This window comes from Lacerta agilis, chromosome 8 (genome assembly GCF_009819535.1).
Source record: "Lacerta agilis isolate rLacAgi1 chromosome 8, rLacAgi1.pri, whole genome shotgun sequence".
Taxonomy (NCBI): Eukaryota; Metazoa; Chordata; class Lepidosauria; order Squamata; family Lacertidae; genus Lacerta; species Lacerta agilis.
The window spans coordinates 50,139,797-50,283,975 of NC_046319.1; the positions used below are offsets into that span (position 1 = coordinate 50,139,797).

General features: G+C 43.5%; 4 protein-coding genes and 1 long non-coding RNA gene across 15 annotated transcripts; 1 reads left to right on the top strand and 4 right to left on the bottom strand.

Annotated features, from left to right (window-relative positions):
- Positions 1-2,356: 2,356 nt before the first annotated feature.
- Positions 2,357-63,327, bottom strand: WTIP (WT1 interacting protein). Of its 5 annotated transcripts, XM_033157385.1 has the most exons (8): positions 61,664-62,976; positions 41,730-41,831; positions 24,383-24,450; positions 11,919-11,981; positions 11,202-11,332; positions 9,003-9,054; positions 7,621-7,689; positions 2,357-7,007 (listed from the first exon to the last, which is right to left on the bottom strand). In XM_033157385.1, the coding sequence occupies exons 1-8, from the start codon at positions 62,790-62,792 to the stop codon at positions 6,855-6,857; spliced, it is 1,767 nt and encodes a 588-aa protein (XP_033013276.1). In that variant the 5' UTR covers positions 62,793-62,976; the 3' UTR covers positions 2,357-6,854. The 5 variants fall into 5 exon arrangements, 3 of the variants coding, with proteins under 3 accessions (XP_033013276.1, XP_033013277.1, XP_033013278.1); XM_033157386.1 differs by lacking the exon at positions 41,730-41,831 and having other exon boundaries at positions 61,664-62,977; XR_004427163.1 differs by lacking the exon at positions 2,357-7,007 and having other exon boundaries at positions 24,379-24,450; positions 61,664-63,327.
- Positions 22,693-26,178, top strand: LOC117051211. The gene is made up of 3 exons (XR_004427164.1): positions 22,693-23,012; positions 25,471-25,531; positions 26,065-26,178. It is a non-coding gene; the product is annotated as an uncharacterized LOC117051211 (long non-coding RNA).
- Positions 63,328-72,096: 8,769 nt separating the features above from the next.
- On the bottom strand, positions 72,097-88,243 carry UBA2 (ubiquitin like modifier activating enzyme 2). The gene is made up of 17 exons (XM_033157388.1): positions 88,022-88,243; positions 85,197-85,280; positions 84,774-84,844; positions 82,100-82,164; positions 81,685-81,785; positions 81,446-81,567; positions 80,500-80,567; positions 79,967-80,088; positions 78,463-78,562; positions 77,330-77,490; positions 75,810-75,903; positions 75,607-75,719; positions 75,367-75,522; positions 74,575-74,671; positions 73,886-73,991; positions 73,406-73,539; positions 72,097-73,027 (listed from the first exon to the last, which is right to left on the bottom strand). The coding sequence occupies exons 1-17, from the start codon at positions 88,160-88,162 to the stop codon at positions 72,846-72,848; spliced, it is 1,917 nt and encodes a 638-aa protein (XP_033013279.1). The 5' UTR covers positions 88,163-88,243; the 3' UTR covers positions 72,097-72,845.
- A 1,912-nt stretch (positions 88,244-90,155) lies between these two features.
- PDCD2L (programmed cell death 2 like) lies at positions 90,156-98,965 on the bottom strand. Its single transcript, XM_033157389.1, has 7 exons — positions 98,763-98,965; positions 95,893-96,056; positions 95,124-95,193; positions 93,357-93,751; positions 91,715-91,822; positions 91,473-91,624; positions 90,156-90,337 (listed from the first exon to the last, which is right to left on the bottom strand). Exons 1-7 carry the CDS (start codon positions 98,898-98,900, stop codon positions 90,207-90,209), a joined length of 1,158 nt encoding a protein of 385 aa, XP_033013280.1. The 5' UTR covers positions 98,901-98,965; the 3' UTR covers positions 90,156-90,206.
- A 3,696-nt stretch (positions 98,966-102,661) lies between these two features.
- LSM14A (LSM14A mRNA processing body assembly factor) lies at positions 102,662-124,747 on the bottom strand. Of its 7 annotated transcripts, none has more exons than XM_033157391.1 (10): positions 124,518-124,746; positions 120,647-120,810; positions 116,864-116,996; positions 114,035-114,154; positions 112,551-112,727; positions 112,020-112,085; positions 110,631-110,810; positions 109,515-109,677; positions 107,544-107,784; positions 102,662-104,536 (listed from the first exon to the last, which is right to left on the bottom strand). In XM_033157391.1, exons 1-10 carry the CDS (start codon positions 124,636-124,638, stop codon positions 104,513-104,515), a joined length of 1,389 nt encoding a protein of 462 aa, XP_033013282.1. In that variant the 5' UTR covers positions 124,639-124,746; the 3' UTR covers positions 102,662-104,512. The 7 variants fall into 7 exon arrangements, with proteins under 7 accessions (XP_033013282.1, XP_033013281.1, XP_033013284.1 ...); XM_033157390.1 differs by having other exon boundaries at positions 110,631-110,837; XM_033157393.1 differs by lacking the exon at positions 114,035-114,154 and having other exon boundaries at positions 124,518-124,747.
- Between the last annotated feature and the right edge of the window lie 19,432 nt (positions 124,748-144,179).

A 144,179-nucleotide genomic window follows, 5' to 3' on the forward strand; every position in this document is an offset into this window, starting at 1 on the left:
AAAACAAATTTGCCACAGTGGGGCAGATAGTATCAGCTCCTCATGACTCTAATGCCACCTTCCCTAATCTAAGGCCCTCGGTGTGATTTGGACTGCAACACCCATCAACTTGGAGAAGGTGGGGCTGGTAGTTCTGCTAAGAGATCCTGGTGGAGACTTTGACGGAGTTTGAGGACAGGGATTTGAAAAGTCTCCCATCAGACCACTTGTTACTGCTCTTACCTTGCCTTTCCAGAGGGAGTCTCGCAATCCTGTTAGGGTGCTCCTCTACGCAGGCTGTAGGTAACAGAAGATATCCGCAACACTGGATTCTGCAGGAAAGAAAATGAAATCAGGATACAGTGGACGCTCGGGTTGCGAACGCGATCCATGTGGGAGGCGCGTTCGCAACCCGCAGCATCGCATCTGCGCACCCGTGGGTCGCGATTCAGCACTTCTGTGCATGCGCGGAGCACAACCCGAAAACAAATAACCAGAAGCGTTTGCAACGTGAGGTAATGACTGTATAGTATTTTGAAGTGCAAACAAAAGAACCTGATCTAAACTTTGCTTCAAATTCTAAAAAGACAAGTGTTGCTGAAGTGAACCAGAAGCACTTGGTTTGCAATAGCCAAGACTTCTCACTGGATTGTGTCCAAAGTATTGCAGAATATCCCAGCTGGCATTGTAAGCAGCATTTAAATGTAATCTTTAACCTTACCTGCATCCTTTTTATTGGTCCAAAAATATCTGGAGCATCTATTTGAGGATCCTGGCTGTTAACGTATCGTGTTGTTTTGATTAAGAGACACTTCATTGTTCCGAGTTTTTTGCAAATAAAAGAAAAGAAAAGCGCCTTTTGGGACAATTAGTGTGAAGTCTTTGCTTGTTTAAGGCATCTCTAGTTGTTTTTTCCTGCTTCACATTCCTCCTTTTGCTCCTGGCTACTTTTAAAAGCAGCTGAGCAATTGCTGCATTTCCAAACACAAAGAACAATAGCACTTCATGCACCGCAAAGGCCATTGGAGCAAATATTGATCAGGGGGCTTGAATGCCAGAAAAGCTTTTGCAGAAGGGGCACACCCAATATTACTAGGAGAAAAAAAGATGAAAAGTCTAGCTGATCACCTGCTGATCTAGAGACTCCAGTCTCTTATAAATGAGGACGTCTTTTCTAAAGACAGAAAAATAAATCCTCTTTCTTCACCACCTCTACATGACTGGCAATGATCTCATTTCCTCTCTCCCCCACCGATATTTGCAGAGGTGGGTCAAAATAATACCACCCACAGAGATGCATCACTTTGATAATAAAGGTAAAAGGGAGGATTTAGGGATAAGCTGCTGCTGCTTTTAGTAGATTTTAAACCATGACTACCAGATATTTTTTTAAAAAAAGTCCCAAGTTTCCACAGAAGACTTTGATGTATGCAGGAAAGTCAAAGCAGTATAACTAGCTTAGCAGTTTAAGCTCTGAATCCGTTCAGATAATGAATTCTGGATTTCAATTTTTATTTTTATTTTTTAAGAATACTTGATAGACTTCTGTCTTTAAGTGCATAACACCACACCTTAAAAATGGGCCTCATTACAATTTTGTCTCCTGTGGGGTGAACCTGTCTTCTCCCCCACTTTCAAAAAGCATCAGTAAAATTGCTGATTCAGTCATCCCAGGAAGGGAGCTGGAGAACTGAGATAAATAGTGGTAACAAGAGATGAAGCTGCAGGTGTTTTTGACAAATTAAAAATGAACAAATTCACCAGGTCCAGGTGGCATCTACCAGAAAGTTCTTAAAAGAACACAAGATGTGAAAATGTTGATCTTCTAACACAAATATAAAATAAAAAATTCATTCCAGTAGCACCTTAGAGACCAACTAAGTTTGTTCTTGGTATGAGAAGTGTGCATGCACACGAAAGCTGATACCAAGAACAAACTTAGTTGGTCTCTAAGGTGCTACTGGAAGGAATTTTTATTTTTTATTTTTGTTTTGACTATGGCAGACCAACACGGCTACCTACCTGTAACTACAAATATAAAATTTCTCACTAAGATCAGCTTACATACGTGAGGACTGGAAAGTGGCCACTGTAACCCTAAAAAAAAAAAACCACTGGCACATTTAAAAGTGTACAAAGGACAGCTGTTGGAGGGGTGTGTGTGGATTTGTGGGCGAGAAAGGGCTTGTACCATTTTTCCCCATCTCTTCCATTTTAAATGCCCTGCTTCCTGATTCAGCTTTGCCATTTAATTTTTTTTTAAAAAAATAAAAGTGCAATGACAAAATAAAAAGGTTTGGAGCAGCATGGCATGAAACACAGTTTGTTCCCATAACCAACCGATTGCCTTCTACGTAACACACTATAAAATCAGAAGTAACTACAAAATGTCTTTATTGAAAAAAAAAAAGCAGATTATAACATCTAAGGTTAATGAAATTCTGACTTTTAATATTAAAAATAACTTAGGACGATAGCAAGCAGCTTCTTTAGATAAATAAATCTACATTTCCCAACTTTAATTCTTCAACAATCAAGGAAACCAAATGACAAGACAAAAACCCGACAAGTCAATCTATGTACTAACTAAAAGGCCGAAGGTTTTAGAATGATATATACAACAAGGTTAAACTAACATATTTGCAGCATGTAAACTAGACACGATATACAAATTGGGCTTTTAATATATTCCTACAAAATAAAAATCAACATTGGTCCAAGTTCTTGGAAAAAAAACTATATTCTTTTAAAGAAAATGAAAATAATTCTCAAGAAAAAAACTTAATTTAAGTCAAATTATATACTCTAGTTATGGCATTAGTTCATGATGAATCACAAACTTTCCTCGGGGCATGAGAAAGCAGCTTTTGTTTGCCTTCTTCGAGCTTTGGTTTAAAATTCTTGGACTTCTTGAAATTCTGAATTTCAGAATGTGCACCCTCTATTTTTAAGCAATTCTCTTTTCATTCAAATTCAAAACTACTTTGGGTCTTCCTTTGGAAACCTTATAATTCTAAGGGATATGGTGGATCTTCCAAGTAGGCTGTTCTTCTTTTGCATTTCCCAACAAGAGAGAAATAAATGTGGAAGGCAAAATTCCTGCTTTTTTCATTAATGCAAAGACCAAGCAATGAAACTGAAAGCAGAAAGAATAGGAAAAAAAATCACCAATAAATATTATGGCACAAATGAAAGAAGCGTTCCATCCCTGTTGAATAAGAATTCTCTCGAAGTCTTTGTCCCTCTAATCCAGCCTTCTGGTGCCCTCCAGATGTTGGACCATAACTCCCATCTGAAGGGCACCAGGTTGGCAAAGGCTATTCTAGTTCAGTGTTGCTTCCTGACTGGCAGGAATTCTCCAGAGACACAGGCAGACACAGGCCTTTTGCATCACTTGCTACCTGTTCCTTTCAACTGGAGAAGTCTGGGACTGCCTGCACGCTGAGCTATGTGCACCCACCCCCCAAACAACTTGGAGGGAGTTTCTTTTTATACTTTCCAAGGAAAAGAGGTAAAACGTTTCACTCTAATTTCAGTGCACACTATTTCAGAGTGGCTGTGGGAAGCTTTCTGGATGCCTTCTTCTTAACAAAAATAATTAAGGAAATCTAAACAAGCTCTGTTTTTCAAAACGGAAAGAAAAATGTTGGCAAGACACAGCCCACTGAGCCGTGATCAAATTCCGCTTTCTGTGGAAAAACAGTTTATGGAAAATGACATTCTGGACAGGGCAAACTTGGTCTTGCTAGAAATAAAAAGTTTCAGCATCTATACAACAATACGGAACTGCATTAAAAAAAAAGACCTGAAACATTTTAAACAAGTGAAATTAAATACTCCATTCCAACGGATGTCAGTTTTAGAACAGTAAAACAGTAGTGTATGTACATAGTGTGGATGTTGTGCTATTCACTGAAAATTAAGGCAGGAATATGAATTAAAAGGTTTGCCACTAATATGGCCAAGGCACTGGGTAATACAGACTTCCCTGACTTGGCGGCCTTCAGATGTTCTGGACTGCAACTCCCATTGTGATTATAGGGTGGGAAGAGAGGAAGAGAGTTAAATGTAAATGTTAGGAGGAGGTCGGTTTTAGGTGGCTGGCCCCAATCCAGAGATCACAGGAGAAAAGCATGCACAATGTTGGACGTACAGCAGGGATAACCAACATAAATGCTGCTGGACTACAATTCCCATCAGCTCAGGTTAGTATGGCCAGTGTTCAGGGATGATGAGAGTTGCAGTCCAACAGCATCTGAAGGTACTTCAGTGGCTACCTCTGATGTACCGAGAAACAAAGCATGCTGTACAAGGGATCCAAATACGGCGAGGCATCCATCACTCCAGGTTGTGGCATGTGCTAGCCTCCACACCCCATGAAACAAGTTGGGCCCACTGGATCAAGACTGTTGTTTCCTACACCAAGAGGGCCCAAGCATTATCCTGCATCAGTTCAAAAAGGCTGCATTTCTTCCTTGCTGGAGAGAGAACAGGTATATTTTTAACCCATTACACTTTATAATATAAAAGGGGGCAAAATCTCAAAACTGTTCCTTTGCAATTTATTTTCCCCCTGTATAATTCCAGCAAAACAGTTTGGCAACCTTCCTTGACTGATGCCTTCTAGGTTTTTTTGGACTAGAACTTCCATCAACTCCAGTCACAGCAGACATGGTGTGTGAAGCCTGCTTTGAGGGGGTTCGGTTTGGTTGCTTTCAAAATATAACATGATGTTCTGTTGGCTGCTGCAGCTGACAGCTTTAAAATTTAAAAGGATCAGATTCTTAGTTTTGCTTAAATTACTGGAGCATACAACTGTTTACAGCAGACAGAAATCTGGCCCCCGCATGTAAAAGTTAAAACCAGTTAAAACATGCTTAAGGTCCATAAAGTCTTATGAGCCTACAGAGTTCTGGGTGTTTTGTAGGTGCTCAGGCAAAACAGGAAAATATGCACATTTCATGGAACTCTTTGTGTTTGTTGTTATTAAATATTGTTTTTACTTCCTCTTGGTCTCCAAGGACATCTCCAAGTAGGTCTGCACATCATTAAATTGTCTCTGTAGAGACGGTGGGTAAAGACTTTCAAGGTGGATTTGGTGAAAATGAAAATTTCAGCATGCCACTGGCAAATCTATCAGTACTCCCATCTTCTGCCACCCTGTTTTCCAGGGTGATTGGTTCTTGTCACTGAACTGTCCAAACAAGCTGCTCTTGCCAGACATTCTAGGCGATTAAACGATGTCTAAATGGCCTTTATTAAATGTGGCATGACCCCACTTGAGCCTGAAAAAAAATCAGGTGGGAGGAAGGGAGATATGAAGCAAATGCCCCTCAGGGCCTCCTTGGAAAACTGCTATGTGCTTGTCAAGGGTCACTTGTTTTCTAATATCCTGAAATCAGTTTGAAAATGCTGGGGATTCAATCATTAATAATCTGACCTCCAGAGTTGAGCTTATCAAGAGGCAAGCTGCAAAAATCCAGCATGGAGCAAACCAATTCAAAAGGACCTCTCTGGAAAAAGCATGTCTGCCACCTGCAACTGAAACCACACCATAAATCTGCTGCCCTTAAAAACACACACACAACAAAGGCAACATATAATCTAGTACAACTGCAAAACAAGTAGAATTTTGCATAGTCAGGAGGACTGAAGTTATTAGCTGAAATGGGTGTAAAAGCTAAGAGACTGACCAAAACAAAAACAAAAACAACACACCAGAATTTGAGGACCTGGGAATCCACCCCTAGTGGCTGCTTATCTGCCACTCGTAAGCAGGCAGTGATGTCCAGAGTGCCAGGGCCAAGTCACTGTGGGGAGAGACATGTTAAAACAGGAAACTCTCATTCCTTGGTTGCCTCTTATTGGGCTTGAATGAGCAAGGGAGCATCATAAGGCAGAGCGGGGACATCTCAGCTCTTAGGAAGCCTTTCAGGTTTCTGCATCCCATCACACCAGACTTCCTCCCAGACGTTTTAGACTACAACTCCCATTAGTCCCTGCCAGCACACCAATAGTACTATTATAAGCAACTATGCCCATAACTATATAGCTGCCTGCCAGCTCAAGGAGGCTATGAGGTCTCAACCTGCCCTGCAGTCTTGGACTATGTTGTAACTGGGTCTGGCCTGCATCCCTAAACTGGTAAAATAATGGGCACCAGAACTCCCACACAAGGGGTCCCAAACACATAAGAAACCCCCTGCAAAAATGCTTGTTGCATCCATGATTCCTCAGTGGGTTCAGTTCATATAATAAAATATTCTACAAAGAGCTTCTTTCACATCCCTCTTGCTGGCACTGTATGGAAGCACCGTGGGCTAAGACAATGAATTTCTCCCACACAGAACAACTTCCTTCTCTTAAGCCATGTTTAAATCTGACCACGACTAAAAAACAAAAAACCAATCCTCTCCTGCAACAACCACCCAGACCCTCATATTGTGAGGTCATTTCTCAAAACGCCTCAAGCCAAGATGCAATGAGACCCAGGATAAAAATGTAGCATTTATCCGCTTTCTCCTGCAGCACTGCTGCAAGTGGTTAAGATTCTTGCAGGGACCCAAACTACAATGGGACAAAACTATGACGAACAGATGGCCCTGCCTAGCATAGCACAGAAAACAACACCTCTTGCTGCACTTTTATAGTTACATCCACGTGGTGCATCATTTTTCAAGTACCCAGTGTCTTGGGAGGAATTATTTTAGGCACACACTCTGAGAGGCGCACCTCTCTTTTCAGTCTCAGAAGCAATAAATAAAACTTGGCTGCTTTGTCTCTTAAAAGAAGAACTGACAAGTCATCTGTGGAAATCTTCTCCCGCCAACAGCGGCCTCCCCTCCTGGTTGCAATTTGATGGGGCGCGAGACACCTCAGAGTTCTGTAATGTGCATTGGGTATCCAGGGGGAGGGTGGGGTGGCACTGTCATACTGAGGCGCCTGATGTGACAACCGTGGCAAAGCAAGTGCCCCTCTAAAGGATAACAACGGCGGCCTTCTTCGTCATTGAGCTGGAGTCCACAGTCCTAAGAGGAACAAGAGTATGCACATGTTAGGCGGCTGGGGAAAACTCCTAATGAAAAGAATCACATTTAGGCGACCCTCGCCAACCTGGTGGCCCTCCAGGTGTTTTGGACTACAAATCCCAACAGCCCTTGCCGGCTTGTGGCATGGATACTTGAGGGGATGTCTTCTCCCACATCAACCAGCTCTATCTCACAGTCCCTTCTCCAGATTCTCCTGCCCCCTAAAGAGTGGAAGCAGTGCACAGAACCTTTTCAGTGGTGGCTCCCAGCTTCTGGAGCTCTCTCCAGGGAAGCTCACCTGGCCCTATCTTAATGTTTAAGTGACCGGCAAAGCTGCCCATTTCATTTCCTCAGCCTTTTATCCTTTGATGGATTTTTGCTGCTGCTTCCAGTGCTGCATTTTACTGCTGTAAAGTGTTTTCCTGATATAGACTGCTGTTCAATTGTGTTTTAGGAGCTATTGTAAAGCACCCTGACATGTTTTCTAATCAAAATACTGTAAAAATAAAAATGGCGGGCAGGTAATGCACAAGTGCCAAGTTGGAGAAGGCTGGCTTAGACCAAGGCCAAAGAGCCTGCCTTACTCAAGCACCGGAGAAGGTCCAAGGTTTACCTCACAATGGTAACACTCCACGTGGTAATCCCTGTCCATCGACACCACCCGGATGGTCTCCTCGGAACCCTGATTTGAGGAAGGTAACAAATAAGGTATGGCAACATTCTATAATTTCCCCCTCAATGGAAATAGGCCCTCAGAGAATCCCCTCCCCATTTCCCCCCCCCCCAAATTAACAAGAAAATGTCTCTCTTCTTCACCCACTCTTTGCTTCATTTGGGGAGGGTGTTTCTGGAGGCTGGCTCTAGTAGAAGCAGAATTGTTCTATTTTATTCCATTTTCTCTCAGGCAAAGATAATTCCTTGCAAAATACAGTGTACAAGTAAAGCCTGAGGCGCAGATTCCGCGCCCCCCCCCCCCCGAATTAGAGCTTGGTTGGGGCACTCAGGAGGTCAGAAGGGAGGGGCCCATACACCTGCAGGTTGTAAAGAAAAAGGGACATACAGCTACACACATCTGGACAGGAGCAAATACTAGAGTCTCGGGGTGAGTGGGGAGAGGAGCTCTGTGCCATGCAGAAATTTTATCTGCTGGCCTAGGGAAAGGTTATCATGCAGTTTCACAAGTCTCACCTAAGAGAACCACCTAACAGTTTGTGCCCAGTACGTTGCTGACTCTTCGCCAATGACCCAGGAGTGGCTTTTAGAAAAAACGGAACGGATGCTGCTGTGGGTGATTGCTATCCAGGTGCACTTATTTAGGCTGCACACATTTACTGGTAGCCAGGAAAGCATGTCAGGACCTTGTGGTCAACACATTCGACATCACCAGCAATAAGCAATTCTGTTCAGCACATTGTATTTGTTTGCACAACCACGTAATAAACAAAAAGAAACTCAAAATACTCTCTGGCTGTCAGCTGTAGCTGGGTTTTTTTTGTTTTGTTTTTTTTTGCTTCAGACAATTTGATATGCTTATGGAGGCGAGTAGCTAAATCTCATGGAGGAAGAGGGCACATTTTTTGTTTAAAGAACAGACCCCTGCCAAACAGTTCCAAAGTCAGCCTGAGTTGAGATGGGGTTAGAACACCAGGTCTGTAGACAACGTATTTTCTTTGCAGTCCAGAAGGGAGCAGATCCACCTTAAAAGGCTGTATAATATCTGCCTTGAACAGGCAGGTGGATTTTTACTAGAAACCTTGCTAACCTACCTTCGAGTGAGTCAGAGAGGGGGATGTGGAATAACCTGCATTTGAGACAACCACATGTCGCTTGCTTCAAAGTAGCCCTAGAATGATCTCATCATCTTCGTTGTATGTGTGCGAGCATCATAATTCTATGTCAGCAAAGTTCAAACACCACCCTTAAAGTGTTGCCTTCTTATTAAATTTAAGGAGGCATAGGGAAGGCTGCAAACTATATGCAAATAGAATACCATACCTGTGCTGGTAAAATGGGCTGGTTACAGGAAGCACATTTTGGTGCAAAAACCCTAGTATGAAAAGAGAAAGTATGTCACACTCTTGTTTAATAAAGAAAACCATATAAATTTAAGAGAAGGGTGGGTGGGAATATGACAGCATTTTAACTACAGCTAAAGTTTGGGCTCCCTATTGCAGAAGTCTTGCTCAAGCAGTCTTCTCTTTTGGCTCAACTCCCAAATACCCTAGTTGAGGAGGCACCCTTTCCCTTATTAATAAATTCACAACGTATCATCACTAAGAGCAAGCAGAATTTCTCAAGCTTTAAGCAGATGTTGGGCGTGCCAGATGTTGTTGAAGTACAACTCCCATCAGCCCCTGCAAGCATGGCCAATGGGCAAGGAAGATGGAGGTTGTAGTTCAGTTAACACCTGGAGGGTGAGAGGTACCCCCACACCTGTTTCAGGGGCTGGCATTTTTATGAGGTGCTGCATTCAATAGTTTAAACTGGCCTCCCCAAACCAAGATGCTTTTGACTACAATACCCATCAGCCCCAGCATCATATGGCTATACTAGCTGGGGCTGATGGGAGTTATACTCTAAAAAATCTGGAGGACCCCAAGTTAGAGTAGGCTGCCTAGGAGCGTTAACAGGCTGCTGGATCAGGCTATTTTTGGAGTGGTTAACCAGGACCCAGCCACCCGTAGCCTTAAAGATAAAGGACCCCTAATAGTTAAGTCCAGTCGCAGACGACTCTAGGGTTGCGGTGCTCATCTCGGTTTACAGGCCGAGGAAGCCAGCATTTGTCCGCAGACAGTTTTTCCGGGTCATGTGGCCAGCATGACTAAGCCGCTTCCGAAACCAGAGTAGTACACGGAAACGTCGTTTACCTTCCCGCCGAAGCGGTACCTATTTATCTACTTGCACTTTTTTGGCATGCTTTTGAACTGCTAGGTTGGCAGGAGCTGGGTTGCACAACGGGAGCTCACCCCGCCGTGGGGATTCAAACCACCGACCTTCTGATCGGCAAGCCCAAGAGGCTCAGTGGTTTAGACCACAGCGCCGCCCGTTGTCACCAGTAGCCTCAACCTCCATTAACTGGCCAATCCTCTTTTAAAAGCTATTCAAGTTGATGGCCATCCACTGCATCTTAAGGGGATATGGGTTGGAATTTCACAATTTAACTATGTACTATGTGAGGCAATGCTTCATTTTATCTGCCCTGAGTTTTCCAACACTCTGTTTCATTGAGCGTTCCCAAAAGTTCTAGTGTTATGAGAGAGGGAGAAAAACTTTTCTCTAACTACTTTGTCTACACCACACATAATTTTATACACCTCTAGCATGCCTTCCTTTACGTGCCTTTTTTTCTAAACTAAAAAGCCCCAAAGGAAGAGGAGGGGGAACCTCTGGTTTGGAAGGGGTAAACTTGGCTCACCTGGTGTTTGGCATTTCCCCCCAAACCACACAAAACCTGCCACACAACTGACATCACATGTAGTGTCAGGTGTGGGGCAGGTAGAGAAACAGCTGCCTTCAAGTGCGCTCCTCTTGGTGGTACAAGGGAAAGCAGGCTTTGGCTCTCCTGACTGTCACAATGCTCTCTTCCTGCACAACTTGGCACACTCCATTAAACCCAATACAGACCCCCAACCACATACCAGCACTACTGTGTTCTTTCTGAGCAGAGACTGAAAGGAGATTGTACAGAGCCCCCCAGGGAGCCCCAACTTTTGTAGGTCTCATACATCGAGCCCTTCAAAGACCACTGATGCTTTGCCTCCTCTTTAGCACTGTAAAAAGGCCCTTTAAAACTGGAGCAGCCAGATGCTATTGGACTACAACTCCCATCACCCCTGACCACTGGCCATGGTGGCAGGGGCAGATGGGCATTGTAGTCCAATAACATCTGGAGTATATCATGTTGGCTCCCCCTGATTTAAAAGGGTGCATTCAAGGCTCAGGACACCACCTTGTTTAATGCCAGCCTGGCATTCAAGAGCATCTGCTGAAATGTGCAAAATTATTGCAAGGCCTTCTCTCCCTTGGCCCCATTTACTCCCCGGTACTTGAATTTTGATTTAACACTGGATGATGCTTTCTTCTCGGTGCCGTTTTGCAATACCTGAAAGCAACAACCAGCCCTTCCTCATCTCATGCACAGTCCGTCCCCCCTCTGCCTCGTCCCCCCCAACATACAAGGTTCTGCGTTCTCACGTGTGATAGTCTTTCACACAGTAAATATTGTTCTCCACATCTACAGTGAATGGGACGCCATCTAGACATTCATTGCAGACCACACAGCGGAAACAGCCAGGATGGTAGGACTTCCCCAAGGCCTGCAAAATCTGGAAAAGAAACAAAGACAGCCCCAAAATCAATTCTCATCCCCTTGGAGGTATATTACCTACACAACAGCTACTACGAAATGGGTTAGCATTTGGGGAAAGAGCAGCAGCAGCAGCACAGTGGTGAAACATCTGCTTAGCATGCAGAAGATCCTAGGTTCAGTCCCCGACATTGCCAGGGAGAGCTGGCGGTGTTATCTGTCTAACTAACTCTCTGTCAGCCAGTGTGGGCAATATTGAGTTAGACCAATGGTCTGATTCAGTATAAAGGCAGCTTGCTGTGTTGTTCCCCTGCTTCCATTGGGCTCTCCCACAGTGACCCCAAGGTCTCTTTTCTAGTCAGTTACTGCAAGCTAAGACTCCATCACTGTATACGTGAAGTCTCTCCTCTCACCGCCTCCGCCAAAATCCCAGCAACATGAAGGCACCTTACTCTATCTTGAAGTATTGTTGGCATTTCAGGAAGGAAAGGAAACTTCTTAAGGTGTGTGTACATGTTTGGGTGGAGAGGAAGTAAAAGAGGGGAACAGAAACCACACACACCCCCGCCTAATATACTGCACATTTTAGGAGACTCTCCTCTTACCATTTCCATTATGAGGTGTCCACAAATGAAGCACTTTTCCGCTGTTTGCTGAAAACCTGAATACTGTTCAAGAAAGAAAGGGAGGGGAAAGGAAAGATGGTTACTTGCTTCCTTACTCTCTCTTGCTTGTTTTGTTTTACCTCCCAAAGCTCCCCACTCCAACAATAAGGTAAGCCGGCCAAATCAGGAAGGGCAACTGCCAATCTGGAAACACGGATGCAAAAGCCCTCTAAACACTCATCTTCAGAGGGAGAATAATTATTCTCAGATTCTACAAGCAGAAACTGACCTTTAATGCAGAATTACGATATTGGAAAAAGCAAGTTTTTGGTGGCTTTTGCTCCGGAGGTTTATTTGAAAACACAAAGGAGGTAACACCAAAGGTAGCTGGTATAGTTTGGAAATGAAGAAGAAGAGACGGGCAGCAACACTTTTACAATAATAGATTATACATAATAAATACATTGCACGCAAAAAAAAAGGATAGACTGACAGTAACATATAATGAACTAATAAAACTGAGCATCCTTGAGTTAAATTCAGCAGAGTAAAATGGTGGTGGTGAAACAAAAACAGTGGCTGGTCAAACTGTACCTAATAAGTGTTTATGGTTGCATCTTTGCCATGGCCGTTGTTCCGGGGCAGATTTCACAATCAGATTATCTCATGTGTGTGTGTGTGTGTGTGTGTGTGTATATATATATATATATATATATATATATATATATATAGTTGGAACTGTATTTTCGCAAAACTTTTTGAGAAAAGGGAAAGAGAAAGATTTTAAAAAGAGACAAACAGCCCAACAAGAAGCTTGCAGGAGATACAGAATGTTGGCATTTGGCCAAGGAATTAGCTTGCTGATGTCTCGGAAAACTTACAGTAATTATCTTGGAGGAGGAAGAGGAAGAGGATCAGGTCCCTGGTATTTTTCTTTTTATTAAAAAAAAACCTCCCCTACCTATGTCATTTAATAATGTTTCCAGCTAAGGGAAAGAGGGCGGGATTAACCATTTTTGCTTTTGGACTCATATCCCACAATTTTACAATAGCAAGTATCAGATTTGTTGAGTGGCAGGTAGCCAAGCCTGATCCCTCTTGCCACACAGTGCAGGAAGGCCTTGAGGTGAAGAAGAGGAGTTTGGATTTGATATCCCGCTTTATCACTACCCAAAGGAGTCTCAAAGTGTCTAACATTCTCCTTTCCCTCCCCCCCCCCCCAACAAACACTCTGTGAGGTGAGTGGGGCTGAGAGACTTCAAAGAAGTGTGACTAGCCCAAAGTCACCCAGCAGCTGCATGTGGAGGAGCGGAGACGCGAACCCGGTTCACCAGATTATGAGTCTACCGCTCTTAACCACTACATCACACTGGCTCTCAGAAGAAAACAGGGGCCCCTTCCCTTCCCTTGAACACTCTCCCTCTCTTTGGAAGGCTTGTCCAGCATCATCAGGCTCCTTTCCAGGCTGCCTGGAACCCCAAACAGGGGTACTTCCCATATGGGGAGAGGTTATGTTTTGTTACAATTGAAATGGTAGAGTTTAGTTGCAGAAAATGAGAGGGGCTAGTTAAAGACAAGAGATTACATTTTCTCAGCCTCCCTCAAAATGTAAACATACATTTGTAAGCAGAGTGTGCCAGACAAGTGCTTTGAACACCAAAATGACCGACCCCACCACAACCTCTGTGAAATTCCAGCCGGCTAATCTTTAAACACTTATTTGCTAGGGGATGGACTTTACCTCACCTTCCTTCAGTCCAATGTAAATAGGATGCCACACGACTGCCCTCTTCTCCCATGCAGAAGGGGGGCTCCACTATTGGCACAGCACTACCCTGTCAACAATGTACTGGCCTGACTTAAGCCACTGCTTAGTCCAGCATTTGATTATTTGAACCAATTTGGGGCTACTGCAGGGATCACTTCTGTGGGGTGTGGGTGTTGAAGTGTATCCTGTAGATAAGACATGGAACACAGTACAAGGGCAGGAAAAGAGGTGAACTTGTCTAGGCCACGTCAAATGGCCTTGAAAGCATGGTGGAGGCAGGGGTGTGAGGCCAAGCATCTAGCCAGTGTGCATACAGAGGTGTGTGGGTGTAGGTGCTTGCCCGCACGTACAGTGGTACCTCAGGTTAAGAACTTAATTCATTCTGGAGGTCGGTTCTTAACCTGAAACTGTTCTTAACCTGAGGTACCACTTTAGCTAATGGGGCCTCCTGCTGCCGCCGTGCGATTTCTGTTCTCATCCTGAAGCAAAGTTCTTAACCCGAGGTACTGTTTCTGGGTTAGCGGAGTCTGTAGCCTGAAGTGTCTGTAACCTGAAACGTTTGTAACCCAAGGTACCACTGTACTAACACATACAAAAATGCAGGAGGTGAGTGCAAAAGAAGAGCAGCTACTTTAAAATAAACTACAACAAGCTGGATTTCAACAAACAAATTCACTTAAAGCCCCCACAAATCTTTTAAAAATTGCAGCAAATCAAAATTGCTTTTGACCTAAAGCTGATTTTAGATCCAAGATTCTACACAGGTGCGCATGCACCTGTGTTTTTAAGGGAATAATTATTCCTTATTATCCATTTTTATTCTTTATTACTCTGTTGCTTCTCTGCACTGTATTCTGCGCCATTTTGTTTTTTCCGCACACGCTACACCAGGCTAAACATGCCCAACTCCCTCAACCATTCCTGAAACCAAGACTTGTGAGAAATGGTTGAGGAAGTTGGATATGTTCAACCTGGAAAAGAGGAGACTGAGAGGAGATATTCCAGCCATCTTCAAATACAGTATCTAAAGGGCTGCCACATGGAAGATCAAGCAAGGTTGTTTTCTCCTGCTCTGGGGGCTAGAACCCAAACCAATGACAAGAAAGGAGATTCTGAATAAACATCAGGAAGAACTTTATGACAGTAAGAGCTATTCAACAGTGAAGCAGACTCTATTGGAAGGTGGTTGGTCCTCGTTCCTTGGAGGTTTTTAAGCAGAGGTTGGATGACTATCTGTCATGGATGCTTTAGCTGAGATTCCTGCATTACAGGGGGCTGGATTCTACAATTCCATGAACTAATCCCAAATTATGTTATCAAAAGTAAATTAAGGAAGTAGTTTTGAATGTCTACTTGCTCATTATATATACACAACTGTGGCTGTAACTCATATATGTAGCCTTGTTATGGGGAATGGATTTAAAAATAAAGACAGATCTATTTAGTCTTACATGCTAAAATGGATGTAGTCGTCTTCCTACCAAGGAACTTGGGAGTGTTTGGCCTCACGACATCTTTGCAAGTTAGCCGGGAAAGCTGTTCTTTTTGAAAAATGTGCTAGAATTCAAGACTGCAGTGAGCAGGGATTTAACTCAAATCCAATATCCAGGGGTGGGGAGAGCACGGTGAGGCCCAACAGGCTTTTCCATAGCCCAGCATGAACTGAGTGAATACCCAGGGTGCTCTGGGGCCCCGCAGCAGATGAGTCCATTGGAAATGTTTCCCTGAAAAATTGAAAGCAATAATGCACAGCTGCCCTACAGTTTTAAGGAATCACCAAGATCTTCTCTGCTATGTTCCCTTCTTGCTTTGCTCTCCTCCTTTTTATCCCACCAGGAAAATGAAGCACTAGCCTCCAGAAGGCATGGGCTTCTGGCTATAGCGGTGACCATCTGGCCAGCATGTTTCATGAGGCCATGACCTCAGGGCTGAAGTGGAACAGGTGGGAAGGGCGGACGGCAAAGGATTATCAATGGTGTAAGCCTAGCTAATTCTCCAGGCCTGTCACTGTGAATTTAACTACACCATCTGGCTGTCATTTGATAAGAAAGGCAAAGGACCATTTATTGATTAATAGGGGACAGAACTCCTGAAGAATCAAATGGCCTTGGAGGCAGGATGAAATCATTTATGGTCCCTGGATGGCCATAAATTATGCTATTTAGTGGAGAAAAGAGGGAAGCTGATACAAAATCTATTTTCTATGTGACTAAACCAATTGTATTAAGCCCACATTTTGTGTTTAATGGAAGAATTGAGTTTGTAAAAAGGGGGGAGAAGGTGTTTGTAAAAGATGGTTTTCCCACTTAAGAAAATAGCCACAAATTCAACCACTGTTTTAGGGTTTTCTGCCATGTTCTGGATTTAACACCCATCTCCCTGCTGTGTACCCATCTGGTGGCCAGAGGAAGGCTCAGCTGCCAGAGCTGACTGGAAGGACATCTCCAATCAAACAAACTCTGAATAGCCTAGCTTTGGATTGCTGTGTTAGGCTGTAAGCCACTCAGGCGACAATGTTACTGAGCAACGTTATACAAAACTGATGGATGGATGGATGGATTTCCTATCATTGTTTTGAAATTTAGCCCTGAATATATACTTACTAATTTTGAACACACTGCATTTTAAACAGACTAAAAAGAATCTGATACAGTTTATACATGAAATGAACACAGGGCATCTAATCGTCTAATATTAAAACAGACTCAATATAAAATACACAGAAGACATACTCCTTCCCTCTACATTTTGTGAATGAATTGTTTATGGGTGTTTTGTTTTTGTTTTTTAAATTGAATTATTCATCTATGAAATGTTGCTTCAAGGGGGAGAGCACAATCTCTTCTTTTTCTTTCTGTAAAGCATACATAGGAAAAAATTGTGATTGGTGATGCATATACTGCATCGTTGTGTATTGTTGTATATTGCATATTGGAGTGGGTTGTTGTATAAGTTAATGTTGATTGTTGAATAAAGTTTATTTTAAAAACAAAACAAAGGGGAGAACACAATCACAGATTTTCATACATTTAGCAAAGAACAGAAAAGGCAGAGGCTGGAAAGGGAAGTATCTTAACCTTGGGATTTCACCTGAGAAAATGCTCTAGAACACCTTTTCAGTTCATTATCATGCAACCTTTGTACCTCCTTGCCTGAGGTTCTAGATCAGCCCTCCCCAACCAGGTGCCCTGTAGATATTCTGATCTGCAACTCCCTAGGCCAGAACTACCAATTTGGACTACAACTAACTACAGCTCCAGCCAGAATGACTGTGATGCTGGAGTTGATGGGAGGGGTAGTTCAAAAGAGCTGGAGGGCACCAGGCTGGGGAAGATGATCTAGACCAGGGTCAGCAAACTTTTTCAGCAGGGGGCCAGTCCACTGTCCCTCAGACCTTGTGGGGGGCTGGACTATAGGGGGGGTGAGCAAATTCCTATGCCCCACGAATAACCCAGAGGTGCATTTTAAATAAAAGGACACATTCTACTCATGTAAGAACATGCTGATTCCTGGACTGGAATCCACGGGCTGGATTGAGAAGGCGATTGGGCCGCATCCGTCCCCCGGGCCTTAGTTTGCCTACCCATGATCTAAGCCTAAAATGCTTTCCATCGCTCTCTCTGTGTGATGGCTTGTATAACCCCCCCCAACCCCAAACATATCCCACGTCTATAAATTGTGAAGTGAAATGCAGAGTGTAAACAATAAACCCTTCTGAGGCTCCTGATGCAGCATAACCACTAATTTATTTCAATGGCTTTGTCAGCATTTAAAAGACCTTTGACAAAACCCATAATGACACCACCACACACCTAGCCTAGCATAATGATTCAAATAATGCAGGCTTGCACATGCAAAGTGCTTTACAATTCAGAACTTCTCACAAGAAAACCCCCGTGACTGTCTCACTGTTGAGCAGAAATCTCCAATGAGACTTTGTTCCAGAGAATACAGAGAGGCAGCGTCCCTTCAGTCTGCTTACATTTATCAGCATTTCACCCTGAGTTTGGACCGCAATTTCATAAAGGATTGTTTGGTCCAATGTGCAAAAAGCTCTGCTAAAATAATCATGGCTTTGAGTATACATCCTTCATCATAAAGAGAAACAACTACCATCTTTTTCAGGCCAGTCTACCTTTTCCTTCATGTGTTTTCTGCATTCTTACAATCAGTGCCCTCCATCATTACTTTTTCCCACTTGGACTTTTTGTTTTGTTTTTGCAGTACAGAAAAAAAATATTATGCTGATTTAACACTGCACAAGTCACCGGCAAGCTCCTCTGTGACTGGAAATTCCCCCTTTATGCTTCAAAAAAAAATACACACAACCCTTTGATAGGCAGACCTCCCAGTTTTGCCCAGAGGTTAAAGGAACTGAAAATCTAAAAACTACATGGCTGGCTGCTCTTCTGTTATCTACTCCAGCCACAGGGTGCCTCTCCATCTGATCTCTTGCAGTTCCATTTCTTTTGCTTTTCTTTTTGCAGATGAGCTCACTTCTCTTTCTCCATACCACTGTTTTACACCCTATGAGGCATTATTGTCAAATGGGACACAGCAATGTAAAAGTAAAATAAAAATTAAGTAGTCCCAAAGAAAGGAAAAGAATACATAGAATCTTAAGAGTTGGAAGGGACCCCAAGGGTCATCTAGTCCAACCCCCTGCAATGCAGGAATCTCAGCTAAAGAATTAATGACAGATGGCCATCCAACCTCTTTAAAAACCTCCAAGGAAGGAGAGTCCACCACCTCTTGTGGGAGTCTGTTCCACTGTCAAACAGTTCTTACTGTCAGAAAGTTTTTCCGAATGTTCAGTTGTAATCTCCTTTCTTGCAACTTAAAGCCATTGGTTTGAGTCCTACCCTCCACATCAGGAGAAAACAAGCATGCTCCCTCCTCCATGTGACAGCCGATAAGATATTTGAAGATGGATATCATATCTCCTCTCAGTCTCCTCTTTTCCAGGCTAAACATACCCAGGTCATTCAAGCGCTCCTCATAAGGCTTAGTTTCCAGACCCTTGATCATCTTGGTTGCCCTCCTATGTACACGTTCCAGCTTGTCAACATCCTTCTTAAACTATGGTGCCCAGAATTGGATATAGTATTCCAGGTGTGGTCTGACCAAGGTAGAAGAGAGTGCTACCATTACTTCCCTTGATCTGGACACTATACTTCTGTTGATGCAGCCTACAATAGCATTAGCTTTTTTGCTGCTGCATCACACTGCTGACTCATGTTAAGCTTGTGGTCCACCAAGACCCCTAGATCCTTTTCACATGTACTGCTAGTAAGCCAGGTGTTCCCCATCCTATATTTGTGCATCTGGTTCTTCTTGCCCAAGTGCAGAACCTTACATTTGTCCCTATTGAAATTCATTTTGTTAGCTTGTGCCCAGTTCTTCAATCTGTTAAGGTCATTTTGAATTCCGATTCTGTCTTCTGTGGCATTAGCTACCCCTCCCAGTTTGGTGTCATCTGTAAATTTGATAAGCATCCCATCAATTCCTTCATCCAAGTCATTTATAAAGATGTTAAACAACAACGGGCCCAGGACAGAATCCTGCAGCACCCCACTTGTCACTTTTTTCCAGGATGACGAGGAACCATTAATGAGTTCTCTTTGGGTTCCGTCAGTCAACCAGCTACAAATCCACCTAACAATAACCTCGTTCAACCTACCGTATATTGCGGCGTATAAGACGACTGGGCGTATAAGACGACCCCCAACCTTTCCAGTTAAAATATAGAGTTTGAGATATACTCAACCACAGATTTTCCACCCGGCGTATAAGACGACCCCCGACTTTTGAGAAGATTTTCCTGGATTGAAAAGTAGTCTTATACGCCAGAATATACTGTACATTTTACCAGCTTCCTTGTGAGAATATCATGAGGGACTTCGTCAAAAGCCTTACTGAAATCAAGATACACTATGAACACAGCATTTCCCTGAACCACCAAGTTTGTAATTCCATCCCCCCCCAAAAAAGAAATCAGATTGGTCTGGCATGACTTATTTTTGAGAAACCTCTGCTAGGTCTTAGTAATCACAGCATCCTTTTCTAAATGTTTACAGACCAACTATTGAATTATCTGTTCTAGGACCTTCCCTCGTATCGATGTCAAGCTCACTGGTCGGTAGTTACCTGGGTCTTCCTTTCCCCCCTTTTTGAAGATGGGGACAACATTTGCATGCCTCCAGTATGTAAGGACTTCACCTGTTCTTCAATAATTCTCAAAGATAATAGACAAAGGCTCTGAAATTGCATCCACAAGCTCCTTTAGTACCCTTGGATGCAGCTCATCAGGCCCTGGTGATTTGAATTCATTTAAAGTAGCTAGGGGTTCCCTTACTACCTCTTTTCCTATCTTGGCCTGCAGCTCCCTCCTTACATCATTTATTCTGTTATCACCAGCTTGGGCAGGCTCCCTCAAACTTGGCCCTCCAGATGTTTTGAGACTACAATTCCCATCATTCCTGACCACTGGTCCTGCTACCTACAGCTCATGGGATTTGTAGGCCAAAAACATCTGGAGGGCCGATTTTTAGGAAGCACGAGCTTGGGCATCACTTTCCTTTTGGGTGAAGACAGAGGCAAAGTAGGTGTTGAGTAGCTCCGCCTTTTCTCAGTCACCCAATAGCATTAACATAATGCTGAATTACGTATATCTGTGGCCAACAGGCAAAGTTGGACCAGATCTGTGGACTGTATATTCAGAAACCTGCAACCTCAACACCCTAAACTTCACAGTCAAGCATGTTCTTTCCTGCATCCACTATAACTTTAAAAGGAATGTTGACGTATGTAAGGATGAAGAGTAGAGGGACAGAGAGAAACTATTCATACAATCTTCCAGGTGATCCGAGCTGGATAAAGGGGTTTTTGCATGAGTTTGTGTTTTGTATTGTTTTAAATGCATTAGCTACTTTTATGGATTTTAATTGCTTTTGATGTATTTGTTGTCTTGAAACAATTGATTAATGATGATGATGATGATGTTAAGAGGGGTGCGGCTGCTATTTGCCTGTAGCTCCTTCCCATAACTCCTAATATAACTTTAAGAGAATTGACATCACATGGGAGGAGCCAGGAAAGTAGTGAACTGCTGGTGTGGAATTTAGCTATAGGTGTGCTTGCGATGAAGAATGACAATGAGCTGGATGGATGGCATGAATTGTTCAGTTGCTTATGAAGCTAAGTGTTTTGCAGTCCAACTTCTGTGAGGGAAGGGAAAGTTGCCAGTTTGACTGCAGCTAAAACCTCACCTCATGACCACCTTATGAGAAGAGAAGACTCCCTAGAAAAGACCCTGATGTTGGGAAAGATGGAGGGCACAAGGAGAAGGGGACGACAGAGGATGAGATGGTTGGACAGTGTTCTCGAAGCTACTAACATGAGTTTGGCCAAACTGCGAGAGGCAGTGAAGGATAGGCGTGCCTGGCGTGATCTGGTCCATGGGGTCACGAAGAGTCGGACACGACTGAACGACTGAACAACAACAAAACCTCACACAAGGACAGGCTAAGACCAGGAATTGCTCCCATAATGTAGAGATGCCAAGACGCAGGGGGCCCCAAGACAAGGAGGCAGGCCTGTGGGGTGGGGGTGGGGGTGGGAATCCAAGTACACTTGCCTTGAGCCTCAGAAGGTTAAGATGGCTAGGAAGGGGTGGCCAAAAGGGGCTAGCTAGTTTTTTGTTTTGAGTTTATAACTTTATTCTAACAAGATTTCCACCCCAGCCTCAGACAAGCTCTGCACAGGCCTGCAAGGAGGACACAGAGCAAGGAGTGGACTCGTCTTGAGGAAAAGGGCAAGGGTACTTAGGCAAGAAGAGACGTAAGAAAGAGCAGACTCTAAAGAAACCACACAGCACTTAAGGTTAAGAAGGGCTGTTTCTTATGGAGTTTGGGAGAAAGAGACAGGTGTGCTATGGAGGCTCATCCGAAACAGGATGATGCAAGGAAGAGGTGCCTAAGTTTAGATTTGAGCCTTTTGGGGGGGGGCTGTCTATTCTCGGGTCCATTTCAAAAAAGTTGTCTGGTGGTCAAGTGTGTATTTTGTCATCAAAGGACAGCTCTATGAAAAAGTGGACAATGTGGGCTGCACAGCCACCAAGCACACTCAATCCTGCACGGCTGGGATGTGACTTACAAAAAGCCAAAGAGGTATGTTGGCATACTTCCTCCAAGAGCTGGAGTGGACGCTGCTTGTTGAATTTTGCTGCGCTTCTTATACTTCCTGGACAGGGACATATTTGCTTTATTTATTATTACACCCATATCCCATCTTTTCTCCAAAGATCTCAAGGCGGCAAATACACTTCTCCCTCTCTCCATTTTATCCTCACAACAACAACCCTGTGAGGCAGGTTAGGTTGAGAGACAGTGGCTGGCCCAAAGTGACCCAGTATGCTTCACAGCTGGAGGGGGATTTGAACCCAGGTTTGCCAGGTCTTACTCATGAGCTACTTAACAGTCATTCACTACCTGAAGCCATGCCAAAAAAACATTATTTCGTTTTTGAGACTTTGCAACCAATGTGGCCCCAGGTATTTCCTGACTCTTCTCTAGAACCATGAAGAAAAAAATCCGGAGGTCCGTTCTTAATCTGAGGTACCACTTTAGCTAATGCAGCCTTCCGCTGCCACCGTGCTGCCAGCACGCAATTTCTGTTCTCATCCTGAGGTAAAGTTGTTAACCCGAGGTACTACTTCCAGGTTAGCGGAGTCTGTAATCCGAGGTGTTTGTAACCTGAGGTACCACTGTAATATATGAGACTACTAGGATACCAAAGCATACTACAGAACAATCTACATAGTAACAGAGAACTCAATTCACCAAATGCTGATCCTCAGGCAGCCAAAATATACAGAAGGAATGTATCAGTAGGCTTTGGGGAACTCCAATGTTTCCAGACATACAACTTTAGGAGACGGAAAAAACAATGGGACACCCACCATTGGGTGGGGAATGGGAGTGGTCTGGAAAGGGACGTGGCTGGCACCCTGAAGTCCACGCTGCAACATTCTGTTGCAGGTCCCACTTGTGATGGACCAATGGCAAGAGAGTTTATTGAAGCTCCAATTCTGTAGATATTTCCAATCTCACAGCTTCCAAGCCCAACTTATAATTGGCTGACTACATCTCTCAGACTGTACTGACAACTTAAAATGTAAATGAGGTGCAGCTTTTATCCCTAGCATCATGAAAGCCTGGTAATGAGCTCTAGTCCTCCAGCTCCTGCCATGGACCTCACTGCCAGACACTCTGTCTGCTTCAGTGCAGTGTGGAAAACATCTCCTCAATCTTTTGCCAGTATCAACAGTGAGCTATTTGGCTTTTCTTTAACCTGGTATTTAAAGGCAAGTGGGTGGAGAGCACCCAAGTTGTTCCTGATTAAAAATAGCAAGCCATATTTCCTTTGCCTCTAATTACGCTGCAATTTATCGACAAAATGGAGGAAGAATGTCTAGTTGGGATTATTTATGAGAGCAGAAGGCAGATGGGATTCTTTTCCCTCTCTAATGAAGGAATGGTTCCCTTGCTGAATGCCAGGCCTGGTCCAACTGCCTAAGCAGCCACAACAGGCAATAGCAGCCACGTTCATATGTAACACTAAGCTAATGAGTTGTTCCACATTCAACGAAACAGCAGCTTCTTTTAGCAAAGCTTGGCTTGTTTTCCATCTGCCTGCTCTGCACTGCCCACCTGATATCTCAAACACCTTTGCAGCACCCTAATACAGCCACCATCCCAAAAGCTGGAAGCAGGATGAGGGCGACATGCAGTCATAGACTGTTTGCAGACACCAAAGCCAAGAAGCAAGACAAACAATCTTTGTGCTCCAAGTTATCTGTTTGTTTCTGCATTAATAATCCACCAGAAGGCCAAGAGTTACGAGGGACACAAGCACAATTCAGCCCAAAAGAGCAGCAGCAATTATCATAAACACAAAATCCATTAATGGTTGTACAACACACATCTCCTAAAAGTTGATAGGTCTTATTTACCATGCAGTTGATTCAGCCCATGTTCTGTGACAGGAGAAAGATAATATTCACCAATCATGTGGTCTATAAAGAGAGTAGGGCTGGTGCCGGAGGATGGCGAGGCTGGGCATTTCCCAGGGCCCCCCAAGACCAGCAGAGGGCCCACTGCTCTCCCATTCCCACTTTGCAAAATAGTATTCAAGAAGATCAGGTGCAGCCTTACGAGAATTATCTGTACACCTCTCATCTTGCACTGAAGGTATAGTGCCTGAGGGCCCCCAAAATGCTGAAACCCGGAATGAAACAGAGGGAGAAGACATTCCAAGGGAGAGGTTGTTGGACTAGCCCAAGGTCAGGATGGCAGATGTGAGGATGTTGCATCATCGATGAGAGACGCCTACTCGCCAGATTCTGGAATTCTTGTCATTATTGTTTGCTTTTCTGTATATACCATAATTGCTGCTTAAATAAAACGGTTACTCATCTGTCAATCTGCAAGTTTTCCTTTGCTTGTGCTAAGCTCCCCACCGTTGGGGCTCAGTGATGACAGACAAACGGAAGTTTCACAGGCCTCCCCTTTTGTTATGACTGGCATCCACCCTCCTAACCACAGGTGTCTGAGCTGAGGGCTGCCATATTTTGTCATTTCCCTCCCCTGCTCCCCCACTGCCAAAAAAGACACAGAAACCCTAAAATCTTACTTACTAGGAAGTCTTCTTCACAGTAGACTTTTCCATTGACGTTGTAGAAGGCTTTCCCTCGTAATCTTCTTCCTGTTAAAAATATTGCACAGTCAGAGCCATAATACCCCAACTTAGGAGTTGTTAAAAATAAGGAACAGAAATGGAGATGGGTGACAGTTTTATGGATGACATTCTCTAGAGTATCTTAGGAAGAAAGCCCCAATTAGTGCAACTGCAGAGATAATTAATTCAATGTCACTGCTTCAGTGGTACCCATGGGGCACTTCCATTCATCTAGGGCAGGGCCCCCCAACCTTTTTGGGCCCAGGAGCATATTTTGACATCGAAGAAACTTTTGTGGGTGCAACTAAGTACCCATTACATAGAAAATAAATGGGTAATGCTCAGACCTCCCTCCACCACCACCAAAGAAAAAGAAAAACAGGCAAAACCATTCATATACATATTACAAGTAAAACACAGGGGGGAAAGCAGGCCCCTCCCCATCTCCAAAACAAAATTTCCAATCTAACATGCAAAACACTCACTCAATTTTAGAAATAAATATTGGGATGCAGCAGGGCCCTTGGCAGGTAACAAGCTCTTGAGGGCATTGGGATGACAACGGGTGTCACATTAGGAACCCCAGATCTAGGAAATGATGAAGTCCATTTATTTGGGTTTAAATCACTGCTTATTTGGGGATTAATGCATTAGTGAAGGAGCCTGTTCACTCACCCCCTTATTGCAGTGTCACACAGAGATATCTCTCAGTATGAACACATCCTTGAAAGATATTGGTGTTATTAGTAGTGATGATGCGGGGTTTCTGCATTTTTCTGCAGAAATGTTTTGTATTTCTCAAAAAAAATGTGCTGTTTTGCAAAACTGCTTAAGAGCATAATGAATACAATCCCAGCCAAACTCTGCTTTTTTCAAAGATTTAAAACAAGACACTTTCAAAATGACTGCGCTTACAAAGTGTTGGTAAAGATTTTGCACACTTGAAAAATTTCAGATAAATACAACTGTGATATCAAAATATGGAGAAAGGGTCAACATACAGGGGACCTTGGTCTCGATCTATGCTTTCCTTTTTATCTTTCTCAGGTATTGGAGAGACACTTCAGTAATCTGCAATGGCTAATGATCAATACAACATAACACGAAGGTAAGATCTTCCAAGGACACTTCTGCTCACATGCCTCAGAGAGAGGCTTGGGTTTTTTTATTAGTTGTTTTGCAAATTTTTGTTGCTGGATTAAATAATAATAATTTCAAGACAAACAACAGAAACAGTGGATGGGTAAACTAAAACCCAAAATACACATAATCTAAAACATCCTAAGCTATGCAACTGGTCCTGAGCCTGAACTTTAGAAAGACACAGAAAAGCTTCTGGGCCTGCAACTGCCCCCTTTCTCCAACACCCACCACAAGCAAGGGAGGCAGGAAAGGAGGGCTTCTCTCCCCCCCCCCCTTTCTTGAGATGACACAGAAGCCCTAATTTTGCATCCAAGTGCAACAGCTTCCAAAAGCTTTTTGTTGTCATCTTGTACTCTGCAATCCTCTGCCAACTATCACAGAAGCCGCTGGAATTTGGGCTACATCAAAGACTATTTTCAGGGGCAGGGGGGAGAAGGGAGATGGAAGGGCTGGCTTTGGCATCCCTCTCGCTCACTTAAAAATGGCTCCTTTTCCCAGGCTCTGCCATGCCCTTCAGCACGAACAGCTTGTACTAGCTTGTTCAGAATCTACACCCAGATGGAGGCCAGTAGTGAGCAAGAGCTAACCTGCAAGTCAATGGTAAAAGAAAGAAAGAAAGAGAGAGAGAGAGAGAGAGAGAGAAATTTTGAGGTAGGATGGGGAAGTAACCTGTTTGGTTTTGTTTTTTAATGCACAAAGGTGACATGCTTGTATCAGGCATTAACTTGGAAGAACCATGGACACCCCAGATCTTCTTTTCACAATCAAGAGAGAATTCAGACATTTGTCAGATGCTTGGGCTTTGGCACAGGGAGTAAATTAAACTTCTGATGAGAAGTCTCAGTGTTTGCATCCTCTCCCACCGTTGACATTAGGGTTCAAGCAGCTCCTTGGAGCCAGGGACCCATCTTTGTACACTTATGCCAACCTTCCCCAACCTGACACCCTCCAGATGTTTTGGACTACAGCTGCTTAGCTAGGGGTGGTTGCCAGGAGTCCCATGGAGACATCTTGGTGGGATTGGTCAGAAGGGGAGGAAGAATGGGGCAAGGATGTAGAAGGAGATTCTCCCTTCTTTCTACAGCTTCAATTTGTGGATGCTCATACATTCTGGATAAAAAAAGAAAAACCCAAAGTCAGAATCTCTGAATGAACATTCTCCCTTGATGAGAAGGGAGGGGAAACAACCCAGCCCTTGCCAACCTGCCACCGTCCAGATATTCCAAAACATCTGGAGGGCACCAGGTTGGCAAATTCTGTCTCAGCCAATCCTTTTGCCTAAAAGGAATTCATGCAGTTGACTAAAATTAAGGCATCTAAGAAACAAGACAGAACAAGTATTTCTGCCAGTGGATTTTTACTTTAAAACTTTTGGAATTGAAGCTGAAGACACCTATTCCATTCATTGTACATTTAGGTACATGTTGGCAATAATAAAAAGTATTTTAATCCATAACAGCACAGGTAAAGAGAAGAGGTAGAGTTTGCTGCTGACTCTTCTGGTGCAAAATAGGTATTTGCTGATGTCCATGATTAAGGCATATGGAAATCTCCAAGGCCATATCAGTGTGGTGGAGCAGCAAGTATGCAGTCTTTTTAGGAAATTGGCAGGTTCTTTATGCTCTCTTCCTACAAAGAAAGTTTCTAACCCACGTGGGATTCAGAGAAAAATCTGAGAATGTAAGTTGTTGGTTTTTGCTTATAAAAAACCATGCATAACTGAAAACAGAGAATTGTTGTGGTCAGGCTTTCCAAAACATGCCCTGGGTTCCTAGACCACCCTGCCCTGATTCCATTTCCCTCACTTTTCTATAACCTTCAATACTTTTCTGAGTGTCTTCCAAGAGGAAGAAGAAGAAGAGTTTGGATTTGATATCCCGCTTTATCACTACCCGAAGGAGTCTCAAAGTAGCTAACATTCTCCTTTCCCTTCCTTCCCCACAACAAACACTCTGTGAGGTGAGTGGGGCTGAGAGACTTCAAAGAAGTGTGACTAGCCCAAGGTCACCCAGCAGCTGCATGTGGAGGAGTGGAGACGCGAACCGGGTTCACCAGATTACGAGCCTACCACTCTTAACCACTACACCACACTGGCTCTCTAGTATCAAGAAATCCCCACTAAACTCCAACACCTGGGGGGGGGAGTAAAAGTCTCGGAAGTCAAGGAGGAGGAGGTTAAATCATCTATGATTAAATGGGCCCAAGACCTCAGCTATAAAATACAGATGTCCCAATGGGAAGAGCTTTGGAAGGTAAATTGGAGATTTACCGCTTGTTATACTGTACTATAAAGGAGATTCACCAAAAGATGCTATATCGCTGGCACTTTACTCCCTGCAAACTTGTTAAAATGTATTTTAAAAAACCTCCCAAATACATGCTGGAGGTGTGGAGAACCAGGTGGTACTACATTTCACATGTGGTGGACATGGAAAAAGATTAGGCCATTCTGGAATGATATTTATCTTGAACTTAAAAAAATGTTGAAAGTGAACTTTCTTAAAAAACCAGAATCATTTTTACTTGGCATCACAGGTTTGGACATCCCTAAAAATATAAGAAAAATCTTTTTATATGCCACCGCTGCTGCGAGGGTTCTCATAGCCATGCACTGGAAAAGTGAAGAGGTACCTACTAGTTCGGATTGGTTAATGAAGCTGATGAATACGCTGAGCTACCTTATCTCTCAAAAAGGATCAAAGAGAAACCTAAGCAAGAGGTCGTTTCAAACTGGGAACCTTTTACGGGATATTTTTAAAAATACTTGCTGCAGTTTAAATACGGTAGTGGCCTTTGAGTAATTTCTGTAGATAACATACGTTATGAAAAAGTAGACAAAAACAGAAATACTTTATTGATAATAAATCAGACAAGTTTAAGTAACAGATTTATTAATAAGGAAAAAGATATAGATAGGACGGGAAGTCAAACGTTCATGAAGAAACTTAACTTCTTTGAAAGTTGATACATTTTTTGGTATGTTTTATGATATTTTTGATTTGTTGATAACAGGAAATGTAAGATTGTGTTGTAAAGAAGTGAAAATGAACAATAAAGCATTGAAAACTTTAAAAAAGTGAAGTAAAATGGCCCTCCACAGAAGGATGCTAGAGCAATTCATCAGCAAATTGTATGAAGCACACATATATGAAGTACATTAATGCAGATTTTCTCAATTTGCATGAGACACCCTAGATAGTAGGATGGTGGGTACTTCGTACTGTCCTAAAGCCTCCAGGTGTCAAATTCAGTTTTAGAGAAGAAGTTCAGCAGGTTGGTCTCAATACTTGAAGTAGCCCTGGAAACAAGTCCACAAAAGGTTTCACTCAGAATAGCTTTTTCTAGTTTGCTGTGGCAGCCGGATGGGATGGTTGAAAGCCAGATTGACGCTTCCAGTGCACAATAGCCTCCATGACTGTGTGCCTTGGCAAGGGTCTTATCATAGGTGAGCAAGTATTTATAAGTGTATCTTCAAGGATCTCAAAACAATTCCTTGTCACAATACACTGCCTGCCAGTATCAGAGCCTAAATCTGTCAGGAATCCTGTGAAAGTGGTAAATTTCAGCAGGAATTTCTACAACTACAGAATTGCCTCTTTATAAAGCAGATGCCAGTGTTCTCGAAGCTACTAACATGAGTTTGGCCAAACTGCGAGAGGCAGTGAAGGATAGGCGTGCCTGGCGTGATCTGGTCCATGGGGTCACGAAGAGTCGGACACGACTGAACGACTGAACAACAACAACAAAGCAGATGCCACAAACCTGCAGCAGTCTCATATACAAAGCAGATGCCACAAACCTGCAGCAGGGACATAGTGTCACAATTTGAAATACATTTTCCCTTATTCTTTGCAGCAGGATTTTCTTGGAGCCCTCACCTCAGGAGTATTTCCCTGACACAAGGCTTCCTTCCTTCCTCCTCTTGTGGTTTTACCTGGATAGAACCCTCTGGCACAGCAACCTGGTTGGACTAGTTTTCAGAAATGCCCAGGATGTGGCTCTCCATTTCACACCTGCCCATGCACTTGGAGAACAATGGCTCATTTTGCAATGCCAGGCTGCAAAATTCCATTCAAGACTGGCACACAGAAAGAGGGATCCTTATAGGACTATTAAGAAGTGTTTTTAAAAGGCATTCAGTGTGCTGTTAGGTAAATCCCGAGTTGCTTATCACATACAACACCTTATTAATGGGCAAAAATGTGTACTTATTAGGCATGGGACTAAGGCTATAGCTGCCCCGTTGGGGACTCAAGAGTTTATCATCTGGAAGGCTAGAAGCATTCCTCAGTGGTTGAACAACCGAAGGACCCACATTCCAAATCACATCTGCAGCAACAAAGCAGTCCCACTCTCCTTTCACCAAGATGCAGTGCAGCAGTAAACGCAAAAACATCTGGAGGGCCCCAGCTTTAGGATGACTTAGGGTACCCCTAGTGTGGTGTAGTGGCTGAAGTGTCAAACTAGGACCTGTGAGCCCAGGGTTAAATCCCCACTCAGCTACGAAACTCACTGGTAGTCTTAGGCCAGTCATTGCCTCTTAGCCTAACCCAGTGTTTTTCAACCTTTTTTGGGAAAAGGCACACTTGTTTCATGAAAAAAATCACGAGGCACACCACCATTAGAAAATGTTAAAAAATTTAACTCTGTGCCTATATTGACTATATATAAAGTAATTTTTCAATTTTCCCCACGGCACACCAGGCAACATCTCGCGGCACACTAGTGTGCCGCGGAACAGTGGTTGAAAAACACTGGCCTAACCTACCTCACATGGCTGTTGTGGGGATTGATCGGGGAGAGGAGAAACCATGCACACCACCCTGAGCTCTTTGGAGAGTAAGATGAAATATAAATAATAAGTTTAAGGCTCAGGGAACCTTCCCTTTAAACAGGTCTACCAGGCTTGTGTGTTGAGCCCGCTGCTTGATGGAAGTGAGTTGGCTTGTTAAAACAGCCAGGAGCAACACCAACACTTTCCACATGCTTCAGGAGGATTTTGGGAATCACATGGCAGGGCAGAATTTCAAACAAAGATATGCTCTCCCAAGCCCACATTCCCAACATATTCACACTCTTTTGTCTCAGCAACATCTACCCTTGCTTGGTAATGTTCACAGAATGGAAGATGGCATGATCTCCAAGGAAATGTTCCGCAGGGAACACCAGGCCCATTGGCAGAATAACTCCGTGATACAAACATGACATGAAGGCTGGCAACATCAACCTTGCCATGCGAGAATCCCTTGTATTCAAGCCCTGCTGTTGTCTGCAAACATTCAAGCTGTGTATCTATAGCAGTGAGCAGCGGAGAAATGACCGGTGGGAAGAACATGGTGCATCTGCAGCAGCACAACCGGTCACCTTCATTTGCCCCAGCTGCAACAAAACATGTCTCTCCCACATCAGTCTCTACAGGCACAGCAACCTTTGACTTAATCTCCAAAGGTGCACTCCTCTATTGTCTCCTGAGACAGATGGATGTCAACCAAGAATTTTAGTTTCTGCTGATTCTTCCTCTCCTCCTCCCAACTTTCTACATCTGAACATGGAAGTAGTGGGAGGAGGGAATGAAACTCCATTCTCCTTCCAAAGTAAGTGTATTTGCTTTCAATCCCATGAATTTTAAGGGTGTCTGAGTAAGCCTTTTAGGAAGCAGACAGAATTCAAAGTATTTCAGTAATGGTTCATATAGGGAGGATATTCCCAGCATTCCTTGCTCCTTTAACCTCGGGAATAACATTTTTTTGAGTGTGGGAAAGAAAAGTAAGAGGATTCTTGTGTTGCCTCTGGTCCTCCAGGGTGAGGCCAGACAGGAAACTGCGGCCCTAACAGCCTTCATAAGATGACTAAGGAAATTCCATGCCTTACACAAAGAATCAAACGAACTTCATTCCACACTTGAGACTTCTGTAGGGAACCTTTCAAGCATCTCTCCAGATCTGGAAGGCTGAGGAGACCTCCTTTGGGTGGCTTCACAGGGGAGGGAGATAAATCAGGAGTTGCTACTCTCTAGCACAGTGTTTTTCAACCTTTTTTGGGCAAAGGCACACTTGTTTCATGGAAAAAATCACGAGGCACACCACCATTAGAAAATGTTTAAATTTTTAACTCTGTGCTTATATTGACTATATATAAAGTAATTCTCTTGAATTTTTCAATTTTTCCCACGGCACACCAGGCAACATCTCGCGGCACACTAGTGTGCCGCGGAACAGTGGTTGAAAAACACTGCTCTAGCATATATACACAACCACCACATGTGGATCAGGGTTCCCTCTACCTCTTGGCACTTCCAGCATAAATTAGACCTTTTTTATACATTTTCATTAATTTGCTGGGTGTCAAGTACCACTAGTACATCATATTTTGTAGGTTTTCCTTAATAGGATAACAGGCAGAGAAATTCATGGTCTCCCCCCATAATTTTTCCAATGAGGACAATTCTACGTTGTAACCAATATCTATGGGCCATTTTGTCATTGTCACATTTACCATCTCATCTTTGGTCTCCCACTCCAGTAGCAGTTTATAAATTTTCAAGATTAATTTATCATCCTTTCCTATTGCATTTTTTTTCAAATTCTGAACTCATTTCTGCAAATACCTTTTCCTTATTGTCTCTTTTATATAACTCATTCACCTGAAAGTACTGAAACCAATCTACAGTATGATCCAAAATCTCTTCTCTTTCCCCCCCAGGTGAAATCCTCCTTCTCTAAACTCTGTAAGGTGGCCCACTTCTCGTCCATGTTCAACCTTTTCACGGAGACCACCTCAGTTGGTGATATCCATCTTGGGGGTTTTCTCTCTAAAAGATCTTTGTGTCTCTGCCAAACCATGTACGTACTACTTCTTATGACATGGTTTTGGAAACCTTTGGGCAACCTTGATGTCATAATGCAGATATGCATGCCATCCAAAGCATAGATCAAAACCTTCTAAGTCTAAAATGTTGGTATCTCTTATCTCCACCCATTCTTTCATCCAGCAGATGCACACTGCCTCTTAATAAAGTCTGAGGTCTGGAAGGGCAAAACTCCCTCTTTCTCTTATGTGTCAGATTTGGGGTTGGTTGGTTAGTTTAAAAAACTGTTAGCCCTGGCTTAGGTGGTGGTTAGAGAACTGGGGTTTAATTGCAGGAAGCAAATACCTCAGACCATCACTGTGTATCATTACAGCCCATAAGGACTAGAAACTTGCTTATTAGAATGAAAGCAGAGATTCTCCAGAAGCTGAATTCTGTACCCAGGGGCGTCGCTGGGGAGGGGCGGTGGGGGCGGTACGCCCCCAGTGACAGGGTGAGCAGCGGCGGGTGGGGGCGACCCCTCCCGCCACTCCCACGCGCGCTGCGCCCTCCGTCACCCCGGGAGCAGCAGCACACGGATGGGGTGCTGCCGCCGCTTTTTTTCGGCAGGGGGGGGTCGACCAGCGAGGGGGGGTGTCGCGCTTGTCCCCCCCTCATCGCTGGTCACCACCCCCCGCCGAAAAAAACCGCGGGGGGGGGGGGCCGGGAAAGGAAGCAGAGCAGGCGCGTTTAAGCGCCGCTCTGCTTCCTTTTCCCCTTTCCGCTGCTTTTTTTCGGCGGGGGGGGGGCCGACCAGCGAGGGGGGGGTGTCACGCTTGTCACCCCCTCCTCGCTGGTCACCCCCCCGCCGGAAAAAACCGCGGGGGGGGGGGGCGGGGAAAGCCTGGAAAGGAAGGAGAGCAGGCGCGTTTAAACGCCGCTCTGCTTCTTTTCCAGGCTTTCCGCCCGCTTTTTTTCGGCGGGGGGGGCCCGACCAGCGAGGGGGGGTCACGCTTGTCACCCCCTCCTTGCTGGTCACCCCCCCGCCGAAAAAAACCGCGGGGGGGGGGGCGGGGAAAGCCTGGAAAGGAAGCAGAGCAGGCGCGTTTAAGCGCCGCTCTGCTTCTTTTCCAGGCTTTCTGCCCGCTTTTTTCGGCGGGGGGGGGGCCGACCAGCGAGGGGGGGCACGCTTGTCACCCCCTCCTCGCTGGTCACCACCCCCTGCCGAAAAAAAGCCTCGGAAAGGGGGAAATCCCCCCTTTCTGCATACACGTGCGTCGTGACGTCACGATGACGTCACGACGCACGCGTTGTGCCCCTCCCCCAGGGGGGTGCCTCTGCGCTGCCGCCGCCCCCAGCAGCGCAGAGGCTAGCGACGCCACTGTCTGTACCTATAATTACATTGTATTGCTGGGCTCCTGAGGAATGGCAGCACACACACTGCCCTGTTGAGATGCCTGGCCTATAACACCTCATGTGAGCTGAGCAGATTCTTAGAACAGATGGAAGCGGTAGTTCAAAACATCTGAAGCAGGGGTCAGCAAGGTTTACCTCGCCTGGGCTGGTTCACTCCAGCAGAGATTCCTACATGGGCCTGATTGCGCGCGCCCCCACGATTTCTGGCATCTGCGCAGATGTGATTTCCGGCGCCGCGGAAGTGAGTCCCTGCGCTACGCCGGTTTAGTGCAGTGCATGGGGACTCGTTGAGCAGGCGGCTCGGTTTGGGGGCAGCTCGTGGGCCAGTTAAATGACCCCTGTGGGCCGCTTGTGGCCCATGGGCCTTAGGTTGCCTACTGCTGATCTGAAGGGTTGGCAGAGGCTGTTCTAGAACGTGCAAGGATTCCAAGGCAGGAAAAGGTGGGAAATATTCAAAAAGTAAGGAAGTTTGAAAGCTAAGCTCTAGCTGAAGGAACCAGTCAACAGGGAGATCTCCCCTGCAAACAAGATATCTGCAGGAAGCAAGTGTCCTTGTACGTTCAACTCCCCAACCCACCAGCCCTTAAAAAAACACCTCCCCAGTACCAAAAACAAAGGCTGAGAGAGAATTAATTCTGTGCCAAAATTCCTCTCAAAATGAGATACTGCACCTTGGCAGGAGTTGCTATTCACAGGTTGCATCAGTGTTGGAAACCCAAATCACTAAGTGGATACCACATGTCTGGCTGCACCAATTTATATTCTCCATAGTGGGATCACAAACACAGAATCCCTTTTGCACCTGCACTCCCTTTTGACTTGGAGGAATGCAGGATCAGGTCCCCAAACATAAATTTTCTGTTATGCTAAGGTTCCAGTGGCTCCACTCCAGAGAGAACAAACATACCTTTATTTTATTTTTTTTCTAAAAAGGAATTGTAGTTTCAACTAACAGGCCAGAAAAAGCTGAAAAGACCTTTTGTTATGGAGGGCAAAAACGTCTGGAGTATAAGTTGTACAAACACTCACATTTTCTGGACTAAAACAGATTGCATTCCAGTCCGTCCATCCATTCCCGCCCCCCCATGCATCAAAAGACACTGAAATATTTTAGAATTCTTTGCCGCTAACTAATAAAGACGGAATTGGAGGCAAAGTCGCTACTTAAAAACAAAATGAAATAAAGCTCCAAGGGCAGCTGAATCCCAGGAATAATTTTGCAAAGACTGGGAACAATCCACCAACAGTTTTTCCCTCATAAGCCCCACCAATGGACCCTGTTGCAGTAGAAGGAGTGTCTCCAATATTTGCACGAGATCCTTTAAAGAAATACCAACACAGAAAATGGGGGCAAGACAAAACAAAAATCTCACAGCGCTGTTTTTCAGGGAGCTTGCATATATTTAGTTACTAAAACTATTAGGATGCAAATCTCAAAATGTGCAAGCCTTCACTTAGCCAATAAATACAGAAACTGGCATACATTGACCTTGCATAATAAAAGGCTCGCTGGTAAAATAGCAGGAGCTCTACGTAAATAAGCAACATTCTTCTTGGCTGAGGTCACTGACTCACTCTATTCTACTTCACCCCAGTCTGGAATCTGACAATTTAAGTATGGGAGAGGGAGGCACTGCCACTTTTCAGCCCCCTCTCTGTACAGACACACACACACACACAGAGCGGATTTCATTTTAAATGCACAGTTTAAAATTTTAAAGAGAGGCATCCTATGACAGTAGCAAGACACAAATATTTTAATTAAGGATATGAAAGGCTTGTGAAATTATCCCAAACGGACAAAGGAAATGCCACTCACAATTCAAAGTTTAGGGAAATGTGTCCATGTTGTGTACGTGTAGATAGGTACCTCAAATGTACTTTATTTGCTGTACATTTTATCTATATTCATGAGACAAAGTACGACCAGTTAGAATTTCTTTTAGAAATCTGTTGGCTGCATTGCACACTATCAAACAAGTGTATGTTGGCAACAGAATATGGCCTTGGGCCCAAGTTCAGCTTCTTGGGAAACTCAGCTCAGCTATTATTTATTTTTATTGTTATTTTAAGAAAAGCATGTTTTTAGATCTTGGGCCTCTGAAAATGCACTTGAAAGTGTATGAGCAGGACGAGGAGGCTGAATATGAGTGCTTTGAATAGGAAACATTTTCTGAGCACATACAGGGCAGAATTCTGCCCAAAATGTATTTACAGTGGTACCTTGGTTTACAACCATAATCCGTCCCGGAAGTCCGTTTGTAAGCCAAAACAGGTTGTAACCCAAGGCGTGCTTTCGCCAATGGGGCCTCCAAAAAACATTTGTTCGTAATCGGGGGGGGGGGGGGCGGGGGGGCGGGAATGGGTTGTAATCCCCCCAAAAAAGTTTGCAGACCGGGATACGCACTTCTGGGTTTGACATGTTTGTAATCCAAAACGTATGCAAACCAGACTGTTTGCAAACAAAGGTACCACTGTATTAATTTGAAAATTTACAACCTGCTCTTTCACAGAATTCCAAGGAGACTTACCAGATACAATAAAATCAGTTAATGAATATCAATAAAATATAACTAAAATACCAGCAATCGGTAAAGCATCAGTAGATATTGGTTGGTTTAAATAAAACTTCATGTTGAGAAGTCCTGCCTAAGTGGTACACACGTTCAAAAAGAAGGGAGGGACAGTTCCTGACAAATCTCTACAGGCAGCGAGTTCCACAGGGCAGCAGGGACTGTTACTCTAAAGGCTCAGTCCCTAGCAAAGGCCAACTGAACCCCACAGGCCAAAGTGCCCCATCAGAGGATCTCTGGGATTGAGGTGGAGGATCGAATGCAACAGAATACAGAGCAATTGCATTGAGAGGCTGTCATGTCCAACAGATCTCAAACAGTGCCATCCCTCCCACTTCTAGGATGGCAACTCTCAAACTGCACGTTCCGCAAACACTGGAAACTACAGCGGTACCTCTGGTTGCGAACGGGATCTGTTCCGGAGGTCTGGCTGCATACCAAGGAATTCGTAACCGGAGGACCGCTTCTGCGCATCGATACCCGGAAAAATACTTTTGGGTTTGCCGCATTCACATCCCGAAGTTTACATATCCAGAGGGATACATAAGCAGAGGTACAACTGTAATTGCTAATCCTACTATTGTGGAGCTACTTGTTCAGTTCATATGGAGTGCCAGTGATGCTCCAAAGGCCTAGTTAGGCCCCACATGAACTGAGTGGGCACCCTGAAGCCTCAAAAACACGCAGGGATGGCGTGACAGAAACTTGGGGTTCCTCAGCCCAAATATATATGGAAAACATCCCTTAGAAAGTTGGTGGGGGGCAGGGTGAAATATTTCTCTTATTAAAATTCTTTTTTTACTGAATTTATACCCCGCCCTTCCTCCCCAAGGAGTCCATGGTGGCAAACAGATACACAGTTTAAAAACAAAATGAAAGTGGTGGTGCTTTTACAATCATGTCGCTGCTAACCAGCTTTCTTTTTTGTTTTTTTATTGACTGAATTTATATGCCACCCTATACCCAGAAGTCTCATGGCGGTTCACAGAAAAGATCACAATATATAAAATTAAAATAAAAACAATAACCCAATAACACCTCCCCAAAAGAGCCACATTTTAAGAGAGTATAAGATGTCAATCAGATCAACCAAAGGCCTGGTTAAAAAAAGTAACATTTTTGCCTGGCACCTAAAGGTGTATAATGAATGTTCTTAAGGTGACTGTGGCCCTCTGAAACATTAAGCCAGAAATAACCATTTGTTCCATTTTGTGAATTCAAGAATGAACAGAAGTAAAAAACACTGCTATGCAGAGCTCAGGCCAAAAGCCAGGGTCAAGGAGTGCTCTTTCAGCGGTCCCCATGGGGAAGTCTCTGCAGCTAACTTTGGGCTAACTCATGGAGAAGGCGGAAGGGTGGCTGTTTGAGCAGGCCTTGCGCCAAGCCAGCCTCTCAGATCAGCCACTCAGCTGCAGCCACGTCCAGACATCGGTTCCAGTTCCCACAACTGCTTGACATAATGTGGGATTTTTTTGGCATCCCAGGAATGTTAAAAATATATGATCAAGGCAGTGGGAAGTGGGAGGTCATGCTGGGGGGAGGGGGGCAAGAACCCAATCCCTTGGGTAATTTTTGTATTTTCCATCTACCCTTTCATTAACAGTTAACACAGCATTGTTGGATGTGGAGACAGAAGGGCCAGAAATCACACCCAAGCAGACCCTATTATGCCAGGGCATTATAAACAAAAAGTTCTGTAGCCAACCAGTAACAAATAAATATAGTAGTAAGTTTCATATGGCTGCCCGTCGACAAACATTCTCTGGGAGGCTCGCAAATATTATGGTATCAAAAATGCAACACAATAGTTAAAAACAATAAAAGACAGCAAAAATGTTTCCTTGTAACAGAGACAGCATAAACTGATTGCAACTTCTGTTAAAATGCAGTCATAACAGTTCAAGGTTAATTCTTACTACAAAACCCTGTGGCAAGAATAAACAGAATTCAGCAACCTGGTTGCTCGGGGCCTTTTAAAATGTGGTAATTTATGTCCTCTCCTTCCACTATGGAGCTTAGGGTGGTGTTCATGGCTCTCCCTATGCCCTCTCATTTTATCCTCCTAACAACCATGTGAGGTAGGCTAGGCTGAAAAAGTGGCTGGCCCAAGATCATCTAGTGGGGTTCATGACAGAGCAGGAGCATTTGAACTCAAGTCTCCCCAGTCCAAATCCCATACTCTAATCAAAACACAACACTAGCACAAACGTCTTAGGCAAACAATTGGTCTACTATTGGCTTCTGCCAACTGTTCAGGTATCAGAAAACTCGCCCCTTTCCTTATTTTTCTTTCCTCTAGGAGGAATGTGTGTCATTCTTTTGGCTTTTCCACACACTATATATAGGACTTCCAATAACATTTTGATTAAGTCCCTCACCAAATATACACGAGTAAGCCCAGTGCTCCTGGAATGTGCAGAGGTCCTACAACTCCCACCAGCCTCAGCATTATATGGTCATGGTGACTGGAGCTAATGGAAGTTCTAGTTCAAAACAGCTGAAGCGCACCAGGTTCACAAAGCCACACTGATCAAAACTAGGGAGACGTGTATGGAGGAGGCAATATGCACAGGTGGCCTCAATTTATTAATTTGTTTATTCACTCACTCACTCACTCACTCACTCATTAGGCATTTATCCATTCTCAGTAACAACAGCTCTATGGCTAATGAAAAAAACATGCTTAAAAAAAGTTAAAAATCACAAAATCCATGTACAGTGGTACCTCGGTTTAAGAAGAGCCCTGTTTACGTACTATTTAGTATACAAACTCTGCAAAACTGGAAGAAGTGTTCCAGTTAGTGAACTTTACCACAGTCTATGAATGAAAGCTGAACGGTGGAAGGGCACCGGCGATGGGAGGCCTCATTAGGGAAAGCGCGCCTCAGTTCAAGAATGGCTTTGGTTTAAGAACAGACTTCTGGAACAGATTAAGTTCGTAAACCGAGGTACCACTGTAAAACTGTATGAACAAGATGAGGAGGGGGAGGATGGATTTTTAATTGTAAAAAACTTCTTTAAATCTTTTTACCAAACAACCCCCCCCCAACAAATCCACATAAATAAATGAAAAAAATTAGAAGCACTAACACTAAAACATCTGCTTTGTTTTATGCCATTTTATTTTGATTTTGATTTTGTTGCTTATATGCTATGTTTTATTGCATGCCACTCTGAAATTGTTTTTCCAATAAAAAGGAAAAATAGTCATTTTAAATCAGAGAAGTCTACAAACCATGACAAGCAGCCATGCAAGTCCTACAAAGTTATACAACTACATTAGCAACCACCCAGCAAAATGCAACCGATTTTGAAAACAGAGTTTAAAAGGCCCATGAAAATAAAAATACAGAAGGTACTCCAAAACTGAGAGGCTGCTCCTGAGAAGGCACTTATCATCTTAAATATTCTCCAATATCTGGGCAGGTAGATCTCATCTCAGGTTGACTTTACATGCATGATCACAGTTTTATGCCGATAGCAGGAAAATAAATAAATGGGATAGAAGAACAGGAAAAACCCCTGGAAGGGTCATCTGAGATCTCACAAAATCTCACAAGACCTTGTTGGAGGCTTGCAGGACCTTCCAGAGGCCTCATGCAACTCAGAGGCGGTTTTAGGGTAGAATGATTGGTTAAGCCGCACTGAGTACTGCACTGTAGGGGGTGCTATAACAATGCTGTAGCATAGAGCATGAGAAGGGGGAGGGCAGGGAGAGAGCCAAATTTTAAGGTCTCACAGAGCACTGCTGAAATTTGAGAGCCCAAAGTTTGCTACTGCACAACATTCCCAGTTCCTGGTAAGCAAGGAAGGCAGTTGAAAAAAGCTCCCCGTCTTGCATGTGGAGCAAAGCCTGCTCAACACAGGCTTTTAGACCATGGGTAGGCAAACTAAGGCCTGGGGGCCGGATCTGGCCCAATCGCCTTCTAAATCTGGTCCGTAGACAGTCAGGGAATCACCGTGTTTTTACATGAGTAGAATGTGTCCTTTTATTTAAAATGCACCTCTGGGTTATTTGTGGGGCCTGCCTGGTGTTTTGACATGAGTAGAATGTGTGCTTTTATTAAAAATGCACCTCTGGTTTATTTGTGGGGCACAGGAATTCATTCATTGTTTTTTTCCCCAAAATATAGTCCGGCCGCCCACAAGGTCTGTGGGACAGTGGACCGGCCCCATGCTGGAAAAGTTTGCTGACCCCTGCTTTAGACAAGTAGAGTTCCATGAGTCATTCTGGCTCTGCACGATTTTGCTTATATATACACACAATAGCCAGGAATGTAACCCCTGCATATAATGAAACCTGTCTCTACACTTTTGAAATATAGCAATAAAAATGAAGCATTACTTTCCTGCTGAAATTTGACCACCACAGGTATTCTGCTCTACAGTGAGCAGGGTGGATAAAAATCAATGGTTTTTTTTAAAATAAATTTTAAAAATCAGATTTTTTTTATTTAAATCAGATTTTTTTAAAATAAAATGCTTTTTGAGGAAAATATATTACCATCCAAAGGTTAGTCAATCATGAAATAAAGATTAGTTTTTAACTATATAAGGCTGTATATGTTTAATTTTTTTGGTAAATAAATTCCATTAATCCATTCACAATGTCATTTATGCTCTTCCAGAGGTTTTTGTAAGATTATTGGGCAGTTTCTCTGCCTACAAGATATTATCACAGATGCTTGGTTTACTTTTGGAGTTCTCAAAACTGAATTTGACTCAGCAGAGATCACATGCCTCTTCTTCACAGCAAAAATGTTGAGAAAAAGTTGAGAAAAAGACCTTAATCCTATTGTTCTACAAACCTATGAATACAGAATCAACCCCTTCAGTGCTAAGTTTCAAGAAGTTCAGTGAATAGAATAGAAACAATATTTTTCTGATTGTTTGGAGTGGAATGGATCTAATAAATCTATTTAAATTGTTATTATTAAGGTAATGATTATTTTTCTCCTTCCTAAGTACAACAAAAAAGTTGTCCAAATATGAATGATTAACCAATTAAACTGGGGATAAAAAAACTAATATGAAATGTTGTTACTCTAAAAATCTTCATCTATTTGCATATTAAAGTTATACCAGCAAGAATTAGTCTTTATGTAGAAAACTATGATTTAAATCAAATCCACCCTGACAGTGAGTTAAGTAGAGTACCAGTCACCTCACTTCTGGTAAAATCACAACATCACTAATTTTGCAACCCATTATAACCTGCAGATTCCCCCAAGTATTCCAAATTTCGTCTTCATTTTACACATTTATACCTTTGATTTATCAAAATGCCATGCACGCAGTGAAGGCACTCCAAGGGGCAGGCCTAACAATCCAACAGGGACACAAGTTAAGACATTTTTTGCAAGAGGCCATAAAAGCACGTGACTTACCACAAGAGCAGCATGTAAAGCAGTTGGTGTGGTAGAGGTTCCCCATGGCCTGGCAAGCCTGGCTGGCCCCGTATACCCCCTTTCCGCACTTGATACAAATGCCTATGGAGAAGAGAGAAGGAAAATTAGAACCCAGTAGAAATCCAACCAACAACTGTAAACGCCTGACCAGCAGGCACTACCAACCCATGAAGACAGCTGTTCTTATTGCTCAATAGGTGCCAAGAGTTATTTATTTAATTGCATTTTGATCCCACCTTTTTTCTCCAAGGAGCTCAAGGTGGTCATCATGGTTCTCTCCCTCCTCGTTTAATCCCCACAACAACCCTTCGAGGTAGGTTAAGTTAAGAGGCAGTGCAAGGTTACCGAGGGTGCTTCATAGCCAAGTGGGGATTTGAACCCCCATTTCTCCCACTAACCACTACATGAGTGCTCTCTAACCTTGGGTCCCCACATGCTGTTGGACTACAACTCGTATCATCCCCAGCCAGTTTAGCCAGTGGTCAGAGATTATGGGAGTTGTAGTCCAACAACATATGGGGACCCAACACTGCACTATTCCACACAGGCTCTCAGTCATGCATTTCAGCATGGAACTTTGCAACTATTAAGTGCTATAAACTGCTCCCCCCCCCCTTGTTCCTTAAGAAGCAAAGAAAATACAACACACACAAAAGCTAAATTTCCAAAAATTGAATTCTGAGAGGGGTAGCCAATGCCGCTGAAGACAGAATCAGGATCCCAGATGATCTTAAGAGACTGGAAAACTGGGCCCCAACTAACAAAATGAATTGCAATAGGAACAAATGTAAGAATAAGATGGGGGACACCTCGCATGCCAGCAGTACATGTGAAAAGGATCCAGAGGTTTAGTAGACCACAAACATAACATGAGTCAACCATGTGATGCAACAGCAAAAAAACAAAAGCCAATGCTATTCTAGGCTGCATCAACAGAAGTATAGTGTCCAGAGCAAGAGAAATAATAGTACCACTCTCTTCTACCTTGGTCAGACCACACTTGGAATACTGTATCCAATTCTGGGTACCACAATTTAAGAAGGATGTTGACAATGGCTTCAAGTTACACAATAGGAGATTCTGACATCAGGAAGACCTTTCTGCTGGGAAGAGCTGTTCCGACAGTGGACCCATGAAAGGTGGAGGACCCTACTTTCTTGGAGTTTTTAAAGCAAAGGTTGGATGGCCATCTGACATATATAATCAAGTTGCAGGGGGCTGGAGTCCCTTACAATTCTATGATTCATGGCTCAGTGTTATCTGCTCAAAACAGAACTTGCACGCCACAGACATGGGGGAGTGGGGCTGAGCCAGAGCTGTGTCATTTTGCAACACTGTCTATCTATGCATGGAGCTTTTCAGGCTAACATAAACAAAGACATACTGGCCCTATCTTAAGATTCCAACTGTAGGAGAGGCCACTGACGGAATTAGCAGATGCAGCAAAGAGGGCTTGGTCTTCATTTCAGCTGAGGCTGAGGGGCAAAGTTGTAGTCAGCCAAAAGAAGGATGAAAGAGGTGGCTTTGAAGAAAGGTTGGAAGAACATGGGTGTCCTGGGAGATGTTCTAGGCGTAAGGGACACCAAGGGAGAGTCAAAATATTGAAGAAGAGGAGGGCATTTGCAGGAATATAAGGTAGAAATATTGGGGAAAGAATGACTGGGAAAGCTACCAAGACACTGGTTGGTTCTGTTCCTTTCTGTAGGGGTGGTGGGCTTAGAAACAACCCATACCAAGAAGCCAATTGAATCCAACAGATTCCCAAGAGCCCCTAGGGAGTTTCCATCAGGTATGGCGTCAACAGCCCTAGCCATTCTGTGGGAGGTGAGAGACTTGTGCAGTTGACACCACTGCTCCTAAGTGGACTCTTGTTATAAAGAGAATAATTGACAGTTGACTGCAACACAAGTTGAATGTTCATAAACTCAGTAAACTGCAGCTGAAACCCACTTTACAGCTTGGCACATGCAACTGGCATTTATACCAATACACACAGGAGCCTTCTCTGTTGTGCACACACCCCTTCAATTGTGGAGTGTCCTTCCCCAACCCTGGAAGGGCGGATGGTGATGAGTCTAATGGGATTCCACCATCAAGTAAAAACAATCTTCTTGTTCCAGGAAGTTGGGAGTAAAATAGTGAAAGCACCCTGTGGTTTTAGTATTCCTATGTTGCTGTTGTTGATAGTTTAACTGGTTGGTTTCATCATTGTGGTGTATTTGAAGTATTGCTAGAAACTGCCCCACTCTACAATTTTAGAAAATAATAATAATAATAATACATTACACATGTCTACTATAATGTCTAAAGACCCAGGTAGTTTGGAAGCAATGGAAATGAGATCTTCCAAAAGGAGGTGTTTACAATTCCCAAAGAGGAATATGCAATACATACTGTGTAGAACAGCCCAGGAATGTCACCATACAATTACACTGGAGCACACTGGTGTACAAGCAACACTGCTCAATGCTACTTCAGCTGAAGTTTTTGCCCTATTAACTAAGTTTATTTTTGGCCATGCAAACAGCTCTTTTAGAGTCCTCTGGCACCTCACTGCCGCCATCTGCACTCTTTCAGAATCTGAGCACATCAGTGACTGACTGACTGACTGCTGCTGCTGCCATTTCAAGCCAGGAGAAACAACCCCTTTGATTCTCCTGTTCTCATTCCAAAGATGGCAGAAGTCCATTTCCTTGCTTTTTGAGAGCTCATTCACAAACACAGCTAGATGTTGCCCATCCTTTTGCAAATTCATTGACAGTGCTCTCTCTCCTGGGAAACACTGTGGCATGAGGATCTGTTGCCCATTACCCCTGCTTCCGAAGCCATTAGTCCAACAGGAGCAGATCACTGGCAATTTCAATTCATCTCACCAAAAAACACAGCACTAAACAGCTGCCAGGTTGAAAACTATGTAGTTTAAGCAAGGTGTATTACCGGTAGAAATAATATAATAGGGGTATACTGCCCACCCTGCTGCCCACCCTCCCTAACTGACCAGGTGAAGGTAATCTCAAATGTGGTATTAGAAAACCCTCTCATGTGGTTATTGTAGAACTTGTATATTCACACTGATTCATGTTATAGGCTTTAACAACAGCAGCAGCAGCTTTCCAGCTTTTTAGTTCTATGGGGAGCATTTCATACTGTAAACAGAGGCAGTCTTTGGAATAAGGCACAACCATAGACCAAACATTATTTGTGTCAGTTCAACAACTATACAGAAGGATCTTTTACTACTACGGTAAATCAATTAAGGGTGCATTCAGATGTGGGGAATATTGCATTAGTTTTCCTGATAATAATGCTCTAGCACTTCTGTCCTGTTTACAAATGTTCCTCTCACATTGCAGTACCTATTGTGATATGAAACTGGGACTGTTCAACTAATACGCCAGCATGTCACATGAAATTCACCACACCAGTGGGTGTGGTATGACACAGTAATGAACATCACTGGAAAATGTCATCCTCCCTCATCCCTTCCACACATGCACACTTCTGTTCACCCATGAAAACAGCAGGGGGGGGGGAACTGTATGCTGGTATACCACCTCAAATTTCACTACTTTACTCCCATGATTTTCAGGGTTAAGAGGACTGCAAATGGATATTTTCTGGAATCAAATAATATGGAAATGAGCACTAAACATGTGCAACATCCTGTTAGTTCAAATATACTGTAATGTGGAAACCTAAGAGTTAGGGAAACTTTGGGGAAATTGAGTAACAGTCTATCAGAGGAATAAAACAAGGCTGCCTAATGGCAATTATCCTGTTTAATAATTATATAAATGACATAGTCCATATACTGGAAACAGAGAGTGTGGGCTCACCTGTTACATATGGCAAAAAGGTTTAGAATTTAATGTATGCAGATAAACTAGTGTTAATATCTCTTACCTGCTTAGGTGTGAAGAAACTACTTAAAAAGGCTTATGGTATATTGCAAAGAAGATAAATTATATTTAATCCAAAATAATATTATTTGGACATTGCTCACCAAAACATAACTGGCAAATAGATGGGCACACAATAGAACAAGTCTATATGTGCAAGAATTTGGGTATTGTCTTTGAAGAGAATTTATACTGGAAAGCACATTGGGAGTCTAGCCAAGCAAGTGAGTGGAACAAAGAAAAGTTTCCCTCCACCCCCCCCCCCATACAAAAGAGTGACAGAAGTCAACCCCTGCTTTGAAAACATTTCAAGCCAAGGTGATTTCCCAACTGCTGTAGGGCTCAGAGATGGGGCGGGGGAATAAAATGTGGATTAAACTACTAGAAATAGAACAGATTTTGGTTTTTTTTTTTTTTTTTAACAAAGACTGTTAGGTCCCTCACCTCCCAGGATGCCAGCCTCTGTCCTTTGGGCAGAGATGGACTGGGCCACTACTGAACTAAGGACAGAAGTTGCACTATTGAAATTTCATAAACATATATACATATCATCAGAAGAATGGGACATCATCTCTCAAGCAACATGGGAAGTCAATGTGAAATTATTCAAAATCTATTACAAAAGTACAATCTGCCAAAATCATTTAGGCCCACTTAGACAAAAAAGAACCAGGGAACAGGTTTCTACAGCTTAGAATTAATGTAGAAACCTTCTGGCCCTATTAAGAGCTTTTGAATTTAAACAGAGAAAGATCTTAACTTATTTTGCATGTATAACCCTCGTAGAAAATTGGTTGTTTTGTCTCCCCCCCTCTGCCTCCCCACTCTCCAACCTACTTCTTTTGCTACTTCCTACACTGTCAAGATACAGAAAGTAAAATCCTTGTGGCTGGGACCTGCACTTTTAAAAATCTACAATATACAGTACTGTATAACACCATATTACGTTATACAAATAAAATGTTTATTGCTAATTTAAATAGGACTCTGAGTCTTAACATACTTAACAGAAATAAAATTCAGAGCATACATATTAAGCCAGCACTTGATTGCTTCAGGAGCAATCAAAGTTTCTTCTTCTGAGTAGCACAACACTGCATTCCTGACAAGAGATACAGGGATGGTGAGCAGATAAAACACTGAAATACTTTGGGATGCAGAAGCTTCTCCTGGATGACCCAGATGGGGGGGAAACTGGGAATTTCTGGGGATGAGCCATTAAAATTCTTCCTTAAATCTCAGGACTACAGTATAGGCCACAATCTTCCATTCCACCGAGCATTGTGGCAGTTAAAGAAGGAAAGGGTGATGCCTCATAGTGCAGTAGGCTACAGTTCAAACTGAGGCAGAAGCCAATGTTCTCAGGCTGTATGTTATGATGTTATAATATAATGAGTCATATTACTCAAGAACAAGTACATCTTTGCTTGTAGCTGGGTTGTAAGGTAAAGAAGGTAAAGGACCCCTGGACTGTTAAATCCAGTCAAAGGCGACTATGGGGTGCAGTGGTCATTTCGCTTCAGGCTGAGGGAGCTGGAGTTTGTCCACAGACAGCTTTCCGGGTCATGTGGTCAGCATGACTAAACCGGTTCTGGCACAACAAAAGACTGTGACGGAAGCCAGAGCGCATGGAAACGCCATTTGCCTTCCCGCCACAACGGTACCTATTTATCTACTTGCATTGGTATGCTTTCGAACTGCTAGATTGGCAGAAGCGAGGACAGAACAATGGGAGCTCATCCCGTTGCGTAGATTCAAACTGCCAACTTTCTGATCAGTAAGCCGAAGAGGCTCAGTGGTTTAGACTGCAGTGCCACCCACTCACAATAACTGGGTTGTAGCTTATGCTAGCTGAAGTTAGAGTAGACTCAGTTAAATTAACAGACTCAAGTTAATAACGTCCATTAATTTCCATGAGTTGGAAAAGGCCCTAAGAACATCCACTGAAGCCACCAGCACAAGCACCACACAAAACCATTACTCAAGGGAGTCTAAAGAGGCCAGATCTAAAACAGGTCTAAATAAATCTAGAGAGGACACTAACCAGATAATGAACCTCCCCACTCAATTCATATTTCCTCACTGATGCCTCCTGCTCTTCCCCTTAGGAATGAAATAAAATTATCAACACACTGGCTCGGGGACAGGAGGCAACAAAATGAGTACTTATCTCTCCACTAACTTTATATGCATGAATGGGGAAAACGTCTAGAAGTTGTGGGTACCAAGGGCACTTTCCAGCAAAGGAAAAGGCACTCAAAGGAGTTGCACAGCAAGGCCTATGGGGGGGGGGGTGTAGCCTAGCGAGTGTCCCAAGGGCCAGATGGAGAGATTGGAGGGCCTCATTTAGCCTGCAGGCTATGGGCTCCATTCTCATGACATAAGAGGTGTCCTGCTGGATCAGGCCAAAAGGCCCATCTAGCACAGCACATCCTTTCTCCAGCAGTGGCCAGTGAAGATGCCTGTGAAATGCCCACAAGTTGGGCATGACTAAGGCAGCTGCCATCTTGTTTGAGCCCATCATAGCCAATAGCCACTAACACACCCACCCTGCATAAATTCAAAGAAAAACCACCCACCTTGCTAGTCCTCACCACATAAGAACGTAAGAAGAGCCTTCTGGATCAGGCCAGCATCCTGTTCCTACAGTGTCCAACAAAAACCTGCAAGCAGGACCTGACTTTGAGAGCCCTCTCCCCTCCTGTGACTTCCAGCAACTGGTACTCCCTCTGAAGTGTTAGCCGTCCTGGCTAGTAGTAGCTACTGATGATGGCCTTGCATTGCATGAATTTGTCCAATTTTGTTTTACAACCATCCAAGTTGGTAGTACATTTCACATACAGTGATACTCAATTCTGTAACTGCAGGCATGTCACTTCACCCCACATTGCTTGGCTCTGTTGTGAAGGCATGAACTGCCTCCACTGGTTTTGTGTTGGGGCAATGTCAAAGCTCCTTCTGTGCTACTTGCCCTGGACAAGACTGGACAATTGATAATGCAGTTGGAAAGTTATGAACATAAATGGAACAAATCCAGCATCTCACAGGATTTCTGAAAGTCAGAGCTGGTGGGGATGGAACGGCTGTCTGGCAGAGAATCACACCATGCTGGTGATCTTACCAAACCTACACTCTCCCACCCAGGTTGGTAAACTTTACCCTCATCAACCCCCACAAAAGCTCAAAGCAGATAATCAGGCTCCACCAAACTGCAAAGAGGTTATAGTTAGAACAGCACATCAGGGATCAGGATCTAAACCAGCTTTGGAGCCTCTAATTCTGGCACAAGCTACTTCCCCTCCCAACTCCATTCTCAATGTTTAATGTGAGATTATGACACTCTGAGCGGACACAGAACCCTCAGTCATTCATGAGACCACAGACAGCTTGGGGAAACTGAGCAGAGCTGCACAGATGCTGGCCCAAGTCCGGTTTCTGTATTTTGGGACTACAACCTCCCATAGTCTCAATAGCAAACTATTTGAGCAAATGAAAGTTCCTACTTCTTTAAGCCTCAATGAGTTATCATAAAACACTTGCTTGCTCTGTGATGGGAGGCTGTATCAACTCTGTAATAGTGAAATATTCGATATTTGCAGATGTTTGTGTACTTTTAAGCTATGTTCCTATGGTATGGGAATTACCGGTAACAGCAGGACAGCAAAAGTGGACATTGTGATCCAAGCCTGGAAGGATAAATATCCACCACCAGTGGTCTGAGCACCTCACCAACCTTGCTACATTTCAATGTATAAACACTAATTTCATGTGCATATACTGTTTGGACATCCAGAGTGCTTATACCTTAACATGTATCATTTCATGTGGCTATTGCATTCTCAATGTTAGCTGACACTGTGTAGCATGTTTTTCCTGTCTTTTTTTCTTTTTTAAATTTTTTGTTTGTCCCCCTCCTTTGTTAAATTTGACACTACAGATATGTAAGCAAGCTACTCAACCACACAAGGCATGCCCAATGCACAGAGACTGCAATTAGTTTACAGCTGCCCATCATCATATATTCTATGGGAAGGCTGCGTGTTACCAACTACTGATGACAAACATGCCCCCACGGCTCCTCTGCTAGGGTGGGGGGTTTGAGCCCAGATTCCTAGGGCAGACTCCTCATATTAGATCAGCTCCCACATAAATTTAGCCATTCTAAAATCCTTTGACAGCTGTTCTGCTTCCTGGAATAGGGCTCCAACTGGGTTACACCCCATGTATTTTCCTCTGCTTCACACTGTTCCCAGGAGACAGAGATGTTTCCTGGCTCCAGCAAGTCAAGGAAAGGAAAGCACTTTTTAAAAAAACAAAACAAAACAAAACAAAAAAAACCTCAACAACAACAACCCTGACACAGTCAGATGATCTTCTTGGGAGATGCCCTCCTGTTTCCTTGCAGACAGTCCAAATGTTTGAAACATCCCAAGTTATGTTATTCTTCAGATAAAGGATATTTCAAGACACAAAGAAAACACAGTAGCTTTGGCTGATTGCTAAATGAAACCACATGACTGTTGGGGTAGGGCTGGGCTTAGTGGTTTGGTTTTTTTAAAAAAAATGTCCTGATGAGTTATACCATCTTTTCCCAGTGTTTGCTGGCTCTCACTGCCAATTCCATTACTGGCTGCATTCTACATAGAATTCAGGTTTTTTTTAATAAAAAAAAGATGGAATGAGATATCAGCAGGAAGAAAGCACTCCAGTAGAAGCCAGATTTGCCACACCACATGCACATTGTAGGTTTGAGCCAGTCCACCACAGACATGGCACCTGCATGCAGAGGAATCCTATAGGGCACAGCAGTCCTGCATTCAGCACACCAGGCCATGACTAAGCCTGCATGCCTGCCATTCCTTGTAACAGGAGCAGCCTGGTGTTCTAAGTACTCAGACCCAGGGGAGTGGTAGGGCTGCACTACTGCTTATGCCAGCCTTCCCCAACCCGGTGCCCTCCAGATGCTGAAATCAACAACTCTCTCCATCCCTGCCCATTGGCCATGATGGGGGCTAAGGGGAGTTGAAGTCCAAAACCTCAGGACAGGTGGCTGGAAGGCTGCTTTATGAAGATCCTCTCATGTGCAAGGACATCACCGAGAGTGGGACCAGATCCAAGTCTTGTATCTTGAAAGGTCTGGGATATTACCTCCCCTATAAGTAGGGCCAACAGCCAGTATTTAACACAGCATATTGAATTAACTCAACCAAACTAATGACAGCAGCTTGGGAGCTCAGGATCATTGGGAATGCCTCCTCCAGACCAGACCAGTCTCTGCTCTGCATAAGAGGCCTTGTTAACATGGCCTGAAGATACCCACCTCATAGTGGAGCAGAGTAGGGCATTCTCCATAGTGACACCTACCTTCAATACAGCCCCCTAAAACAGGTTTGCAGACCATATTAAGAAAACCTGATGAAAAGACTGTAGCTCCGCAGCAGAGCACACACTTTGCACATACATAATCCAGTTTAATCCCCAGCATCTCCATTTTAAATTAACAAGCAGGCAGAGCATGAGAAAGCCCCCAAGGCTTTAGAGAGGTGCTGCCAGTCAGAGTGGGCGAGTCTGATCTAGATGGATTATTAGACTAACTCCCCATAAGACAACTTTTGGATGTTTATACAGGTATGGGATTGTGTAAGATGTGGTAAATTAACTCTGCTTTCCTGTTTCCTACAGGCATCTGGGTGGCCACTGTGAGAACAGGATACTTGGATCAGATGGGCCTAGAGGGAAAGATTCTCATGTTGCTAAGAACAGTCCTGCTGCTCAGGACTGGCTACCGCAGACAAGTCAACCAAGGTCATATCCCCACAAAACATACTTTCTCCAGCAAAAGCAGCCTTTTTGCTTAAAAAAATAACCAAAACCTTGTGTTGGCTGATATGAAACTGGAACAAATAGACCAGTGAGGCTGACTGAGGGTACTGGCTGGCAGATGGGAACAGCAGGTTGGTCAAGACAGGTTTACTTTCACCCCTGGGTCTGCAGTTTTATGACTTGATTCATATTGCACTGATACAAGTAAGCTGCTTCAAGGTTACCCGTGATAGAAAGCTGTATTCAAAAAGCCCTAAATAAATAAATGAAAATAATTAAGTACGGTAAATGCCTCCATGGATCTGCACTTAATTTATTTGCTCTAGTACACACAACTGTCGAGTGTTCTCCCCAGTACTACGATTTGTTTTGGAAGATCACGACGACAGCATCATTTGCACCATCAGGTCAACATTTTCCTCCACAAAACTGGCACACGAAGCAGCAAGATGAAAACCATCCCAGCAATTTCCTCCCTTGGGAAAGGAAAGGATAGCTGGTGCCAAGATACTCTTCCAGACACAGAATGAATACCAGCAGCATCCCACTAAACTCAGAATGCTACCAGAATGTTTTTATAATTCTTATTTAACAGTGTTTGTATATTGCTTGATTGCAGAATCAGCTGCATGGCTTCCACAAAACACAGTACCGGGTAATTGGAAACACTGAAATCTCTGGAGATGGACCTACAGGGAGGATGAGTCAACATGCCAAGGCTGGCAAGATATATTCTTGTGATACACACAGCCAGCCGAGACACAGCCAGTAACAGACAGTTAGCAAAGCCCGGCCCACAGATAGACAAGCTCTGCTCTGGGTTACCAGCCATGAAACCAAAAGCCTGCCAGAGTCATTGTTTTCTGGCCAGCTAATAAGGTCTACCTGGGGCAAGGAGTGTGGCTGCCAGTCTCTCTCCCACTGCCCAGCACCAGTCATTCTTCAGAGTTAACCAAGAGTTCACACTTTGCAAGGCCACAGAACCACCCTGTGACCCACCGCTGCAATCAAGAACATTTAATTTCCTAGTTCACGAAGGCAGTAAGCCCGAATTTGGGCTGTACCACTTCTGATTGCAAGTGGGGACTTACATAATGGAATGTTCCCCCAAATACCTATTTAAAGCCCTTTCATCTAGAAGACTAGCATGTCAGGAGAACCCATTATCCCTGGCATGCTATCTTTACATGTGCAAGAGTTTCTCTTCTCCATCATGAAAGGCCACACCTACATTCTGAAATCATATAGCCAAGACACAGATTGAGCCCTACAGTAAACACTAGGAACACTAGACCCCTCACCCATTTTCTTACCTGCTGCCTTCTCAGAACTAGGCAGGAAGAAGGGAGGAAGTACAGTTGCTTATTGCTGACATATACACCCAAGGAAATATTTGACTATTTTACTTAGAAACACCTAGGGCAAATGGGTATATAGAAAGCCTACATGTGTCCTTCACGCAACTGATGAAAAGCCAAAACCCAAGGAGGTTTATACTGCAGCTTTAAAGCTATTGCATTCTGATTAAGGTGGAAGCAATTATGAGAACAGGTTCTCCCTGCCCTGGGACAATGGCATTCAATCTACTTAGCTCCAGGGCATACTTTCCACAGATACTTGTTTGCCATGAAGTCCTGCACTCTCTAAAGATCAGCGCACCATCAACCTGGTGCTCTGGTTTTAGACTACAACTCCCATCAGCATGACTGTGCTGCCATCAACCCCAGCTGTTGCTGCTGTTGCTTCTTCACACTTGTTTATTAATGTTTATTATTTCATTTATTGCCTTCTAAACCACCATCTCAAGGCAATTTACATATAAAACAATCAAGCATAGTTAGAAACACAAAAACAAGGAATGCATGCTCTTGAATGCCCTCACTGCCCCCATGTGAACTTGGGTTACAGCCTAAACTAGAATACCAAGCAATCTCCTTTAACTGCAGCAATATAGGAGAATATGTGACGGGCAAGCAAGGGGGCTCGGCATTTGGCCAATTAAAAAGGATTTGGTCAACTGACCAGTCAAATAGTCATAGAATCACACAATTGTAGAGTTGGAAGAGAACCTGAGGATCATCTAGTCCAACCCCCTGCAATGCAGGAATATGCAACTGTCCCATACGGGGATTCAACCTGCAACCTTGGCATTATCAGCACCATGCTCTAACCAACTGAGTTATCCAGCTGATCACATATTTTTAAAAATATTACCCATATGGTGGTGGTGGGGGGAGTATTTTAATCATCAACAAAGTTTGGCACCCATGTTCACCACAAAAGCAACCAATCTTGTGAAACAATGAAAATTAAAGTGTGCGTGCACACAAAAGCTCATACCAAGAATAAACTTAGTTGGTCTCTAAGGTGCTACTGGAAGGATTTTTTTTATTTTTTTATTTTGTAATTAAAATTAAAGTTGCTTCTAATAATCCCATTACATTTTATAACATTGCTAAAAGATTAGGTGAAGGAACATTTGAATTCCTAATTCTCCTGAAGGTGGTAAAACCTGTGTCTGTGCTGTACCACCTCAGGCAGCAAAGGGGGGGGGGAGGAGAACCACAAGATGGAATGCTCCCCAAATAGTATTTAAAATCCTTTCATATGGAAGACTAGAATGCCAGGGAGGAGAATTCTCTTTAACCTGCTAATTTGGTGTGTGTGGGGGGGGGGGCATTTTCCTTTCCTGCAGGGCAGCGCATCCAACACACAAGCCCCTACCTACATTCTGAAGTGGTACACAGCCAAGTCAACAGGTGGAGGCCCTTGGTGAGCCCTAGGCTTCCATCTACCTCCCTATAGTCTGTCTCCTCAGAAATGATGTGGGGAAAGGGTAGGGAGAGCAGCTTACCTCACAAATGGTACCACTGTGAAGTACAAGAGACGCACGCTACCACCTATGAGGTGGCATTCTAGGTTTCATGGGCAATTTAGTCAAATAATTAAGGGGCCAACTGATGCTGTCATTCAGGGAATTCTGTTGGCTCTCAACTGATCTTTGCACTGAGGAATCCCTGACATAGTGAAGGGCCATCTTGATTTCCCAGAAAGGAGAATTTCATATTATGAGTCCTGTCATCGGGGGCCACAGCAGAAAAGCACCCCTGGCTTTCCAATCAGTTCCTCAGAAACCAACTCATCAGGTGACCTCAAAGAACAATCTTCTAAGGGCAGCCCCACACAGAAGTACAGCCAGAACAAATTTAATAACATCTAGAAAGCAACACAAATAGCATACCAACTAGAGCTAAAACTTGAGAGACCCACATTCAATTTCCCAGTCAGTCACAAAGTTCACTGTGTGACCTTAGCTCTCAGCCTATCCTACCTCCTCACAGGATTGTTGCGGGGATATACTTGGGAGGGGTAACTTTTGAGTTCATTGGAGAGAAGGGAAGGCATTTGCTATGAGCAAATCAATGTAGTACCTTAGCCTGACAGGACAATTCAGAAAAAGTTATAGCAGACTGCCTCAACAGAGTCTGATGAGATTTGCAGTTCATATCCTCAGGCTGGCATCAAATTGGCAAAGGGTGGCCTACAATTCTGAAAGCCGCTGAGAAGTTCAGTGCTCCAGCCTCTGAGCCATTCCTGGCATCAAGCTAAAGCCATTTCAGTCCCAAAACTGGATTGGACGCCAGGCTGAAATGGGTCGACAGAATTGGCATCACCCCAAAAATCCTGAACTTGTGTCAACAGTCCATACACGTTGCCCCAAAATGCATAATGGTTGATATTTTACTGCCCATTTGAAAGGAAGGAAGGGAGATAAGCTGAATGAATGAATGAATGAATGAATGAATTAATTAATTAATAAAATTAAGATTTATTTTTTCCCCCAATGGAGTGGGAACTAGAAAGGACTTATTTTTTAAAGCAGAGGATGAACTTCAGCTTCCAAACTAGATGGCGAAACTTCCTTGCTTATGGAGGCATTTGTCACCCTCTCTGCCCCTTTTTGTTTGTTTGTTTTGTTCTTAAATATTTTTTTTATAAAGTACATGTCTCTTTTTCAGGTTGTAGAATCTTTCTGACATTTGAAGTGAGATGTTAATGTTGTATACAGAATAAAGTTGGGGCAGAAGGAGAAGGGGGAGGGGTGGTAATACTTGGTGTATATGTGAGGTTTTTATTATATTTCCTTGGTAGTGAGAGAGGTTGCACTAAGATTTGTTTGCGGGGGGCAGGGATTGTTGAGTCAAATTAGCCATATTGTTTTCAGTGTTCAAAAATCCCATTGTTCTAGGCGCATTTTGCGACAGGGAATTTCATTAGCACAAGCAGTTTCTGAGCTCTGGACGCAATACTGCACCTAAGATTTCAGATTAAAACTGCAGAGTGGAAGGAAAGGAGGACCTTTTTCTTTTCTTTTCTTTTATTCAAGTACGAGGATTTTACATACATTATATTATCTCCTTCCAATTTTTAAATTTCCCGTACAATTTTTTCCTTTCCCTCCCTTCCCAACCCATGTCCGTTGGAGGGGATCAAACAATTGTCCTCAGCCACGGGTATAACGCCTTTAGTTTCCACCAAATGTCTTTTGTTCCAATAGTTTTTATCCATTGAAGTTAGGGGTTCTATCTGTTCCTTATCGTAGAGGACTTGACCCTCCATGTTGTTTCCTGTGACATGACTGCAACAATGTCCGACTGGATAAATTCAAACAAATAACTATTCCAGACCTCTACTGTCCATTTTTCTTTATCTTTCCAACCTAAAGCTATTGTTGCCTTTCCCGCTAGTATCATAGTTTTGAAGGTGAGGACCTTTTTCTGCCTCCCCGCTTACATCTACTCTCTGAAGACTGGAGAAAAGACCCTCTTAAGAATATTAGGGCGGTGGGCAGGCGAAGGACTAGACCATGTGAAAAATGAACATAACATCTTAGTTACAGTTCATTCATTTTCAGCTTTGTATTCTTGTTATAAAAAAAGCGTGCCTAGACATTCCATTGTTGCGCCAATAACCTAGGTTTAAGGTGCCATTTAGCTCCTAGCTTTCATATCTCAGTTTCTAACACTGATTGATTTCTATGCTGTTGGTGGGTTCTTGTTGTTGTCCTGTTGGGCTACATATGTAATAAAGGGGAGCCATACCAGGGTAAAGGCATTCTCTTCTATTTGTCGCTGACCTCTCTGCCAGTTCTGACCTGGCCAGCCTAACAAGCTGGAACTGGCAAGGACTGAGTTTGTACACGTAGGTCAGCCATACACTTCCCTCCAAGAACCTTAGGCTTGCACAAGTTGAAAAGAATCTGTAAGAGCCAGCAGGAAGCTGCAGGAGGCAGCACATCAACTGGCTCTCTCAGCACAGAATCCAGCAACGCAGGGTGAAAATCTTTCCACTCCTATATTTTTCCATAAGAAACAAAAATCCATTTTTTAAGAACACCTGTTTCATATGATTAGTAACATAGTGACCACATCACAGTAATCTTTGGTAGTCTTGCTTTACCAGGACCACAAAAGCATGCCATACTCCCAGATAGTGGCTCCCAGCCAAGAACAAACTTTGACTACAGCTCGTGGTTAAGGAGAAAAGAGCTTAACCATGATCCCGGGTTTGGACAACACACTAAACCAAAATTTGGCTTAGCTGCTCCCTGCATCTATACTATACAACAAGATGCCCTCCACAGCTGGTGTTCAGACGGAGACTCTTCCTCAGAAGATGCAACATCTCATTTCACCGCATGAAAGAGATGCAGGCAGACCTATCCTCCCAGATGTTAAGCAATCTATATGCAAATACTTCTCTTTCTGCAGTGAAAAAACCTTCCAACCCAAGCCCTGATCTACCCAATTCCTGGCTGAAAGACCTTGCATGACTTCTCATGTTGCACAAGTCTAGGCAGCCCCATCACTTGCCATGGAGTAGCTAATCTAGCCTCTGCCCCCCCCAGGCCACGCCATCTTCTCTTGCTTGACTGCTTTCCTCATCGAAAGAGGGAGAGCTCTACAGATTTTGCAGCCATACCTTAGGCTAACCTTCCTCATTCTGGTGCCCTCCAGATATTAAAAGACTACCAGTTCTCCTCAGATGTGCCTTAATGGCTGGGAATGATGGGAGTTTGTAGTCCAAATCATTCCACCAAGGGAGCATTCCATCAGGCTGCCTCAGTGGTGGAGATGGGAAGCTGTTTCATCAGGCACCTCCTACCCTTGAACTGTGCCAGCTGGTCGCTGTAAGAGCAACTGCTTAAGAGCTGGTGCCTGAGTTTGATTCCCTCCTTGTTCCTTTTCCCTTGTGTGTTTGTTTTCTTTTTCAATTGTAAGCCTCAAGGCAAGGACTGTCTTGCTTTAAATGATTGTATATACAGTACCGGTAAGCAGCTCTCAGAAACCTTCTTTTGCTGAAAAGGGGGATACAAATGCTCTAAATCAATGCATCATAAAACATCTGGAGGGCACTAGGTTGGGGAAGGTTGCATCATGCCCTTTTGGCACTGTGTTAAAAGTGAACAGCAGGGCATGAAATCTTCATTCAAGAGCTTCAGGAAATGGAGAAACACTGCTTCAAATCTCTTATGCTCCAGCGCTTGGGGGAAGGAGGGACTGCCAGCAATTGCACCAGGACCCATGCCAGCAGGGGGGCAGACTCTATGGTTATATTGAAAAAGAGAGAGGGGGGTAGGTCTCTAATCCATCCTAGAAGGAAAGTTAGAAAGCAAAGTGGGCAGGTACCCTTCTAAACAATTTCTGTGAGTTGAGCTATGCTGACTTCTCCCACCTGCCAGTGAGTGACGTCAGAGCTGTAACTGATAGAGGAGTTGTTTGGACACCACACTCAGGTATCCCTAGGGTTGCAAAGATGTGCTTTTCTCTCCTGTAGTGTACAGGCAACTCTCAATTTGTAGCATTCAATGCACGCTTCACTGTGCATGCCATGTCCGGCACCTGAAGAGGGCAGAACGGGGTGGGCTTACATGCATTCTGCAGGTGTGCACAATGACCCAACGGGATGTAACACCCCCTTGTAAATGGCGTGTGTGTGTGTTGCCTGTACTTTTCTACTCTGCTAATGTCACATTTTCTAATCCTTAGATTCTCTCTTAATTTGCACTCCTTTTCTTCCTAGGAACCAGGATGCCTCTTTCCTGTGGTGGGTTTATCTGAGATCAGGTACACCCTCTAAATCAGTTTCTGCAAATAATACTACACAGTACATGCAGGTGAATGTTAAAGAAGCTCCCTGCCCCCCCAAAGCTAAATATAAAAACTTCACAAAGAGGCTTAGACACGCCTCTTTCGGTATAAGACCTAAGCTCCAGGCACTCATGAATAATTCACTGTGTAGTTAGCTTACAGTAAAAAATCCACCTCAAATGCCCCAAGCCTCACCTTGCTTCAGGTTAGGGACCCTTCACTTAGCAGAACAGCAGTGGCACAGGCAACCAGACCAGGCAGGACCTTTCAGCCAGCATGCGCCTTATAGCAGAGGCCAAAAATGGCTCCTGTACAGCTCACACAGCAATGCAGCAAGGTAAGGACAAAGCACTGCCACCAATTCCACAGCAGGGGCAGCAATATCATTGCCTAGATCACCATTTGCCAATCCCCTGCACGGCACATAAGTAAGCTTTTTGCACGCAAGAAAGAAAACCACCAACTAAGCTAAGCAAAAGAAGAGGCATGCACGGGCAAAGGACCAACCATCACTTTTATTTACAAAGTTTCAATATGACCAACCAGAACATTATAATAGTGAGCAAGCTTCTGAGCCCACCAGAGTTCTTCAGCAGAGTTCTGATAGTCAAGCAGCGGGCAGAGGGGAGATTTTGTTTGGTGTTGAAACCCAAATGCCTCACTGTGTTGGTCACAAGTTCATTTCTTCCACCTCGCTCAAAAATTTGGGGGTGGCCCAGGAGAGGGCATTCTTTGAAGCAGCCCCTAGATCAGGGGTCAGCAAACTTTTTCAGCAGGGGGCCGGTCCACTGTCCCCCAGACCTTGTGGGGGGCCGGACTATATTTTGGAAAAAAAAATGAACGAATTCCTATGCCCCACAAATAACCCAGAGATGCATTTTAAATAAAAGCACACATTATACTCATGTAAAAACACCAGGCAGGCCCCACAAAGAACCCAGAGATGCATTTTAAATAAAAGGACACATTCTACAGGCAGCCCTGTTTAGGGAAGTTTTTAATCTGTGATATTTTAAATGTATTTTAATATTTGATGGTAGCCACCCAGAGTGGCTGGGGAGACCCAGCCAGATGGGCGGGGTACAAATAATAAATTATTATTATTATTATTATTCTCATGTGAAAACATGCTGATTCCTGGAACGTCTGCGGGCCGGATTTAGAAGGTGATTGGGCCGCAACCGGCCCGGCCCCAGGGCCTTAGTTTGGGGACCCCTGCCCTAGATTGTGGAATTCCCTCCTCGCAGAGGTCACCTGGCACCTTTACTATGCTGTATAGCTTTCAGCACATGCTGAAGATGCACTTCTTTACCCCTGACCTTTGACACCTCAAATGTGTGCTTCCAGGACCCACTCTATTCTTGAGAATGTAGCATGTTTTATGTGCTTTTAATTCTGAATTTTAAATTGTTGCAACTCAGCCCCCCAGGACTCACTGGTGAGGGGCAGGTAACAAATTTAATGATACTACCCCCTACCCCTAACATTACCACCAATAATAATTTATGCTGTGGCTATGGGGGTTGTCATGCAGAGTTCCCACTCCTTAGAAATGACCACTACACCCCTGAATCCACTAAATGTGGTTTTACACAAATCCCCTCTCCACCTGGCCACAGAAGGAACAGAAGCCTGGTGACCTTTGGAGATGACAGGAGCAGCTCTTTTGATCAATCCCTTATCACACAACCTTGCAAATAAATCATGGGTGCTCCTAGCCCTCAGCTTATTTACTTATTTACCTGAAGTCGGTTGTTAGCCTTTGCAGACCTGCAAGAATCAGTGACTCTTGTATGTTTATACCGCAACAGCTAAAAAAATGGGAGGGGGACGACGACAACAAATTCTCATCCGGCTAACAAAAGATCTGCTTGCTAGTTGCCCAAAGACAAGCATGCAAGTAGATATTTGCACCCCTTATTCAGTCTCTGTTCAGCAAGACGCAAACGTGAAACATTTCAAATAAGTAAATAAAGTTAGCAACCCTGAAGAAAGTCAGTGGAATGCAACAGTCATTTCTTCCGGCACCTAAGAATTAAGGAAGAGGAATTTCTGCAGTCCTTGCAAGATTTGCCTGGGCAAGAACAAGGCACACAAGGATGCGGGTAGTCAGAAATGGGAGCAACATGTTCCAAACATTTTCTAAGCACTACGCCTGCATTTACTTATTCTCACCTTCTGCTATCCTCCCCTCTTCTCCCCCCCCCCACACCAGCTCCATCAAAGCCTAGACTGTAAGCACCATGGGGCAGGGAACAAACACAGCTGATGACCCCAAACTGATTCATTTGACTTAATGTGAAATTAAGAAACATGCTTGCAGCCACACGCTCTCAATGAGAATTACCATGACTAGACATGGTTGGGATTGCATGACAGAAGCCACCCTCAGGAGGCATCCACTTATTACTTTAATCGAAGAGGATTTGAGCGAATTGCAAATGAGTCTAGCAAGACCCTATGCTGGATTTACACCCACACACACAAAAGCAAATTTAAAAAATGAGCACACTCTAGAGCACCAGCTTTGTATGCAGAAGGTTCAGGGTTCAAGTCCTACGATATCCAGCTGTGGTTGGTAAAAATTCCTTGCCTGGAAAACCCTGGAGGGTCAATAATGAATTAGATGGACCAAAGACAGAAGGCATCTAGGCCTACCAGTGTGGTGTAGTGGTTAATGTGTTGGAATACTAAGCCCTGGGAGACCAGGGTTCAAATCCCCACCCAGCCATGAAGCTCCCTGGGTGACTTTGGGCCAGTCATTGCCTCTCAGTCTAACATACCTCACAGAATTGTTGTGGGAATTAAACGATAAGAAATAAGCAGAAGGCGCCAGGTTCAGTCACCAGGTAGGGCTGGGAGAGACTCCCTGCCTGAAACCCTGAAGAGATGCTGCAACACAGGCTCCATATAGGAACATAGCCTAATAACTTCCTAAAGCTGTAACTCTTTGGAGAGCCTCTTGCCTGCTTCCTCTTAGATGCCACCGTCGCAATATGAGTCCCCCCCCCCCACAGTCCTGTCCCGCAAAGGCACTTACCGAAGTACTCCTTTTTCATGTGCATCTCCAGCTCCTTCTCCAGCTCCAACGTGAGCGCCTCCAGCCTCCGCTCCACCTGGCTGGGCCCGCTCTCCCTCGACGGCGTCACCTGGTAGGGGAGCCGGAACTTAGAGGCGGTCGCCGCGCCTTTGGCGGCCGCCGAGCCGTAGGGCAGCGAGGAGACGGCGGAGTCGGGGCCCCCGAGGGCAACCGGCGGCGCCTGGGCGTGCAGCCTCGGGTAGGCATCTGCCGCCGCCTGCTCAGCCAGCAACAGAAGGCCCTCCTCGGGCAGGAGCGAGGCCCGCGGCGACGGCAGCTGGAACTCCGGGTAGGCGCCCATCGAGCCCCGGGAGCTGCGCGAGCTGTGGCTGGAGATGCTGGAGCGCGGGCTGGCCAGAGCCGCCGCGATAGCCCCCGACGCCATGGCCGCCGCTGTAGCCGGTCCAGATCCGTGGCGCCCAGCCGCTGAGGCTGCCACCTCCAGCTCGACGGCGCCGGCCAAGGAGGAGCGCGGGCTGATGTGCCGCTGGTCGTAGCCCATGCTGATGCCGCTGGTGCGGTTGCTGCTCGGCTTGCTCCCGCTGCCACCCCCGCCGCCGTCGGAAGAGCTGGTCAGGCTGGCGCGCGGGCTGGAGTGCTTGCTCGTGTCGCTGGCCGTGCTGGCGTAGCTGGAGCGCGGGCTCAGCGCCGAAGACGCCTCGACGGCCCCGGCTACTAAGCTGCCCCGCGGGCTGGCCAACGGGCCGCCGCCACCGTAGCACGTCGAGGCCCGCGGGCTGGCTCCCCCGCCGCCTCCTCCTCCTCCTTTGCCGCGCGGGTAGCCCTCGGCCGAGTAGCGCTTGTAGCAAGGCAGCGCCACCTCGGAGCGCGGACACGAGCCGTCCTCGGCGCCGCCGTTGAGGGAGCGCAGCGGGAGGCACGACGGCGGAGGAGCCTCTGCCGACGGGTACGGCGGCGGCGGGCCCAGCGTGGTGCAGCCGCCGCCGCCGTTCAGCTGCTTCTTGGCCCGCCCGTCCAACTCCGACGGCGGCTGGTGGTCTCTCCTGCGGCGGCCGAGCCCCTCGTCGTAGAGCGCCAGCTCCGCCATCAACTTGCTGGCTTTCCCCAAGCCCTCCTCGTACCTCTCCATGCCGGCGGGAGGAGGAGGAGGAGAGCCGCCGCCGCCGCCGCCGCCCTCGCGCGCTCCAGACGGCAAAGTTTAGCAGAAGCCGCCGCGGCCCGACGCCCGGTGCTGCCTCGCAAGCGCTGCCTCCGGCTGCAAGAGAGTCACCTCCCGGGCATCCCGCCCCGAGGCTCTCACCACGAACCGAGGCTCGCCAGGCAGGCAGAGCGGCCGGCGGGCCGGCGGGTGGGGGGCGGGCGGGAGGGAGAGGCGGCGTTGTTGGGGAAGCGTCCCCGCCCGCCTGCGCGAAGTTTGCTGGGGCCAGTCAATGGCGCGCTCGGCGGAGGAATTCGCACTTCTAGGCTGCCCGGCTGGCTGACTGGCCGGCCTCCTCCTCCTCGGCTCGGCTCTCCCCCGCCCGGCTGGGCTCCAAGATCCGGGGCGGGAGGGCCCGAGGCAGCGCCGGGCTGCTCCTTTGTGCGGTGAGGGAGGGAGGGACTTCTTTGTGTGGGGCAGGAATGCGAGGAGGAGGAGGAGGAAGGAGACGGGGCGCTGCGTCCCTCTGGAATGTAGTTAATGCCGAAGCCAAACAATGACTTTAACCAAGTCAGCCCCCGAGGGGGGGGGGACGCCGGGCTGGAGGAGCTGCCCCCCCCCGCATTCCCTTCATGTGACTGCGCTCCTCTAGCAGGGAGGGAGGACGCTTAAAAGCAGGGGGGATTCTTTGTGCTGCACGCTCACACCTTGGGAAAGGCCCTACTACTCACTCCTCCATGCTCCCGGATGCTGCCTCGCCAGAGCCCACTGAATGCCCCCCCCCACGGGCCACGGCATGGTACAAGGCCTATCCCACCCACCCCTGAGTGTGCGCCCTGTGCCAAGAGGACCCATGGAAAAGCCACAGAGAGGGGGTGGTGAGGGGGCTTCCTAGTACACTGGTCTGCCTTCTGCCAGCCATTCCCTCCATCACTTGTGCTGCCCTGCAAGGCCACACCTGGCCTACCAAAGTCCCCTACCCTATAATGGTCTCTTCAGAAGGTGTATCTTATGGTTTCCTTTTTTTTTTTTTTTACTGCTCTGAGCATCTGCCAGAAATCCCTCTCATTGCATCCACAGTCCTAGATGGCAGCAAGTTAGCCCCACACAAGTTAGGGCCCACGGGGTTGGCTCCGTTTGTGAGAATGGCAGCCCTCCTAGTTCACACAGGCACATATACATCCTTTTCTTTCTCTATGCTGAGTTGTATGTCCTTGATCAGTAGCAGCTGAATGCGTGAACTAGGTCCACAGAAAAGCATTGAGTGCTATTTTTCTAGGAAAAAAGTGCCAGAACTTACCATGAACGCCTCCCTTGTTCTCTTATCATGGCAATGGTGCCCACCTGAGAGGGGTTGGGACTGAGTTCCGGCTGAAAAAAAGCCTTGAGTATGGGAGGCAGAATGTACTGGTAAGTTCCGTTTCTGGTGCTCAGTCTGCAAGGACATATTCTTCCACAAGACAGTGTGCTGCGTCCTGCAGACACATGAACCACCCTCCACTTGGAGCTAGCAGTTCCTGTGAGCAGCACTTCATAAGAACAAAAAAAGGAGCCTGGTAAATCAGGCCAATATTCTGTTCTCACAGGGGCCAAATGGATGCCCCAGTAGGAAGCCAGCAAGCAGGGTTCAAGCACAAGAGCCCTCTCCCCTCCTGTGGCCTCCAGCATCTGGCATTCAGAAGCACCACTACCTCTGACAGAGCACAGCTATTGCAGCTAGTAGTCTTCAATAGCTCTCTCTTCCATGAATGTCTGATCCTCTTTTAAAACCACACAAGTTGGTGGCCATCACTGTCTCCTGTGGGAGCATGCTCCATCGTTTAACTATGTGCTACATGCAGGGCCGGTGCGTCCATTTAGGCGAACTAGGCAATTGCCTAGGGCGCCAAAATGGAGGGGGCGCTGGCCAGGCTTGGGCGGGACGGGCTAGCCAGCCCCGTCTTGTCCATTGGGGCTGGGGGCGTGGCGCACCAGGGCGCTGGCCCCCCCCCAGGGGCGCCCCCGCGAGCCCGTCGGCATACCGAGCGCCCCCTCCCCAACCTGCCCCCACGGACGGGTGCTCTCGCGCCGGTGGCAGAGCCGCTGCCGCCCATGCTGCTCCCGGGCGGGCTGAGCCGGCCGCCCAGCCCCGTCTTTGAGTGCGAATGGGGGGAGCTGTGCGGCCCCGCCAGCGGCCTCCCCCCGCCCCCATGGGCGGGTGGGTGCTTGCGGGGTGGGCGAGCAGCAGCTTCTCCGTTACAGCGGACAAACTGCTGCTTGCCTCTCCACCACCCCCACCTCCCACAAAAGCAGGCTTTGGCGGGGGGGGGGGAGGCGCCAGAAGGTGGTTCGCCTACGGCGCAAGAAGCCCTAGTGCCGGTCCTGGCTACATGAAGAAACAGCTGTTGCAAGTTGCAGATGTAAGAAGAGCCCAGCAGGTGGATGGGTCTGCCTGGTCCAGCATCCTGTTCTCACTGTTGCCAACCAGATGCTCACAAAGCAAAACCCACAGCCCTGCCACACTCCCACACCAGCCCCTCGGAGCCCCAGGGTTGTGTGAACTGAGCCAGAGGGGCTGCAAATCATAGGGCTGCCTCTTTTAGAACCCGGCCATGCTCACAAGCCCCTGGACCCAATCCAGGTCCCTGTTGCAGCATGTTCCTGCTGGGTTGACCCGTGTCTTAGTCATGCTTACAATACTTCAGTGGGTCTACTCTAAGCATGACTAAGGCAGGGCCCATCCCACCAAGTTTAAAAGGCTTCATTCCCAGATAAATGTGGGCCTGGTTTCTTTCTACTGAGCTTTTTTTGTGTTTTTTTTCACTAGGCCTAGGAAAAAGAGGTGCCAGAACTCACCACAAACACTTCCCTTGTTCTCTTAGAATGGCAATGGCACCCACCTGAGAGGAGAACCTATTTGCAGCCCCGTCTACCTAGATAGGTGTCCTTTTGCCGGTTGAGTCCAATGTTCTTCCATCATATGCATATTTACTTGGAAATAAGCACTTGCCTGAAACCTCTTGAATTGATGGGCAGAATGTGGAGGTTTGCGGTTGGGGGATCTGGTTAAAGAGAGTACTTGCAACTTCTTGTTGAAGAAAAATAACAAAACTGTTTATTATAGGAAGTACATAACTTAGATAGGAAAGTTTCTAGTTCCAAGCCAGCTAACAAAGCTGAACAAAGGCAGCCAACCATGCTGGCCTGTTTGTTGTCAGGAGGATAGATTCAGGTTCAAGGTCAAATAAGTGGGAGAGGGGGGACATTGGAGAGAACACAACTTTAGAATGTCAGTCTTAAGACCAAAGATCTAAGGTCAAAGATAAAGAGACACTTTAGTAATCTGGAGGTCTCCCACTCGTGTTTTAGCCTCATGCGCACCCATTTTTTTTGCAGAATGAGTTGCAAAGACTTCCAGCATAAATCCCTAAATGTTGCTGCAATTGATACAGATCTTATATAGTTTTTAGGCTGGAATCCTAAAAACTAAGCTTGGTGGCGCTTTGTTCTGAGTGGATGTGCCTAAGATACCGTGTTTCTCCTAAAATAAGACACCGTCTTATATTTTTTTTCGCTCAACAAAACACAGTATGGCTTATTTTCAGGGGATGTCTTATTTTAACTGCGTCACATCGGTACGCTGCATAGCCACGCCTCTCCAGGCTGTTTTAATGGGAGGTACCACGTCACTATGGCTTATTTTCGGGGTATGGCTTATTTTTGGGGAACGGCTTATATTTCGCAAATGCATAGAAATCCTGCTATGGCTTATTTTATGGCTATGTCTTATTTTAGGAGAAACAGGGTAGTGCTGTTACAGTACAAGCCTATACATGTCCATTCTGAAGTAAGTCCTGTGGAGCTAATTGAGACTTATTCCCAGCCTACTTGGCTATAAGATTGCAGTCTAAGGATTGCAGCCGCTTTGTTATTTTAACAGCTTTAAAAGAATGTTATTGTTTTATAATTTCATGATTTGTCATCTCAGGGTATTAGTTTCAGGCAGTGAAAGGCATTTAATTATATTACTTTTTAAATTTGTATGTTATTTCTGTTAGTTCCCTTGAGTTCCATTTGCTGGAAAGACAGGATAAGAATATAACAAAAATATGTGCTATATATTAATAATTCATTTGCCTCCTCTCAATGCAAATAATAAACTCAAGTTCCAATTCTTTTGGAAATAATACATTATTTTGAAGCAATAAATGTCAAAAGGTAAGCACAGATTGTTGAAAAGTCTGGTCCCAAGTCCAGACTGAAGCACCTGGATTCTTCTTCTGAACCCAAGCTGCAGGGGGTTTTGCTTATGGAATTGCTGATGCAGTGACTGGACCCCCTTCCCCCACCTGCACTCAGAGCAAGATATTGCACAAATGGTGCCATTTGGTTGCTGGCTGCTCAGCTGCCTGAACTCGGTGTAGCCAGACCAGCCCCTGTACCAGGCCAATAACATTTTATCCTGTTATCATTCTTAATTAAACATTGAATGCGAGTTTGCTCCTGAAGAGCACAGCTTAAAACCTCCCAGAGGTCACATACAAATGTCAAGGACCCAGTGGAAAAAGATGTTGGATGAACGAGTCCTGTTCTTTTACCCTCATGCGTCTTACTCAGGAAGTGTGAGACTACAGAGCCCAAAATATTATAGCGCCCAGTGGATCTTTCCCATCCTGCCATGTATAAGAACACATTTTCTTTCCTGCAGGATTCATAGGCAAGGGTTGTTGTTAATGCAATGGAAGCCTCGGTCTCTTGCTGAAACGATAAGAGACTAGTGAAGTTCTGAAAATTATGATTGCTGCAGTAAATATGTTTTTTTATAATTTCAAAAGTCTGGACAAAGTGGGTCATTTTAAGAAGCAGGTTCCAGAAACAGCAGTTCAGAAAGGCCAGTTACATGTGGAAAGAAGGTGGTGTTGAACGGTTTAGTCTGCAGCCTTCACCATCGTGCCCTCCAAGATGTGTTGGACCACAACACCCACCCACCCCCAGCCAGTGCTGGGGACAGCCTTGAAGGGATTGTGGCTCTTGAGCTAAAGAAGATTGCCCAGCGCTGCTCTGGAAGTACAGCTGGCTCCCTTGTTGAATTTTTGGGCCTGGCGTGAAGACATCCCTTCTTGCAAGATATACTCAGAGCATTTTTATTCCTTCAGGCTACTTTAAACCACACCAGCTGTAGCAGCCCTGTTCTTCAGCTCCTGGCACTTGATGCTAATATAGAATTACATTGATCTATTTATTGCTTTGGAATAAACTTTGGAACTCAGATATCAGCAGCGCTACATATTTTTTTCTTTTGTGGACCAAGATGAACTTCAATATTTAGTAAAAGAAATGTGACTTCACACATTCTGGGCAGATCCAATAAAGCCCTCTTCTGGAAGACAAGGGTATAGTTCATCTTCTAAAGGACATTTACAGTAATTTGTTTGATCCTATACAGCTACAATTCTGCCTGCCTTCTCCTTAACTGCCTTGGAGCATGTGCCACCAGAAGAGAGGGAAGGGGCTATGTTTAGGGGACTGGCAGAGCCCGCTCCTCAAAGGTCACTACTGCATAGCAGACACTTTCTGCTTTTGGAAGCAATTGAGACTTTTGTGACACCAATTCCACTCTCATGGCATCTCTTTTACATCTCTATTAACTGGCAACTTGGCTCATTCTGAACTCACCAACCCACTCAACCATAGTTCAGCCATTTCCACGCAATGACTGGCTAAACATTTTGCTGAATATGGGTAAAGATGCAGCACAAAGCGAAGATGACATTTTATATAGGTGTTGCTTCATCACCTATTAGTTCTCAAACCACACCAGAAGGAGGCATTCAGAAAGCCTTGGGTTTCTCTGATGACTCGAAAGCTCAGAAAAGATAGGCAAGGATATTGGGATGGACTGATTTAAACTAACAGGCAGAGGCAATCAGGAATACCTTCCACATGAGCCCAGCAGTGAAATGGATGGCAGTTGTGCAGGCCAGGTGAACCACCAAACACAACCAACCCTTCATGTGTCCTTGTTTTGTGCTGCCTAGGTATACAAAAAAAACCGAAGTTTCATCCTGCTGTAGATGAGTTGCATTCAAACTTGGTGGTTACAATGTTTGTTGGCCTGATATAATACAATCACTATTCTCCCCATTGGCTAACACCACAAGCAACAACAACAAAAAAACCTTGTCTAAGCCTCTTTTTAAGCCATCCAAGTTGGTCCTGTGGGAGTGAGTTCCATAGTTCAACTATGCACTGTGTAAAGAGGTACTTAAAAAAAACAACAGTCCTGAATCTGGAATGCAGCTTGGGAATGAGTTACTTATGCACTCAACTTTCATTTGGCACTCACAGTCTAAGGCAACACAGCCTGGATTCACTGTTCATTCCCTCTCTCTCTCTCTCTCTCTCTCTCTCTGTGTGTGTGTGTGTGTGTGAACTGGCCTATTATACAAAGGTAGCATATCTATTCTTTACTCCACACTTTTGTCTCTTGTCTTGCCCACCACTTGCATGTGATCCGCTGGAAAGTTGCTCAAAAGAAACTGTAGCCCTTTGTGGGGCTGAATGTGTCCTAAGCCTTCCCTGCCCCAAAGCTTCAAACCAAGATCCCAGGAAACTGATGAGAGTCCTCTGAGTCCCTTATCCTCCTGGACAATCTCCACAGAGAAAGAAGCAAAACTGACATAGGTCTGAAAAATATACAAGCCATTTTGTTTTGCTGACCCCGCAGCGATAACTGGCATACCATTTTTCACTTCCCACCAGCCATCAATGCAATTTAAATTCTTACCATTCCTTCAATATTTGAATACTGATACGAGCTAAGCGCCAACCACACAAAGAGGCAAAAGATACAGCTATGATTGATGCTTCATAAATACCTCTGATTAGATAAGAGAGAGACAAAAAGCATCTCTTGGGATTTAGGGAGCTCTTAGTGCTGTTTATGTAGGAAAACAAATACAGAAAAGCAGCTTCACATTCCAGCATCCCAAAATAAAGAAAAACAGTTGTTTTTAAGCATCTGACAGATCTTCTATCAGATCAAGTTTTAAAATAATTGATTCTGACAAGAATAGTAGGTGCTGCTGCCCAGCTGACGTCTTCTGGTTCACTACAAAAGCTCTGCTTTTACTTAGATGAAGAGCAGATAATTGATCACTCCACCCAAATACAGTAAACTAGTCCCTTGTCCATCATTGAGCTTGAATCTGTTCCTGCACCAAGTGGCTGACAGAGTTATTAAAGTCCAGAGAACTCCATGGGAGACACTAAGGCAGCCTGCCTGACCTTGTGTTTTATGAAAACAGAGTGGAGTCGGCTTTTTATACATCAAAAATAATATCTATGCTCGTGAAAGACCCCATCTGTTGCAAGGATTACCTTGAGAAAGTTTTGGTGCAATAAGAAGAGCTACATTACTTATTATTTTTATTACATTTGTATTCCACCTTTTTTTGTAAAGCTCGACATACACAGTCCTCCCCATCCCATTTTATTCTCACCACCCTGTAAAGTAGGTTAGGCTGAGAAACAGTGACTGGCCCCAAGCCACCCAGTGAATTATGATGGCTGAGTGGGGATGTGATCCCTGGTCTCCCAGGTCCTTGTCTGACACCCTGACCACTAACCCACGCTGGCTCACATTGCACTTGCGCTTTGTGGGGCCCCTTTGAGCAGAGACTAGGGTGCCTGTTGTTAGGAGAGGTGGGCATTTTCAGCTTCAACACAGTTCTGGTCCAAGTGTTGTGCTTTACTTCTTGGGAGTGGCAGCCACTCTCTTATAGAAGCAAAAGTGGCCATTTTGCAATGCTACCGGGGGGGGGGGGGCACACACCTGGTGGCAAGGTCTCAAACTACAGCCTTTTTTTGCCCCACTTGATATTTGCATTGGAAGGTAAACTTCCATTAGCGGGTTGAGACTACCATTGCCAATCTGCACTGAGACTGCAGCAGGCCAGTGGTTAGCAGATCCTACCCCACCAGGGTTCTGCGCTGCATCAGACTCCCAACGCCTACTGTGTTACACTCAGTGCACTTTGCCAAAATTATCTACATACTGGAAAGGAGGGGTTATAGATGCAGAATGATCACTTACCAATGGCAATGCAGTGAACTCACGGCTGCGGTGAACACCGAGTTGGCAACTTCCATTCTCACAGCTCCAGCAGGCCAGCTGTTCCACTAGTTTAGCTCTCTGACTATTCATATATAGCCCAAAAGCAGGGAGGGTGCAGGGTCCAACACCTGCTATCACTTAACAAAACAAAACCACCACCAATAATAAAAGCATCCTGTGGACCACCCATTGGGCCACTGCTAACAAATGCATCAATAACCCCATCCCTGAGAAGCCATCTGTTAGGCCAGCAGTCAGGAAGGGGGGTGCAATAGCACACCCTGCACTGAAGGGACAATCTGTTGCACAGAGAAAGGTGACTCTGACCAACTTATTAGAAACAACACTATTCGTCAGTTTCCCCATAGCCAAAAGGTGTCTTGTAGATTGAGCAAGTTATAGGGTATCAATTTTGCAAAACAGTAAAAAGAAGTTATGCAAAGAGGAATCATTGCTATTTGCATTATTAATATAGGTCACATAATGCAGCTTTTCAGTGTGTAGAATCTGGATGGCTCAGCCGCAAGGGCACACACAGGCCCTGGTGATGACCTGCCAATTCTAACAGAATCAAAAGAAGTCAAACTAAGGAGCTAGGACACCAACATCAGAGGGCGATATTTTTAGTGTCAATAAGCAAAGATTATGCAATAGGTGCAGAGGACAGAATTTGAAGCATCAGCACTTGTGAAAAATGTGTAAGCTGTCAGACTGCTTTGAAGTACTTCCAGAAAATAGTATCCTTCCCAACTCTTCCATTTGATTATGGATACTTGAGTTAACTTTGTGTTTAAAGTCGATGTTGAAAGACAATTATCCAGGTTTAAGGTGAAAACTATTTTTACACCATTCTAACATCTTTGCAAGGACAACCACAAGTCTGGTCCAGAGTAGGCAGGGTAGGTGCCAGGGTAGTAGTGAGCTCTATATTGAACACCCTGCCCTTCTGCCTTGATTTATTTCTGCTACAAATCTACTTCTGAGCAAGGGTTCAGGCAGCAGTGGTGGAGGAGAGAACAGCAAAGACCAGCCAGTGTCAACTTTTTAAGTGTTCCTGACTCAGTCCAGGAGAACCACAGACCTCTGTAGCAGTTAGTCACTTGTAACATAGCCAGGCAAACTTTACACAGCTATGAAACTGTCACCTAGGAATCTGAATCCAACCCCTGGGTAGGGGAAGAATAATGGCTGTCAAAAAACTGCAGTGACAAAATGTTTTATTAAAAAAAACCCTCCCTTTTCAATTCCAACAAAGGATGTTTTCAGAAGCCCTGAAGGATGTTTAAAACTATTATTAGTACAGCTTTAAGTATGAAGACTGTATACACTTTACAAACCCTCAACTTTCCGTATAGGTGGGCTTTCAAACAAATGTAGCAAATAGTTTGTCTGTTGTTTTGGTCCATCAGATGAATGGTAGAGTAGAATTAAAAGTTTTACAAAACATCCCATATAAATAACCTGAAGCTGTAACAGTACACCAAGATCCGTTTCTGACACTGACACATCAGGCAGTACTAGCTGACAAATCAACATTGTTTTACAGTAATGTACATTGTGCCAGCTGACTGTTTGAAACGTGACACGTCTTCGCTTTCAAGGTTTTGGTTTGAGGGTGTGAAAAATGGCGAGAACTAGGCTAGGCTAAGAAACAGTAAGAATTAAAAACCTCTCAGAAGTTACCAAGTGATAAAACCATTTCAGCAAACAGGAGTTGTCTTATTTTCCCATACCAAACCATCTTTCAGGCATTATATAATTAGACATGCTTCGTTTTCATGCCCACAGTGCTTATAAACTAGATGTCTACTAAATCTTACTGGAGAAGTTCTAAGCCCTACCAAACGAGAATGGGAAGATACTGAAAGCCAGAGTCCTAGTTGTGGACATTTTGCACACCCTAGCAATCATCCTATTGGCACGTCCTACTGGTTAGAGCATTCTAGCACTCAGTCTAGTGCTATCACATCATCCTGCTCTTCAGCCAATTGTTCTGAGCGCAGCCGTTTGGTGCCAGTGTGTTCCTTCTCATCCAGCTTCCTTTTCCGGCTCTTGCTTTCTGTGTCATCAGCATTGCTTGAAGAACCTTCCTCAGTCTCAACTATCAGTACATCATCATCTTCCTCTTGAGCTGGAAAAGAAAAGTCATTGCAGTGCAGCCTAGCGCTGTTGTTTTAAATATAGGCTTAACATACCGTAAATAGGCTAAATGTTCCACACTTGTACCTAAAATGAGGCACATGACTGTTTTCAAATATTCAAGACAATGAATGATACTGAGAGTGATGGCAAGTTGCCATCTTAGAAAATAATGGACCAACCCAATCCATAAAGCAAAAATTGTGAACAGACAGGCCCTTGTGGGGGCTTAAGTGAATTTTCAAGATCCAGGAAAATTTGTAAGGCTTTATAAAGGTTTATCTTGCGTCCCAGAATTTTAAGGGGCTGCCAGAACCTCCAAGCAGCTGTAGGTATGTTGATACTGTTCCCTCCCACTGCCAGTCTTTACCTGTGGATGTTGAGGGCTGTGCCCCATCATCACTTCCATTGGTGATATTCTTAGTGACTGGCTGTTCCGATGGTTTGGGACCAACAACTTCATCACCAACAACTTCAAACTCCACATCTTTCCCAAGCTCCTCGCTGATTTAAAAAAAAATGCAGAAAAAAACTCAAATGAGCCAAAACACTATGATGGCCAAATAAGAGGCAGTTTCTGAAATGGCTTATTCAACCTGAGGTAACCCTTGCTTGCCCAAGCACCACAGTACACTTAAAGGTAGTTATGGATGCTGCCCCAATGGGGAGGGCCTGGGAGTTATTCTTACATATTAGAGAACACTACTGGCTCTCAATTTTGTGTTTTTCACAAATGCAGAGCTGGTCTCTGTATTAGCAACACTTATATCACTTATTTAATCTGAAGGTTCTTTCGGAAGAGTTGCAGTTTCTGGTTCCGATAGCACTTTAGGAAATCAATAGCCTTCACCTGTGCAGTACGTTGATCAGCAGGGTATAGTCCTGCAGAAAGTCATCTGCTTGCAGCCGACTACCATTTCGGATCCCAAAGTCTGACAACTTCCTGTGGTTATTTGCTGAGGGGGATATGGGGAAAACAGGAGAAAAGCAGCATCAGGTACTCTGGCTTTTCTTAACTCAAAACACTCAAAAGAAAAGTAAGGAAAAGTAAGCAAAGTAAGGCTGCTAATAACTACTGATCTATGTTAAAATTTTATACATCACGTATACTCTTTTCTTTGCCAGAAATATGAAAGGCTGCACACTTCAAAGCCAAAAGCTACACTTAACAAAACCTGCAATGGGCTTGGGAGGCTGGGCTATGGGATCATTTCCAGTGGCTTGCTGATATCTCCGTTCCTGGTTTGATTGCTAGAACCTGTTGCTGGACCCCTAATAATACATGACTGCAGCCAGGATTGCATTGTATAACCGAAACAAAATCCTCCAAATCTGAGAACTGTAGAAAAGGGAGTCTACCTACAGCTTGGATAATATCCACATCTATGGGTCACCTGGCCCAGAGTACCCAGAGGCAGACACAAGGCTGCAGAGTGTTGGCATGTTGTGTGTTTGCTGCAGTGCACAGGACATACAGTGTGGAGCTTCCTTAAATGTCAGGCTGACTTTTGACCACACAGTTTCACTTTCATTTCATACCTTCAGTTTCTCCTTCTTCGGAGGAGATCAGAATAGTTCCCTTTCCATCTTCTATCTGGACATCAGGTGCTACCATATTGAATTTTTCTTTCACTATCTGAAAGGATGAAAGGGGGGAGATCTAGAAGCAAGACTCTGAAACAATAATCCTTTTCCAAGCCCCTTCTTCTTATACATGATCAAAACAATGCTTTCTACTAGGGATGTGCACCAGCCACAAAATTCGCCTTGCACCTGTAGTGTTGGTATGCAACCCAACCTATTTTCAGTCCGTGTCTTTCTGGTCTGACTTACCATTTCTTGCCAAATGGAATCTGTTAAATCCCAAGCCCCATCTCTCTGTGTGTTGACTAGGGTGTGGGAGCCTCCCCCTTTCTTCAGCCTGAGGGTCACGTACCCTTTCTGGACATGTGCCAGTGGTGAGTGGGGCCAGAGAAAAAAGTGGGTGGAGCAAGGAATGTAAATGTGACCTTTGTACAGGACACACCCACACTTACCTCTCTATCCTCCATTTAGTCAAACAAAAAGCTGCATCAGAGTGCAGAGAAACATTCCAGCTATGAAGAAACCCTGAGGGTGGGTGTGAAACAGGATGAGTGAGAGGCAACGCTTGAGGAGAGTTCCAAGGGCCAGGCAGAGAGGTTTGGAGGACCACACGTGGCCCCTGGGCCTGGGGTTCCCTACCTGTGTTTTAAGGCCTAGGGTGCAGAACAGATTCTGCAGATTAGCGATTTAGGAATGGTGCTTAAGCTGAAAAACCTAAGAGGTGGATGAAGGGAGAGGCTCATTCACCTTATCTTGTAGCGTCAAAACGGTGACTTTGTTGACATCAAGTTTCACTGTCACCTCTGGCTTACTTGCACACACATAGCAATTGGGATTAGGAGGGTCCAAAGCACAGGGGACAAGTAGCTTCTTTCTTGGGTTTGGTTGTTTATTAAGGAAGATCTTCAGAAGATAAGAAAAAAAGGAATCAATTATTTGGCACGAACAAGCAAAAGAGAAGAGAGAGGAAATCAACACCACACTTACTGCTCTGCACTGCTCTATTTTTCCTGAGAGAATCTTTAAACCCTCCAACACAATCAGACCAGCTATTATGGCATTAGTCGTAGCTATTGCGGGAATGATGTTTCCTGCCATTGCTGTGAAAGAAGCAGAAATAAGGAGTTTATCCAGCATATTAAAACAAGGACAGAGCAAATCCTTTAAGAAAATATAAGCTTTTCACTTACATTTGATATCAAATCTGCTCTTCATATTCATACTAAAGATATGCATCCTGAGGTTTGCAGCCGAAGTAACAAAATCCATTGCAGAAGGATCATCCTGTTAAATAGTTTTGAAGTAAAATAGAAAATACTGATAATTTTAGTGAGCAGAAGCATTTCTGGAACTTGAAAAAAGTAACTGTATAAAATAAGCTTGACCTCAAAATCTTAACACATTACTCATATAACATACCCTTCTAATTGTTACAATTGCTAGAAGTACCAAGTAACAGTTCTGTAATGCAACTTAATATGACTAAGTTTTATTTTGTGGCCACACTGACAGCTGAGCCATGAGTCCAGCATTTCCATCCCTTGAAGTGGTGAGATACTAATCCCCTCAAGAATGTAAAAATCAAGAAGTTCAATCACAGCCATGAGCCTTTGAGATATAGTTTGATTATACTGCTTTTCCAAGAAGAACCATGGGAACAGATAAGTTTCTAAATATAGTTCATTATTGAAAAAAAAAAAGCATAAAACATCTTTAAACAGAATCTCTCTTCATCTATGAAGTATCATTTATACCCCCCATTTTTCATTGTGCCCTATACCACCCATTGTTAAATAAAGTTTTGGAGGGGGTACATTCATCCATAAGGTACATACAGCAGTTTTCATTCAAAGTGAAAGTCTTCTCCTTTAAAACCCTTCACAGTATTCCATCTGAACTGCCTGCTCCCACATGAATCTCAGCACAAAGATCATTTTTCAGAAGGATTTTCAAAAACAAGGCAAGTTTTAACAGGGGAGAGGGCCTTGTCATCCTTAGAGAGGTCCACCTGGCATCTTCTCTATTAAGCTTTAGGTGCCATGTTAAGAACTTTTTATTTGCCCAAGTTTTCTAAATAAGCAGACTAATTTTAGTTATCCGATTTCTGATTTTAAATTTTGTATACAATATTATTGTTTGGTTTTATGTAGTTGTTGTGAACTCTTTTGATATTTAAAAACAAATTAGTGGTATATAAACAAACAAATTTTATCTGCTGACATTTTCCCTTAGGCAGCTTTATCACTTTTAGTGTAGCTTTTTATTGTGTTCTGCTTCTAATAGTTTGGAAAGGAAATCGCAAAGTTCTCTCGCTCGAGCTGCACTGAATTTAAGGGGACCATCCTCCGTGCTCCAGATGTCACTTCCCATGAGGCCACTTTTTTCATCAAACAAGAATGGAGAACTGGATATTGTTTCTACAGGGCTTCTGCTCGAGACCTGCCCATTGGATTGTTCTCTCTGCATCTATAGCCAACAGAGGCCGCAGCTAAATTTGACAATTTGCAAAGCCCAACAGAGGGTACAAATCTGTTCCAACAGTCTGATGCCATTTAAAAGGCTCAAAGACAGCCAATTTTCTGAAGAGAAGATATTGTGAGAACGCTAACCCCTAGTGTGCTTGGCATATCTACTACTAGTGCTGTGCTAGAATCCAAACATTTTTTACTCCTCTGCATGCAACACATCCCCAAATGTTTGCTGAACTAACCTTGTCCCATATAAGTTCTGCTCCATCACCTTTTTCCGCTAGTTGAGCTCTCAGAGTCTCTATGCTCTTAGAAAACAGACGTGCATAGCTCTTGACATCCAGAACCTGTTGGTCTTTCAAGCCCAAGGAAGGCTCATTCTGTTGATCAGATGTGCTGTTTTCTTTAAAGGAATGGAAGTGAGAAACTTGCTTGTTAAAACCGTCTTCAAATTCAATTTGTTTTGTTTTTCCATCTATACACACATGTCTTTAAGAAGTCAGCAAATGCTTCCACTGCTACCAACATAAGTCTGAAGCTAATTCAATAGCACAAATGGCTGGTTTACTGGATTTTTCATCACAAGGATTTGTAGTGAATATGTGAAAAGCATAATGTCTGAGGAAATTTGGAAGTGCAGCTGCAATACCTCAGGGTCAGAGGTAGCCATATGGTTCCCTCCAGGTGTTGATGAACTACAACTCCCATCATCCCTGACCACTAGCCATGCTAAGAGTCTAGCAGAATCTGGAGAGCACCCCATTGGCCAGCCTTGATGCACACTATAAACTCAGATGTCTTCATCGATCAATATCTTACCCCAGCTGCTATCACACCCCAAACTATTATTTAAATAGGGCGGATTCAGAAATCACATCCCAACACCAAAACTAAGCACTCTGCAGCAGTTCAGTAATAAAATTCATAAAGGTAAAGGTAAAGGTAAAAGTACCCCTGACTGTTAGGTCCAGTTGTTGACAACTCTGGGGTTGCGGCGCTCATCTCGCTCTACAGGCTGAGGGAGCTGGCGTTTGTCTGCACAAGCTTCGGGGTCATGTGGCCAGCATGACTAAGCTGCTTCTGGCGAACCAGAGCAGTGCACGAAAACGCCGTTTACCTTCCCGCCGGAGCGGTACCTATTTATCTACTTGCACTTTGACGTGCTTTCGAACTGCTAGGTTGGCAGGAGCTGGGACCGAGCAACGGGAGCTCACCCCATCATGGTGATTCGAACCATCAACCTTCTGATCGTCAAGCCCTAGGCTTTGTGGTTTAGACCACAGCGCCACCCGTGTTCCTAAAATTCATACTTTACCTTAAAAGTAGACAGCCCAACTGTTAAGTATCAAAGAAAGGCAAATAATAATATGCTTACCCTGATTTTGTATTTCATTCCAGTCTAGAGGAACTGGAGGTTTCCTTTTCCTCCAGAGCTTATCCATTGTTAGCAGATATCTGATGTCATCTTTGAAAAGCTAGAAAATAAGATTTAGAAGAGAAGCCTACTATCAACTGATGTACTTTCAAGAGTACATTTCAGATCTACTAACATTTAACATTGAACACCAGTGCATATTCATCTAGGCACCAACAGCCTGTATTTGTATGAGAGGATATTTGTTTTATACAAATATCAATAGTCTTGTGATCAATATGCTCTCACTACAGGATTCATTCTAGGGGCTCTGCTTACTGAAGTGCAACACAATTAGATTGTGAGGAAAGTGCAGGTTGGGGAAACATGGCCAGTGCGGTATCTGTGTTTATTGAAACATGCTCAATTCTGGCAACCAAACTCTTGGAAACATATTTGAAGCTGCAGAGTGAAATCTTGCACGTTTGACCAGAAGTAAACTTAGCAAAGTAACATTCACACTTTTCAGAACAAAGTTGCAGACCTACTCTGCTCTGTTTGTAAATTCTAAAGATTTAATTAATCCAGCACTAGAGAAGGAATTGCATGCCAGTGACTAAGCAGGCTGGTTGGGGAGGAAAGAGTGCCAACCTTGCTGACCAGGGGAAGAAAGACCCCGCCTTCTGCACACAGTGTAGAAATGCAGAGGGATGCTGAATGATGAAGCTCTGTCCCTCTCCTTCCAGTCTGCAGCAAGCTTTTGTTACTCAACTCCTTTTATTAGCTGATACCTCATGATGATAGAGAACACGAGTAGCTAACCTGGCACCCTTCAAATGTTGCAGACAAGAACTCTTATCACTCGTGACCAATGGCCAGTCTAAAACATCTGGAGAGCACGAAGTTTCCTATTTTATAGACCCTTGACCAATTACTTGTGTCCTTCTTTATATTTTCTGACAACCTTCCCATTCCCCATACAGCCCGTTACTAATTTAGCCATTATCTCTAACCCAAATGAAAGACTACAGGGATAAGAGGAGGGTAGGTGTGTTGCTGGTGACCACTGACCCTACAGTGTCCTGAGTTTTAGCGCTCTGCCATTTGCACAGAAAGAGGATTTGGGCTGAAAAATCCAAATGCATCTTGCAGTATTTATTTTGTTTTTCAGTCAAGTTTATATACCACTTCAAATAAAAATATCCAAGCAGTGTACACAATTAAAAGCATACAACCGGATAATGTTGTATAAACTATTATCCTTCATTGCAGTGGGTTGGACTAGATGGCCCTTTGGCTCCCTTCCAACTCTACAATTCTATGAAAACCAGCAACTAAGTTGAAATCCTGAGTAAACAAATAGCTAGGCACTGAAATATCCACAGTCAATGCTTGCCTAACGTGAACAGTTGATGAAAAGCGGATGCAAGTGTAAAGCAGACTGAGATCTTAGAACATGCCTGCCTCCGCTTAACACTGGCATAAAATGAAATTTCTGCAAACGCTACTGACTTAAGACAGATACCTTAGTGAAGAGTTTAACCGAATCATATCCTGTTGATTTAGCCCATTCCTTAGTTGAAACACGTTTAATATCACCATCTTCATTAGATGCTCTTGCTCTGGCCTCAGCTTCTGCTGGCTCCCCTGTCAATAAGATGACATTTTCCATTTGCTATCAAGATCACTCACCTGGCACAGATACAATTTTACCAAAAGAGGGAAACCTAGTCAGAAGGTTTCTTCTACTTTTTCAACAATCTAGTCTATTAAAGAATCAGAATGTTACCTGAAATATTCAGAATGTTATGGGTCAATTAACGAACCAGGACTCAAAGCAATACTAATGTTGGCTATTGAAGAGTAAATATTAACCAACTACTGATGGTTCTCCTATATGCAGCGAATACACAGAACTTTGCAACTCTGCAGCTGAGGACCAAGGCAAATATTATTCTGTGGCAGCTGATAACCAACCAGAAGTTGCACAGCTGATAAAAGGACTCCCCAAGACAAGCACAAAATTGTCTGGTTTTTTTTTCTTTTCTTTTTACTTACAAGCAGCTTCAGGATCAGCTCTGTCAGGAGACACTTCTTGATCAGCATCTTCTTCTCCAAACAGCTGACTACATTTTAAAACATAAATGGTGGTTAGAGACTGAAATTATTTATGGTACTGCTATGTCTAGCTGTTAACATAAACGTTTGGTTTTGGCCCTTAAGTTGCTCCTCCCAATAGCATGCTTTATTTTTTTCTTTACAAACTGCTTTAAGACACAAGGGAAGTGGGGTGTAATTTTTTAAAACCAACACTAGGGGAAAAGTCAATTCACACTGCAACAGAACTCAGAGATGTTTCACATCCAAACCATTCACACAAAATTGAGAAGGTAACTAGCACTGACAAATAGGAACTGCAATAAAACTCTGCACTCAAACTCTTCTCAAAGGAGAGCATGCTACTCCCTCCCGCATTTCATATTTCTTTTTCAACTACTACTATTCTAAAGCTACTGAGCATGCTCAGTACTCGCTGGGCTGTTATTCCTAAGTTTTTACCTTTCAGTTTTCTTTTTAAAAGTTATATTGTACTTCTGCACAATGCTGAGGTTCCCTCTAAACATGCAGACAACTCCCCTCTTGTTTCTCAGGGACTCCATTTTTGCTACAATCCTGTTGGCACTTGCCACCTGAGCTTGGTATAGGAAGGAGCGAACTCTACCGATTATTGAAACATATGAGATATATTTTTATAGGAACAAGCACTCAAGGCAAACTACACACAACAGACCAGACCAGACTGATGTTCTAGATTTCATGTAGCTGCATCCTGGCACCTAACTAATCTGCCAGACACACAAGGCCATCAAATTCATGACTCTTCTACACTTTGCAAATCAACCATCACAGTGAATCAGGTACAGAAAAGCTGGATTTAGCCAGGTTCCCCGGTGCCCACAAATCAGATCACTGAACAACTTTATGGTTAAAAAATTAAGCTTACTTGAACAAATACTTTGCCCACACAATGCAGTGGATTGGTTCAGAAGGAGTGTTGCGAATAGTACAACCTGGAAAGGTCTTCTGGGTTGGTTTGGGCTGACATTCATAACATTCTGTCACTCCCTACAGCGGGGAAAAGATAGAAAATAATTTTTCAATCATGTTTCCATTGTTAGTTGAAAACCACACTTAAGGGATCATAATACTACAGCATGTGAAAACACAGTATCATTGCCACACCTTTTTGATAACTGTTACTTGTCCAAGGTAGCCTGCAGTTCCACTCTCTATAAGGGGGACATCAGCTGCCAGACACATCCTGTTCACATGGTTACGGGCAGCTGTAAACAGAAGAAGAGTCACTGATTTTCAAATATAAACTTTATTATTCCCCCCCTCTCAGGTCGCACAAATAAGAGATGTTCAATGGGGAGAACATATTTAGCATTTTTGATAGGACTTCTCAGATTGCATTAAAAAGTACAGCTTGTAAAGACAGCACTTGTCCCAATGGTCCCAACATAATATTTGGAAATGGGGAGGCTAATCCAGCCTTGCACAGTCTCTCAGTTTTCAAGCGCATTCATGTCAGAACAGAGACATTTCAAAACTTCAGGTTTCAGTTGTCTCACATTACAGCAAAGAGAAACCATACCTCTATTATCCAAGGCATTCATAACTAGGGTAAACTGACGAAAAAATTCCACATTATAGTCAGGGCTGCAGAAAAAGAAGACAAGATCCAGTTTAGGGGGTCAGTAAATAAATGCCTGTTGATATTGACGTGACAGATGTATATGACCGCATGAATACAACATCTGCCAAACAGCAGATTTTCTGGTTGTGTTAGTTACACCAGCCACCACACAGCACCAAAAAAACAAGTAAAACTTTTAAAACAGACATTTTCTGTGTCCACAGAGTAAAAAAAGTTTAGGGAAAAATAAAAGAAATTGTTTTATTACTGCACTGATGGCTCATTGACAGGGTATTGTGTCACTTCTGTAAACTTTTGATGTATGCTAGATCTGCCTAGGACCCAAATGGAAATAGCTTGCTCTTTCTTATCTATTCCCCACCCAGAACAAAATTGCCTGTGACATTTCCAGTCAGACTATTTAGTGCAGTGTTGCCTGGTGTGCCGTGGGAAAAATTGAAAAATTCAAGATAATTACTTTATATATAGTCAATATAGGCACAAAGTTAATTTTTTCAACATTTTCTAATGGTGGTGTGCCTCGTGATTTTTTTCATGAAACAAGTGTGCCTTTGCCCAAAAAAGGTTGAGAAACACTGATTTAGTGAATTATTATTTGTTTTTGCTCTTAATATGTATGGTTGATGACAACACAAGAAGGTTACAGAAGCATACATACATACATACATACATACATTCTTTAATTCGACCGTCAGTCAGAAAAAAATACATTTATACAGAATTAAAAAAACCTCTGAAGGAACTTTGAAGAAGAAAAAAAAGGAAAACATAACCCACAATGGAATGGAGCTAAACAGATAGCCCCATATGGGGCTACAGAAGCATAAGCTATGATTTTGTGCAAGTTGATATTTCATATTCCCAATGGTATGTGTATAATTTAATCAGTCCAACAGAATGATCACTAGAAGGTGAACAATTTTAGTATAGTCAATTACAATCCTATAAATTCAATCTTTGCATATACTGAAGGACAGCAATAGAACATATTCCTAAAGATAACACATGACATCTGGAAAATGAGTAAAAATTAGTGAAGAACTACAACCATCTTTCTAAAAAATAACGACATAAGTTGAAGGAATTGCTCCAAACTTATTAAACACAATTCTTGCATGTAGGTTTGTTTGAAAGTGTGCTGGTTGCCAGGTTGGCATTGCCTGTTGCTAAGAATTACACTAAAGGCTATATCTAGTCAGAAACTTGCTTTGGCTAGCAAACAACGGAAGATATGACACAAAGGATGGGCAAGCAGCAAAGGGGACATACTGGAGAATGTACTAATGTGGCTAAATGGACTAAGTCAGGAAAGACGGTGTGGTGTTGTTGTTTTTTTGTTCTTTTGCTTCATTGGAAAGCTCCTTGTATGCTAACAATATTTCCTTGCTGTGCCTATATTCTGTTTTTGTCTTGTTTCATTAAAACATTGTGGACACAGCTATTTTATCACCTGCTCCTTAAGCCAAGTTTTATGTTATTTGAGTTGTTCTTGGGGAGAAACAAAGGAAACTTTTAGGTTGATTGGGAAAAAGGCAGCCTTGTGGAAATAACCTCCTTTCCCCCAGTGGCAGCTAGTCCTTAAGAGGGGAAGGTGGTCAGACAAAGGTATACACTCTGTTGTGTCTGGAACTCCCTTCCCAGGCAGCATGAGACTCAGGGTAGCTGGGGTGCCACCACTTGGTGTGAAAAAAGTGACTGCTCAGTGAGTGGTGGTGAGCAAGAAATTGTCTCCAGGTGGCCAGATAGGAAAGCTTTTTATTTTGAAAATGGTCTTCCTTACCCACTGCCATCATAAAAACATAAGAGCCTTGCTGCATCAGACAAAAGGCCCATCCAATCCAGTATCCTGTTCATACAGTGGCCAACCAGATACCTCTTCTGGAAAGACTGCAAGCAGGATGTGAGGGCAAATCTCCCCTACTTGTGCTTTCCAGTTACTGGCTTCCAGAGGAGTACAGTGGTACCTCAGGTTACAAACGCTTCAGGTTACATACTCTGCTAGCCCAGAAATAATGCTTCAGGTTAAGAACTTTGCTTCAGAATAAGAACAGAAATCGTGCTCTGGTGGTGCAGCGGCAGCGTGAGACCCCATTAGCTAAAGTGATGCTTCAGGTTAAGAATAGTTTCAGGTTAAGAACGGACCTCCAGAACGAATTACCGTATATTGCGGCGTATAAGACGACTGGGCGTATAAGACGACCCACAACTTTCCCAGTTAAAATATAGAGTTTGAGATATACTCAACCACAGATTTTCCACCCGGCGTATAAGACGACCCCCGACTTTTGAGAAGATTTTCCTGGGTTAAAAAGTAGTCTTATACACCAGAATATACTGTAAGTTCTTAACCTGAGGTACCACTTTAATGCCTTCAGCAGCAGAAGCAGAACACAGACAGTGTGGCTAGTAGCCATTGACACCCTTATCCTCCATGAATTTTACTAATCCTCCTCTTTCAAAACCATCACTATATCTTGTGCCATCATTAAGCAACTAATGACTAACAGTGTGGACACTCATAGCTAATAATTGTTTGGGGTATATGTCACTTTTGTGAGCTTTCTTTCACAAAGCAGATACAAATTCCAAATGTAAGAAGAATCAGACATACTTCATTACGCTGTCATGGTAAGCTATAATGTTAGCTCCAGGATGAAACCTTAACACACTTTCCTTGGCAACCTGCAAGACAACAAGAACACACACACCTAATTTTTACTAATCTAGTCAAGAACCATTTTAAACCTCAACTATGAGTTAGAAATAGCCTTATTGATTTTTTTAAAAAAATGTTCAAGCACCCAATTATCTTCTGAGCTTTGAAGATAATTCTGTTTCATGGCCTATTATGATACAAACATATTAAATATATAAAGGAACACATCATAAAGTAAACATTATAGTCAATGTGAACTTCTTGAAGTCATCAGATGAAATTTAATTCAAGCAGATGCCGAATAGGTATTCTTCTAAAGTTGTATCAAAAACAATAATGAATTAAACTGTGAAAGCTGCACTTTGGAATTCCTCTTACCTGAGCTTTTGATCTTCCAACATGCTTCTTTTGAAACAAGAATTGCCTGTTGAGATTGCTGACATCAATAGTATCCAGATCAATCTAGAAATAGATTAATTGCAAACACTTCAGATTTGTTCTGATTAACAAAAATGTACCTTGCCTTTATCAGAAATAAGTGTCTTTAAAAAATGTGCTGCTCCCATTTGATCTACAGCTATAGGCTAATTAAAACCAGTAGAAATAGCATTTATATCAAGTATTTTTTCTAGGACTATAACACTTCAGAATACAAGTGGAGGATGGACAGTGTATCTACAGGTTTTTTCAGCATATAATTCATTGGCAAATACTGATCTTAGAGCACATCACAGAAAACAGCACTAGCCTAGCCATCTCCATACTGCGCTAGCTATCTAGCTGCAGTTGTCATGATCTAAGGGATCATCCAATCATACTACTCCATTTCTTGAATTCCAAAGTGGCATATTCTAAAACAGAGTTCCACTGTCTGTTTTAAGATAGTCAAGAGGATATAAAAAAGTTAAAAGCATGGCAGCAGTGATTTTGAAACCAGAAGCAACATTTCTGCCATACTTCTTGTCCTCAGTTCCGAAAAAATGCAGTGTCGCTTAATAGAGCATTTGGTTTCCTAGATTTTACCCTGCAATAATCAACTAGCAACCTAACTGGTTCTATTTGCATCATAAAATGAAATGAGTCATGTTCTGACATGGCAATCTGATCTAGTGGACAATGCTGCTCCACATACTCTGGTTTATTCTGACTACAGAAGAATGATAACTCTATTGAAAATGTGACTGGAAAATTCAACCATATTGTTGAAAAATTATATATGTGAAATTACTAAAGCAGAGATCACCAACCTTTTCGGATCTTAAGTGTGTATGTGTACATTTGGATTTTCTGACTGAGTGCCACAGAAACCACCTTCTCTAGTTGCTTTTCTCCCAATTCCTTTCCTCCCACTCCTCTCTCCCTCTCTTTGCTTTTCCAAGGGGCATGACTAAATGTGTGATCCAGTAGAATTAAAATGGAACTTGTTGAATTTGAATGGTTTTACCTCCCCTCAAACATCCCTAATATTAAAGCTGTTATCTGTAGACTGCACACTAAAAATGACAAAACTGTTGTTTGCCAGCATCACAGACATGGATTCAAAGCACAGATCCTAATGCATTTTCATATTTTATGATGGGATGAGCTATGTGCTGGGGGCAGGGACATTAAGCCCCAGCAGCTGATAGGCTGGACTTGAAATACACACAACAAATGCCTTGCTGGACAGACTTTTAAATCCATCAACTTTTTAGCAGCACCCAGACAAAGGCCTCTGGGAAGATGACAATAATAACTGAAGGTTACACCCCCCCCTTGTTTGAACCTGCCATCTGCTAGAAGGTATATTGACTCCATTGAATTCATTCTTAACTATCCGCCAACAGCTGCAAACATACTTATTTATCACCATGAATCTTTACAAACCTTTATAACTACCAACTCAATATAATGGTGAGTGTTGGATAAGGACTAAGTTCAAATCTAAGTGATTCAAATCTCCACTTAGCCATGAATGGCTAAGTGTGGGCCAGTTGCCATCTCTCAGCTTAACCTACCTCACAGGGCTGGTGGGAGAATAAAATAGGAACACAGAGCCATACATGCCACACTGGAGGAAGGAGATAAAAATGTAACAGATAAATTGGGTTTGATATTGGTGGATCAAACCAAGAGCCCATCTAAGCCTAGCATCCTTTTCCTAGAAGCAGCCAGCCGGATTGTGTGAACTGCCCTTGATCTATGGTTGAAGGGTGGTATACAAATTTAATAAATATTAATAATTACTATCATGATTATTATTGATCGTTCTAGAGCTCACAAAGATGGCATTATTTTATCTAACAATCTGGTACTCTGTGTCAGCACAAGAAGAGCACCTGCCAAGCCTGATCATCTATAAAGACTGCTTGATCAAAGACTCATTCTGGCAAACATTATGTCTACAAAAATAGCCAATCAGGTGCCCCTCAAAAGCCCACAAGCAGAGTATAAACAACCACATACACTCTGCACTGTGTCTGTAGCAACTGATCACTCAGCAATAGACTGCTCCTAGGAAGTCACAACCATTGGTGGATCTGGAACTACAGCAGATCACCAACAATGCCTAACAACTCATCACAGAGGAAGCTGTTAGAATCCCTGATCTATAGCAACATGCAGTGATCAGAGCAGTGTTTCTTAAACTGGGGTCCCCAGATGTTGTTGGGCTACAACTCCCAATATCCCTGACCACTGGTCCTGCTAGCTAGAGATGATGGGAGTTGTAGTCCCAACAATAGCTGGAGACCCAAATTTGAGAAACACTGGGTTAGTGTCGGACTAGGGCCTGGTTGGCCATCATGAAGCTCCCTTGGGCCAGCCAGTACCACTCTAAGCTTAACCTACCTCGCAGGGCTGCTGTGGGGATTAAATGAGGAGGGGGAGAACCATGGAAGCCACATTGAGCTGCCTGGAGAAAAACGTGGGATATAAATGCAACGAACGAAGAAATCTGCCCTGCCCTGCGCTACCCAAGAGGCTGAAGTGGCGCCACTTCGCGGAGGGTCCCGCCTTTGAAATGAACAACGAAACCCCAATCCAAACAAGCGCGATGCCGTCACATCCCGAAGCCCCTCCCCCTCCCGAGTGGGGGAGGGGGACGCTGAGGCGACCCAATAAGAGCCGGCCGCAGGAGATAACGGCCAGGACGGCGGGGGGAGGGCTCCGCTTTGCTTTTGGTACCCTTCCCCGGAGGGCCTTGCCCGCCGCCGCCTCCTCACCACGTCGATGTTGGCGAACCCTGTGAGCACCAGGTCCTTGAGGAGCTCGCAGCCGATGCCTCCGGCGCCCACCACCAGTAGCCGCGCCCCGGCCACGGCCTGGGCCAGCTCTCCGGGTAGGGCGGCCGCCGCCACCGCCATCGCCGCTGCCTCAGAGGCCGACGGAGGGACGCGGGCGGGAAAAAGAAGGCACCGATGGAAGCGGAGTCAGCGCCTTCGCGCATGCGCGGCCCTTCCCCTCATGTCCTCTCGTCCGGCGCAGCCGCGCTCTCGTTATGAAGCGGGAAGCCCGAGCGGCGCCTGCAGCGGCGGCGCGACGACCCCCTAGCGGCTGGGAGGACGTATAGCCCATACGCAGCACCGAACCAAGGCACTGAGTGGTCTTGTGATTAGAATGTCGGCCTAAGGATGGAGAGAAGAGCGTTCGAATCTCCACGCTGCAATGGAGCTCACCTGCCTCACCACGGGCCAGTCCTTCCCTCCCATCTCAGCCTAACCCACCTCACAGCATTGTTGTGGGGATTAAGTGAAGATGGGGGAGAAAGGAAGGTGGGAGTTGAATGCAATAAATCATTTAAATAAATCGTGCCTGTGGACTTAAGATCCTTGCAGCAATAAATAGGCTATCAGTTGGCAATGCTAAATGCTGGAGAGAGGGTGAAGCCTTTGCAGAAAAAAACTTGCACATGGGAGCATCATGGTATAGAAAGGAGTAGGCAAAGGGAGATGTAGGCAACCCCACCATCCCACTCAGGTGCTACAATCCACAATCCGTCTTGCCACTTAATTCTGGTGCACACATTTTGTTGCCTGTGGCAAAGTAGTTGCTGCCCCAACTCTGCACATCAGAGTGCAGAATACCTCAGAACATGTACAGAGTTGATTCTGAAGTCACATTTTATTCTGAAACTGCACAAATGGGCCCTGAAAAAACCAAAAGGTTAGAGTCATAGTCTGCACACACCCTGCCCGCATGCTCCACCTTCCTCATTTTACTTTTCTTACTGAGAGCCAATGTGGTGTAGTGGTTAAGAGCAGTGGACTTGTAATCTGGGGAACCGGGTTCGCGTCTCTGCTCCTCCACATGCAGCTGCTGGGTGACCTTGGGCTAGTCACACTTCCCTGAAGTCTCTCAGCCCCACTCACCTCACAGAGTGTTTGTTGTGGGGGAGGAAGGGAAAGGAGATTGTTAGCTGCTTTGAGACTCCTTAAGGGGAGTGAAAGGTGGGATATCAAGTCCAAACTCCTCCCCTTCTTCTTCTTCTTCTTCTTCTTCTTCTGACTTTTGGACCGATCTAGGTGTTTCACACAATTCAGGGAAGAAAAGGTCTTCTGTTTGTTGTGGGGGAGGAAGGGAAAGGAGAATGTCAGCCGCTTTGAGACTCCTTCTGGTAGTGATAAAGCGGGATATCAAATCCAAACTCTTCTTCTTCTTCTTCTTTCAGCCTTCATGTTGCCTTTCTTGCTGGTGGTCCTCTATGTCTGAGCTTCTGGGGTGCTCTTCAGTTTTCATATGCTATTTTTTATCTCCCTCCTACCTTAAACATTTACATCAAGGAGTAGCTAAACTATTGGGATTTCAAATGACAGCAGAACTGCGCCATATGTGAGCAGGATCTGCCTCCTGTGGGAGGGAGTTCCATAGTTTAGCTGTGCTGTGTGAAAAGGACTTTATTTTATCCATCTTGAATCTTCCACCATTCACCTTCATTGAATGTCCATGAGTTCTGAATGATGGGATTTCCTCTCTCACATTTCTCTAGAGTGAGAAACCATTGTCCATTATTGCCCAGAATTTGGAAATCAGAGGTGCATTCCTCCCCACTGAGTTAAAATATGCCACTCAGAGTCAAAAGGAATCATGCTATGTAAATGCAGACATCACCAATATGGGGCCTTCCAGACACTTCAAACTACAACTCCCATTAGCTCCAGTCAGTCCAGAATGTCTGGAGGGCACCGATTTGGTGAAGGCTTGTAGAAGGGAGCAAGAATTGCCAGAGGAGTCCAAACCTCTCTGTCTCTGCATGAGTTATAGTTCTGGGCATGCTACTCATCAATTCACTGATCATAGACTGACTAAACAGAAAGCTGGCATCTCAACCAAGTTGTTATTGCATTTATTTAATTTTATTTTATTTTAAAAAAAACCACAACTACATTTAAGCAAGGAATTAAATAAAATCTATTTAAATAATTTTTGATCTGGATCTTCTTGTACAAAAATAAATTCTTCCAAGGCTGTTGGTTGATTGGCCGGCCAGCAGCTCTTCTCACAAGTATACACTAATGCTGTTCCAAATTCCACTGACACATCTAGTGAGGGGGAAAGAAAAGCATTAATATTATTATACTCACCCATGCATGGGGAAGGGCTGTAGCTCAGTGACAGAGCATCTGCTTTGCATGTGGAAGGTCCCTGGTTCATTCCCAAGTGGTTTCAGGTAGGGCTGGGAAAACATCTTTGCCTGAAACCCCTGAGAGTTGATGCCAGTCAGTGTATATCAGGGTGGCTCAACGTGTGGCCCTCAAGGCCTTTTTTGGTGGCCCTCGGCAACACATGACCCCTCCCCCAGCCATCACACTGCCTTCCCAAAGTTCAGTAAGTGAGGCACTAGGCTTTGGAAAGGAGGTGTGAGAGGTATGACAGGGTCTTAAGAATCCTCCATCCTCCTTTCCAAAGCCTAGTTAGCGCTTTCCCAGCTTTGAGGAATAGGTGGCAGGGCTTTAGTACCCTGCCAGAGCCACACGCCTCCTTCCCAAAGCCTAGTTCCTTGGGGAGGGAATCAAATTTTGGCTCCCCTGCCCCAGGTGCAACCATGGGTGTAGCCAGGCCTTTTGTTAGGTGGGGGTGTGTGGCAGAACCTCAGTTTGCTATGTCTTTTTATTGATTTAGGGGAGCAGCTGCCCTTCCCTGCCCCCCTTGCTACGTTCATTCGTGCAACAAGGTAGCATACAGCCCATAGGTTCTTGCAGCCCACTTGGTATGAAACGTTGGGCCGCCCTGGTGTAGACAATACAAAGCAAGTTGGACCAACAGCCTGACTCAGCAGAAGACGGCTTCCTTTGTTCCTATGGAGATATTTCTGAAAGTTCATTTAAAGCCCAGAAATGAATACCGGTATCCTCTTTGGATACCTCTGTTGTTTTCTCACAATTTAATCAGTTTTCCTCAAAAAACAAACAAAAGAAAAAAACAGAAGAAAAATGTTTCTTAGAAGCTCTTTTTGTTTCTGCAAACATACATTTCAAGGTATTTAAAAATAATTTAAGATACGCCATACACAAGTTCATAAAAGAAAGAATGGGAGATGAAGAAAAGGAACATTGGAGGAACCCTGAAGCTGGATCAGACCAAAGGGGGCTAATCTAGCCCAGCATCCTCTTCTTCACTATCAGATGTCTAAGGGAATAATTGCAAGCTGAATTCTTTAATGAAAGGGCTTCATACCGTCATCTCTTGTCTTGAGCATGCTGACCAAGGTGGGCATAAGCTGAAATTCAAAGATTCTCTTGCTTTTGCAGATATTACAAGGTGGGGCTGCTGACCCAATGTCTGTCGAAGGGCAGGTGATAAATAAAGGCTGGCCACCCCAGGAATACCTAATGGTTAAAAGAGGATAGTAGAAGGCTAATTTCATTCCAGCTAAAGACCTATTCTCCAACACAGAGAAATGGAAATGGTCAGCCTACCTTAAGATCTGTTCCGGGCAGAGAGATATATTTTTCATAAACTTAAGGAACACCTGATGTCTCTTTTCGGCTTCACTTTTCTCATACTTCTCACCATCAGATGCATAGCTAAGCATGTGGGGTGGGGGGAGAAATTGCAAATATTACACGAACTGTGAAATTACCAGGAGGACAGCGCAAACTTTGGAATCTTTTCTGCTTAACAGGAAATGAATAAATGCAGTGGGTATTAGTTGAGCAGTTGTGTCAGTAACCAGACACAAGAATACAGGAAGATGGCTTGATGCATCAAGCTCAATACTGTCTAAATTGGCAGTGGCTCTCAGGGTTTCAGGTGTGGAAACAGGATTGAACCCTGGCAACTCCCACCTGCAAAGCAGACCCCTCTATCACGGAGGCCCTTTCCCAAAATGTCACATCCAACTTTAATTTGCATGCATCTATCCAGCACAAACCAACCATTATACTGAAAAAAATACTAAGTGGATGGGATACTGTTCTGGGATTGGGCTGCGTAAGCCAAATAATGTATTTAGAAGCTATCTAATACTGACCACTGGGCTGACTTTTTTCAAAACATGAGCTCTGGCCAGCAAGGGCAGTAAAACAGCATCCCCCATCCTGTTGCCCTCCAGATGTTTTGGACTACAACTCCAATCAGCCTCAACATCCTACATCCATGATGGCTGGAGCTGATGGGAGTTGCAGTCCAAAACATCTGGAGAACACCAGGTTGAGAAAGGCTGCTCCATTATCAGCGGAGGCTCTCAGTGGCTGAAGTGCAGTACAAGACACATTTTCAATGAAGATAAAAATAAAATTCTATCCAATGACCATTTCTATTACAAGTAGGTAGAAAGAGAGTTATCTACAGGCCCTTAACGACGTCTGAAATGCACTCTCGGTAACACAAAGCAGAATTGCAACTAAAATGATAGAATTTCACTCCTGCAACTCAATGATTAGTGTTATAAAAGGAGTAAGAGATGGAAGCCATGGACTTACTTATCTAGTAGTCATGGTGGCTGTTTGGGGTGAGTGTGTGGAGAAAATGCAGAGGAGCAACAAAGCATCTGATAGATGCTAAATCTACAGATAACCGCTTTAAATCCACATATATGTGGTGCCAGGCACTATTAAATCAGAAGACAACCAGCCACATTTAGATGGATTTTGTCTGTAAATTCCTGCACAATCAACACATTGTTCTTTGTATATTGGCTATAAAATTCAGAATCAAGAATATGACCAATACACCTGGATCAGGCCAAAGGGGGTCCATCTAATCTAGCATCCTGTTCTCACAGTGCTCAACTGTGTGTCTGTAGAAAGTGCACAAGCAGGACATGAGTGCAGCAGCAGCACTCTGTCCACACATAATCCCTTGCATACTGCCACTGACCATGGAGATCTGGAGATGTGTCAAGGGACTGGTCTGCCCCTGGCACACATCCTGTTTGGTTTTACTGACTTTGGAGCTCCGACACTTGTTGGGTAAGAGTCACGGAAGATTCTAATGCAGCAAAGAAAGGGAATCTGAAATGGGCTTTCCAGTGCTGGGAGCTCCTCAAACAACAGATTTCTAGCAGTTTCCTGCTGCAAAGGCAAGGCCCTGCACACTAGCCCCAATTCCATGGCTCACCTTTCCAACATCAATTGTTCCAAATCAAGACCCTCCCTCTGCTGATACTCCTTCAAGAGTCTTTGGGCATGGCCTGTATCTTCATAGCAGAGGAAATCGCCTTCTTCCACAACACTGATGTAGTAAGGTTGGAACTCAGGGACACAGCTGGGCATGATTTGCTCTTCCCCACATAGATTATGGGAGTGCAAAGGGTGGGGGGCACTGGGGGGTGCTTCCAGGCTGAGACCCTGAAACTGTGCAGCACAATCTCCTTCTCTGAGCAAAGAGTCCGACACTGCAAGCAAGTCACGGCTGTGGCCTGTAGTGTATTCAGAAGCAGCCGCTTCATTGCCTTCTCCCCAGTCATCTGCTTCCTCACACCAATCCTTGGCTGCAGGCAGACATTCTTGCTTCTGTGAATACAAGGACACAACCTTAGACATGTTTCAAATCAAAGGTCCCGGAAAGAAGCTGACATTTTACATTTTATAATTAGTACAGCCCCACAGAAATAAAGCAAGAATTTCCAGAGGGGTAGCTGCTGCATTAGTCTGTTGCAGAAAAACAACAACAAAAAGCTTTGTTGCACCTTAAAGACTCACATTTTCATGGGTGCCAGTGGTGGGCTCCAGTCCTCAAAAAGTGATGTCATCAGAAACTCGTTACGTTTTTGAATTATAGCTTTATTGATTTTTGAAAATAACGTCGTCCCCCCTTAACAAAATATCTCGAGGTATACAGTGAAAATGCAGTGTAAAAATACACCATCAGTAGTCTAAAGCGTAGAATACTATTTAACCAAGAGCAACCAAAAAGGTTTGGATGTTTATGAGAGTTCAGGATTATTTTTCTTCTCCATGTGATCCATAAAACTACCCATCAGATGTAAATAAGTCTCTGTCCTTTAGTCATATTTTGTTTGTCAATTTCTCTATTAGGGCCACTTGTCAAACTCTTCTAAGCTGATTCAATAATAGGCTATAATATAGTTACAAAACTGGGCTATAAGAAACTTGTTCGTTTTAAGGTACAACAAAACTTTGCATTTTTTCTACAAATATATAAGCAGGGTTAAACAGCACACACTCCCTGAACACATGACAGAGAGTCCCCTTGATCTCTACAGATTCTCATCCTCATGCCGGCATGCTGAGCAGGAAAGTTTAAACCTCCTCCACTCCCACACATGCCATGATCCCAAGGGGCGTGAGAGGGAAAGCATCCATGCTTATTTAGGAGCAGCAGACAACATTGTGCAGCTGCTATGTTTGTAAGAGGAAACAGATGCTAAAAGTCTCAAGTACAACAAGGCCAAATGTCCTTGGCCACATACTATTACAGTGGTACCTTGGGCTACAGAGGCTTCAGGTTACAGACTCTGCTAACCCAGAAATAGTACCTCAGGTTAAGAACTTTGCTTCAGGATGAGAACAGAAATCATGCGGTGGCAGCGAGAGGCCCCATTAGCTAAAGTGGTACCTCAGGTTAAGAAGAGTTTCAGGTTAAGAACAGACCTCCGGAACGAATTAAGTTCTTAACCAGAGGTACCACTGTATTACCTAAAGCAGGGGTTGTCAACCTGCTCCCTGCCGTCCACTAGTGGGTGTTTCAGGATTCTAGGTGGGCGGTAGAGGGCTCTAAGGCACAAGCTGAATCCTCCTTCCATCGAGCACTGGTGGGTGGTAAGGAAATTTTACCATCAGGAAAGATGCACTAGTGGGTGGTAGGTATAAAAAGGTTGACTACCCCTGACCTAAAGAAAATGTCCCTGATGGTGCACAATACCTGCTTCCATTTGCAGTCTTGCATTTCTTTTCCTTGCACTTGCAGATACTGGGACCGCAACACCTTCCAGCTTTAGATGTGCAGCAAGCCAAGCAGGATGAAAGAAATGGAAGTAATGTTGGTGGGTCAAAGTTTTCAAGTTTCACAGTATTATTACTAGCATAGAGTAGGGGGCTAAAATATAAATCAGGCAGTCCGTGGTTTGACTCCCTTCTCCATCACTAGGTGGTTTTGGAAACACAAAAAGCTACCTTACCTTATACTAGGGTCAGACCACTGGGGTCCATCTTTCTCAGTACTGTTTACACTGACTGGCAGTGGCAATCCAGCATTTCAGAAAAGAGTCATTTACTTTCCTACCTGGAGATGCCAGGGACTGAACCAGGGACCTTCATGGTACAAGACATGTACTCTACCCATGGGCCACAGCTGTCAAACTTTCCCTTTTTTGTGGGAAATTCCCTTATTATAGCACTGGGAAACAGCAGGGAAAGTTGACAGCTATGCATACAGCAGTGGGGAACAGCAGGGAGGGTTGACAGCTATGCCATGGGCAGATGCCGCTCTCACTGATTCAAATCTCCTTGCCCTCCAAATCTGCAATAAGGGATAGAACTGACTTACCTTGCAAGGTTGGAAGGATTGCTGAGAGAGCTTCGAACATGCTATAAAGTATTTATTTTTTACTTAAGTATATGATTCTAGCATCCAAGAGCCACTTTCAGTGCTGCCCCAATCACAAGGCAAAGGCAAATAAACCGCCACACACCTTTTGGAGTTCCCCCAGCAGCTTTTCATTGTGCAAGCAAACACGTTAATGATGCGGTGGAACGGTGAGCCTTCAAGGGGACAATAGATCTGAACAATGTGTGCCAAGCCAGCCTTGCAAACCCCACAGGCAGGATGAACCAGAGTGACTGAAGGGGCACAGTCCTAGGGTAAAAAGGGATAAGTAGATTATTTTTAAATTGTTTTCAGCAAAAATACCCTCCCAAAAGTGGCTCAGATTTGGCACTGACATTGCAGCACTTGTCCCTTCAAACCGCTCTCTGATCTGCAGCACTCCCTTGTTCTACTCATCACATCAACCCATTAATAAAAATGAGTATGGTGGTGGTTCAACAATTATGCCACATATGTCTTTTTCAGATATCATAAGAAGCCACAGTTTGTCTCAAAACATGCCACTTGGATCACCATTATGAGATGACATGTAATCTGAAGCTCATGCTTCACTTCAGAGTGAAGTTTTGTTTTCAGTTTTATTTCTAGCTAACCTGATAACAAACAAACCATGGTTTAGGTTCAGACAACATGACAAGTTGCACTATGGTTTGCTTGAGCTGCACGGGCACCATATGTGTGGGGTTGGCCAGCGGGGAGGCAGGAACTGTGTGGTGACTTGTGTAGCAGTAAGGAGGCACATTTATGATTAAATCATGGTCTAAGATTAAATCAGGGTTTAAAACGGTCTAAGATGAACCGTGGCCTATTGTGGCACGCAAACCAGTCCGTCAGGTGGCAGTGGCCCCTGGTTTAGATGGCTTTCAAAGGTAGATTAGACAGCATGAGGAATGAGAGCTCTACCAATGGCTACCAGTCATTCTACAGAGTCTTTAACCAAAATGCTCAAGGGGGTGCAAAGACTCCTATGAAAAAGATTGCAGAGTCTGGAACTTTTCAGTTTAGAGCAAAGGCAACTAAGAGGTGACATGATAGAAGTTTATACAATTATGCTTGGCATAGAGAAAGTGGATAGAGAAAAGTTTTTCTCCCTGTCTAATTAAACACTAGAATTTACGGACATCCAATGAAGCTGGATGTTGGAAGATTCAGGACAAATAAAAGTATGCACTTTTTCACGCAGCACAGAGTTCAAACTATAGAACTTGCTCCTACTGGAGGCAGTGTTGGCCACCAAGTTGGATGACTTTAAAAGAGGATTAGACAAATTCACGGAGCAAGGGGCTATCGATGAGTACTACTTGTGATAGCTATGCTCTGCCTCTACACTTAAGAGGTAAGTGCTTTTGTGCTCAGGTATAAATAGTCTCCCTGCTTATTTAACTTATGTGCAGAATTCATCAAGTGAAAGGCTGGAATGGATGAATCCCAAGCCGGAATTAAGATTGCCGGAAGAAATATCAACAACCTCAGATATGCTGATGACACAACCTTGATTGCAGAAAGTGAGGAGGAATTAAAGAACCTTTTAATGAGGGTGAAAGAGGAGAGCGCAAAATATGGTCTGAAGCTCAACATCAAAAAAAACTAAGATCATGGCCACTGGTCCCATCACCTCCTGGCAAATAGAAGGGGAAGAAATGGAGGCAGTGAGAGATTTTACTTTCTTGGGCTCCATGATCACTGCAGATGGTGACAGCAGTCACGAAATTAAAAGACGCCTGCTTCTTGGGAGAAAGCAATGACAAACCTAGACAGCATCTTAAAAAGCAGAGACATCACCTTGCCGACAAAGGTCCGTATAGTTAAAGCTATGGTTTTCCCAGCAGTTATGTATGGAAGTGAGAGCTGGACCATAAAGAAGGCTGATGTGATGACCGAAGAATTGATGCTTTTGAATTATGGTGCTGGAGGAGACTCTTGAGAGTCGTGGATCGACTGCAAAAAGATCAAACCTATCCATTCTGAAGCAAATCAGCCCTGAGTGCTCACTGGAAGGACAGATCCTGAAGCTGAGGCTCCAATACTTTGGCCACCTCATGAGAAGAGAAGACTCCCTGGAAAAGACCCTGATGTTGAGAAAGATTGAGGGCACAAGGAGAAGGGGACCACAGAGGACGAGATGGTTGGACAGTGTTCTCAAAGCTACTAACTTGAGTTTGACCAAACTGCGGAAGGCAGTGGAAGACAGAAGTGCTTGGCGTGCTCTGGTCCATGGGGTCACGAAGAGTCGGACATGACTAAAGGACTAAACAATAACAAATAAAAAGCAGTTAGCAAGGGAACAACAGGAGCGAAGGGCCATCGCCTTCATGCTCTGAAGGCCTCTTTGGCACAACCCAGCTTTGGGTTCTTATCCTATTACAGTACTGTATTCAATGAAGTGAAACACAGAAAGCTGCTTTACAGAGCCTGCCCAGGAACACTGGGGCTACTTTCCAGGCAGACTCAGATTCAGAGATGTTGGGGACTGAAAGGGGGACCTATTTAGGGTACACAGAGCATAAGCTATATAGGGGCCTTCCCTTCAGAAGCCTTCTTGCCTGATTCTCAGACTTAAAGCCCAAGCAACGTCGTCCACAGCTGGTTGCACAGCCACTGAATGGGTTTGCAGCAGCAGACACTTCCGTGCCACCTCCGAGCCTTTTCTTTAGCAGCAATTCCGTTTTTTTAGCCACAACTACCCTACCCGCGGGTTCCTGGACCCACACTGGGCGTTACTTCCGAGTAAACCCGCAAAAACTCGGACTGAGAACCGAGTTGAAGGGGCGTTTAACCCGGGGTAAGTAATCCGGGGCAAGCGTTCATAATTGACGGGGGCTGGGACATTTTTTGAGGAGGGGATAGAAAGAGGTGGGGGGGCGGTTTCTCTCCGCCCCTGCCGCCAAAGGCACCGAGGAGACTCAGAAAGGGCCCTACGCCCAGTCCCTGCTATGCAGCCCGCCGCCGCCTTACCGCAGAGCCGCCCAGTTTGCTCTCCGCCCCGCGGAGCTGAAGGAGGCCGCCCTGACAGGAACCCGTCGGCGGCACAGCCGCGTCGCGCAGGCCCAGGAGCACCGGAGGAGCAGGCGGAGAAGCAGCGCCAGCCGCCATGGGCAGAGCGACGGGACAGCCCGGCCCTCCGCGTGACAAACACGTGGAGCCTGGGGGAAGCCCGGAAGCCGCGGCTGCCAAAGTCTTAGTTCTCGTGCATAAGGCAGCCGAGGCGCGCCAAAGTTCTTCAGTTCGCGAAAGCCTTCCGCGCAAGGAGGATGGAAGGAAGGAGGTCGAGCTCCAGGCAGACCAGGATGGACGAGTGGGAGAATGGGCATCGCCTGTGGGGCTTCCTGCCCCCCCCCGGACTCTCATTCCCAGCACCCCTAGCCATAGGGCCTGAGTCCAGCAGCTTTTGGAAGGCCACATAGCTAGTTCGCCAACCCGCCGCTAGGAGCAAAACACCGGGGGACGCTATATACTTTTTTATTGCATGCTTTTATACCTATCCTATTTATCCAAAAGAGCTCAGGGTGGCGCACACGCCCCCCTCCCATTTAACCCTTACAATAACCCTGTAGGTAGGTTAGGATGAGAGGCAGTGGGTGGGCCAAGCTTTTAAATAGCTAAAATATAAGACACTGAAGGGCACCAGTTACAGGTAGGCAGCCGTGTTGGTCTGCCATAGTGGAAACAAAATAAAAAAAAATCCTTCCAGGAGCACCTTAGAGACCAACTAAGTTTGTTATTGGTATGAGCTTTCGTGTGCATGGACACTTCTTCAGATACCAGGTTACAGAAGGCTGACAAAATCACTAGCTAGGACAGGCATAGGCAAACTCGGCCCTCCATATGTTTGGGGACTACAACCCCCATCATCTCTAGCCGATAGGACCAGTGGCCTGGGATGATGGGAGTTGTAGTCCCAAAACTGAGTTTGCCTATGCCTGTTAGGATAAGCTGTATTCTTTAATAGTGCAAGATCTTAGCTATTCTTAACAAAAAACCGCATGCACATGTGGAATTTATGAGTGCAGTTAAAATGTGCTTTCATTCCCCTTTTCTTTTTAATTAGTGATCTTAGTGACTTCTGAGGCAGTCCTTCCATTCTGAGAGGAATGAAGGTTGCTAGATAAAAAGCTGAGTGTTCTGGTACTATCTTAGTGCCAGTTTCATATTTATTTAAACCAAATTTACCACTTTCAGATGTATGAATTTGCTGGACAATCATACTTTTCCAATTTGACTAAAAGGTATTGAATGACAGCTACACGGGGTTCTTTCTGAAACCTATAATATAATAATAATTTATTATTTGTATCCCACCCATCTGGCTGGGTTTCCCCAGCCACTCTGGACGGCTTCCAACAAATATTAAAATGTCACAGATTAAAAACTTCCCTAAACAGTGCTGCCTTCAGGTATTTTCTAAATGTCAGGTAGTTGTTTATCTCTTTGACCTCTGATGGGAGGGCGTTCCACAGGGTGGGCGCCACTACCGAGAAGGCCTTCTGCCTGGTTCCCTGTAGCTTTGCTTCTCGCAGTGAGGGAACCGCCAGAAGGCCCTCGGCGCTGGATCTCAGTGTCTGGGCTGAATGATGGGGGTGGAGACGCTCCTTCAGGTATACAGGACTGAGGCCATTTAGGGCTTTAAAGGTCAGCACCAACACTTTGAATTGTGCTCGGAAATGTACTGGGAGCCAATGTAGATCTCTCAGGACCGGTGTTATGTGGTCCCGGCGGCCACTCCCAGTCACCAGTCTAGCTGCCGCATTCTAGTCCCCCACACCCACCCGCCCACTGTCCCCCCAAAACAGTACTTCTGTCTTGTCAGGATTCAACATCAATCTGTTAGCCGCCATCCATCCTCCAACTGCCTCCAGGCACTCACACAGGACATTCACCACCTTCACTGGTTCTGATTTAAAACAGAGGTAGAGCTGGGTGTCATCTGCATACTGATGAACACCCAGCCCAAACCTACTCCCTTTTGTCTCCTCCCCCATTCTTTACCCTTTGCCATCTAAATGCAATTAGACCAATGACCACCAGTTATTTGCCCCAGCCTTAATGCATCATTCAAAACCTGTGACCAGGCACCCACAGATCTTATTCTACTATAGAATTATGTGTGCTGATAGAGAAGGCATATACATAAGCAGAGATACTAAGCAATACCACTTAAACGAAGGCCAGAGGCTTCCACCTCAGGCCTCATTTGGAAATAAGCCCCGATGAAGAACATGTAACATAATTCTGAATAAGTATGTGTAAGGTTGGATTGTCATTACTGTCTGGAAATTTTCAGAAGGAAGGGATGCTAATTACTAGGCAAAACTGTGTTTTTCCATGAGAGAAAATTAATGTCCAGGCTCTTTCCATAAATATTAATAACTAGCTGGCCCGGCCACCCATTGCTGTGGCTTATTTTGTGAAATTGGATAAGTTAGAGAAAGTGCATGGATACTCACAGGTGGAGTAAGTTCATGTTGCATGGTTTGTATGTTGTTGCGTTTCTTCCTTGTTGTTGTAGATGGATTAGTAGGAGGGTGGTAGTGTTGTTGGATGTGGATTTGTTTGGCGGTTGCAGTTTGAATGAGGTTGTTTTTTCATATTTTTTTAATTTCTTTGAATTTTTTTGTTTGATTTTTGTATTGAATTTATAATTTGCTGGTCAGGTGAGACTTGCTTTATCATCCTGTGTGAAGAGGGGTGTTTTTTTGTTGTGGGCTGGGTCTGCTGTTAAGGTTTTTTATTTTTATTTTCAACAGGTCTGAGTCTCCGCTCTCCCACTGAGGTAATAAGAGAGGAGTTTGCCGCTCCTCTTCAGTTCGCGGTGTCTGTGAGCGGCCTTATTTTTTGAGGAGGAAACTGCCGTTTGTGACCTGGTGGGCTGTGGTGGTGGTGGTTTTGTTTTTTTAGCGTGATTTAGGCTCGTTAATGGCTTTCCTGCCTGTGAAGTTGGTTTTCCGTTTGAATTTGCTGCTAATGGTCGGAGTTGCCTGTTCATTCTTTGGTGAAGGCCTTTTGCAGTCACTGCAATTACGGTACGTGTTGACATAGGTACTGAGGGGGTTGGTGACGTGTGTGCTATGGCGGTTCCAATCCACTGGAGGGCACTAATTTTTTGACATTCACATTTTTAGATGCTTTATGTGTGTTTAGTTTAGTTTTGTTTTGTCATAAGTACACTCCCCCATGGTCAGGAAAAGTTGTGTCCAAATTTGAAGTAAATTGGTCAAGCGGTTACGGAGAAAGGTGGTACAGCACAAACACCCACCTTTTACGATTATATATATATAGATTTCAAAGTGAACAAGCTGCAGAATTCAGGTTCATGCTGGGCATTAAAAGGACTGTGGATCATCCCAGTGAAATAAAAGATGGCAAAACTTTTCTAGCTTGTGATGACCCCGAGTTCCTACCCCTCTGTAACAGGCCTTAATATAAAAACATGTACTATCTCACCCCCCAATTCTTTCCTTACAAAGAAAACAGCATTTAATAAGTTTGCAAGAGGTTGCAAATTCAGATTTAGATCATGTATGTATTCAGATTTCATTTAAAACCATATTAATTTTATGAGAAAAATATATAGCAAAATATCTTTTAAAAATCCAATTTTGCTAAAAAAAAAAAATATCTATCACAATTATAAGCCCTGCCAATTTCTTTCCAGACTTGAAAGGTTACAGTATGATGAAAGAGAATACTTAAAAGGAAATTACAGGGTTTATCCCATACACTGGCACAATACTAAACAATGAACTCAAAATGCAGCACCATTATATTGGATGCCCACCCCCCCAAATAATCCTATTCAGGGCAGGTTTACAAAACAAGGATAAGCTAGAAAAAACTTTCACAAAGACAGTTTTTACTGAACTGTTTTATTCTGGCTCAAAATAAAAGCCCCATTTTTCTGTAGCAAGGTACACTGAAGGTATGTCATGCTGCCTTTCACTGGGGTAAAAACACACCCCAACTAGTAAACCCAAAGGATTGGTAGATAAGACAAATTCATACCTTCACAGAATGTCTCATTGGTATTTACAACGTATCTGGTTTAAATAAACTTGGGACACCTCATACAGTATACATACTTATTGCGACATTACAGCACTTGCCTTTTGTCTAAAAAAAAAATCAAAACTGCTCAGTATCATGATTTGTGGATCCCAAAAAGGCATTGTTGTTAACATGCAAAATATTACTAAACAATAGTATCTAACTTCTACTGCTTCCAAATACTTGACCTCATAAGTAAACCAATTACAAAATACTTCCTTATAGTGCTTTACAAAAAGATATAAAATTATGATTCTATCATTTAAATATTCCCATTTTCTAACAGTGCAGTTATCCACATTTTATCACTACTGAACATAAAGGAGAAACAGAAGAAGATCAGCAAATTAGGTAAAAATTGTTTAATCTTTGGATCCCTTTATTCCTGTGGCTTTCATACACACATACAAAATACAAGTTACCAAATTACTGTTTCTAATTATAACTTATTGTCAAAAAAGTCATAACTAGTATTTCAGAATTGGCAAAGGTTTACTCCATACCAAATCACTGTTGGGATAAGAATAAGCAGTCAATGTCTCCAAGCTACAGCTCATCAAAACTCAAGCAATTGCAAACACTAAATAGTCACTTTTAAATTGAGTATGTCAACATTAAAACAGAGTCAACATTTCAAGAATCAACACATGGAGACATGTCATTTTTATTCCGGGCACATCAAAGGAAACATAAGAACTTGTGTGTGCCTGGGTCATTTTTACTTCAAGAGTTATCACTAATATGAACTGTGAATTGTGACATGAGTGTTGAGGTTTGTCTTCATTTGAAAAAAGCCCATTAATCTTGTCATATCCTGCAATATGCCAAAACCTACAAAATGAATTCCTTGCAAGAGAATTATTTCATCCAGTTTTTATATAATGGAAGAACATCTAAAATGTTTATTTTTAGTCAAAATATAAAAATCAAACACGTTTAAAGCTGAACAGCTATGAGGAACCGCCCCTGCAAAACAATTAATGTGTGTGGTGTGTTTGTGTTTTAGCATTTCAATCCAGCAGGTTTGTAGACTTAAAAATGTTTATTCTTAAAAAAATTAGTTGCTTTTATACAGCTATACAAAGTCTTTAGTGTTTCTTTGGCAATGGGATAATCATGGAATTTTACAACTATAAAAAGTTTTCCTTTGCCTAAGAAACAGGATTTACTGTGTTTACATTGTTTTTGACTGCCAATAATCAAGTTTTCTATTGCCCAGCACCCTATTTGACAAAGAGCACAACCATCTCAAAAGGGAGATTAAAGGATTTCCAAAAACAACCTTCACTGGCTCAACACACTCACAGTACTGACGGCCTTCTGCATACAATTGTCTTTGCAGCCTGCAGTAGTAATCAAATACAATTTGATAAATTCTTTTTGTGATGAAAAAAATACTTTAAAACTCCATTGAAGTACTGCTTTATATTTTTACTCTATGTAAGAAATTACTTAAGTCTTCTATCTCAAATATATTTAATGCTCATTGTTTTTGAAGATGGCCATTTTTTCTCCAAAAAGGTTACTACTCCATACCCCTTTGAAATTAAAAACAAACCCCAGTGCTGGTGACAAGTTTTACAGCAAATGAACAATTCTTTGCAAAGACTGACACATTCTCTGGATCATGAAAGATCTACAGGTCCACCTGCATTCAACTTCAGCTATGCAGCAACTTTGTTGTCTTTCTAAAAAAAGAAAAAGAAGAAGAAGAAAATTACTTCCCAACCAATGCCAGTTTAGTCAGATTAATCAAGAACAGTAATAGGTAAAGGCTCAAACTAGAGAAGGCAACGTTAACAGTATTCAAAATGGGGCCCAAATCTCTCTAGATTGCATCAATCATAAATCCAGTTAGCAAAGTCAATTCCAAAATGCCTTCTAAAGCTAGAAATCACTGCAAGAGTGGTTTACTCTTGTGTGCAGAATCCTCTGTAGCCCAACTCAGGTATAGGGTATCTCAGGGACCACTGGATCTCAGCTCAATCACAGAGCTCTCCTGCAGGAGCACCACTGGTTGTTCCCCAAGTTGGCAAGGCTCATTTGACAAGAAGAATTCAAGCCTTTAGTGTCATTGGCCCAGAGTTGTGGAATACTCTGCCAATAGAGATTAAGAAGGTGCCTTTTAAACACCTGCTGAAAACTTTTCTGCTTTTCTACTCTGTCAGGCTTATGAAGGCAATTAAGAATACATCTTTCCACAATAATAAGTTCATTTCAGAGTTCAACTTTCTTATATTGTTTTTACTGCATATGGGTTTTATATACAATTGTTGCACACCACTCTGATATTTTCTTTGAACAGCAAGCAGTACATGGTATTTTTATACATAATTTTTAAAAAAATCCTTCCTCACAAATAATGATAATATAATTGTCTAAAGAAATAAAAATATTGCATTGGCAAGAGAATATAAAACATTTTATTTTCATGCCTTCAAAGATGCTATGCTCGAGAGAACAATTGTTAAAACGTTTCATGTTGACAGAAATCTTTGACATGTTAGCACAAGAAACTACGTCTACAGATGTGGCTGCAACTCTTTCTCCCACAACTAAACAAATTAACCAAGGGTGTTTCAATGGCTAGCATGTTGTGTAGAAATTCACACTAAGAATAAAAAAGGAGGCAAAAAGATAATACAAAAAAGTTTTGCCTCATATATACTTTCGTGTAGAATATATAAAAGTGTATTGATGCATAAAAAGAACTACACTAACTAAATCTGAATGGCTGCAAAGAAAACTCATGCCCAGTATATAACAGATTATGACATGATTTATTTTTTGATTCTCATCCAGTATTAAACATATGTACTATTATTGCAGTTTTTTTCAAGGTTTTTGTCATACTTTTTGTATTTTTAACAAAATAATATATTGTTGTAGCTGTTAAGGTGCTACACTCAATATGCCAGCAAGTTGGAAAACTCAGCAGTGGCCAGAGGACTGGAGAAGATCAGTCTACATCCCAATCCCAAAGAAGGGCAGTGCCAAAGAATGCTCTAACTACCGCACAATTGCGCTCATTTCACACGCTAGCAAGGTTATGCTTAAAATTCTACAAGGCAGGCTTAAGCAGTATGTGGACCGAGAACTCCCAGAAGTGCAAGCTGGATTTTGATGGGGCAGAGGAACCAGAGACCAAATTTCGAACATGCACTGGATTATGGAGAAAGCTAGAGCGTTCCAGAAAAACATCTACTTCTGCTTCATTGACTATGCAAAAGCATCTGACTGTGTCGACCACAGCAAACTATGGCAAGTTCTTAAAGAAATGGGAGTGCCGGATCACCTCATTTGTCTCCTGAGAAACCTCTATGTGGGACAAGAAGCTACAGTTAGAACTGGATATGGAACAACTGATTGGTTCAAAATTGGGAAAGGAGTACAAAAAGGCTGTATATTGTCTCCCTGCTTATTTAACTTACTGTATTTTCTGGCGTATAAGACTACTTTTTAATCCAGGAAATTCTTCTCAAAAGTCGGGGGTCGTCTTATACACCGGGTGATGAATCTGCGGTCGAGTATATCTCAAACTCTATATTTTAACTGGAAAAGTTGGGGATCGTCTTATATGCCCAGTCATCTTATATGCTGGAAAATACGGTATATGCAGAATTCATCATGCGAAAGGCTGGACTGGATGAATCCCAAAACGGAATTAAGATTGCCGGAAGAAATATCAACAACCTCAGATATGCTGGTGACACAACCTTGATGGCAGAAAGTGAGGAGGAATTAAAGAACCTTTTAATGAGGGTGAAAGAGAGCACAAAATATGGTCTGAAGCTCAACATCAAAAAAACTAAGATCATGGCCACTGGTCCCATCACCTCCTGGCAAATAGAAGGGGAAGAAATGGAGGCAGTGAGAGATTTTACTTTCTTGGGCTCCATGATCACTGCAGATGGTGACAGCAGTCACAAAATTAAAAGATGCCTGCTTCTTGGGAGGAAAGCAATGACAAACCTAGACAGAATCTTAAAAAGTAGAGACATTACCTTGTCGACAAAGGTCCGTATAGTTAAAGCTATGGTTTTCCCAGCAGTGATGTATGGAAGTGAGAGCTGGACCATAAAGAAGGCTGATGACTGAAGAATTGATGCTTTTGAATTATGGTGCTGGAGGAGACTCTTGAGAGTCCCATGGACTGCAAAAAGATCAAACTTATCCATCCTTAAAGAAATCAGCCCTGAGTGCTCACTGGAAGGACAGATCCTGAAGTTGAGGCTCCAGTACTTTGGCCACCTCATGAGAAGAGAAGACTCCCTAGAAAAGACCCTGATGTTGGGAAAGATGGAGGGCACAAGGAGAAGGTGACGACAGAGGATGAGATGGTTGGACAGTGTTCTTGAAGCAACTAGCATGAGTTTGGCCAAACTGCGGAAGGCAGTGAAAGATAGGCGTTCCTGGCGTGCTCTATTCCATGGGGTCACGAAGAGTCGGACACGACTGAACAACAACAACATCTTGTTCTGATTTTGTGGCATTGTAGCTATTTTCATTTCTTGAATTATTGAATGCAGTGCCTATGGCTATAAACAACAGATATAGGGTGGGGAACTTGTGGCCTTCTTAGGCAGCTATGAACTACAGCTCCCATCATACTGGTGGCAGGGCCTGGAATTGAAGTACATCAAGTGAGAGGGCCACAAGTTCCCCATCCCTGCAAGAGAGTTTATAAGCAATTACCCTATATTCAAAATCCGCAAATTCCCTGCCGCCACGTCCACCTCTGAATCCACCACGAAATCCTCGAGGGGCGCCATAATTTCCTCTTGTGCCTCCACGTCCTCTTCCACCCCGGAAACCACCAACTCCTCCTCCACCTCCTCTACCTCTGTAGCCCCCCCGGCCACGGTTTGGACGCAATGGAATTCCAAATGTCTCTGCATTTAGTCTTCTTTCTTCAGCCCAGGTTGGTCTTCGGTCTCTGAAACATGCAAGTGACAAGAACACTAACTCCAGATCACTATCATTTTCATTAGAAGGAGTACTGATGCCTAAGACAGTTTGACATTTTCAAGCTGCTTAGTACGTTAATATGCACATAGTGAAACTGCACAGTAGCATCACTGTGCAGGAGTGGCATTCCAAAATCCACTTTTGGAACATTTACATAGAGAGCATGGCAAGAGTGAGAAAACAGTTCCTTAAATCAGAACCAAGTTATATCATCCCAATTACCCATTGGGTGCCTCAGTGAAGAATTTCCTGGTTAATGTTACTAGTAGCTGCCAGATTAGTTATCACTTGCCTCTGAAGGTCTCCTGATGTTTTACCATGTGAGGCATGGTTCACCAATATCTGGAACACAGCTTTGTCAGAATGCTTGACCAGACACAGATGGGTGGCGTGGGGAGTTGCTAAATCGGCTAATTACAATGCCAACTAGTTTCCCTTACGTTCAACCGGTTGATCGCGATCTACTGGTTGATCTAGGGATAAAATAAATTTGCCAAGGTCCCCTCACCCCGAAAGAAATAAAATAAAATAAAGTAAGCTCAACAACTCTTGGCAACAACAATGGGTAGATCACTGCCAGTTTTTGTTTGTTTGTTTGTTTAATACTGGGAGTAGATTGCAGTCTCTTGGGAGTTGGACATGCCTGCCTTACATGAACAGGGAGAGATCTTCCCATATCCTTCCAGCTTCTCATTTTTTGTTATGGCAGGGGTATTTAAATACAATCTGCTTTCAGTGGAGCAAGAGTGTAATTTGTTACTTCTTTGCTGTTATTATTTCATTTCACAACTCTGTATTACTTTTTCTCTGTTACCTTTTTTGGTGTCTTGTATATATATTTTTAGTGAACAATTTATTGTTCCTTAAGGCATGTTGATCCACTGAAGTTGCTCCAACTAAATTAGCCTAGGGAGCACCATGTAAAACAGAAACTTCCATGCTTTGGGAGTAATACCAACTCCTCTGCATCCAGTTTCAGTGAAATTAATTACAGGCGATTCCTCTTTATCAAATTACTGATATAGATGCAAATAAAAATGCTGCCTGTTTGATACTTAAGAAGAAATCAAATAGAAAAGCAACAAAAGGTTTACAGCATATCCCCTTTCCTCTATCAATCCAAGGCCAAAATAAAGTCTTACAGAAGGCTCAACCTTTGCCAAGAGCCTGGATACACCAGAAATGGAAGGGGATATATGATTCCACAATGTTTTCACTTTTGAACATCCACTGCAAATTTAAAAAACTCATCTTTACCAACAAATCTGGTCATTGCAAGATCATGGATTATGGTTTGCTACTTCCTAACAAGCTATGATCAGGAAGCCAATAAACCATGATCCCTGGTTTGAACATATTGGGAATTCAAGGCTTCCTGGTTATATGGAAGAAGTGAAGTAGGACCAACTGGGAGAGTACACGAGCACACTTCTCATTCACAGAAGGCCTGGTTTATCATTATGCACAAATGCAGCCAGTCTCGACCTCTCTGAACTACAGTGTATCCAACCCTCTTTGAATTACAAAGCTGTTATTTCCTTTCGTTAACAAAGCCAAATATTTTGCATGCAGCAGTAGCAGCATTACATAGGTATAAGGTATAGCATGTCATTCTGCATTTTAGTATCCATGGATCTTGCCATTTGGAAATTATATTTTCTGCTTGCCCAGTGAACTGCCAAATAACAAATCAGGTACCTATTGTCATCACATGAAATGTTATCAAAGAAAGACTTGGTTTTGTCGTAATAGCAGTTGGGTCCAAGTGGATCCTCTTCATCTGCATTGCCTTCACTGTTCTGGGTATCAACACCTGAGTCACCTTTATCTTCCCCATTTACAGGCTTCTCTGGTTTATCTTCTAACGAATCCAGGGGGCAGGGGGTGAGAAGAAAGGAAAGGGATAACCTCAGTGAACAATAAATGAAAATGCATCTTCAAAGAAAAGCAGAAAGTGACTTGTGTATAATGCTACCCTGCTACCCTAGAAGGATGCTATAGATAAGCACACACAAATATAGCTTGCCATGAGTTAAGACAACAGCTGTCCCCTCTCTCCCTCCTGGCTATTCTCCTTGTTACTGGTCCTCAGCAGATCTTCAACAAAGACATGGTTGTAAATGCTTCTTTAAAAGGCACCTAAAAAACAGCACTTATGCTGGAAAGCTCAAGGCATCACCAGCTGACTCTCTCCAAGGTCAGAGTGGTAACTGTGGACAACCTTCTGTGGTTGAGGTACAGTGACCTATGTAGCTTTTTGCCTCTTACCATAGCTAGTACAATTAGGGGCACAGAAAATAATAAAAATGCAACGAAAGGGGAAGTTAATCTACAGAACAAAAGTTTAATTTCCTAAGTATGGAATACACACAGCACTGCTTATCATTCCCTTGCATATCGTTTCTGATCACCTCAGGGAGGAGGAAAGGCAACAGAGAAAAAGGAGGCAATAAATTATACTCATAAACTTTGAATGCATCTAAGTGAAATCTCTCTTTTCATCTGAAAACACATATACAACTTAACTTCAAAACACTACAGGATTAGTCTAATTTAACTCTCAAGCCCTACAGGAATAAGAACCCTACTCACAACTCCACATAAAATGAAGTATAAAATAGCACAAGTATAAAGGATTTTTCTTTCCTTTTTTAAGAACTTTGATTAAAGTGTTTGAAACGGAAGTCAGATTTCCATGCTACATCTAGTTTCCATTAACTACCAGTCATTTAGATCCCGTGTCCATAGAAGGCTCAGGTTTACCAGTAGTCAACAAGACAGTTATTATTCCCTTGAAACAGCATTTCAGCTTACCTTTCAGTTTTAGTTTGTTGTGAAATTCACGATCTATTTCCTCTTTATTGAATTGTGCATTAGCACTTTCAAAGTCAAAGTCCTTCTCAAACTTCATGGGAACATCCCGTCTAATACCAAATCTTCCTCTGCCTCCCCGGTGACCCCCACGGCCCCTTCGTGCTGAAGGTGCACCTGGAACTGGGGAAAAATAGGTTTTGAAGGGACCTATAAACAAAAGACCTGCAGTTTCAGATTTGTTCTTGTAAGCAACAACATAAAACTACTATAGACAGGACTGATGGAGAGCTTTCTGTCTGCGAAGCAGATATGATTACCAGACACCAGGCTGTTCAAGGTATATCATCTTCCACTGTTACACTTTCAGCCACTATATAGCTTGAAGCCCCATCATATACTTCTCCTAATAACCTAAGAGCAGCTCTGCTGGATCAGGCCAAACGTTTATCTAGGCCAGCATTCAGTTCCCACACTGTTCAACCAAATGTCTCTGGGAAGTCCACAAAGCAGGACACAATTGCAACAGTCCTTTACTGATTGTATCTCCCAGCAACTGCAATTTAAAGGCAGGCTGCCACTAGTACTAAAGCTACTGATAGCCTTACTCTCCAGGAATTTGTCTTGTCCACTTTTAAAGTTGGCAGCCATCACTACATCTTATAATTCTATAGTTTTATTTATTTAGCTTATACCCTGCCTTTCCTCCCAAAGGAACCCAGGTCAACATAGTTTTCAACAATACAGTGGTACCTTGGTTTTCAAACGTCTCCGTTTTTAAACATTTTGGTTTTCGAACATGCATCGAAGTTAAACATGACACGCAGCTTTCGTATTGAGGCTTCTGTTTTGGGTTTTTGAACGTTTTGGAACTCAAATGGTTTTCCAGAACGGATTACATTAAAAAACCAAGGTACCACTGTACACTGTGTAAAACTAACCGTTTAAAAGGCTCTGACATCCTGCAACAATCAATTCCACAAGACCAAATCCTTTCTTTTTTATTTTAACCCATTCCTTATCTGTTTTGCTAGAGGGTCATAAACATTTGTCACAGTGACTCGGTTCAGAAGTAAATGAAATAATGGTTTCCCATTATGAGAACACATAGCCATAGGTGCTGGGCTTGTGCATGCTGCACCTCACCCGTCCCCTGTGCATGAGAAAGGAAGTACTTCTTTTTGCTGTTTGAAACAAATTGCATTATCCTATTAAGCTCAAGCACAGGAACTGTGGTTTGTTTAGGCCAGTTAATTAGAACATCATTTGATTTTTGTTTTTTCCAACTAACCGCAGTTTGAACTTGTTTCCTATATTTGGGTCTGGTTCAACAAAAGTGACTTTTAAAAACCACTACAGTTTTTATCCTTTCCAAAAACAAATTCTGTTTACCTATTTGACGTTTGTTTTCATTTCTCAGATGCTCTGCTTCAGATCTTAAAACCTTGTGTGCTTCAGCTAAGAACAAAGAATGCAAATAACATTTTATTATTTTTCATTTTCTGTATACTAACTGCGAGCACGTAAGGAAAAAATCTCTAAGGGCTGCATCAGGTTAGTATTGCCCTCTGAGAAGAGTGTGGGGGGAAACCCCTCAAGTTAACCCTGCTTGCCAAGCAGGCTGAGACTCCTATGCTGACAAAAATATTTCCCCAACCCACAATAGAAGCATTCAGACATAAGCCTCACCTTACTGCAAGCCATGCCATTTTACTGCACGGTATGCTTCATGACTCACAAATTTGTGTTTTCAGTGTCCAAACTCAGACACTGAACTTTAAAAATAGACATTTGGGTTTCAAACTTTGAATCCAATCTTTGACAAAAGCAATTGCTAAGCCACTTGCAAAGAACAGCTTTTTCACTTTGGCAAGAAGTATCAACAGAGCTTAAAATAATCAAGGTCCAAAGGCCAAGTTCTACCTCTTCTGTGCTCCTGATTTTCCAATGATTTTTGACTAGCAGACCCTTGAGGTCTGGCTGAAACAGGACTCCTTCTCCCAACCGGTGCTGAAGCAGATAAGTGGGTTGCTGATGTTTGTACTGCCTGCTCCAGGGTTGGGCTCTTTCTCAAATGGTCTAACGAAGGACTTGAGCGACCTGAAACAGAAATGACAACATCTTATGCCCAACCTTAGCATATTACTTTGAAGTCAATTATCTGCTTTCCCTAGTCAAGACAACTATGTCCAAAGAGGAAATGTTTTTGCAACTTTAGATCCACTAACCCAAGACTTAGGTCACATATATACATTGATTCTCCCTCAATCTTCAAAGGAAAAACAAGGTGAGATAGCTCATCTTTACCAATTCAGTTATTAGCAAATGCCTGTCACCTAGAACTGCAACTACTCCCTTAGATGACACAATTCCTTAAAATAAAATAAGCACTAACAGTGAGTAGTATGGATGCAGAAAAAATAGATATTGAAATAGTATCTCATTTAGCTGTTTAGGTAAGGCAGATCATTTTATTTATTGGCTTCAGTCCAAGAGTCAGTGGCTCAGTTTGGATGCCACTTATAAATGATGTTTAACGGCTTATTATTAATGCAGACAATGTTCCTTCCTAGCAAAGGCAAGCCATAATCTCTGGCTTTGCTTTAAGTTCATAGTTGGCATGCCAAAAAAACAAACACTGGCTTCACATAGTAGTCTGTTTGGAAGAAAAATCACAATGATCCCCAGGAGTTGAGATTTGTTGTCCCCTCTAGCAGAATACACCTAAAAGACTATTCAAGCATCTTGGAACACAAGCTCACTTTCAGGGATAAGACACAAGGCTAACTGCACAAAGAAGCAGAAGAGTGGTTCACATGTCATGCTAAATCATGGCTTAGCAATACATGCATGAGCAGGAAGGTGTTGCCTTGAGTCTTTGGCTAGTCCATTCCTCCTGAGCTATGTTTGCATATCACACTAACAAGGGTTCATCACAACAGGCTCAAGAAGCAGAAGTACCACATGTGGTCTCCTTATCCTTCATGCAACAGGGAGGACTTTGGAAGCTCCCTTCCCCACACTTTTCTTGAATCTCAACTTTTTGTAGTTTACTAAAAACTTTAGCCAATTTCAAAAAAAGACACGTTCAAATCATGGTTTCAGAGGTTGGCTTGCTCCAACCAATTAGGTTTTTTTTAAAAAAATAAATCACAATACCTGGTTTGGGAAGCACAATAAAGCAGAGATTCAAGGAAAGCAGAATTAAAAGCTACCAAGTCTTCCTTCTTGCTACATGGGAGGAAAGGGGAGGAGGCAGCACAAGAAACTGAGGTTCATTATAGCTAATGCATGTTGCTGTAAACCAGAAAAAGAACATATTTCACAACTGAACAACACACTCTGGCAATGCATTCACCTTCTTAATCAAAAAGATCAAGAATCTGACTGACACCACCAGCCTTTACCTTGTGAGAGCTGTGTTTTTAATGACCTTGCATCAGTTGTAAAAGTGGAACCAACTGCGCTGCTTTGGGATAAGTTAGCATTGGCTGAAGTTTCAGTTCCAAAAGATGTCAGTGAACTTCCTGCATGAAGTCAGAAAATAGATGTCAAGCCCCTGTGGTGCAAGGCTACACTTGCAGCATTGTCAATGAACTTCAATGTACCAAAACGTTCAGCTAGCCTGTTTTGCCTCAAGCAGCTCTAACAATTATACAAGGATTCTGAGAGTTCTCCATTAGTGACCCTTAGCCACTACTACCAAGTACTCCTCAGGAAAAGCTGCATGGTTCTAAAAATGTTAACAGAGTCTTTTTAAGGCTAAGGGGGCTAACCATTTCAATTGCTACTCTTAGACTAAAGCCAACTGACCCAAATGTTAACTAACTCATGTGACAAATAAAAGATGAAATGTTTATTAAAGCAGCTAAGAAATACCAAAGCCACTTCTCAAAAGCTACAAACAATTATGTGACCATGCCTGTGCTAATTTTCAGAATAAAGAAAAGTGTTTTATTAACAGCAGAAATCTGCAGAAATGTCAAAGCAGAGTAAGTGGTTGAGTATAAGTACAAATACACCACACTCAGCTGAACCACATGTGAAACATATGGTAACTATTTCAGCTCAGCTGACAAAGAACGCTGCTGTTGGTGAAAGAGACTTGGGATAGATCTCCAAATTCAGTTGTGGCCAAAATCTGAGAAGCATGAACTGAAATTAGAGTTTACTAGTTGTCATCTCCAAAACTGCATCTATAGTCGGCAAAAGGTTCTCAACGGAAGTACAATATTAATGAATTACACACAAATTATATTCACAAATTAGCAATGGCAGTCTGTCTCATGATATTTTTACTGTTTTTAAACAATCCATTCATCTTGCTATTAGGCCCTTGTTTTATCCTTCTCCTTTATGTTATTATTGTGATCAGTCAGCAAAGTGGGCCAGTGTACCTATTAACATATAGTGGTACCTCTGGTTACGTACTTAATTTGTTCCGGAGGTCCGTTCTTAACCTGAAACTGTTCTTAACCTGAAGCACCACTTTAGCTAATGGGACCTCCTGCTGCCGCTGTGCCGCCAGAGCACGATTTCTGTTCTTATCCTGAAGCAAAATTCTTAACCTGAAGCATTATTTCTGGCTTAGCGGAGTATGTAATCTGAAGCGTATGTAACCCGAGGTACCACTGTATTCCCTACCGATAACATCAAGCTAATAAGACTGTTAAACTTGGGCTGCTCCTCTCCCCCAAAGCTATTTGAAAGTAATCTTTGATTTATTTATTCTAATGTGGTATCTCTCTAAACATATACACTGCACATAAAGTTGTTTCAAGAAAGATTAGAGGAGACCATCATCAGCAATATGCTATGATTAACTATAACATTGTAACTTCCTGAAGCTACCGGATAACCTCTCCCATAGTCATGGAGCACATTTTAAACTCTTACTAGGTTCACACCACAGCTTTGCAACTTCTGAACAAAACCACTTCACAAACTGGAACCTGATGCTGAGATGTCCAGTGACATGCCTGGTGAAATTCTTGTTTCCTACCCACAGGACAATGCTTCCTAGACAAAACTAGTAAAGAGAAAGTAGAATGTTCACAATACTAAGGTGTTTACAATTTACTGGATTTGGCCAGAGTCCAATATTTATAAATGTGGAAAAGTGAACCTGGCAGTTTAGTTTTACTTTTGCTTACAGCCGTATCCCCACTTATATGGGGGTTATGTTCACAGGGACCATGCATATACGCGAAATTGTGTACAGTGGAGGTAACACCATCTAAAAAGCTTGTAAACGCCCTCTCTGCCAAAAATCTGCCAAACTTCACCACAATTGTTCCCTCCAAACCTCCCTCTCAAACACCAACTCCCCACAAGCCACAAAGGTCAGTGCAAAGGCTACTGGGATTACTAGCCATTTTCCTGCTCTCTTGTGACATTTTTGCAGTTTTCTCATTCTTTTTGCACTGTTTTTGCTCTTTTCATACTCTTTTGCAGTTTAAATCAATTTATTTAATTATTTCCCAGCACCACACATATATGCCATTGCGCATGAGTCGAACACACATAGGTGGGGAGACACCTATACTCCTATTTTCACACTGGGCATCTAGGAAATTTCAGTCCATCCAAGAATGAAGCTGATATGCTCTTGCCTCCCACTATCATTCCACCAAAGATGCTTTAAACACAGTAAACCAAGAATCTCATAGAATTGTAGAGTTGGAAGGGACCCTGAGGGTAATCTTGTCTAATTCTCTCTCTCTGCAATGAATGAATCTCAGCACGCAGTCCCCCAACCAATTTGAAACCATACTAGATCCTGAACAATGGAGATGGAACTTGCATATGCCCCAATGTTGCTCCTACTGGTAACTCCTTTTATCTTCATTGTAAACAAGATTCCAAGTACTCAAAGTACTACCATCAACTCTGAAAGTCTTATAAAGCAGATCTGCCAAAACGAAAACATTTACCAAAATGGGTCTAACATGGACTATTGTGTGCCTACTTGGCCACGAATGTGTCCTACACAAGAGGAAAGAAAATAGCAGCAGCCAAAGAACACACACTGTCCACATTAGTGAAGCTTGGAAAGGAGAAATTATTGAGGGGTAGGAGGGTGGCCTGGGGAATGTGGCCTTCTTAGGTGCACATGCTTTCATGAGATCAACTCAGTAAATGTGAATTTTACCCTATGGGATGGGAACAGAATATACTTGAAAATATTTTAACACTTATATGCTTGCCAAAAAAAGAAGTTTAAAATGCAAACATACCAACACCAACAGCGCCAAATTGCTGGCCCACTAATGGACTTGGACTAAACTGGCTGTAGGCTGGCATTCTGCCAAAAGGACCGTAGGAACCCACAGATTGGAATGAAGAAGTAGAAGATGATCCTAGAGAGGACTAAAGAAAACCACATTCATGGAAGACTATCAAAGCAGAAAAAACAATTATCATGAAATGGCAAAATCATTATGCTGCATAAACTTAGCAATAAAACTAGAGTACAAGACCCTTTCTTGAACTGGGTTGCATTAGGAAGTGAGAAATACAACATATTCCAAATGGTGTAAGAAAATTTATTTACCAAATGTGTGCTTATTTTCAGATAGCATAGCCATTTCAATACTCAGAATGGCATAGACCATCCAAAATGCAATAACTAGTTCTGCTCGTCCCTTCACTGCGAGAAGCGAAGTTACAGGGAACCAGACAGAGGGCCTTCTCAGTAGTAGCACCCTCCCTGTGGAACACCCTCCCTTCAGATGTCAAGGAAACAACTATATGACTTTTAGAAGACATCTGAAGGCAACCCTGTTTAGGCAAGTTTTTAAGGATTGATGTCTTATGTTTTTAGTTATGTTGCCCAGAGTGGCTGGGGAAAGCCAGCCAGATGGGCGGGGTATAATAATAATAATAATAATAATAATAATAATAATAATAATACCACCTCTGTAGTGTACGCTTGATGCAATGGTAAAAATCAAAGACAGACTGCTGCTTATTATTAATAAGTAATATTTATACCCCACCCATCTGGCTGGTGTTTTTATTGAAAACACAATTGGAACCTATCCTATTAGAAATATGGGCTAAAATTTCTAGGTAGTGTAAATGATTGTGCTGTACAACAGTTGATCATGGAAACAATCAGAAAGGTAGCAAACTTTGGACTTAAGTGGCACCCAGAACATGGTGCAAAATGAAACTGTTGTTGAACTGACTGCTATAAAATTCAACATATGAACAATTGCCAAGAAATTCAAACACAGTCGCATTTGACTTTAAAAGAGGAAACTTCCCCAAAATTGGGGGGGGGGCTGGTAAAAAGGAAGCAGAAAGGGAAAATGAAGAGGCTTAATAGAAGATAAGATAAAATGTATACTGCAGACCAGGAAAGATACAACCAGGGCCAAAAGGATGCCAGCATAGTTAACAGAGTCAAGGAACCTATTGGAGACAAGAAAGCTTCCTTCAGAAAATGAAAGGTCTTGTTCAAATTTGGAAAACAACAAAAATAATACAAAGGTTGGCAAAAGAGAAGAAAAAAAACTTGAGCCTGTCTCTTTAAAAACCTACAGGCAATGACAATGTTTTGTGTGCGTCCAATTGTTGTGTGACCACCGATGCACAGCTCCATTAGTACCCAGAAGAGGGCTGAACAGGAGTGGGCCAGAATGTGCTTATGTGCACTCCGCTGACGCACATGGGGGCTAGGAACAGAACCCCCATGCAAAATGGTTGTCATCTGTACAATCACCAACAACACATCATTTACATACATTAGAAGAGACCAGCTGGGAGGCAGCTGGACATCTGGATAACAAGCAAGTCAAATATGTGCTCAAGGAGCTTGGCAGAGCAGCTCAACAAATTATTTGCATCTGTATTCATAGAAGATGTAGGCCAATCCCTGTGCCTGAACGAAACTTTATCAAAAAAGGAGTCTACGGAACTGAGGAAAACAGTGGTGACATGAGATAAAATTCTAGGGCTTGACAAATTAAAACTGACAAACTACCAGATCAGGATAGGATCCCAAGAGCTACAAGTCATATTTTGGTTAGAAGATCATCAGTTTCAATCTTCAGTTCTTTATTACCTTGAGGACTGGAAAGTGAGCAATAAAACAAAATTTAAATAGGGATTCAGAAAGGATCTATGAAATTATAGACTGGGTAGCATGTCTCTAGAGACAGTGTGGTGTAGTGGCTTAGAGCGGTAGACTCGTAATCTGGGGAACCAGGTTCACGTCTCTGCTCCTCCACATGCAGCTGCTGGGTCACAGTTCTTTGAAGTCTCTCAGCCCCACTCCCCTCACAGAGTGTTTGTTGTGGGGGAGGAAGGGAAAGGAGAATGTTAGCTGCTTTCAGACTCCTTCGGGTAGTGATAAAGCGGGATATCAAATCCAAACTCTTCTAGGAAAATTGTTGGAAAGCATTATAAAAGATAGAATTACCAAGAATATCAAAGAACAGGTCTTGCTGAAGAAGAACCAGCATGGCTACTGCAAGAGTAGGTTCTGTCTCATTAACCTATTAAGATTTCATTCAGGGAGTCAACAAGCATATAGAGGTGATCCAGTTAATGTTTTATATTTAGACTTTCAAAAAGCTTTTGATTAAGTCCTTCACCAAAGGCTCCCGAGTAAGCTTAGCAATCATAAAATTGAAGGAGAGGTCCTCTTATGGATGAGTAACTAGCAAGAATAAATGGACAGTTCTGTCAATGGACGGATGTAGAAAGTAGAATTCCCCAAGGACTGGTATTGGGATCTGTGCATTTTAACTTGTCCCTAAATGATCTGGATTAAGGGTAAGCAGTGGCATAGCTAAGTTTGCAGATGGTACCAAATTTGGGGTTAAAACAAAAAGGGAACGGGAATTGCTTCAAAAGGATCTCTCCAAATTGGGTGAATAGCAGTAAAATGGCAAATGCAATTCAATGTAAGCAGTGTAAAGTGATGCATATTGGGGCAAAACAACAACAACAACAACCACAACCCCAATTTTCCCCTAATTTAACATATATTGTAATGGCGGTTGAACCATCAGCAAATGACCAAGAATGAGTCCTTGGAGTCATAGTGGATAGTGATGAAGATGTTGACCCAGTGTGCAGCTGTGATAAAGGTGAATTTTTATGCTAGGGATCATTAGGAAAGGAACTGAAAATAAAACTGTCAAGATCATAATACTGCTATACAAATCTATTGTGAGATGGCACATGGATTACTGCGTATGGTTCTAGTTGCCATACCTCAAAAAGGGTAGTGTAGAGCTGGAAAAGTTTCAGAAAAGGGGAATCAAAATGATTAAGAAGCCAGAGCAACTTTCCTGAGGAAAGATTGCAACTTTTGGATCTTTTGAGCACAGAATAAAGGTAAGAGGGGACATGACAGAAATGTGTAAAATCATGCATAATTTGGACATAGTATCATTGTGCAAGTTATGGAGAAAGTATGAGAAGCTTTTATCCCTCTTTCATAATACTGGAACCTGGAACCATTCAATGAAACTGAAGGCTGCAAGTTTCAGGAGAGACAGAAGAAAGTACTTGTTCACAAAGGGGCTTGTTAAACAATGGAATTCACTACCACAAGAAATAGTGATGGCCATCAATTTGGATGACTTTAAGAGAGGATTAGAGAAATTCATAGTGAATTAGGCAATCAATGGCTGCTAGAGATGCCAGCGATGCGAGGTAATAAACTACTAAATGCCAGCTGCTGGGAATCACAATTGGGAGAGTGCTGTTGCACTTAGGTGCTGTTTGCTGGCCTCTCAGTGGGAAATCTGGTTGGCAACTGTGAGAAAAGGATGCTGGACTAGATGGGCCTTTGGTTGGATTCAACACATCTCTTCTTATGTTAATATACATTTTGTCATTAATAACTTTGTGAAAAATCTCTTGAACACATATAAATAACTTTCCGCCCTAAACAATTTAAGATCCAGATCATACTGTTTCAGGTACAGTATATACACACCAAAACTGATCACAATGTATAACTAGACATAGCTAAAGCTAGAACTGCTACATGGTGACTGTACCTGAACAATAGCTGGATCCTGGGGCAGAGAACACTGTGGTTTGGGTGGTTCACAAACGGTTAAATCCTTAATATCACTGCCACGGAATATAATGTATTCAAATACTTCATCACGAGGTGGTATAGGCCGATCAGTTGGTCTATCTTCTGTACCAAAAGAACGAACTGCAGGAAACAACAAACAAATTTTATCATGTATCATCCAATACTTTCTCATTAATATTTACACAGACAAATAAAAAGCTTGCATCAGTTTGGTCTAACGCATCATGTGACAAAGTGCAGCTGAATATTCATTAGTTTCACTACACTGATACTTTCAAAAGAGCACTTTCCCCTCCAAGTCAGCTGAATTGATTCAGATCAAGTCACTTTGTATTAAAAGGTCAGCAAGTCATTTTTCTTGATTTACTTCATACAAGGTTACACAAAAGCAGGCAATCTGTAAGTTCCCTGGGTGATCTCTGAAGGCATTGTTTTGCATGGTAGCCTAAATAATGCAGAATGGGCAGCAGCTTACCCAGAACAGAAGGGGGCAGAGAAAGGGGCATCTGGGGAAGTTAGTTACTAATGTTACCATGGCAAGGTGTGTTGAGGGGAAGCAAGAAAATAAACAAGGAAAATATAAAGAAAACACTTTGTTCACAAATGAGATGAAAATGTATGAGGCTCAGTTTGATATGAAGATACAAAAAAGGCACTTCTATGCATTTTTACCTTTTGGCTAAGATTATGTGCAGTGTCTAAGAAAAATGTTAAAGTGTATTAGATACTGTATAACAATCTTAACTTAACAAATGTAGCCCGCATTTCTCATTTCTGCCAAATACTTCTTTGAATACACAGGTAACTTATAAGTAATGTGGATGGAACTTGTGCACATTCAGCTTTACATGCTTGACATTTTTTTTTTTAATTAAAAAGAGAGCAGACTTCTGTGGAAAAAAAAAGACTTTGGTAGTCCCACCCACCATTGAATCCAGTGTGTCTTGACTCTATGCAATTTTGGCTTTACACCAGGCTTCAACCTCAGCCCTCCAGATGTTTTGAGACTACAATTCCCAGCATCCCTGACCACTGGTCCTGCTAGCTAGGGATCATTGGAGTTGTAGGCCAAAAACATCTGGAGGGCCGAGGTTGAGGAAGTCTGCTTTACACGCTAACCCTGGAACATAACAGCCATATTAAGTTGAGAGTCACCTGTATTTAAAAGATAAAGATATATATAATATGGAGTATGAAGCCGCTTTGCCATGAGTGAAAGTAGTGTTTCATCCAGTCCCATGTTGTCTACTTCCTAGGAACCTCAGGAAGCAGCCTCAAGATCTTAACTATGTCCATCCTATATTTTTTCTGGGATGGCTCAGGTTGAACCTGGATCCTTCTGTGTATACAGCAGGAGCGCTATCATATTAGGAGTTTTTCAAACAAGATTTCACTTAATTTGTTTGTGTATTATTCTTCACCACAGATTCTAGAGCAGTGGCAACAAGTATAAATAATGAATCATTAAAATACTAAAACAACTACCACCTGCAATTGTTAAGATTTAGCCACCCTCCTGTTAAACTGTGATTAATCTCTGGCCCTGCAGATGTTGTTGGACAACAGCTGCAATCATCCTTGAGTAACAACCATGCTGGTGGGAGCTGGAATGTAACAACATCTGGAGTCTCACAGGTCAGCCTACCTGGTTTAGGGCTTGGAGATAACACTAAACTGCCGAAGTAATAAAACACAATGACTATACTGTGTGTGTTTGAGAGCGAGAGAGAGAACAATGCCTAAACAGGCTCATTCCCATCATGATAAACCATCACTTTTTGTGACATCAGAACTCAACCAAAGTCAAGGATGCTTGTTACTGAGCAATCTGCATTCCTTCAAATACTTGAAATCTGCATTCCTTTCAAAATTTCAAGATAGAAATTACTTTTGCTAGCCTCTGAATTAACAAAAAATGATCACATATGAATTAGTTTCATATGTATTTAATTACAATTTCAGAAGCTTTTTAGAATTTCAACTAGTTCTAGTTGATTTAAATAAAGTTTTATTCAATGTTTAATAATAATAAAGACAGGGTATAACAAGCAAATATAATGATGTTTGCACTTTATTACCAAGAAACAAAAATAATTTAATATAATCTGAGTAATCTGTACTTTGTAGACACTGAAAAAGCATCACTGAAAGCCAAGTGTATTTTTTAATTTATCATTTTAAGGACACCAAAACACACAATAAAAGGTAAACCATTACAAAATGGGGAAGAGGACACATAGATAAACAGTTACAGGTAGGTAGCCGTGTTGGTCTGCCAGTCAAAACAAAATAAAAAATTCCTTCCAGTAGCACCTTAGAGACCAACTAAGTTTGTTCTTGGTATGAGCTTTCGTGTGTATGCACACTTCTTCAGATACAGATAAACAATTATTATTGTTGCTCATAAACTAAAGTACCTTTCCTTTATACAAAGTTGGAGACTAGCACAACTGCAATAGAGACTGCCTCCTATGGCAGTTTTGTTCCCTATTCTTGAGGCCAGAAAGTATTTGGTTTCCTTATTTTTGTCAAACTATGTGAAACCTATGGCGTTTGCATTTAACTAGCTGAGTCCAAGGGACGCCCCCCCCCCCAGTTCTCTCCTGAAAGATGTCTGCACATTCTTAGTTGAAAACAATATGCATAAAATTATAAATCTTCGGGCAGGGTGCTAACCTGTGGCCCTCCAGATGTTGCATTCAGATTCACATCAGCCTCAGCTAGCAGGGTTAGTGGTCGGGAATGATGTGAGTTGTAGAAATATCTGGGTGCACATGTGCATCACCTTGTATTGCAGTAAGAATAGTCAACAAGCATGCTCCAAGCAAGTTTATGGAAAGTAAACATATGTAGCAGAACAAGGTGGAACCAAAGTGGTAAGAGTTCTGAGGTGGCATAATGGGCAGTAAGACTTCAGCATGGCAGTGTAAGATAAATGACACTTTAAAAAAATACTCCATGATGTACTGTTATTGAGGCAGTTTTAAAAGTATAAGGGAAAGGGAAAGGCAAAGGGAGTTTTAGCACACAGTATTCTTTTCACTAGGATGATTTCACTTGGATGAATATATACAGTATTCCCTGAGGTGTACTCCTGTAGCAGAACTTGACAAACAAACTTCTGTGGGACTTACTCCCAAAGTGTGCCTTGTAATGGAGCTACTTTTGTCTCGTTTTATTTAGGGCAGGCTTCCACAACCTGCTACCCTCTCATTGTTTTGGACTACAGCTCCGGTAAGCCCCAGCCAGTGCGGCTGTGATGAGAGTCACTACCAAAACATCTGGAGCAGCAGAAGATTGACAAAGGCTCTAAGAGATTATATAGTACTTGACATCCAGCTTAGAGTGGGCACTGCAATAACACCCAGCAACCCTAACCCTCCTACGGGATCTTCAGCTGAACCCCGCACAACACATCTCTTTTTTAAGTAATTCTACAGGCATCTTTGCTTGAACCCTGGTTTGCTTGCCCCCAACTCCACCCCGCCCTTGTAGGAGTGGTGTGCTTTTATATCTCAACTTACCTTCTCAAGACAAACCACCAGTCTCTCGTGCGGGAAACCAGTAACCCTCCCTCCCTTGGGTAGTCGATTGAAGCTCGCACAACGCATCTCTAAGGGGAATCTTTATTTAATTCCCTGCTTGCCTCCACCCCCTGCCTACCTTGCAGGCTTGGAGTGCCTTTTTTATTTCAGCTCGGGTCCCCGAGACCTACCACCACTTCCACTGGGGAGAAGTGGGGGCTGAGGCCTCTCTGTGCCCCGCCCCCGACCAACCGCCAAGCAACCCCCCCTCCCGGCCACCTTCTCCTTTCCGGGCCGCCTTACCCTTCGCGAGAGCCACCGTGGAGTTCTCGGTGTCGATGGTGTAGAGGATTCCCTCATATCGGATCTCGGCCTTGGAGATCAGGCTGATCTTGCTGCCGATATACGGCGTCCCCCCGCTCATGGCGGCGGCTGAAGCAGAGGCCCGGCTCGATGATTCCTCACGCCCCCCTCTAGCACCCCGGTCGGGTCCGGCTTCGGACGGAGCCTCCGCCGCCTCGCAGCCGCCGCCTCCCCCTCCTTTTCCCTCACGCCACAGGCCAGGCCGCTTCCCTCTCGCTTGGGCCCGGAAGGCCGCTCAGCGCCCCGCCACACAGGCCTCCGCTGCTACAGCTGCCCCGACGCTCCCAACATGGCCGCCGGCCGCTCCGTCAAAGCGCCCGACTCGCCTTTCCTCCTCCACTACCACCACCACCTCAGCCGCGAAATGCATGTTGGGAACAAGACGCCAAATCTCGCGATGAAGGGGAAAGCGCGCGAGGCGGCCGGGAGGCTACAGATGACGCGGGCGGGAGCGAAGGAAGCCTGAGTAGGCCGCGCCACACCAGGACGAGGAGGCTCTGGGCAGCGCGTGGGGGGGGGCCTTCTCCGCGTTTAACAGAATGGGACAGGGCCACTTCCTTGCAGAAGCTCCGCGATATATTGGAATCGCTCATAACAGGCCTGTAGGCCTCACTGAGGATGCTGGACTACAACTCCTATAATCTCCGGGTACAGCTGGGGCGGAGGGGGCTCCTGGGAGTTGGAGTCCAACGCTTAGCGATCGCCGATTGGCCTCCCCCGCCGGGCTGTCATCCCATCAATTTCATCATGCTCGGGTTCTTTCAGAGAGGGGTGATACCGCGGGGTGGGGGGACATCCATGGCCCTCCACATGTTTAGCAACTCCCATCAGCCCCTGCAGCAAGCATGGTGAATGGTCAGGGATGATGGGAGCTTAATCCAGCAACCCCATGAATGCCACAGTTTCCCTGCCTTACAGAAACGGAAGAAGAGGCTGCTGCATTAAGACAATGGTCCAACGTGTCCAGCATCTTGTCACAGTGCCTGAATGAAAAGCCTGGAAGGAAGATCCAAGTGCAGCAACACCCTCACTTCCAGCAACTGGTTTTCAGAAGCATTGCTGCCTCACAGCCATCAAGGGTAGTAACTTTAGCCTAAGAACATGCTGTATCAGGCTTTATCCTAAGAACATGCTGTATCATGCCAAAGAGTCCAGCATCCTGTTCTCACAGTGGTCAACCAGCTCTCCACAACCAGGACCTGAGTAGAAGAGCAGCACTCCCCCCCTCCTGCAGTTTCCAGCAATGTGTGTTCAGAACTTTCACTGCTTCTAACCATGTTAGAGCAGAGCAGAGCCATCATGCCATATAGACAATACTTGTGAAAGTAAATCTGTCTCTTGTTTGCAACAAAGATTTCTTTGTGGGGTGGGGAATGGTTAATATCTCACATTTGATTCTGCATGATTCTACATGATTCTGCATCTTTAGTGTATATAGACCTCACAGCACAGCTGGGGAAGGTTTTTGCCTTTGAGCTTCCTAAAGCATCTTGTCCAACTGCTATGGGGAATAGAATGCTGAACTAGATGAATGCTTATTCTGGCTCTGCTTATGTGCATGAGTAAGACCTAAGGTTGCTTGGACTTCAGGGCAAGAAAACATGCTCAGGATAGGGCTCTTTAAAATTGCCCTTCAGCAAATTTTGCACTGAGCTACTGAAATAAGTTGAATCAACCTCTATAACTTCTTAAAATTTATCTAGATAGTCCCTGAAACCATGCCATGGGAAGATCTGTTAATATTTCTGCAGCAGGGTCACTGCCTCCAGTATCCAAGAGCTGCCCAATCAGTATAAAATAAGAGCCTCATTAGTCTTCTCACTAATGGAGGGCACAAGGAGAAGGGGATGACAGAGGATGAGATGGTTGGACAGTGTTCTCGAAGCGACTGGCATGAGTTTGGCCAAACTGTGGGAGGCAGTGGAGGATAGGGGTGCCTGGCGTGCTCTGGTCCATGGGGTCACGAAGAGTCGGACACGCACGACTGAACGACTGAACAACAAGAAGTCTTCTCACCCTTTATACCACGCACCCCCAAACCCGGCCCTCCAGAAGTTTTGGGACTACAATTCCCATCATCTCTGACCACTGGTCCTGTTAGCTAGGGATGATGGGAGTTGTATTCCCAAAACATCTGGAGGGCCGGGTTTGGGGGTGCCTGCTTTATACTGATTGGAACCAATCAGAGTGAAAGGAGGGGGAAATTGTATTCCTGCAAGTTAAGCATTTGGGAACACTGAAAACAAGGTGCTTCATTTTCAAAGGTGTGCAAGTTCTGTTGCATGCAATGGCACTTCAAGGAAAACACAACTTAAGTTCCTCTGAAATAAGATATTGCAGCACTCCAAATCATTTGCCCATGTATGTGCATAGAAAATATTAGATCTAGCTGAATGGTAACACATGGTGATCTGCATTGATAGTGGCAGTGCATCCCTAACTATTATTATTGTATAATTATAAGATTATTGTAGAAGTGGGTGTGGGTGTGAGTTTCATAAAGGAACCCTGCACTTTGTTACCATGCTACTGCCCATAGGTTCACAAAATGTCTTGCTTTTGGTTAGTGAGTGCGGTCCTATCCTTAAGTTACGCTGGTTGAGTTTCTGCTAGGTGTCAGTGGAGCACCATTGGCAAAACCAGTGGGGGATACAGTGAAGAAAGAGCTGATCTATATTCACAGATGAGTACTTCCCTTCTCCCATAGTGTATCATAAAGAGGTGCTGTAAGCTGACACAGTTCCAATTATCAGAGAGCCCCCAAACTACGACCCCACTGCTTTGCTGGCTGTGGCTGAAAGAAGTTGTAGTCGAAAACATTTGAAAGACACCATGGCAAAGCTGCTTTATGTGCTGTAAATGTTTAAGACTGTTTTAAGTTTTTGTTTTAAAAAACCCCTAGAATAAACATCTTAAATTTGGCTTGTATAACAAAATTTTCATTGTCTGATTTCTGCCAAGTGTTGCATGTGGCAAAAAAATGACTAATAAATTTAATAATAGTCATAAAAATGCTACATACGCCTTGCTGTATTTTTAATGAAAGTGCACTAAATAGGAAATTCAGTCAAGCTCCCCCACCCCTAAACCTTTCATTTGTTTGAGGTCAGATGAAACTGAAACCAGTTCAATGCCTTTAAAGAAAGAACAAACTTAGTTGGTCTCTAAGGTGCTACTGGAAGGAATTTTTTATTTTATTTTGTTTTGACTATGGCAGACCAACACGGCTACCTACCTGTAACTTTAAAGAAAGGGTTAAAGAAAGGACTTAGCATTAGAACAAGTCTGTGAAAGTTGATGCAAAAAGTGAGCTTTTGAAAGGAAACAATAAAGCAATAAAATGGGAATGAGGGAATGAGGTCCACAGGCAGGGAGGAGAGGAAGGAGCCGAAAGCCTTTTGTGTGTGTCATAGGATCAAAGAAGGTAAAAGATGTAGGAAAGCCATTTAAAAAGTGTGAAAATGTATGCTTACAAGTACAAGTAATCAGCACACCATTTTCCTTGCTTATTCTGTAAGGTCAGTCTGCATAGCATTGCAATTCGTAATAAACACTCTTTTGTTTGAACACCGAACCTGGATCATTAATTGGCCTCCCGGGTTACCCATAGGAAAGGATTTTTCCTTATCACTGTCACCATATACCACAAAACAGCCTCAACTAGGCATATGTATTTCTTCCTATTTTGAAAGAGCAAGCCTATGCAGCTTATCAGTAATATGACAGAGGCTACTGCTTTTCAGTACTCAGTAAGGAAAGCATGCAAAATATCTGGAACTGAGTGATAATACTGTTGTAGAATATGTTTGATATTTACTGAGGCCCTTTACAGTCTATGTGGGCTGAATTGCTTGGATGAGTCATGCAGTATATTACATTAACAAAAGAGATGGTACTCACAATCCAAATTTGATGGTGTGCATGTGTGTGTGATAGAAAGGTAAAGGCAATGTATAACCTTTCCCCTAAAAATAATGAAAAGTTTAGAGTATACCGGTAACTAAATATAAATTTCATGGGAAGAATTCAGATCAAGTTAGTCATACTTATTTTTATGTGTGCGCTTAGGTTTTATTTATTATTATTGACATAACTATAGAAACAAAAATCTTTTCCATTTTCTATTTCCGTAATATGCATTCCATAACTAAAAAAACCCCCAATTCCATCTTTTGGCAAAATCAGCACTACCTGGCCTTCCTTCCCTTCTTCTGGAGGAGGTGAGGAGAGCGGTGGCGGCGGGAACCTTCGCCGTGGCTCTCGGAGGGAGTCTGCTTCCCCCTCAGGCACAGCTCCGCTGCCGGCAACAAGCCCCGACTTTTTTTGCCCATAGGAATGCATTAATTAAATTTCAATGCATTCCTATGGGAAACCGTGCTTCGCAACACGAAATTTCTGCAAAACGAAACGACTTGCGGAACGAATTAATTTCGTCTTGCGAGGTACCACTGTAGAACTATAGTGCAAGACATCATAATTAAGTGACTAGCATAAATAAGGAGGACCTTAGATAGCTCAGGAATGGATTGAGTTCACCAAGCTCTTCCTTCAATCATTAGCAGTTATTAAGATGCCCTCCCATTTGGCATTCTTAATGGCCCATTACCTTCCCTTTGTCTTTCTTAATGGCTCTTCTCCCAGGTGATTACCAGGCTGTCCTTGCTATTCCAGCAATTGAATCTGCTGGATCCAGGAATTAGAAGGGGCACAGGTATTAGGCATTCATCTTAACCACTCAAAACTCATAACAGTATTAATGACTTACATCAGGGGTCGGCAACCTAAGGCCCATGGGCTGATAGTGGCCCATGAGGCTTGTCTAACCAGCCCATGGTGACCCCTGTTGCCCCTTGCCACCCGCTTTTACTGGCGCGGCGCAGGGACCGACTTCTGGGTTGATTGCGCCCGTGCGCATGCGCACGGGTGCTCCTCCAACCCGGATGCGCGCTAGAAATAGCATGTGCGCATGCGCACGGGGTGGAGAAGTGCCTGTGCGCATGGGCACAAGCTATTTCCGGTGCAGTTCCGGGTTGGAGGAGCGCCGGAAATAGCATGTGCACATGCGCACAGGCGGTCCTCCGACCCAGAAGAGTGCATGTGCACACACGCTTCAGCCCATCTGATGGACAGAGCGTCAGCCGGTTCATCCTTGGATAAGGTTGCCGACCTCTGACTTGCATCATGTTGAATGAATCAAACCAAGGCCTTGAAAAAGGGAAGACATTCATACAACTATATACCAAATGATACTAAATCATATGATATACCATCCAGCATTTTAGCACTGCTGGTTTATTGAAATAGCTGCCATTTCTAACACAGCATTAAAAAAAAAGAAAGCCCATTTATAGGAAAGCACCCTCAGAGTCATTTGCCTCCTAAGCAAAAATAACTGTCCCCAACAGACTTAAAGCACAATATTATTATCTTTAAATAGGGTTTTACTACCGAATAAGTGTACCATGTAGAATTAAAGACTTATTGCGACTATTTTATTTTACAGAAGTTATATCAATTATAAAGTCCAACTGAAATCTACTGGATTTGCCCACATATGTTTGACACCAGGGTGGCATTTAAAATAATTTAAATTATTGCATTAAAAAAAGTTTTACAGGAATTTCTACCACTTTCATTTGGCAATTTTTAGCTTTTTCCATAAGTACTGAAGAATGCAACAGTGGAATTTGCTCAGATTGAATTTTCCATATGCAGGTAGGTGCTGCCATCTAGTTTTTAGTGTGAACTCTGCTCCATATTCTTGAGAACCTTCTTTCATGTGAGATCAGCATCTCCAAGAGAACATACAGCAGCCTTTATTTCAGAAGACCTTTTCTTCCCTGAATTGTGTGAAACACCTAGATCGGTCCAAAAGTCAGAAGAAGAAGAAGAAGAAGAAGAAGAAGAAGAAGAAGAAGAAGGGGAGGAGTTTGGACTTGATATCCCACCTTTCACTCCCCTTAAGGAGTCTCAAAGCAGCTAACAATCTCCTTTCCCTTCCTCCCCCACAACAAACACTATGTGAGGTGAGTGAGGCTGAGAGACTTCAGAGAAGTGTGACTAGCCCAAGGTCACCCAGCAGCTGCATGTGGAGGAGCGGGGAAGTGAACCCTGTTCACCAGATTACGAGTCCACCGCTCTTAACCACTACACCATGTTGGTTAACAGCACAACCTTCACCATATATTTCTTATAAGTAGATCCTATTAAGTTCAAATGGGACGCAGGTGACGCTGTGGTCTAAACCACTGAGCCTTGGGCTTGCTGATCAAAAGGTCAGCGGTTCGAATCCCCATGATGGGGTGAGCTCCCGTTTCTCGGTCCCAGCTCCTGCTAACCTAGCAGTTTGAAAGCACCCCAAAAAGAGTGAGTAGATTAATAGGTACCGCTCCGGCGGGAAGGTAAACGGCGTTTCCGTGCCCTGCTCTGGTGTCAGTGTTCCATTCTGCCAGAAGCGGCTTAGTCATGCTAGCCACATGACCCGGAAAAACTGTCTGCAGAGCGGACAAACGCCGGCTCCCTAGGCCTGTAATGCGAGATGAGCACCGCAACCCCAGAGTCATTCACAACTGAACTTAGCTGTCAGGGGTCCCTTTACCTTTACCTTATTAAGTTCAACAGGGCTTACTCCCAAGTAAGTTTGGCTACACATTTACTGGATAGTAAGGCCAACTAAAAAGGTAAAACAGTAAGGCCTACTGACCTCAGTGGGACTTACTTTCAAGTATCCTTGTATAGGATTGCATTGTTAGCCCTCTTACAGAAAAACTGGGGGGCTGTTGCTGCTCTTTATTTATTTATATAGCACCAGGAATCTACATAAACAAAAATGACAGATCCCTGCCTAGAGGGCTTTGCAACCTAAATGTCAAAAACATGAGTGGCAGCTGAGGGAGTGGAGAGGCAAAGAAAATTCCAGTGCTTGGAAACCTCTTTTTTAAAAGGAGCTAGATCCTGATCATTCTTTTACCAAATGAATTAGTTCAGTTCAAGTTCACAAAAATGAATGTTTTAGTTCAGTTCAAACTCATCAAAATTATCTCTTTTGTTCAAAGAAAATTCATCCTCAGGAAAAACATTTCAATATGCAAAATGTTACAAGCTGCTTTGGTGATGTATGGGGCCCTAAAGTAAATCAGGGGTCTTACACAAGTAATAAGATATCTGACAGACAGAATGTCAACAGGTAAAGCTTTTCCTATAATTGTATTTCCATACTAGAAAGTGCTTACCCTGTTTAATCTGTGCTAGTCACACAGCTGTTAAAGGCACATGACATCATTTCCTTAGTTCTTGTATCTTACTTCTCACTGCAAGCTGCTCCTGTTGGAATAGAGCAAATCTCTTCGGCAGGGAAGATACAGGAAATACTTCATGTAACTTCTTTCTGATTGCTTAGCAACAATGTTTAAATGATTTAATAACATAAGGAGAACCTGCTGGATCAGACCAATGGCCCTTCTAATCCAGCATCCTGTTCTCACAGTGCCCAGTGCTCACAGTGTGGGAAAACAGCAAGCAGGATTCAAGCACAATAGCAATCTCCCCTCTTGTGGTTTCCAGCACCTGGTATTTAGGAGCATTGCTGCCTCCAACTGTTGAGGCAGAGCATAGTCATCATGGCTAGTAGCTACTTAGTCACTTAAGTGATCCCAGCCATAGCAGCAGATAGGTCTTAGAACATTGCCTCCACAATTTGCTTTCTAACTTTCTTTATGTCAAACTGACTTCATTATTTTAAAGAACTAAGAATCAGACAAAATACTATCCCCAAATGAACTTAATTCACCTTTAGTTCACCTATCAATTATGGGACTACTTTTAGGTGTAGTTCAGAGATTTTAGAACTAGTTCAGCACTGGATAAATCTGGAAATGTGAGTTTTGTGTCAATTGGGGAAGTGTAGCAGCATGCATGAGTACATGTTGCATTAAAACATAGTTTAATGTGGTGCCCCACCCCTGCATTAAACTATAGTTAACGTGAACAATGGTTTAATGTGAAATAGTACGTGTTTTCCTCTTCCTCACTTTTGCCACACTGCTGGGAAACAAGCCAATATCTGGCTTGTTGGGTCATTTGAACTTGAGTTCATAGCTTGTTCCTCCCATATCATGAGTGGTAAGCCAATCTCAGCAAACATGTTTTGTTTGGAGTAAAACAAATCATAAGCCTAGGTTCAGAGGACTCAAGAAACCAGACTATGGTGTGTTTCCTGGCAGTGCAGCAGTAGCACCAAGTGGGGGAACAACAAAGCGCCCATGATTTTAGTTGCATGAACCAGCACACTGCTCATTCACATGAAACCATTCTTCATTTTATCACTCACTCTCAATGGTAGTAGGAAATTATGCAAGTCTATTCCCAGAGGTCCTGTAAGCTTTTACCACTTAGCCCTAAAGTTTCCCATTTTGATTTAATTCTAATTGACTTGGCCTCTCTCAGGCCTCATGTCAGGACAAGGGGATGGTTGGGGGAGGACTCAGTCTCAGTATCATGCCTTTGCTTTAGTGTTGATATAGACAGTTCCCTCCATGGGGTCACGAAGAGTCGGACACGACTGAACGACTGAACAACAACAACAACAACAAGACAGTTCCCACTCATTTGTAAGAAATTTATCTTTTAATGTGGCAGCACTGTGTAGAACCAAATGATGACACTGCCCTGGAAGGCTTGTGAACACCTTCTTGGTAGTTGGTATAACCCTGGGACAAACTGGTGCAAGGTGTAAAATGAGATCATATACTGTATGCTTGTCTGCTAGCTTTGAAGCCTTGGCTGCTGGCTTAGCTAGTTGGGAGAGGGGAGGCTTCTAGGCATGCATTCTGCCTGCCTGTCAGCTACTCCCTTATCTGAGAGATGGATGGGAATTCAGGATGGGCCCCTAAGCCAGGTGTGATTAATTGGACTATTGCTGCTACCTTATGTAGCTTGTTTTCTGTATAAGTAATGCATAAACTGTTAGCCCATCATGGACAAAGTCATGGTGCTTGCTGCTTCAATGTCTGTCCTGGGTTGCAGCGGCAAGGAATTCTGTATCACCTTGTAAATCTCTTTGTACAAGGTGTGACCGGAAAGTTTGGTGAATGGTCACAGAAATCGGACAGCGAGAAATATTCGAACATACAATCGGCATTGGAAACCCACAAAATGCTCACAATTGTGTACGGAGATGAAGCTGTAACTCGAAAGATGGTGTATGAGTGGTTTAAGCGTTTCCATGAAGGGCGGCAAACCATAGAGGAGGACTCTCAGCCTGGCAGACCGTTGATGAGCAGAACAGCGGCAAATGTTGACAGAGTTTGTGAGTTATTGATGCGGGATTGGCGTTTGACCGTCCAAATGATGGTGGAAGAATTGCATATTCTGCGTGAAATTGTTACCGAGGTTACTGAGTTGTCCCACCCTCCATATTCTCCCAATCTGGCCCCACCGGTTTTCTTTCTTTTTCCAAAACTGAAATCTGCACTGAAAGGGCACAGATTTTCCAACATTTCATACATCCAAGCTGCTGTGGTGAGGGAACTGAAAGCAGTACGTAAAGAGGACTTCTCCAACAGCCCTACGAACATTGTCAATGGTGCACTGTCTCAGAGGGGGCCTACTTTGAAGGCCTGTAGGGTATGTATGTTCAAATATTATTCGCTGTCCAATTTCTGTGACCCTTTACCAAAATTTCCAGTCATGCCTTGTATATCCTTATAATAAAGCACTAGAACTGATCACTCGTGCATTTTGTGTATCTCTTTTGGAATCCCTGCAACTGGCTCCCTTTGAGGCACCAGTCAGTCCTTTGCCCAGGTGTGTATTTGGACCCATAGGGCAAAACAAGCACCCACACTTTGGAACTCCCTGCCTATTGACATGAGGTTGGCACCTTCACTGTACTCCTTTTGGCACCTGCTAAAAACATTATTGTTCAAGCAAGCCTATCCAGACATGTAGAATGCTGACATGTTTTAATCTTATTGTTTTATTTTGTTTTTTAAATAATTGTTTTAAACTCTTTTTACTGGTAAGTTCGTTGTTTTATTCATTTTGCAAACCACTCTGAGAGTTTATTTTACAATCAAGAGGTATATAGATTTTAATATGTAAACAAACCTTGGCAAGACATGCAGTCACCTGACACTGCAGTTTATCATGCAAACAACTGCTGCAAAACACCCACAACCCTGTCATTTTTTAGTTATATAAGTCAAAACACATGGAACTAACAGACACGTGTGTATTTTTAGTCGTAGGTTTCCTTAATAAAACCTTCATTATTTCACTGAATTTTGTGACTGAATGGAAGGGAAATGTGTAGGAGTGTTTATTTGATCATTCTTCTGACGAGGCAGGCAAGGCAGGGCTGTATTTTCTTGATCGTGAAGCTGATAGCTTTTAGGCTCCCTCAGTATTGAAGGCATCCTAACTCAGGGGCTTTTAATGTTTTTGGTGTGGCTTTTTTTTTTGAACATGAAAGCCTGCAAAACAGAAAACAGCCCAAAAAAAGGAGGGGGGAGGGAGAAAGAAAGAGCGAGAGCAAGAGAAGGTTTTGTTCAGATGTCAGGTACAAGTTTTTATTCCTCGTTACTATGAAGAAAATATTGATATCTGACTGAAGGTGCTACTGTAGTGATCGGTGAAGGATCCTGGGGGTGTTGATTGCATCCCTGGGCCCATCTTCTTGAGAGGGCTTTAATACACGGTCAAGTCTTTGAAGAAATATTTTGTGTGGGTTTATACCAGTCAAAGCAGAAGAAACTCAGGGCAAGTCAGTCTGATGAAAATATTTTATTTTATTTTATTTTTGCTTCGGTGAGGTATGGAGCTCATTAAGGAAGCTGTTTGCCTTGCGCTTCGCATTGTCCAGCTTGCTTTGACCTCACGCAGTGCTGGTGTAATTGAACATAAGGCAGGAAATCTCCAGCTTTATATGTGCCTGTTTATTTATTTTGAAGTATTTAGAAATCACCTAATATTTCTAAAATCTTTCAGCAGTGTACGATATAAAAACAAAATATCATTAGGGCAAAAAATAAACATTGCAGCATAAAAGCATATACATGCAAGTTCCACTTAGCAAACACAATGCATTCCCTGTAAACTGTTCATTAGGTGAGCATTCAGATAACGAGTCAATGATTTCCATTTATTCCAATAGGGAAATTTCTAATGTGTCCCCAACCGTGGAATTTTGCCCCCCCCCATGCTCTAAGACAATGTTGCTACACCCCTACCTTTTCCGCACATGTGTTCTTCTATTCCCCCATGATTTCCCCACAAAAACAGCAGGAAAGATCTGTATGCTGCTATATCACCCTGAAATATACTCAGAGTCCAGTGTGAATTTCATGCTCTTTATTCAGCTCATAGTAGTGAGGAATGCAGTTCCCCCAAAACGTTTGCTTTATATACACTATTTACACAATGGGCCCCACGTGATTGGCTAATTCCGGGATACTCCTGTATGCCAATCGGAGTGCGGATTCACTTCCACCTGGAGCTGGATTGGGTGGCTCCTGCGGACCAATCAGACTGCTGCAATCTCAATCCTATTGTTCTGGGACCAGTCAGACTGCTGCAATCTCAATCCTATTGTTCTAGGACCAATCAGACTGCTGCAGTTTGGATCCTATTCAACTCAGTACATAACACACCCCATAATTCGTCAGTTTACTCCCTTGATTTTCCAGAGCAAAGGAGCTATTGATGGACTTTTCTGGAATCAACATGGAAATGAGTGTTAAACAGGCACTATAATGCATTAGTTTCTGGAAGCTCAAATTTAACGCAGAAATTAACAGGGAAACATCAGAGAAATGGAATAAACTGCAGTGTGAATGGAACCTAAGTGAGTAAACTCAAGTTTCATGATGGAAGTGGATGGGGGGTATTCTCCCAAACCCGACAAATGCAGCCCAGGTACATTTAAAGCAACAATAGCAATGTATTCTGCAAATCAAGTCCATTAGGAATATTGCAGACAGATGTTGGTAACTCAGCTTAAGAGTAGGACTTTGATATGAGCTCAAAAGCAACAGGTTTTGCCAGTGCTATTAAAAACATTTTATATCTCAATGCCTTTTAATAAAGCCAATTGTATGAGCATTCTCAACAAGACTGTAAGTCCTGAAAAAGATGTCTGCATTTATACCATCCAGTTATGTATTAAAATGTGCATCCCTGAGGGAGCTGCAGACATAAAGGTCACTGATTCTAGAGTTCTGAAAGACAGACACGGCACATCTCCAAATTAGTATTTGATGGAAGGCTGGCATTGCTGTAAATGAACTGAAGAATTCTGAACCTGCAAACCCCCTGCTATATCTCTCCCCACAACAGCATTACTGTATAAACCATACACTTAAAAAACCTGCGCAGCTTCATTGTGCGGCCGACATCGGTGCCTGGTCAGAGACAACTGAAATGCAGTTCTGGCAGGACAAGAAACAGAGTCAACTGCAAGTCCACACCTGGAACTGATGAAGCAGTCTGATTAGGATGGATGAGAAGCACTAAGAAGAGCAGAAAACAAGGTCGGGAATTAAGAGTTGTGACTGGGGAAACACACAGATACAGCAGGGAGAACCAGGGCCAGAGAAAGGGCAAGCAAGGCCAGGAGCTAGGTTGCCTGTCAACGGAGCAGGAAGCAGAGAACAAGGAGCACAGTGAGAAGGAACCGGTGGACTTCAGGCGAAGCATAGACCCAGGCCTGACCCGGAAGTATTCATAGCAAGGTCTGGCTGAGGGCTGCCTGGAGGGTGGAGCCATTCTGGAGCCCACAAGAGCAACACTTACTCTCCTTCAACTCTGCAAGCCTTGGGTGGCACAGTGGGTCAGTGCATCTGGTTTTCAACCAGAAGGTTGGGGGTTTGAGCCCACCCAGGGATGGCCGTGGGCAGGATTGGTTGGAACAGATGACCCTTGGCATCCCTTTCAGCTCTATCATTTTAAGATTCTATTCTAATTGATTCCATCTATGGGGAGCACTAAACAGAACCTAGGAGGTTTCCAGCCAATTGAGACACAGAAGTTGGAACACACTTGACATCCCTGTGCCCTCAGCTTGTTTGGAAAGGAAATGTAGGGACTCAGTGGCACCATGGGCTGTGTGTGTCTCTGTGGATGCTGTCATGATAGACCCATTGTGGGGTGGGAGCTCAGGAGAGGAGATAAAAGAAATTGCTGGGTACAATATTCAGCACCATTCCCCAAAACTATTTTTCTTGGTTGTTTAAGAGGGGAAGTATTTGACTGTCTTGCATTGCTGACCGATTTGTTAACTTGAGTGACACAAACCACACCAGCTCACGGGATATCAGGAGAAACTCCACCTATTCCAAGCTTGCATTGAAGGCGTCTGCTTAATCCTGCTCATGTGCTGCAGTAGGGCTGAGGTTCTACAACATAAAATTTCATTGAGAATTGAGCTCATTACAAATCACTGGAGGAACAAATGCCATGACAATGCCTCTTATTTAATATTAACTTTATATATCCATTTTCTTGACCAAGACTGTAGTCATACACATGCTTACCTGGGTATAAATGCCATTGAACTCTGTGAGGCTTACTTTTGAGAGACCATACATAGGATTGCACCATTAATTCCTTTTAAATGTGTTACTATTTCCATTATTTTACTAATGAAAAGCCTTAGTCAAAACACAAGGAAGCATGTGGTGCAAGTGTGAATAAACCTCCAGGACAGAATTATAATAATCAAAAAGCAAAATGGAATTTTAGAAAATTTCAGTTTACATGGCATTTAAGGGGGAGGGAGGTTCAAAAAGCTATTATGCAAGGCCTTTTATTACTTAGCTCCTGTTATTTGGCCAGGAGGTTCTCATGTCCTTGGTTGCAGAAATAAATTATAATCCTTTGCTTAAACCATCTCAAAAAATGGCTGCGTCTGTCTCAAAAGGGCCGAATAGTAGAAAATCAACCTATGACAACCTCCTCTGGCACTCTAAGTCAAGTGAGGTCAGACTGAGATATTTTGCTCCCTGAAATAGAGGTCAGACACAATTTTTTGCCTTCACCTGTCTGCCCAGGTTCATGGTGCCACCTGAAGCAGGTCACTTCATAAGGACAATGCAGTAAAGCCATCCCCGAACCTGGCCTCCAGAGGAAGCTGTTCCTCTTTGAAGCAGAATAACTAATTTCCTTTGAAATTGCCAGCCTGTGCCTTTTTAAATTGATAAAACCAGTTTAACCTTGAGAGAGGGGGGGGGGTGAAGAACACACACAAAGTAGATGTGCTGGAGTGTGTGTGTGTGTGTGTGGTGTGTGTGTGTGTGTAGAAGGGTGGTTGCTAAAAGCTGCTGGGCATTAAATGTGATGTTTTTGAAGAAGTGTCAACATTTTTAATGCCCCATTCAGGCCTCTCTGCAACTTGCCCTTTTGAACACGATCAAGCAGCAAATTCTTAATCTAAGGAATATCCTACACGGATTCTGGCTGCAGCAAGAAGTTCTTTGACCTAGAAGTGGAAGACACTATGGGACTTAAAACCTCTCATTGCGGTACAAGAATATGTAGACTGGCTGCTGCACAGACAATAACTCAAAAAAAATTATGCATGGAAGATGCAGAGCATTTTCTATGCCATTTGGTGGGATTTCATTCCTTACGTGTCGAATTCAGATATACAAAACTCTCCTCCCCCACTATATCGTCAGATTTGACTTTCAAGATGTGTTTAGCTGCTTTTATTTTTCTGCATTATCTGACCTCTATTTATTTGGAAAATACAAACTCTGCTCTGCTCTTCTGTTTTGTAATCTTGATTATGTTTTTTTTTAAAATGTGCTTTGTACCTTTGACTTTACATTAATAATAAGTTTTGATTTTTTTTAAAAGTTGATTTCTGTGACCAGTGTCACAGACTCTTCTCTGGGCTTCAGGCTGACCAAATTTGGAGAAGAGTTATATGATGCTCACAACTTGACCGGCAAAGGAGAATTCCAGCTGGCTTTGCCTCAGGCTGGCCTGTGTTTGGGTGGGGGGTGGGGAGACTAGCTGAGTGCCATGTCCTCTAGCCTGAAGCTCACAGAGCAGAAGGCCAGCTGGCTTTTACAGCCTTTGCTTTTTCAAAGGAGAATTGCTACTGCCACTTTAGACCTTTTAGATAGTGGTCTAATAGTGATATTTTCATTTCAGAGCATTTCTGCCATAGTGTTCCCCATTTTGACAACTTGAAGGGTTCGGGGATCAGGAAGCACTTGCACCCGTCCTTTCTCTAATTTCAGTATTTCCAGATAACTTTGATTCATAATCCGTCTTGTTCAGGGCCAAGGTTTAGATTTGCATTTTCACACGCAGAGGATCCGGCAGCCAGCAACTCACAAGCTCTGCTGCTTTTGGTCTCCCCATATCCTGCCTCTAGGACAGTGTTTTTCAACCTTTTTGGGCAAAGGCACACTTGTTTCATGAAAAAAAATCACGAGGCACACACCATTAGAAAATGTTAAAAAATTTAACTCTGTGCCTATATTGACTATATATAAGTAATTCTCTTGAATTTTTCAATTTTTCCCACGGCACACCAGGCAACATCTCGCGGCACACTAGTGTGCCGCGGAACAGTGGTTGAAAAACACTGCTCTAGGAAAACCCCTATCACAGCTCAGTACTCAGAATGGAATCTGGTAGTAGCAGCAAATCCACTTGCTAGGACAGAGCCACTCATGATAGATAGACACATTTATTAATTACAGTCACAGACCAATAAAAGTTGACACACACAGGATCATTATCCCATATATATTGTTAAGAGACTCTGCATTCTCAGACTATATGAAGTACGTGTCAAGAATGTTTGTGCAGGAAAAACTCAGCCTTATACCAGTTTGATAGAAAGTAGATATCTAATCCTTTCAGCTGAATTGGGCTTCCAGCTCTGATAATGCAGGCATGTTTTCCCTCTGAGAATGTGATTTGATTTCTACATGTGTATAAAGCTAAGGTGAGGGAATGCCTCCCTATAAACCTAGGTAACTTAAAGGCCTGTGAACTCTACATTTGTGGGTTCCTCATTGGCCACTATTGTTCTGACCAAATAAAAACTGTATTAAAAGATCACAGCTGGGAGAGGTTAATTGAAGATAATCCACTATAGGAGCGTTTATGGACACAGCAATGACTGCTAGGGAACCTTGGACAGAGCACTGTGGAAGGGGAAGGCCAGAACACAGAAGGACGAGCAGTGTTGCTCAGCAAGATGTAGAGGGCTTCTGATCTGACACCGCTATTGTTCTTGCTCCTTGAGAGTAGTGAGCTGTGCCATGCCGAGTTCTGTAGCTGTTGACTCTTCCAGCACAGGATGATTGAGACTGGCACTGGAAGTATGCCTTGTAAGGCTCCATCTGCACTATACATTCAAAGCAGTATCATACCACTTTAAACAGTCATGGCTTCTTCCCCCCCAAGAATCCTGGGAGGTGTAGTTTGTTAAAGATGCTGAGAGTTGTTTGGAGACCAACTGTTCCCCTTACAGAGCTATAATTTACAGAGTGGTTTAATTATCAATCCCCTCCTTCCAGGAACTCTGGGATTGTTTTGAGTTTTGTTTCGTGAGTACTCATGACAGTCGTCAGAATTCATTGGTATCCTGTAGTTTTGTGAGTAATGCTCCTGTATTATTTATTTATTGAATGACTTTATATACCGCCCTATACCTGGAGGTCTCAGGGTGGCTCACAGAAAAGATCACATATATAAAATCAAAATAAGAACAATAACCCAATAACACCCTCCCCAAAAAGAGACACATTTTGAAAGGGTTCTAGGATGTCCATAAGGTCAACCAAAGGCCTGGTTAAAAAGGAACATTTTTGCCTGGGCCTAAAGCCACCTTGCTGCATTTCAAACCCAGTAATGTCATAGTCCACCTCAGATGGAGGCTGAAATGAAAGGTAGCTTAGTAGGCAGCTCTGCCTTCTCAGAGGGAAGTCTCTTAATTTAAAAGGGGCAAGCCTGCTTTAGTCATCAGCAAGCTAAGCGAGGGAGACTGTGGTTGTTTAGGACTTCTGAGCTGGAATCAGAAGAAGGCAAGTGGTTTTTGTGTGAGGGCTTTTGAGTCACTAGATACATCATGGGTGAGCACTGGCATCGATTCCCTTTCTTACTCCTGATTCCTGGCCTTGTTTCCACAACAGTGACCTCCAGGTCATGACAATGGGACAGGATGTGTGTCTCCCCTTGTTTCAAATTCTTCTGAAGATAAAAGGATAAATGTTTCTGAGCACATTCTGCGTTTTCTTAGCTTTCTGAAGGATTTCAACAGTGCAGATGTGCAACACTGGAAATAACAGAGGCCTTCACTAAAGAACTAACTTATGAAGGAACATTAAGGGAATTAAATGCATACACAGATTGGCCAAACAAAGGCTGAACAGGGAACATGAAAATGGCAAATAGTTTAAGGGGATTAAACATCAAAGAAAGGAGATGAATTATTTAGAGTGGTCCAAGAGAGTATGTGTAGGAATACTAAATAAAATTAAGCAAAGGAAAATCGAGGCATATGTAGTTATGTGTGGAATGGTCTCCCAAAGGAAGTGGAGAAAGCTGGCACTATTCCTTGAAACAATTAAAACAAAATGGATGGTTAGAATGGAGTTTTACCTTGCAGTCACAGATGCTTTGGAAAACTACATATCCGTGGTTTTCAACCAGTGTGCCGTGGCACCCTGCGGTGCCTTGAATGATGTTCAGGAGTGCTGCGGGCAGCACTGGCCTCTGTCCCTCTTTCCATCCCTCTTTCCTTCCCTCCCTCCTCTGATGCCCTCTTGCATCTCTGCCTCCCCAAGGCTTGCATAGCTGTTTATTGCAGCAGCCCTGGCTATAAGCTCCACAGGTGGATAGTGCCTCTGGGAGGCACCTCTCTTTGGGGCGGTTGGGGTGGGTGGCAACTCAGAGACCAGGGAGCTACCCAGAAGACTCTCAAGGAAAGGGGAGAGGAGAGGAGGCTGAGAAAACACTCCACAAGGAAGGGTGTTTGAAAAGGGGTGAGAGGCTACCAACTCTGCAGACAAAGGGTGACAATAACAGGGCTCCTGAGTCCCACAGGGGTGCTGCAGAAAGAATGTAGTTGGTTAAGGAAGCTATGGGCTCAAAAAGGTTGAAAATCTCTGCCATTTATAGTACCCACTCAGTGGTTTACAGTTAATTTCCTGTGCAGCACTGAGAAGGCTGCTTTTTTTATGCTGGGCACCAGATGACAATGTTAATATTTATTATGAAATCTAAACCTACAAGGGAAAGAACACAGCGAGTTAATGTTGCCAGATTACATGATGACTGAAGTTTGATATGACATTTATCTTCAGGAGTGAGTAGACTGATAAATCACAAGTGGCATAACCACTAGTGAGTTAGCAAGTGTTTACTCATGAGTGAAGATAAATGTCATATCAGACCAGTGCATCCTGCATCGTAGGCATGCCCAGCGTAAGAGGCTTGTTCATTGTTTCCGATATGTTTCCTCCCTTAATTACAACAGCCTATAAAGATAACAAAGAGCAGGCATATTTTCAGAGTCATTTCCATGCTTCCCATTTCATGCACACCCCTCCATTGGCCATACTGTTTTCTCTGAAACATGTGGCATACTTTCTAACTCAGGATGCTTGTTTGATTGGTGGGAGTAGTGCAATAGGGGTAAGAGAGTTGATTTACACTATGCTCACGGTCAGCCCTATCAAAATGTTTCTGCTGCTACAGCAATGGCAGAAGCCCACTTTAGATGTATCAAATCATCCTGGTTTTGCATCGCAGAAGTTTAGGGAGGAACAAAGTTATCAATATCCATTCGTCACATATTCACTTTAAGCAGAGGCCGTTTGGTTTCCATCAAATGCAACATTACTCTTCTCACTGTGAGCATAATTTTACTTATGTTTCACCAAATTATTGTGTTTGCTACATGATTTCACACTGCCTTTGAAGTGTTTTGTATTAATTCACAGCTCATGTGTGTATGTTTTGCCATTGTCTTTAAATGAAGTACGTAGCTAATGGACCATCTAGGGAATATTTTCAGTGGAAGAAGTGGAAGTAGGCTAACTTTAACACTGATTTTTTTCTTTGCAGTGGAAAAAAGAGCAGACTATACTTGATGTTTCAAGATGGTGAATCTTTCTCTCTTTCATGCACGCAGAGACACGCAGACACACACACACCAGCAGCAATATTGCCTACAACTATGGATCCACCACCATTGAAAGCCACCACCATTGAAGCCTTGTCCTTCATGAATTTGTTAAACACCCTTTTAAAGCTATCCATGTTGGTTACCATCACTGCTTCCTGTGGGAGAAAGTACTATAGTTTATGCACTGTGTGAATAACACAACAGGTGGTTAGTGGGAAAGACCTTTCTGAACAAATAAGTATTTGCTTGCCAGCAGAGAGAAAGCAGAGAAGGGGCCATTCTGGTCTTGCATGGAAAGAAGTTCCATAATCTGGGAGCCCACCCCTCAAACATACCTGTGAATGTGTGTGTGTGGGGGGGGGAGACTGACAGAAAGGCCTCCACAGAAGATCTCAAAGCCTAGGACAGGCATAGGGAACCTTCGGCTCTCCAGATGTTTTGGCCTACAACTCCCA

Bases quoted from the DNA above. Each gene is read 5' to 3' on its own strand.
- WTIP (XM_033157385.1), bottom strand. From the start codon at position 62,792: ATGGAGAGGTACGAGGAGGGCTTGGGGAAAGCCAGCAAGTTGATGGCG. The intron at 41,832-61,663 runs GTAAGTGCCTTT...TCTTCTCCATAG, and splicing joins CATGAAAAAGGAGTACTTCG to GCATTTGTATCAAGTGCGGA. The intron at 9,055-11,201 runs GTGAGAACGCAG...TTTTCATACTAG, and splicing joins TGTGTGAAAGACTATCACAC to GGTTTTTGCACCAAAATGTG.
- LSM14A (XM_033157390.1), bottom strand. From the start codon at position 124,638: ATGAGCGGGGGGACGCCGTATATCGGCAGCAAGATCAGCCTGATCTCC. The intron at 116,997-120,646 runs GTACAGTCACCA...GGTTTTCTTTAG, and splicing joins AGGATCCAGCTATTGTTCAG to TCCTCTCTAGGATCATCTTC. The intron at 112,728-114,034 runs GTAAAGGCTGGT...TTTCTGTTTCAG, and splicing joins AAAAACACAGCTCTCACAAG to GTCGCTCAAGTCCTTCGTTA.
- PDCD2L (XM_033157389.1), bottom strand. From the start codon at position 98,900: ATGGCGGCTGGCGCTGCTTCTCCGCCTGCTCCTCCGGTGCTCCTGGGC. The intron at 96,057-98,762 runs GTAAGGCGGCGG...TTTTTACCCTAG, and splicing joins GCAAACTGGGCGGCTCTGCG to GACTGTGCCCCTTCAGTCAC. The intron at 90,338-91,472 runs GTATGAAGCCCT...CCCCCTCACTAG, and splicing joins GCTCAAGACAAGAGATGACG to ATGTGTCAGTGGAATTTGGA.
- UBA2 (XM_033157388.1), bottom strand. From the start codon at position 88,162: ATGGCGGTGGCGGCGGCCGCCCTACCCGGAGAGCTGGCCCAGGCCGTG. The intron at 85,281-88,021 runs GTGAGGAGGCGG...ATCTATTTCTAG, and splicing joins GGTTCGCCAACATCGACGTG to ATTGATCTGGATACTATTGA. The intron at 73,540-73,885 runs GTGAAGGCTATT...TTTTTAAATCAG, and splicing joins CTGATCAACGTACTGCACAG to CGAGGAGCTTGGGAAAGATG.